Genomic DNA, 144,179 nt, shown 5'->3' on the forward strand with positions numbered 1-144,179 from the left:
TATTCGAGATGTCTTTGTTTCCCTGCATCCTGATGACTATGCTGTTTTTTAGCAAACAATTTTGAAGGGGTTTTCCACACTCTTTATCCACCAGGGTAATTCTCTGAATAAGCCTTTTATTCACTTGTTTGACAGACAGACCCAGAATAGAAAGAAAGACTTGCAAAATGCTATTAGACTATTAAAAAAGGATAGCATAGAAAGTATTTCTATCATTAGCAAACTTAAGCAACAATACAGATACTGGTGTAAAACGCATAGAATAAACAAATGGAACAATGATGCTGTGAAAATGGTTGTTATCATGGTTTGTAGTTCTGCAACTGATTTCTGGTCATTGATCAGGAATCCTTTGATCCAGATCTACCTGCAGGTTCATCCTATCTCTGCACAGGTGTGGAAGGAGCACTTCACTACCTTGCATTGTTCTGATTCTTACCATAGGATGTTCCCAGTGTGTGTTTAGGTGAGGGGGATTTGAAAAGGCTGGCCTATTGATTGCCTATCAGTTAGGACTGCTATATGCTCTGCTAAATCATTGAGAGATCCTGGGCAGGATGGGTTATATAATGACACTTTTAAAACAGATCTGGATCTATGGGCAAATATTTTATACAATTTGTATTTAAATGTTATGCATTTGCACTTCATCCCGATGACATGGAAGCAAGTTATAGTTGTCCTTATTTTTAAAAAAATGAAAATCGGTCAGATCTGAAAATGTAGACCAATATCACTTTTAGACAGATTACCTAACATGTTTAGTGACTTTTTATTGAAAAAACTCCTGATCTTGGAAAAAGCGGTGAATATCATTGATCCTTTTCAATCTGATTTAAAATAGGTGTCAACCCTGCCTTAAATTGTCGTACTTTACAGCTACATTTTAAGCAGTATAAAGATCTATATAGACCACTGTATGTGACCTTCTTGGACATCCCTAAGACTTCCGATTACATCAGTAGACGTACTCTATGGACAAAAATGTACAATCATGCATGTATGAGGGGCCTGCTTAATTTACTGATGGCTAACCATTCTGAAAATAGGTTGAGAGTACACCTGGAACAGGAACAATCCTACTCGGAGTGGGTGCCTGTAAATCGTGGGCTGCGCCAAGGATGTTTTAGAGCCTTTTTATTTAGCCTCTACATTTCTGATTTTTAGTTGGTACTTAAATATGCCAAATTTAATCCACCCAAATTGGGATTTGTGGTCTTTAAATATCTTTTGTTTGCAGATGACATTGTTCTTATTGACTATATCTCGATAATTCCACAGCGTGCACTAACTGCTGTTAACAAGTACTGCCAGAATCTAGATTTGACCCTGTAGCCCGAGAAATCAAAGATTCTGCTGGTTAATGATAAGCAATATCGAAGATTGATGTTGTCTAAGCCAAGTCCCCAATGGTTCATTTTCTCGCAAAAAATAGGAAAGGGTTGTCAAGTGTAAATACTTGGGTATAACACTGGCACCTAACCCCGGCCATCAGTCAAATTCCAATCCGGCAGAGTCTTTGGTCCTCTCGGCAATTACCCACATGAGTTGCCTTGATGGAAAATTTGGAAAATTCTCCTTATCTCCTACTTTACTTTACTACCACCAAAATGAGTCCGTAAATTGATCTTTGAGGCTAAGGCATATCTGCTCATGGGAATCTATGATCAGGTTGAGAGAAAGATATGGAGAAGGTTTATGGGCATACCAAATGGTGTCCCTCTGCCAGCTAGTCGCCACATCCTTGGCATGTCTTCCTTATCATCAAGGATAGGCTGGGCTCGCTCACGTTTGTTCCGCTGTTTTCTGGATCCTCCAGGGAAATCTTCCTTTGTCCCTTTGGTGAATATTCTGATCTCAGCTTCTTGCTCTGTCTTGAACACTTGGTGGGTGGGGGTCGGGGGCAGAGTATAAAGGATCGGAATGAAGTTCGCTCATCAGCAAAAAAAAGAAACAAAAAGGTGTGTCTTACTGACTGGATCTTGAAGAGAAAGAGTTTAATGGCATACCAAAATTCAGCCCACTTCCAGTATGATTTGAAGGCTTTGAATGGTATGCAATATAGTAATTAAAAGGAAACTGGATTAATTTCCAACATTGGATAACCTTGGGGCAAGAAGAAAGGTACTCAAAGCAGAAAGACTTTGTAGGCTATGTGGCAACGATTTCGAGACTTTGGCACACTTGGTTACTATATGCCACAAGTTGGCAAACCAATGTAAAACTCTGTTTTGTAAATGTATTGACCCCGACAAGAGAGAAGATGACATTTTTATGTATATATGGAAATGTTTGTTAGCTAACCCTTCTACCTCACTTGTATTGCTGCTGTGAATGGCCTACCTTATTTATTTGTAGGTGAAAATTGAGTTTTGAAATGATTTTTATTTGCTTTTATGCCCGTGATAATTGTATTTTGAAATAATTGGTTTTAGGTTTGTGATGATTTGTAATTAATTGTGATATCATTGAATTCAAAGATTGAAAAGTAAATTTTGACTATATCTTACTATATACATACATAAATAAATAAATAGAGGAGGGCAAAACGAGGGTCCCGACTCAATAATATATGTCAAGCCAGAGAATTTTAACATAAAATCACTGAAAAAAAGGAAAGAAACACAAAAAGAGATTTACTCAGTATTTCACTTTGATGGAAAATTATGCATTTTCAAAATGCATTATGTTAAGCCAACAAGAGCAAGGAGTGTAGGACACAAGTGAAAGTGAAAGACTAACACGCTGCAAAAGTAAAACCAGGTCTTACAATAATATGTACACGCTAATACACAACGGAATAGCAGCTTGAATAAGGCCACCAATATCCACATGTCTCGTCTCGAAGGCTTGGTAAACTGAGTGTGTCACGACATATGATATTGCTCAATTAAAGTATATTTTAGAGCCTATAATTTTGATTTGAATAAAGGAACCATTGGAAATAATGCAGAAGATGGATGCATAACAATTGACAAATCTACTTTGAAGTCAGAGGAGACAGATTAAATGAAGTAAGGGGGGATAAGAGAAGTGTAAATGTGGTAACAGAGAATGTCAATTGAGCGTAGGGCCAGAACAATAAAAACAAGAAGGGAGTAACTGTATGTTCTCAAGTCATGAAAAGAAGCACATAATAAAAGAGGACAAATGTAAGAACTGGGAAATAGTGAGAGTGAGAGAGTGACACAGCAGGAATAATTTAAAACACATTATCATAATCAATTAATTCGAGAAAGTTAAGATTGGAGAAAAAAATATACGTTAAATAAAGACAGAAATGCTAAGGTCATGCTGTAATGATACATCTAAAAGAGGTGAATATGGCAAAATGGCACACAAGACAGCCCTTACACCTTCAGTATAGCTTTGAGATCCTTGAAATAGAATAGTAAATAACCTTTCAGAATACATTTCATATCCTGAAAATCGCACTCAGCATAAAAGAAAACAGCCGGGCTCCAGAGAAGGAAAAAAGACAAGGTAATTAATTTTCTTTGCATAGTGTGTCAAGAGATTCATAACACATTTGGTAACATTGTTGAAAGCTTGGTTTGTGATTTGAAGTCGAATTTAGCTCAAATCATGGAAAGACTACCAGGTTGAAAGGGAGAAGAAAAGGGTAATAATTCCATTTCAACCCAAAAAGTGGAAGTAATAAAAATACTGCCAGTTTATTTTACTGCGCTGCCAAACTTGTAACGAGGCCCATAGACTTATATTGGCCCTCAAGACTAATGGCAGTACTCCTTAACGTGATTACCTGTCATTAGAGAAGAAGAAGGGCCAATTTGTGGAATACATTGCGCATAAATAGGGACTTTGTACGCCAAACCGATGGAAAAGTCCCCTTTGTTAATTCATGGAATTAACTGCCTGGTACTTTTTCGTACTTTGCGGGGACTTTGCATAGGCTCGCCATGTCTCTATGAGTGGTAGAGTGCTTTGCGCCAAACACCACGCAGAGCATTGGCATGGCCTCCGCAGAGGGCAGAGTAGCGAGCCGAACTCGGAAAATGACGAAGAACAAGACAAAATGTGGGTGTTATGAGGGATGGCCCGTAGGCACTCCATCACACGCCCACAAATCCGAGGAATGAGACCTATTCATTATACGACCGTGCAATCTTTCATTAGGGAAATAGCCACGAAAAGCCCCATTTTATCTGCCACCCGAAGGCAGGTGTGCAGACACTTGCTCAAGGGGTTTACCGCACAGAGGTGAGATTGCATGTTGGATTTAGGGGTGTGTGTACGCAGCCAGGGTTACAATCTAACTTAGGGGTGTGCATACTTAGTGTAGCGGGGTGCAGGGATGGTTTACAAGGGTTCACAAGCACGTATTTCTGAGTTTTACCAGAGTTACAGAAATTGTTGCAGTGCCGGTAACAGTTACGGGGGACACCTCACAGTGTCCCCGAGGTGCATACCTGGTTGCAGGGAACTCCATACACTGTTTTAAGGATGCATGTGTTGGCGCCTGAGAAAAATGCACAGGTAGCTGTTTCTGTCTCTTTCTGCTTTGCATGGGGTGTGTAGGCTTGGATCTCTGTGCACTTTTCTATGAATCAGGCCCTATATATGGCATCTGGATTGCAAACCATCCTGGGCTGGAAAAAAGGAGGTAAGTCATCAATATCTATTGACGTTTCCTTCCCTAGCAATCTCTGTAATGCTACAAATATGCAGTGGCCAGCACAAACCCACCTTACGATAATGGATGCTTATTAAGTTCACATTTTCTCCAGCACCTCTGTAATACTAGAAAAGGCAACTTGCATATTCAACAACAAGTTGCTTCTCAAGGATCTCTCACCAGCTTTGGCATACCAGTTACAATCAAGACTAATCGAATGACATATGTGGTTAGGTTCAAAAGAACAGGGTGAATGGAGCGTTTCCTTAACTTAATTAGCCAAGGGCAACATTACCTATTCAGTCCACGTGCTGTGGTGTAGAATCTTTACTCTATGTCAAAAGTAGATCATCTATTTTAATGGTAAGTGATCCTTCCGTTTACCAGCTGGATGTTTTCTGTATGTAGTGGCAACAAGCATATTTAATTTGACATTACAAGAGTTGATCAATTTTGTATTGCATACGTACTCAATTACATACCTTCTACTCCATACCACCATCCTATCATTCATAGGCAGCAAGAGGCTCTCCATGAGTTAAAAACATTTTAAAGTACAAGGACAAAAGTCACCACCCCATTCAAAGCCATGGTAATTAATTAATTAACCTTTTATAAACTAAGCGTGGGACAGGGATTCAAACCTTTGTTGCTCTGTGCTGGCTTGCTTCCAAGACAAACACATTGCCCCTGAGCTCGTCTCCCGGAGGAAGCAGTGTTCTACATCATTATACATTACTACTGTTTATCTAACTCAGGTTTGTCAATAATAGAGTAAGATCAGTTTCCTGTAAGTTGATCAATTCTCAAATATAGTGACATCATGGGCTTGTGTCTCTTTTTCTGTATTGGTTGCTATGTGCAAGTGTTTTGGTTCCAAGATATTCCGTTTGGTGTCTGTGCATGTTATCAATCGATTCCAAAGGTCTACAATGCACGCACTTCTCTTCCCTCATTGGATATCAGATATAGACTCTTGTGGTGAGAAAGGATTATGTTTATATTAATTATTTGCTCAAGGGCATGTACTGACCTCTTGACAAAGGTTTCAATAGAGGTAATCTGCATTTTAGTTTTTGGCAACGAGATGCCCTGTTTATTAACGCAAACCTCCCTTTTGTAATGCAGACATCATATGGGAGGAAATACTCCAATTCCCACAGCAACTGTTTATGCTATATCCAGAAAGCACTCCATACATATAGTGTTACTGGAGTATCCCCATAGGGAGTGTTATGTCATGCACTTCTAGTTTGTGGAACTGATATGCACTATTGGTTGCATTTCTTTTTTCAACATAGTATTGTTGAATTGACTACAGCTTGCAAGGGTTGGCATTAAGGACATGCATTTTATATTTTCTTGAGTACATTGTTCCAAGAAATGAGGGTCAGATATGGTTTTCTCATGGATTAGTTTAGTTTCCAAGATGGGTCTTTAGTAAGCAGACCAGTTCTAATGCTTTTGAAAATGTTAGCATGAGTGAGATAAGCAGACTGATGTATGTTTTAAGTTATTTCTCTGTAGCAAAATAATTGTCAGAGATTTACATGTCCAATGTTGCTGAGTGTATTACAGCATTGTTTGTGTCCTAATATTTAGAAAATACGTTGAAATGTTACTAGTGTTAACTATAGGAGGTCTCTGAAAACAATGACATGTTTTCCTGCAAACAGTTCTTCGTAGTTGATTTTTAGGACTTCTTGCATTCTGAGATGAATTAAAGCCAACACAAGCTTTGAAAACAATCCTACTTCATCTATCAGGAGCTGTCATGTACTTGTGAACCCTCCCGAGCATCCTCCTCACCTGGGTCTTCGGTGGAGCTGTCGTGGTCTTCTGATCACTTCTTCCTTTGAGTTTATTAGGTTCCTTGGCCTTCTTTTCCTTAATCTTCTTTTCCTTTTTGTTGTGGAGGTATGGACGAGCTCGCCCAGAGGCCACCTTCCCCTGAAAGGATACAAAGCCAAAGGGAACCCTGAGGAGCAAGCCCCATAAAACAAGGAAAAAGCCTTCAGGCACAAAAAACCCTGGTTGAGATGGAATACGGGAGTGTTGCGGACAAAGTCTCAGAAGGTAAATACTCAGAAGTGTGATGAGTGACTGGATCGTAGTAGGAGTGATTATTTTTGTTTCACAATACTATGGTAAAGAGCTCACTGTGTTTGTGGTCTGCACAGGTGGCAGACTAATAGAGTTTCAGAGGAGCAAGTTCCTCTCTGAAGGAAGAGTGTCCAATATTGGATGTGAGACTCTGTTCTTAGGGTCAGCTGGGGCGGCAGTCTGCTGTTTATTAGTACGCCCACCTGGCAAGAATGGGAGTTGCAGATGGAGGGAGACCGCCGGACCGGCGAAGGAAAGGAAAAAAAAAGAACACTTCACAAGCATGAGGAAGGAGAGCAGAGGAACACAAGGAACAGGTAAGGGTGAAAGGCACAGAGGTGCAGATCATGAACGCATGGAAGCAAGAACAGAATAGGTATAGAATAGTCAGAAGCCCAGCTTAAAGGTCTGGCCGAATTTCTTAAGATATGCTGGAAAAATACTGGTTGCTGGTAAGCCAGAATCCAAGAAGGTACGCCTGCAGAAGCCAAAAGAGCCGGGGAGGAAACAGCAGAACACAGAGGAAAGGCGAGCCGCAAAGGGGAAAAAACGATGAAGAGGAAAGAGGATTAGAAAGGCACCGGCCAAAAACCGGTGAGAGAAATAGCCTGTAGCAACAAAACCAAAGGGGAATTTCTAACACAGATGATTGCAGCGTAGTCCAGGGGTGATGCACCATGCTTCTGATGTGGCTCATTGATATTACTGCAGTGGCCATCTTGGGAGTGAACTAAACCGCTCACTGTGGTGCAGGAACTACGTGATTGATCAATGCCAGAATCTCCAACGCTGCCAGATAATCCAAGGTCACAGCATGAAAGGAGCACTGTCATTTGTTTCAGAATTCTGGGTACTTCAGTAGAAGATTCTGCTGATAATCTGTAGTATTCTAAAGTGTTTTGGTGTTCGAGTGAGAAGAGCAGTTGTCGGTCTAATGTTACACCTCCTGTGCTATAGGCAGCTAAACCTGTGGGGGCTATTGCAACACCTAAATGTTGGTGTTTGTGCAGTCTTGTAGAGATGTGCCATTTATTTTAATTAAAAACCGGCACCGCCTCCCGTGATTGGGCAATAACTGGCCCATTACAAGATAACGGGGCCGGTAATTGTCCATTTGCGGGAGGTGGTAATGCCGAGCTCCCAATCCGCATTCTGCCCCATAGGGCACAATGGTGGTCGGGAGCATAATTGCACCAGCACCGTTGATAACGGTGCTGGTGCAATCATGAGTTCTCGTGGGTGCCGCACAGCCCGCCAGGTAACACCTGGCGGGCTGTCAGGAACCCGCAAGCAGAACTTGTGTTTGCAGAAGGGCCTTTGTTGTGCTGGTGCTTTTAATGAGAGAAGTGTTGTGTTTGAGGTGCAATGTACTTTTTATGTGTTGCAGTGTTTTTAAAGAATAGGGAATCTTTGGCATGGTTGTAATGCAATGGCAGTTTGCAGTTGGAGCAGTGCATGGTGTCTTATAGTAGCGCTCGGAAAAGAACAGTACTTTATTTGTAAGGAGAAGTCTTTTATATAGGTACTTTGAGCAGGTGGAGAATGGTGGTACTAATTGATGTAATGGGAAAGATTGGAAAGAAAAATGCAAAATGCTGGCATTTAAAAATAATCTTTAGGAGCATTTTGCTGAAAGCACGGTGTGTAACTTTTTTCTATACTTAAGGGAAATGCAGATGCAGAAGATGTGTAGAACATTGTTAAGTGGTAGTTGGTCTGTGGAAGTTTAATATGTTGACAATACATGTAACTGCCACTTGGTGTGACCGGGTGCAGAATGCTGCAACACATGGCATTTGATTGAGCGGTTAAAAAAGAGAATATGCTTATTGAGAAGTGTAAGTGGCAGTAACCCTATATATATATATATATATATATTCAGTAAAAAAACTTTGTTAAAAGGACGTTATGGTTAAGTTGCACTACTAAAAACCTATGAAATTCAGTAAAAAAACTTTGTTAAAGGGACGCTATGGTTAAGTTGCGCTACTAAAAACCTATGAAATTCAGTGAAAAAACTTTGTTAAAGGGACGTTATGGTTCCAAGTAAAACCGAAAAACCCTTGAAATTTGCCAGTTATGGTAAGCTAAGCAACCATAACTCGCGCCAACACCGTGCACTGCTAAGACTAACACCCACGACATCAAAGATGACATCACAAATGCCATTGATGACATCACTGATGACATCACATGTCTGGCTCACCCAGAAGCAATATTGAGAAACCGGCAAATTAATGCACTTTATGGCGATAATGCATCTGCTACAGATGTTATGGAACAATTAGTCCACAAAAATGTCAATTGTATGGCCTTAATGACAACTCTTGCAAGCTGTTTCAAATTCAATGAAATAATGTTAAGTAAAGAAATGCAACCAATAATGGAAATTAGCGCCACAGACAAACTAGATGTACATGGTATGACACTACCTATGTGTGACCAAACCACAACAAGACTAAATAGTTTAGAAAAAATCAATCTCAAACACAGCAGGCTTAGAAAAGATATTAAAATTATCCTTAAATTGCAGAGTAATGCTTAAACGTAACCTTGACGCAGACCAAGGACTAGTTAATGGAGCACTGGGTACAGTTGTTGGCTTTCAAACATACCCACGTGACAACAAAATTCAGTTTGTCAATATACTACTTGACAAACTTGCAGAAGTAAAAAGGATAGGACGCTCAACAGCTTGATTCCTTCTCTTCAAAGACATGTATGTACGCAGAGAACAATTTTCTCTAACTCTTGCATACACAGTCACCATTCATAAATCACAAGGTCTTACCCTAGACAAAGCAATGATACACATTGGTAACATAGTCTTTAAAGAAGGCATGAGCTATGTAGCACTATCATGCTTACATACACTTGACAGTCTATTTTTAATCAACTTTGATGCAAGTAAAATAAACGCTGATATTCCTTGCATTTTAGAATACAATAGACTTTGTTCACTATACCCCCCCATCTAGAAACATATCCTGTTCCACAAAAAGGAAAATGTTCTAAAAGAAAACGAAATCAAACAGAAATGCAAGAGGATGTCACTGCAAATCCTCCAAAGAGAGTAAAAGAAACTAAAACTTCATCAAGAACCACAAGCAAAAAAGAACCAATTAGGGAAAGTAAACCAGGTACTTTCGTCAAAGAAGGAAGACACACTAAAATAAAATCACTCAGATACAGAACTACCTGGTCCATTTAAACTCTCAAATATAGTTGCTGTAAATTGCTACGCAAATGTGGCAATGAATATTCTATTTCAATTACCACCAATTGTTGACAACATTTACTTACACAGTACAGACCCATTGTGTATGCAAATGTTAGTACTTCAAAGAAATGCAGCAAACAATCCTGACAACACGTATAGTGTTTATGGAATAAGACAACAATTGGACTACTGTGCTGGAATGGGGAACTTCACTATAAACTCACAGGAAGATCCACAAGAATTTCTAATGTACTTACTACAAGTACTGGAAAACAAAAACATACCTATAAATGAAATCTTCCAGATTTCATACATGTGGAAACATACATGCACTCTCTGTAACAATGTGACACAAGAAGAAATCCCCAATGAATGCTTTGTATATACATCAATACCTAATTGTGAATCCATTCCATTTCAGCAACTTGTACAAAATGCAAACCATGGTAGATTATGTTCTACCTGCAATTCAGATAATCGCTCCATGTTAGTAATACAAACACATAGTAAATGCGTAATACTAAGGCTTCTACGTTACAATGCAGATGGTACCAAAAACAACTGCAAGCTGACTGGATTCACACATGGTCAAATATCACTTGGTAAGAAAACCTTCACAACAATAGGTGTAATCTATCACGCAGGAGCCATAACCAATTCAGGGCACTACACTGCATATATAAAAAAGAAATGTGGATGGTTTGAATGTAACGATAGTACCATTACTCTAAAACAGAGATTACCAGCAAATCTTACAAACGCTTATTTAATGTTCTTAAAACCAAAATGTGATAACTTAACTGTACTTAAACCTCAAGTAAACTTGTAGTAAAAAATATAAACTGTTAGAATATTCCAAAAGCTATCTAACTGCCCAAAGATTCTACAACAATTAATCAGATAAATGAATATCACTGAATTAGAGCAAAAAATAGACAGTTAGAATACGCCAATTGGTATCTAACTGTACCAAAATTTAACAATATCCAAACAGATAAATGAATACCACTAAAATATATAAAAAAATAGACAGTTAGAATACGCCAATTGGTATCTAACTGTCCCAAAATTTAACAATATCCAAACAGGTAAATCAATACCACTAAAATATATAAAAAAAATAGGCAGTTAGAATATGCCTACTGGTATCTAACTGCTCCAAAATTTCATAATATCCAAACAAATAAATAATATGTTACTGCTCCAGAAAAATGCAACAACCCAATGTATAAAGCATTAGCGAGAAACAACAAATGAACACTGAAAACAAACCAACAAATAAACTGTAGCATAACAGAAAAAGGTTTTTTTTTTAATCCAACGGATTTTCTTTTCTCCCATAGACCCAATGATTTTAGCAACGAACACAGAAACTGAGCAAATTGCACAGTACTCTGGTTTGTAATCTACTAAATATGAGGGTCCAACAAAAAAAATAATGTTGCTTATACAATGTAATAAGTCATTACAAAATACTAATACTAACATGCTACTTTCTTTTATCACAGAAATTAACAAGAAATACATGTACTCCAGCTACTAAACCAAACAGTAAGTATATTATACACTCTATGCCATGGCCACAACCATCACAGAATGTCACACCCATAATATCTTATAACTTTGTTCCTTATAAATTTGTTTTTGACCCAAAGATATAAGCAACTATAAGTGTGATATGCTGCGGTGGCTGTGGCCGGGGCATAGAGTTTTGGGTGCATGACCATTTGGTCATGCACCCAACACTCTATGCCCCGGCCACAACCACCGCAGCATATCACACCCATAGAGTCAAACATTTCAACTGTAGCCTATGGAAACTTTTAATGTCCGCGGACATTACCAGTGTTCTTAGAACACTTTCAATTTGCCAGCGAAAAATAGGGACAGCGTCTTCAGAACACCCCCTACGAACATTTCAGGACACCGCGAGAGTTCTTAGAACACTTTCAACTCAACAGCGAACAATACGAGAGCGTCCTCAGGACACCCCCTATGAACATTTCAGGACAACACGTGTGTTCTTAGAACACACCACCATTTTGTTTCTGTGCAAACATTTCAGGACAACGCGAGAGTTCCTAGAACACTTTCAACTTGACAACGAAAAATACAGACAGCGTCCTCAGAACACCCCCATTTTGTTTATTTGCGAACATTTCAGGACACCCCGAGTGTTCTTAGAACATTTTCAACTTGCCATCGAACAATACGGACAGCGTCTTCAGGACACCCCCTATGAACATTTCAGGACAATACGAGAGTTCTTAGAACACTTTCAACATGTCATCGAACAATACGGACAGCGTCTTCAGGACACCCCCTATGAACATTTCAGGACACAGCGAGAGTTCTTAGAACACTTTCAACTCGACAACAAACAATACTGACAGCGTCCTCAGGACACCCCCTAAGAACATATCAGGACAACGCGTGTGTTCTTAGAACACACCCCCATTTTGTTTATGTGCGAACATTTCAGGACAACGCGAGAGTTCCTAGAACACTTTCAACTTGACAACAAAAAATACGGACAGCGTCCTCAGAACACCCCCATTGTGTTTATTTGCGAACATTTCAGGACACCCTGAGTGTTCTTAGAACATTTTCAACTTGCCATTGAACAATACGGACAGCGTCTTCAGGACACCCCCTATGAACATTTCAGGACACCGCAAGAGTTCTTAGAACACTTTCAACTCGAAAACGAACAATATGCACAGCGCCCTCAGGACACCCCCTACTAACATTTCAGGCAACGCGTGTGTTCTTAGAAGACACCCCCATTTTGTTTATGTGCGAACATTTCAGTACAACGCGAGAGTTCTTAGAACACTTTCAACTTGACAACGAACAATACGGACAGCGTCCTCAGAAAAACCCCCTATGAACATTTCAAGACAACGTGAGAGTTCTTAGAACACTTTCAACTTGACACGAACAATACGGACAGCGTCCCCAGAACACCCCCATTTTGTTTATTTGCAAACATTTCAGGACACCCCGAGTGTTCTTAGAACACATTCAACTTGCCACAGAACAATACGGACAGCGTCCCCAGAACACCCCCATTTTGTTTATTTGCAAACATTTCAGGACACCGCGAGTGTTCTTAGAACAGTTTCAGCTTGCTTGCGAACAAAATGGACACATATTGAGTCCTCAGAACACCCCCCATTCAGTTTATTTAGAACATTTCAGAACACCTGTGATGTCCGCAGACAAATCGAACACATAAAAAAGCACAACATTTAACCTATCTCATACCCTCCCATCCTCCCCAAACACTTCTACGCACCAACACACACTACTAAATACACATTTTGAACAAACTTTCACTGCACTATCCGCGGACGTCCGCCAATTCAAGATGACGGGCGCTACCGAAAATCTGACGCGCTTCACGCTTAACATCGTCCAATTAGCGAACATGCCATATGTCCGCGGACATGACGTAAGCCACTTGGCCAATCAGGACACTGTCTGCGGAGCGAACAGGGAAGTGTGTCCGTGGACCGAACACAGATATCACACATTTTTTTTTACCTACTTTTTGGTCATTTTTTTAAAAACTACTGGACGGATTTTCACCAAATTTGCAAAAACACGCTCTCGGGACCAAGCCGCTGCTCCTGGTCCAAATTTGGTGAAAATTCGTCCGGCAGTTTGGGCTGTAGGCGCGAGCAAAAATGTCTTCCCATTCAGTCTATGGGAAAAAAATAAATGTTGGGACCCCCCTATAACTTTCCCCCCCCGGACAAATCCACACCAAACTTTTCAAAATAATTCAGAGTGGGCCATATACTTTTTTTGCAAAGTTTGGTGTGGATTCGTCCAGGGGGAGCGAAGTTATAAGCTGCCCAAAGAGTGCTCTTCCTATGCAAACACCAACTTAACCATAACTACATGGCCACTACCGTGGCCATGTAATATATATATATATTTATTTATTGGGGTATTTTAAAATATTATTTAAAAAATATGTTTTGTTAAATGTAGATATTGCTGAATTTGCCAATAGAAATCTCGGCCAGTTTCACAGTGGTTTTTAATGCAGTTGGCTGTGACTAACAGGAGACTTGTACTCTGAGAGTTCAAGGTTACATCTGAAGTGTTGAACTGAGTTGACAGGGTTACATGTAGAGATTTGGATGGGATTGGTAGATGGTGTATGACTATTTGAAAGCAGCCAAGGATAGATTGTTACAAACACAAAAGAGAAAAAAGGGTAGAAAGGCTGCCCCGTGCTACGGAATCCGTCGACAACACAGTAGTCTGCGGACACCGCAGTAGTCTGTGTACCCGTACATTGTATGTAGGTCTTTTAAAGATGTCTGGCATGGAAATAGGACTGCGGAGATCACAGACAGTCACTGACATCTGCAGATGTCTGGGATTAGCCAATCAAATTTTGTGGTTATGGTGTACAGGAAGACTAGGTAGCAAGTGTTTTCTTGGTTGCGTGCAGTGAAGAGGGTTATGATGATGAAGAAGCAGAGTGTGTGGATGGTGGGAGATTCTTGCATTCATTCATTGAAGGTTTACACTGAATCTCATGGCATATCTGCTACTATTGGATTGGAAGAAGTAGATGTTTCATGGAATGCAGTTTGTGGGTTAAACTGGGTGACCTTATTGCCATTCTATGAGAGTATGGCACACTTTAAACATCCAGCTATTATTACTGTGCATTGTGAAGGTAAACGTTTGGGCTATGTTACTGAAGTATCCTTGCAGATTGCCATGAAGGATGTGTTGAAAAGCCTAGTGGAACTGGTTCCAGCTACAAAGATTATTGTTTCCAAAATTAATCAAAGGCAAATATGGAGACGTCCAAACTTGTTTTGTCTACCAATGGAAAAAGCTAGGCAGCATGTCAATAAAGCCCTATGTGACTTTGTACATAATTTAGGAATGGCATCTTTTGAGAATGAAAAAATCAAGTTTAATGGTATGAATATGTTTCAAATAGATGGACTGCATTTTAATGATGTTTGCATTCAGAGTTTTTGTTTGATTGTTCAAATTGCATTGAAACAGTTTGTCTGAAAAAATGGAAAGTGAAGATGTGGAGTGTATTCTAAATTATTTGTTAGTAAGTGTAGAACATACAAATGACATGAGAAAAAAAAAATGGAAGCAGTTTTGGTAGAAGTTAGAAACAAACACATGTGTTACTATAGTACATGAAAGCAAACAAAACAAACAAGGGTATTTTGAAGAAACCCCCAAAACAGGCTCTTGTAAGAGCCACCATTGTAGAGTACATGATTTGAATTGAGTTTAAACCTCCCCACTCCCTTTAATTGGCGATAGTCTGCGGGCCAGTACGTGTCACCCAGGTCTTTTAAGGATGCCTGGCATGGAAAGGGGACTGCGAAGACCGCAGACAGTTGTGATGTCATCTTTGATGTCATGAGATTTAGTCTTAGCAGTGCACAGTGGTGGCGTGAGTTATGGTTCCTTAGCCTACCATAACTGGTGAATTTCAGGGGGTTTTCAGTTTTACGTGTAACCATAATGTCCCTTTACCAACATTTTTTCACTGAATTTGATAGATTTTTAGTTGCGCAACTTAACCATAACGTCCCTTTAAACAAAAATGTTGTTAGTGAATTTCATAGGTTTTTAGTAGAGTACAGTAACGGGAACATTGTTTTAGCATAGTGTTGGCAGTAAAGGTAATGGGCCTCATTACGACCCCGGTGCTAAACCATGGTGCTATTAGCACCATGGAACATGCCGGGGTCCGCCATGGTGAATGGCGGAATTACCGCCCCATTCCAAGGTTGGCGGGGCGGTAATTCCCCATTCACCATGGGCCCTTCCCCATTCCGATTTTTGCCCCATAGGGCTCAATGGGAATGGGGAAGGCGCTAAGTACGGTGCCGCAAATTGTGGCACCGTACTTAGCGCCAAGGTCCCTTTGCGGCACCCTACTTTAACGACTGGCAAAACCAGCCGTTAAGGTCGGGTCCCGCAAAGGGACCTCGTAATTAGGCGCTAAGTGTTTAACGGCGCCGCAGCCTTTTACGGCGCCGTTAAACACTTAGCGCCTGGGTCGTAATGAGGCCCAATATGTTTGCAGTACTGCACCTTCACCATAACGTCCCCTTAAGAACGTTTTGTCAGTGATAGCTTGTCTGCAATCCTCATGAACGTGTAGAAAGCCCAAATTCCCCTGTGCATGTATACATTTGTGCTACCCCTTCAATTGCCTAATAGTGTTGGTGTATCTAACAAATGAAATGTGTGCATGTTAAGTGTTGGTAAAACTGTCCATGGTGTTTCTTTTTGCGTTAACATAGCATTGCGATTCTGTGTCGCAAATTATTAGCCGAGATAGCTGCAGGAAAGCAATGTGGAGCTTTCCTATGCAGACTGCACCTGGCCGGTATATCTGGAATCACAATGCAGGTATCCGTAGGTCTGCAGTACTGGCCGCATGGCCACAAGTGTGGAAGCACTCTCAATTGCTTGTAGAAGTGCACAACTAGCCATTGTACAACTATGGCCATGCCTAGGGCATCTTCTGTGTGCTGGTAAGAATGCCCCTGTCGGCAGCCCTACGGATTCATACAGTAGTCATTTCTAGTACTCCGCACAACTAAGTTGGTTGCTCTGCAAACCTACCAAAGTGTCCCAGCACCACGCCTGTCTGTATGAGGCCCACTTGAAAATAAGTAACAGCAATCTTGAGTGTACGCTGGGCGTGCTAAATTTCACAATAGTTTGATTGATGTGCAACTTGCCTTTCCATGACCCGTACTGAGCACTGTGCAAGAGAGTGTGAAGGGTTCGCCTGCGGGTCGTACAGTTGGAGATAACGTTTAACTGCAGGTGTGAGAGTTTGTAGTGAGTCTGAAAAATGGCAAAGCTGTTGCGGCTCGCTCACCAACATAGTAGTGCATGTTTGTAAAAGAAGTACGTAAACAGCACAATCTTCGGAGAGCAAACAATATTGCTGCTGCTTAAAACAGTAGTGTACCTGCAACACAAGAAACAGCACATTCTTCTGAGAGCAAACAAAATTACTGCTGCTTAAAACAGTAGTCTAGCTGCATGGGTCTCACTTAAGAATGACCTTCCTCCTGCACATATTGAAGCTGTGTTTCTCCTTGTTGTAAGCATTCTTCTATTTCATAAATCAGTCATGTCCATGCATCCTAGTCCTATGGCGTACCATGAAGTGTGCGTACCGCATGTGACGAGAACAGCTATACAAGCATACGGGACCAGTGGGCAGGGTACTACCCAGCCAAAAATGCAGTAGGGTAATTTCATGTACTGCATTCTCCACATCAGAGACACTCCTGTACGGCACCAGAGCTTTACAACACCCTTGTAGACAATATGCTGCGCTAAGGACCCTTATCTGTCAAAGGGCATTGTACTCTGCATGTACTGCTACGTGGTATTCTACAGAGGGAAGTTACTTTGAAGTGCTTGGGGATATTCCATCCGGGAGCATGTCAATGAGTGGCGTCTATTGAAGTGAGGGCCAGCCACCATTTTCCTCTCTCTTCACATCCCCTATGGCATCCCTGTAGGCACTGGCCCTTCCATAACGGCCCTTGCCTTTTATACCTTCTGCAGCTTGTGTTACAAGACCAAAAGAAACAGAAATGCACTGGAAAAGGAAAAAAGGTAAGTAAACAAAGCTTCTTTCAGAGTTCAACAATGTAAGTGGCAATGAAGGAAGTCAGGGTGCCGAGCATCGTATACCCTCCACAGATTGTGCGCTAAATAAAAGGAGCCAAGTTACTGTAGAAAACACTGCAGTGCAATCTGGTACAAATGCCTTGCTGGTAAAACAGATTGGTGTGCATTTTCAAGACCTGAAGTGTGCAACACCTACCAAAACATTCTTCCTATACTTCCAAAAAGGGCAGCAATGCAATTTATGTAGGGCGTGCAAAATTGGAACTGCAGTAATGTTAAGAGGAACGTTATTTGTGGGGAAAAATCTGTGAAACGTCAGATTCCCATTTGTAAAGTATGACATTAGCACAAGTTGTAAAAAGGCACAAATACACTTCTTTGCAATGTACCATGCTTTCTCCATTTCCTGACCAAATGAAAAATTATGCAGCAACATGGGTGTATTGCCATAAAAACGTATGCAGGTGAGCACAAACAGACGCATGCCGCAAACAGCACTGAAAATCCTGTTACATGTTCTGCAATTTTTCCTCCACAATGAAGAACAATAATATGGTTGTGATCGTGCATCTCCAAAGTGTCACACAGACAAACCAAAATCAATCACTTCATTGTAGATACTCTATACGAGTACAAATCAACATGATACAATCCACAATGACCTGCCACTAAACGTTTTCTTCCATTCACTGTCCGTCAATGTATTTACAACTACCCTACAAAGCATAGGCTGTGGCTCGTGCAACACACAGTCATAAGCACACCCTCTGCTTTTCGCTCGACAAATACACCATGGACCACAGTCTGTGTATGCCATCCACACCCAGAAACCTTATTGATCAATCTTGTGTCCTCCACAGGCCCAATGCTATGCTTGCCATCTGCAAAAGGGGCATAAGTCACACGTACAACCCTGCTACTCCTGTGAAGTCCGCTGACTTTTCGAGCTGTGTGTGCAAGGGACTGGGGGAATACATTTCAACCAGGTTAAGGGACCTCTTCATTAGTGGCGGCTCTGAAAAGAGCCTTTTTTTTTTAAAAACACAATTTTTGGCAATTTTTAGAAGTATCTTTCTCTTTTGTACTTTAGCTCACATGCTTACAGTAAGGTCTTCAGTGCAGCTTGTATATTGGAAAACAAAACATGCCACTGGTCAACAAAGAAATTCCATTAGCATTGAAAAAGTGTACTTATCGAGAACCAATGTTGTCAATATCACAGAAGAACATCCCAGGCATCACTCAAGAAGTCGCACATATTCAGTTGATTAGAACCCATCTGACCTCTGGCTGGTGAAAACAATCATTGGAATAGTCCCATACTATTTTTGGTGGAATTCATGAAAAAAACACCTTGGCAGTGGGAAAGATGCTCTTCACTGCTTTCATCAACTCCTTGAGTTGAAGGTACACACGGGAACAAAGCTTGGAACCCAAATGGAACACTCCATAATGCACGACCACAGCATACACAGTTGCAAAAGTGCCCAATCGTCGACATTCTCCAATGACACCGCCAAAATTGCGCACATCGCCACAGCACCACAAAGCGTCCACTGCTTCCAATTCGACATCCCAATGAAAGCCCTTTCTGCAGCATACTGGAACATATCTTCCACAAACTCATCACTGACTACCAACACAATGCACCTGTCCATCTCTTCCCGCCACCCTCACTGCACAGAGTAATGGAACAAAATGTTGCTGCCCTTCCCTGTGATGCACACCCCGAGCACCTGATTGGACAAATCCCATAGTCCCATTCCCATTGGACAGCTTGATGAGAAAAGCACAATGTAGAACGTTGCTTTCCCAAAAACTGCTACGCCCGCGCCAAAGCAATGCAGGATTAGTCATTCTTCCCTTTCCACTACTGTTGCTCCCCCACCACTACCTCATTGGCTACTATTCAATAGTGACACATGCATCCATCAATCGCAAACAAAAGCCGCCATCATGCAACCGTGTCACTCCTGTACAACACTTCACTTGTACTGTTACACATTCACACTGAAAGTGTTGTGCCTTTTCCGAAGCACATCCCTACAAAGTTCAGTAAAAGCATGCATGATTTCTCCATCCGCATACATCCACATGCCCACCCACAATGTGGCATGTGTAATCCTGACAGTACTGCAGAATCTGCTACCTTTTCTTGATATTGAGGGGTGGGAGTTGTGGGGGGGTTACGGAAGCAATGTCAAGCAGGGTAGGGGATTGGATCTTCCAGCGTGGCTGTGAAAATGTTTTTATTTGCTACGTGTTTGGGAGAAACTTTTTTTTCTCTTTATAAGCATTTCTGTTTGCCTCTCCTCACATTTTTACCAAATTCTGCTCAACGCTTCTTGCACAGTGTAAAAGAAAACGCCATTGCCAATCACGCTCAAATAAATGCCATTTCTACGAAACCACTGGATATTTTGCGACCTCATGGTCTCATAGTGGGTGGTCAACATGTCAGCAGTCTGCATAAATTCACACATTCTTCTGTTTAGAACACACCTTCTGACTTGTGGCTGTAGACAAATTACACCGGCATCGTTCAATACTCTTCGTGGTGTTATGCATGAGTAGACAACCTTAGCAGTAGGAAAAATCTGCATCACTGTGTTCAGCAACCTCTTCAGGTAATGGATTAAACATCCACATGACATGTAACCCAAATGTAGACTTCCATAGTTCAACGTTCGTAATGGAGGCCACATATCTGCAAAGGCTGCACTCATACTGACAGCCAAAGAGAGCGTCCACTCCTTCCAACCCGAAATTACCAGCAATGCCACTTTGTACACAACATCTGTGCAAATGGCACACAAAGGTATCACCGGCGATACTGCCCCTTAACCACACCCTAAACACCTGATTGCCTAATTCCCACAGTTCCATTTCCATGCCCACCATGCTCATAATGGCAGGAAATGGCACGTGCACTTTCCCAGCTATAGCGAGGGACATGACACACAATACGTTTTCCATTTCCACTGGCATTTTTCCACCACTCCCTCATTGGGTGCTGTGAAAGTATCACACATGCATGCACCAACCACATACAAAAGCTCAGCATTGCACACTAGCATTTCGATATTTACCCTTCAACACTCTCAATGCACATTGTGTTTGCTTCCAAAGCAACTCCACCAAAACCTTCTGCTAAACCATCCACGATTTCAGCATCCACAAAGGTCATGAGCAGCACCCAGCACACCTTTGGCCATGCACACATCAGTCTAGGCCTTGCCCACACCCAGCACAGCACTATGGATCCATGCATGCATGCAACCATGTGTGCAGCTAACATTATCCACAAATGTAACATACGCAGTGGCACTTCCACCCAACTCCCCCACACCATAACACAGCCATCCACCAAATCATGTCACTGTTAGCAGAATCCACAAACATACCACAGCTTCTGCTACCCCTAACCCCTGCCATTTACAAACTATTGTGTCACTGCCAACCTACTCACACCACCTTCACAACATAGGGCGTACTACAACAAATCTGCACATATCACAGTAATCAAGCACATATAAGCTACACTTCACCCATACCCTCTTCCATTCTCACACTATACAAACACTTCACCCTGTGGCCACACTACACAACTTCTCACGGCACCAGCCGAACACCAAATACTGTATCATATTTCAACTATGACCTCAACCATGGAACAAACAATGCACACTTTTTTACTCACCTCTGCTTCTGTTGCATGTGCACACACCACCCTCTCACTGATGCAGAGTCAAAATGGCATTACTGCCATGGGTGTGCTCAAGCCCTAGGCTCTTGAGTGCATGGCCTACGACCCAGGGCCTTCAGCCATGCACCCAATGGTCTAGGCCTTGAACACACCCACCACAACTTAATGTCACCATGCATGTCAACATGTTACCAACTACCACAATCCACATACACACCACTGCCACCAGCACTCCTACCCAACCTGCGCACCACAATGGAACCATGCAGTGAAAAATGCAACAGTTCCCATAATCTACAAAGAAAGCACTGTCTCTGCCACTCTATGCACTTTCCTTCACCTACTATGGTCTTACCCACTTCCATTCACAAACTATTGTGTCACTCCCAACCTAACCACATAATGTTCACAACATTGGCCCTACTCCCACCAATGCGAACACACCAGACAATGCAAGCACCACCCTCTTCCTAATGCAGAGTCAAACATGCATTGCTGCAGTGGGTGTGCTGAAGTTCTAGACTCTTGAGTGCATGGCCTACGGCCTGTGGCCTTCGGCCATGCACCCAATAGTCTAGTCCGTCAACACACCCACTGCAATGTAATGCAAGCATGCATGCCACCATATGCTCTACTACCGCAATCCACCCAGCCAACCGCGCTCGCACCCAACCTATGTCATGTGCAATTCACTCCCCTTCTCAAAATCACCTGCCACCACTACCATGCTTACCCACATTCAGTGAACAAAAAAATATAAGAGTTTTCACGTTTTAAAAAGAAATTTGCATAACAATGACATCACGGGAAAATACAAAACATACAGTGTTGGCACCATTGAAGCATTGTAAAATGTACAACCCATCAAACAGCACAACATGAAATGATGATCAAATGTTGCACATATACATTTCTGCATGGTAGGTTAACACCAAATTAAATTACCTAAATTCGCAGAAGTTAATCACACAGAGCTGGTAGGCAACGTTTGTCACTGCTCTATAACAGCAGCCTGGCCGATATATATGCATTGCTGCAGTGCAGCTTCAGCACTGAATGGCATGGAGACTGATACCTTCCTCATTCTGATAAGCAGATGCTGTGTGATGGTGGTACGCTCTGCCACTTGCCTTCACTGGTGGTTAACCTAAAGGGGTCACCTAGCTGTCAGGTCAGTGGATTGGTCTGAGCCCAATGAATGTAATCACCTACCAGGCCAATTTACAGACAGACTACTTAATGTGTTCAATGCTTTGTCCTGCTACCTGCCGTAGAGTAAAAAAAAATCACCTGCCACTGTAAAAAGCAGTATTATCTGTCACCCAAATCTGTAGGTGGTAGCACTGCTTAAAAAGCAGTAGCCTACTGCCTAAATCTTTTGGTTTGGCAACTCACAATGGAAAGAGGTCACCGCAAACAGGTCGCTTTATGGCAGCTGCCTCCAATCACCACACAAGGCAGTCGCCTGTCGAGGTACCCGCCAATTAGCACTATAAGCACAAATACTGCAGGCACACCTCTATCTTCTTCCACCTCATTACATATGTCACATGAACCACTTCTCACTCCCCCACCCTTTCCATCCCTTTTGATCACCAACACATGGCGTACAGTATATTTTCCAGTCCCATTCAGCGCCGCACTGTCCTCTGATACACCATGGCGGCAGTTCCCGAAAATGTTGACGCACGGCACGCTTCCCTCCAGACAACCACTGGCCGCGTCCAGTGTTCGCCGACATCACGGTGTACTGCAGGCCAATGACAATTCAGTCCACAGAGCGAACAGGGAAATGGGTCAGCGGAGTGGACACAGATATCACACATTTTTTGGGACGCACATATCAGTTCTTTGCAACAAAACTACTGGTCGGATTCCCACCAAACACACAAAAGCACGCTTTCTGACCCAAGCCCCCGCCCCTGCTGCAAAATTGATGCAAATCAGTCCAGCCATTCCGGCTGTAGCCATGCCCAAAGTTTTATCCCATTCAGTCTATTGAGAAAAAAAAATGTTTGACTCCCCCTATAACTTTGCCGACCTGCACAAAACCTCACCCAACTAGGCGAAAAAATTCAGAGCCGGCCATATTCTTTTAGCAAAGTTTGGTGATGATTCCTCCAGGGGGAGCGAAGTTGTAAGCAGTCAAAAAAGTGCTTTTCCTATGAGCTTAGACACTTAACCATAACTACACGGCCGATACCGCAGGCAGTGTAATATATACGGCCCACTCTGAATTTTTGCTAAGTTTGGTGAGGTTTGGTCCAAGGGGGGCAAAGTTATAGAGGGGGTCCCAAAATTTCTTTTTTTCCCATAGACTGAATGGGGAAAAAACTTTGCGTACACCTACAGCCCAAACCGCTGGATGGATTTTCACCAAATTTGCAGCAGGAGCAGCGGCCTGGTCCCAAAAGCATGCCTTTGTAAATTTGTTGAAAATCCATCCAGTAGTTTTTTTTAAAACGATCAAAAAGTAGGTCTAAAAGAAGAGTGATATCTATGTCCGCTCCGTGGACACACTTCCCTGTTCGCTCCACGGGCAGGACACTGATTGGCTAATTGGCTTGCGTCATGTCCGCGGACATGTGAAGCATTCACTGATTGGATGGTGTAGAGCGTGAAGTGCGTCAGATTGTTCCGATGCGCCCGCCATATTGGATCCGCCGACAGAGCGGCGGCCAACAGAGGCGAAATGTCATTTTGGTGAGTGTTTTGTTGTGCAAGAATGCTTCGGGAGGTTTGGGGAGTAAGAGATTGGTCAAATACTGCATTTGTTTAGGTGGCAGGTGCTACTGATGTTTTTGCCATGCCCGCGCTGTCCGGGATGTCCGTAATTAGTGAAAATGAGTAGTGTCCTAAGGACAGTATTCCCGTCCGTGCTGTCCGCAGGCAAATTGAAACTGTTCTAAGGACACGCGCGGTGTACGCGGACATAAAAATTGGCCATATGCCACAGTTAAAAAAAAAAAATTGATTCTATGGGTGTGATATGCTGTGGTTGTTGTGGCCAGGGCCTAGAGTCTTGAGTCCATGGCTGAAGGCCATGCAACCAAGACCGATGTTGTAAGCACTGAAGTTATAAGCCACCATGGGTGTGATAAGCTGCAGTGGTTGTGGCCAGGGCCTAGAGTCTTGGGTGCATGGCCGCAGGCCATAGGCTGTAGGCCATACACCCAAGACTCTAGGCCCTGGCCACAACCACCGCAGCATATCACACCCATAGATCACACCCATAGAATGAAATATCTATCAAATACTGGTAAATCTACAGTTTGTGTATTGTTTGATTTGTATAGTTTGTATGTGAAGTTTTGGCTACTTCATGTCTTTAAGATTGTAGAGTTTGGTAACAAGCACTGCAGTATAACATATCCATGGAAGTAAACTTTTTGTATTGTGGTGTATGGTTAGATGTTTGCTTTAATGGTTCTGTTATGCAGCAGTATTTATGCGTTGTATTAGAATATACTTACTGTTTGATTTTTTGAGATCGGATATATTTTTTTCATGAGTTGGGTAACTGGAGTACATATTTCTGTGATAAAAGAAAAGAGCATGTTAGTGTATGTATTTTATAAAGACTTATTACATTGCATAATAGACATTTCAGCTTGTTTTCGAACCTCATATTTAGTAGTTTACAAACCAGTGTACTGTGCAATTTGCTCAGTTCCTGTGTTTGTTTTTCAAATCATTGGGTCTGTGGGAAAAAAAAGATCTGCGCCGGATTTAAAAAAAACTTTTTTTATGCTACCGTCTATTTGTTTGTTTGTTTTCAGTGTTCACCTGTTCTTTCTGTCTAATGTTCTATCTGTTGGCTTGTTGCAGATTTTTGGAGCAGTTAGGTACCTGTTGGCGTATTCTAACTGTCTATTTTTTGTTATAATTTAGTGGTATTCATTTGTCTGTTTGGTTGTTGCAAAATCTTCGGGCAGTTAAGTACCTGTTGGCGTATTCTAACTAGTGATAGTTTTTTAATTGAAGTTTTGTTAATGTTTAACTACAGATTAGACATACAATTTTGGTTTTAAGAAGATTAAGTAAGCGTCTGTAAGATTTGCTGGTAATCTCTGCTTTACAGTGATGGTACTGTCATTACATTCAAACCATCCACATTTCTTTTTTATATATGCAGTGTAGTGATCTGCATTGGTTGTGACTGCTGCGTGGTAGATTATACCTATTGCTGTGAAGGTTTTCTTACCAAGTGATACTTGACCATGTATGAATCCAGTCAGCTTGCAGTTGTTTTTGGTAACATCTGCATTGTAACGTAGAAGCATTAGTATTACGTATTTACTATGTACTTGTATTAGTAAGGTGGAGCGATTATCTGAATTGCAGGTAGTACATAATTTACCATGGTTTGCATTTTGTACAAGTTGCTGAAATGGAACAGATTCACAATTAGGTATGAATACATACACAAAGCGCTCATTAGGGATTTGTTTCTGTGCCACATTGTTGCAGAGAGTTCATGTATTTTTCCACATGTATGAAATCTGGAAGATTTTATTTATAGGTATGTTTTTGTTTTCCAGTAGTTGTAGTAAGCACATTAGAAATTCTTATGGGTTTTCTTGTGAGTTTATAGAGAATTTCACCATTCCAGCACAGTAGTCCACTTCTTGTCTTATTCTATGACCACTATATGTGTTGTCAGGATTGTTTGTTGTGTTTCTATGAAACTTTTGTAAAGTTGTGGCTGTCCTTCTGACTGAGCCTCAACCACTCGACCACCATTACAGCACACGAGGCTGAATCCATTCCAAGATGGCTGCCCGTGCCTTCTGAAGCCTCCCCTCCTCTGTGCTTCCTTCACCTGACCTGAGAAGACTGATGATTGGCTCTCCCAACCTACTTCTCCACCCATCAGTCACCGGGAGGCGCAAGCCGGCCCTTCTGGGAAAGTCCCTGAGGGCAAGGCCAACAACTGTCCAGAGACTGTCCGGAGCTGACCAGAGCCCAGGGCCATACCCCCTGCTCATTTCTTATGAGGTTGTGAGTAATCCATATTTGTCTTACCTACCCACATGCGCCCCTTATCTTGTCCACTCAATCTGCTCCCTTTATTACCTTACCGGCATCTGCTATGTGTCCCAGCCACTGCATTGGACGATAAGGTTGCTTAAAACATTCGCAACAGTACGCCACCTTTAGTCGGACCTATGTACTCTACATTCTGGTGGACATCTTTACTATCCACTCTCCTCATAGACAAATCACATTTATGTGTTCGTTACTAATGCATTTGAACTTGTGCCTTTCTGCACTTTAATCGACTGCCTTTTTGGCTCCCTCTGCTAAAATTGAATCTAGGAATGTTTGGATTATGTATTTGAACTTGTGCCTTTCTGCATTTTAATAAACTGCCTTTTTGGCTCCTTCTGCTAAAATCGAATCTAGGTATCTAGGGATCTAAGTATCTGTACCCTAATACACTGCTACCGCGGTTACTGCTGCCTTACTTTCTGTGCACACCACTGCATCTACGGTGGTCACTGTTATTATTGTTTAACATTGTGTGCAATTGCTTACAACAGCATCTCTATCTCAACCACCCTTTTTGTAGATCTGGCAGGCAACTGCTTTTAGACTGTATCAGGCCAACATGCCCTCCACCCTCACTACTCTGTTTGCAAGAATACTACCCACCCTACTCTGCCTCACACGGCACACCGGTGGGACAGCACCCAATTACACCACTGCCTCCCTCCACTACCCCAATCTTCACAACACCATGACTATGCCGTCCACTGCTCACCACACCAACCCGTACCTCAACAACCCAGCCTTATGGCTCCAACACTTTGCTTCCAGACCTTCACCAAACATACCTTGTTCCATCACCCTGAGAAATGCCAGACTTGGCTTGCGACTCACGCACGCCTCCCATCACTCTGTGCATCTTAACAAACAGCCTCTGACCTCCACCACATCCACACACTTGAAAAACCCATTGTCACCTCACCCCAACCTCCCTAACACTAGCAATATTAATGGTGCATTAATCAATGTCAGATCACTCACGCTCTAGAAGTGGCTGACCTTATTCTTACCCTCGACCTCGACTTTATGGCTATCACCGAAACTTGGCTTCACACAGCCTCTGGCCCACTACTCTCCCTTGCCATCCCTCCAGGTTACAACATTATCAGACACGATCGTAACTCTAACCAGTCCAAAGTTGGTGGCATTGCCATCATCCATAAAAATGCTCTAAACTTCCACCTCTCCTCTGTGCATCACTTTTCCTCTATGGAAGCACTGACAGCCAAACTAGTCGTCACTCCTAACCACTCTATCATCTTCCATCTACTTTACCGGCCACCTGCACCGCTATCCACCTTCGCTGACGACCTCTCCAACATCATCAATCATAACACCAATACCAAATCCCAAGCCTCGATATTAGGGGACTTTAACCTGGGCCTCACTGATCCCAATGACACTGCTGCCATGACTATTGATAATATGCTTAAGAATGCAGGATTCATACAGCTTATCAACCAACCTACTCACGTTAAGGGCAGAACCCTCGACTGGCTAGCCTCCCACAATTGTCCTATCCATATCATCTCTAACCAACAGTATGCATGGACCGACCACAACTTAATTACATTTAACATTCAGTCCATACCTGCCAGCCTCTCTCCTACCATTGCACCGGCTACTGCCACCCGCAATAAACGTGACATCACTTGCGACAGACTCCTCCCCCTCCTCCTCCCTGCTCTCAATGACCAGGTTCGCTCATGCTCCTACCCCACGGCTATGGTTGACACCTTTAACCTCGCTATGCAAAAAGCCTTAGATATCATCGCCCCATCCAAATTGAGAAAACCCAAACTTCGAGCCCACCTGAACTCTTGGTTCACACCCCAGCTCAAAACCCTGTGCAAAGAAAAATGAATTGCGGAATCACATCGGAAAAGCAACCAGTCCGCAGCCAACAAATTGTGCATCCTCCTGGCCACCCTTAACTACAAGGAAGCCATATTCCAGGCTAAAAAATACACTTACAATAAACGTATCAAACAAGCCAAATCCAACACCAAAGAATTGTTTAGAATCCTAAAAGAACTTGAAACCCCTGTCACTGCACCAGCCACTTGCATCAAAGATAGCACTTGGTGTACCAAAATCCAAGAGGCTCTCCTCGGCAAGATTGCCACCCTCCAAATTAAAATCAATAACAAACAATCAAGCCTACAATCCAACTGACAACCCAACCCTATCCCCACCCTAAACCGCTCCATCCCAGACTCTCTGACTCCTTTTAGCTTCTCTCCACTCTGCATTTCCAAAGTGGAAAAGATCATCACCAGCCTTAAACCGACCAATTGCCAAGGCGACCTGGCAGCTATAATCAAGGAAGCAGCTCATGACCTAGCGCCATTCATTACTACGCTCATCAACTCTTCCTTTAGCTCTGGGATCGTACCTGATAATCTAAAGGACGCGTGGGTCATCCCCCTATTGAAAAAACCTACCCTGGACGCTAGTATACCCACAAACTATAGGCCAATCACCACGGTCCCGTTTTTACTAAAAATCCTCGACCGTGCAGCATATCTACAAATTCAAGATTACCTTGAATCTAACAAACTCTTGGGACTTAGGCAATCTGGGTTCCGGCCACGTCACGGCACTGAAACTGCCCTCATAGATTTAAAAACACAGATTGAAGATCTAAAAGACAAAGGCAAACTTGCTCTCTTACTCCTATTGGACCTTTCGGCGGCCTTTGATCTCATCAATCATGAAATCCTCTGCCACCACCTTAAATCAGCTGCACACTTCTCTGATAAAGCTACAACCTGGATTAGCTCCTTTTTAGACAATAGATCTATGCACGTGTTCTCTCCACTAGCAGCCACCCCATCTGCACCTGTCTCCTGTGGCGTGCCACAAGGATTTTGTGTTTCACCCACGTTGTATAACGTGTTCACCAAACCTCTCTTCGATATCTTGGACTATCTGGGTGTCACTTACACCAACTACGCTGACGACACCCAGATACTAATCCCTATCTCAGGTGACTACACAGCTGACTCCCTCGCTATCAATGTCATCTACCAGGTCATCCGGGCGTGGATGGCTCAACACAGACTCTGCCTTAATGATGAAAAGACTGAGCTCCTTATTCTTGGTTCGCCATAAAAACTTACCAAACTCGACCCTGCGTTCAAGTCCTTCATCATCGATGGGAATATTATCCTAACCGCCAAGGACACAAAAACCATAGGGATCTACATTGACTCGACCCTATCCCTGACCAGACAAACTAACTCAGTCTCTTCCGCAGCGGCATATACCTGCAAGCTTATTACAGCCTGTCGCCCTTTCCTCTCCGCAACCAAATGTGTCACCCTGGCTAGAACTCTTGAATTATCCAAGATTGATTACTGCAATGCACTGTACCTAGGCACCAATTGCTGCAACCTAAACAAGTCGCAAATTGTCCAAAACAATGCTATTAGAGCTGCCCTCAACATTCCCAGGCGCCAACACATATCCAACACCAGACGCAATATTCGCTGGCTCTCTGTCCCACACCGTATCTCCCTGAAAACCCTGGCTCTTACCCACAAATGCCTTCATAACCAAGCTCCCTGCTACCTGGCTAACCGATTTGCCCTCCACAACTCCATTAGACCCCGCAGAATGGCTCATTTAAACTGCCTTGAGGTTCCACATTTCAATCTCCAAAGATCAGGTGGAATTAGCTTCCCCATCTTGGCAGCTAAACTCTGGAACACACTTCCTAATGAGCTTAGAGCACAACCCTCATTCCCGAGATTCAAACACCTTACGAAAACCTGGCTGGCCACCCAGGACATTTAGCTCTGGGTTCTCTGCTTAATTTGTACATGTATATATAATCTGCTTGACCTCTCATTGCTATTATCATACCTGTATATTCTGTATTATACTTGTAAACTTTGTAATTATGGTTCTGTCTGTTTTTCCTATGTTGTAACTAAGTGATGCGCCCGGTTGCCCCTGGGCCTGGTGCGCTATACAAATAAATAAAATACTAAATAAAATACTAAATAAATGAAGGACTAACATTTGCAAACACAATTTGTCTGTACTGTGTAAGTAAATGTTGTCAACAATTGGTGGCAATTGAAATAGAATATTCATTGCTACATTTGTCTAGAAACTTACACCAGTTATATTTGAAAATTTGAATGGATCAGATCGTTCTGTGTCCAAGTAATTTTTTCGGTGTGTGTGTTGCTTCTTTGAAGAAGACCCTGAGTTACTTTGAGTAATAGGTTCCTCTTTGGTTGTGGTAATTGATGAAGTATTAACTTCTTTTACTCTCTTTGGAGGATTTGCAGTGAGATCTTGTTGCATTTCTGTTTGAAGTAGTTTTCTTTTACAATGTTTTCCTTTTTGTGGAACATGCTATGTTTTTAGATGGGGGGGTGTATAGTGAACACAGTCTATTGTATTCTAAAATTCAAGGAATATCAGCGTTTACTTTACTTGCATCAAAGGTGATTAGAAATAGAACGTCAAGTCTACGTAAGCGTGATAGTGCTACGTAGATCCAGCCTTCTTTAAAGACTGTGTTCCCAAATTCTATCAATGCTTTGTCTAGGGTAAGACCTTGTCATTTGTGAATGGTGACTTCGTGTGCTAGAGTTAGAGAAAATTGTTCTCTGCGTACATACATGTCTTTGAAGAGAAGGAATCGAGCTGTTGAGCGCCCTATCCTTTATACTTCTGAAAGTTTGTCAAAGAGAATATTGACAAACTGAATGTTGTTGTCACGTGGGTATGTTTGAAAGCCAACAACTGTAACCAGTGCTCCATTAACTAGTCCTTGCTCCACAACAAGGGTACGTTTAAGCATTACTCTACAGTTTAAGGATTATTTTAATATTTTCTCCAAACCAGCTGTGTTGGAGATAGAATTGTCTAAGGTATTTAATCTTGTTGTGGCTTGTTGACACATGGGTAGTGTCATACCATGAACGTCCAGTTTGTCTGTGGAGCAAATTTCAATTATCGGTTGCATTTCTTTTTTCAAAATTGTTTCACTGATTTTGGAACAGCTTGCAAGAATTGGCATTAAGGACAAACAATTGACATTTTTGTGTGCTAATTGTTCCATGACATCAGTAGCACATGAATTATGGCCATAAAGTGCATGGATGTGCCGGGTTTTTAATATTGCTTGTGCTTCTTGAGATAGTACACCAACGGTAATACTTTTAAAAATGTTGGCGTGAGGTCTGCAGATTGGCGCATGGTTTCAGTTAATTGTCTGTATTGGAAATGTTGCCAAAGGTTGACATTTCCTATGTTGCCAACATTTTTACGGCAGAGTTTGTGTTCTAAGGTTTTAAAAATAGGTTCACCTCTCACTGGTGTCAATTGAAGAAGATCTCCAAAAACAATAATGTGTTTTCCTCCAAAGAACTCTTCGTAGTTTGTTTTAAGTACTTCTTGGAATCTGAGATGAATCAAAGCTAACATTAGGTTGGATACCATGCTCACTTCATCTATTAGTAGCCTTTTCATTTGTTTTAACACTCTGCGTAGTTCCATTGCAGCTTCTGTAGAAAGTTTGTAATTTTCTAATTTGTTTTGGTGTTCTAATGGAAGGAGTAGTAATCGATGTAAAGTGACACCACCTATGCTGTAGGCAGCTAAATCTGTGGGGGCAGTCACAACAGCTGACAGTTTGTTGTTTGTCAATTGTTGAAGGAACTTGCTGATGATTTTGATTAAGAATGTTTTGCCTGAAGCAGCTTCACCACTGACGTATAGTAGGATAGGTTTGTAATTTTGGCAGGTACATTCTTTATTTTCATGTTGTACACCATGTGCAATTTCTTTTATTACTTCTTGAAAAATAGTATGCTGCTCTTTGTTCAGTTTTGATTGAAGTACAGTTAAGTCTTCTGTATCTTCCTCATAGAGACACTGGTGTTCTCTACTTCTGTCATAGTTAATTCTGCCTCATTTGCTATTAGTGGATGTCCCAGTGGTTCCTGACTTCCTGTTACAGAAGGCTGACTACTGTCGTGAGTGTCCTCATCTAGTTGGGCGTGGAGTTCTTTGTGTTGCTGTTCATTGTGCAACATTGTTTTGTACTGCGTAAAATTCATATTGGTCATAGTGCTTTCATTTGCTTTGAAAGCGTCTTTATAGGAGTCATAGTTTTAGTTAGTATCTCTTCTTCTTTTCTCCATGGTTTAAAAAGTTGTAGCAGGGACATGTAATATAGTTCTTTATGTTGAGGAGTTTATAATGACAATTTGATATGATTAATTAAGCTTTGTTTGGTAAGTTTCACTAAGCTGCCTTCACAATCTGCCACTCTATATCTACTTTTTTTTCATTTAGTTTTACATTATTTTTGTATGTGAAGTTTTGGGCTATGTGGTATAGACACATGGTTAACAAAGTAGTACTCCTGTTCGGGTAGTATTGTTTTTCAAAATATCTTGGCTGTTGGATAACTTTTGGTTATTGCTTCTATGTTGTCATATGATTTGAGAACTCTTTTTCTAGATTTAGCAGGACCAAGACTTAGCCATACTATATTTTCCACACAAAGCAGTATCGGTTAAACGATTTGCAGCTTCATAGGAGCCACATTCTCTGTGAGAGAGCATTTAATGCATACGCTGTACAATTTCTGAGATAGTGTTTTGTCCGATGATAGGTCATTCCAGAGGTCTTGAAGCTCTGTTTTTTCTGCTTTTGTTAAGTAGGCTGTAACATATCATCCAACTGCAGTGGAATTGTCTGCAATGTACTGCACATCTATGTTTATCGATAAGAGGGCAATGATTGCATTGTAATCATTGATATATTTTGATTCTTCTGTTCTTTTTATGTAATACTTGTTCTTAGGTGATTTACCTTTAACACTATGTCTAACTGAAGACTTGCAGTTGTTCACTTCACCTGTAGCTTCAACTGGTCTTGGGAAACCAAAGCAGCATTTGGTGTAGTATTTCCCTTTGTCAATATTTGCCACATTTGTGTCTTTGAAATTGTACAATTTGTGCATGAAGATCACTATTCGTTATTTCCGATGGAATTTCACAAGTGACATATATATCGATAAACTGTAAAACAGTGGCATCACTGTCTTGACCAAATCTAGGAGCATCTTTAAGCCATAAAAGCATGTGGATATGTGGTGCTACTCTCTCTTGGTATTCTTTTCTCCAAAAGAAGTGTTGCACTTCTCCGAGGGGAGGAACAGTTTTATTACAAATAAAGTGCAGCATAGCAATAAAATGATGATGGAAATATCTTGAAGATTAATAGGATCAAGAGAGCAATGTTTTCCAGGTGTTAGTATATCTATGTTTGTTTTATTTTTGTTTGATATGCGTAGGAATCATGTAAATCTTCCCATGTATATTCTGCACAACTTAATGTAACAAACCAAGTGGGTGGGCCAAGGTTTCTTATCATACAACGTACACCTCAGTGACATCGGAACCAGTACTCTTTCGTACTACGCATGTTTGCTAAAACCTAATCTTTTTCTTGTACTTTTTGTATTAATTACGTAGCTGATATATTTTGAACGTGGGTTCCTGATTTCAATATGTGTGCAACTCCGTAAAATAGAGTTGCTAGTTCACTTTCAAAGAGTAGGTGGAATATGAATTCTACATTTTGTCTAAATCTGGGATCTTCAGAATACATTTGTAATGAGCGGTATTCTGATGCTGTTATCTGAGTGGGTCCATCATCGTACCTTCCTCCTTTGCCAGTAGGAAAGAGTAGAGGAAAAGCATGTGCTTCTATACTTTTTTCCCATATGCTGATTGGTGATCCTTCGGTTTGTCGCATTTGGTACGTTTCTAGTGTATCATCTATTTTGTCATTAGAGTGTAGTGGATGAATTGTATAATGGTCTAAAATATTGGAAACTGTAGCAGGATCTAGAAGTTCAAATTGAGCAGTTTCTGGTGACTCTTGAATTATTTCAGTTGTTTCCCTCATGTTTTCTTCAATATTTATTTCTTTGTATTATTCATTATTGTCTTTTTGATATTGTAAGGCTTGTCTAACTTTATGTAACTCTACGAGTTGTTGCCAAATTATTTTGTCTTTTGTTGGTACACCATTTACTAAGACAATTAAAGATTGCTCTATTGGACGTTGCACTCCCAGAGTGTGCACATTTTCTTTCAGATCTAATGGTAAATAAACTACTTTGCCACAAATGCCTTTCACCAATTCAAAGGGAGGTAATTTTGCTGTTTTTGGTTGAAGGTGTATTATTGCTTGAAATGGGTGCACTGTTTGAATTATAATGCTCTCATATGAATTGAGTTGTTGCAGGGGTTTTGGTAGTGGGAATAATTCCAAGTTATTTGTGATAGCACGTGAAGGAATTTGGTTGTTGTCAAGTTTTGTAGCACAGTAACTACAAAATATTAAGGGGTCAGTTATTTCGTATTTGTTTTCTGCTATAAGGTAGAGAGCTAATTCAAACCATTTGGAATCTTCATTGTCTTCTATTTTGTTTGTTATGTCTACAGTTTTTGTGTTACTTTTATAAAAATGTCTGCGGCAACGCACAAACACATGGTTAGGTTCTTCAGCGGATGTACTTTAAAATTTTAGTATTTCATTTTTGTATGTGTGTAGTAGAAGGTTGCCATGTGCAGAATTGTTGCTAGTCTGTTTTAAAGCTATTGTATTTTGTAAAGCGGCTTTCAATTCCAAAATATTTTCTCTGGATATGGTCGATTTCTTTGAGTAGGTCTTTGGGTGTACCACGTAGAAGAGTGTTATTTAAATTGGCTAGTGCTAAAGCAGGACTTTTAGCATAGTACAGTTTATAGACTAGATTTCTTATAGTTGAATGATGTGTTGATATCATTTTGATATGGTAGGTCCTGAAATGCAGGCTAATGAATGTCCTTGTAGTCCTGTGTATTTGCACACTGGACAGGTATCCATATTTTGCAGCACTTTAATTTTGATTTTGTCTTTGCCTTTCACATACTGATTGAGGAACTGGCGTACAGATTTGAAAGATTTTTTGGGAATGTTACACATTGACGTGCATGGCCATTTGAATACTGGACCTTCTGGTTCAGTCGAATGGAGAGGTAATTCTGAGTTTTCTGGGGATATTTTTGTAAGCAGTATTTCTTGTTCCATTATAGTATTATTAATTTTTTCTTTTCATAACCTCCTCCACTGCTACGTATGGCAATTGTGTTTGTTTGGTTTTGTTTTTATGCTTCTTGATTAAAATATGGTTCTGTGCTCGTGGTGTGACTCCATTCATCTCCACATATATTTAAGAAGTTATTTTTGTTGACATTCCATTTATTGAGAAGTTTTTTTTGCAATTTAGTAGTTTTGGTAGTGTTTTCATTCTGTTTAACACTAAAATTAAAAACTTTCTTTTGAGAAGGATTGCACTGTCTATCAAAGCTTCTAAGATCAAATTTTCTACAGTAGGTTGAAGGGTTATGGATGATTTGTCTCCTGTTTTTATACGATTCTCAGAACATTTTTGCTAAAATACTTTTTTTGTTATGGTTACATGCTAGCATATTAAGATTTATAGGAGCAGTTTTAGCAGTAGTGGTAGCCGAATTCTTGTTAAACATTTTCTGTTTTGTTTTACATTTTGATAGAGGAGGCAACGTTTCTGTACTGGAAGCTTGGTTTGTTTCGCTAAATGACTGTATTAGCTGTTTTGTTTGAACCTTTTGTACAAACTCTGGTAGAGATGGATGCTTATTTTGGACACTTTTATTTTGATTTGCTCTACTTCTACGTTGTTTTCTACGGACTACCTTTTTGGTAGGCATTCTTTGGGGTCTGTTGAAAAAAAAAAGAAGGTATGGGTTGGGCCTTCTGCAATGTATGTGTGCTGTGTGCATGAGTGTCTGAGTATGATGGGAAAGATGTATGTGGTGGCGTGTGAATGTGCATTGGGCAGCTACAATTAGTTGGGAAGGCTATTCTTCTATTTGAGTGTCACTAAGGTGCAGTTCAGATAAGAGTGGAAAGTGAGCTAGTGGTGAGGGGAAGCATTAATAGTAAACCTAATGGTACAAAATTAAAACAGTTCTTTGTTTTGTAACACTAACATTCTAGGGATTGAGTATGTTATTTGTGTTCCAAAATGGGGGATTTGTGTGCCATTTTGCCTGCTAATCCCTGTTTAATAAATAGGGATTTGTGGGCAGAATGATTCAGAAATCTCTGTTGTTTTTGGTGCGCAAAATACATGAATGTACCACACAGTGTGTTTAAGGAACAGTAAAGTAGTATTGTACTTACTCTTTTTTTGTGGAATGAGCAGGATTCTTCGGATCTGTTGTTTGTAGTTCAGATGCTGCTGATTTTCAGGAGAGTGGTCTTCACTGCAATTGTAAAAGAAAGAAGTTAGTAATGTTGTGTGTTTATAGCACTGATGTTAATGTAGACGTTGATTTTTATGTTTTTGTAGTAGTATTCTTGTTTGATATCTGAACATAGTGTATGCATGCATTACATTTGACTATGTGCAGGGAGACAGTAAAAAATAGTGTGATTTTTCAATGAAAAATCGTTAGTCTCGTGCCTAAAATCGGGAGGGTTGGCATGTATGTATAGGTTATGCAGGTTTAGTGGCATTACTCTGTTTATATGGATTCATAAGAGTTGTACATTTACTGTGAATTAAATATGCATACCTGTAGTTTGTATTCATGCATGTGCCACTACTTTGTTGGCAGATTTGGAACAGCTGGTTTAAGCAGTAATGAACATCCTTCCAAATGTGAAAGTATTTTTTTCTGGATTACTAGCTAGGGCAATATTGGACAATAGTTCTGATTTTTGTCCTCAGCAAAACATTGCTAGGTGTGCAGTCAAACGAGGCATGTCTGCTTTCATGCTTAGAGCTGGTATGTTTTTTCTGTAATAATGAGAATGTTGATTCGAGTAATGCTGTTTATTTTGAAGAAGACGGCATTTCCTTATCTTTTTTGGGAAATGCCATGCTGTTTTGGAATGTAAGGGTTGCTTTGGAGAAGGTTATGTGAAGATTTTAGTAGTAAAGTAAGAAACCCCACCCAAAAAAATACAAAATAGCAGATGTATGTCAGGCACCTGCAAAAAATACAGAAAAAACAGATCTTTTCAGAGCTAACCTCAAAGGGAAAATGGGGCACACTATTTAAATTTACATTTACCACGCTGAGATTTTCGATATGTCCGTGGACATGGTGGTAGTCTGCGGCCAGCGCGTATTACATACAGGGATTCTGGGGTGGAGAGGCATGCAAATGAGAATGAGCATAGCTAGGGATTGGTCAGTAAAGTTTACTGGGTGTGTTGTGTAAGGAGAGATTTTGTCAGAACGTCTTTTTCCGAGAGTAGAACAGATAGCTATGGCTGTGTGTTTCCGAAAACAGATTATCTGGATTTTGGGAGACTCATGGATACATTGGTTGGAGGTGCATGCAGAACGTTGTGGAGTAGCTGCAGATCTTGGATTCCCTCATGTGGAAGTGCACTGGCATGGAGTGCGTGGAATGAAGTGGCTGGACTTGGTACCTCTCTGTGCTACTTTAGAGACAGAGCATAATCCAGACATAATTATAATCCATTGTGGAGGGAACAGTTTAGGACATGTGTCTGGAATTTCTTTGAAATTTGCAATGAAAGAAGGACTTGGGAAGGTCATGGACATGTTTCCAAATTCCCAAGTAATTTTTTTTTGTATTGCGCAAAGACAAATGTGGCTGCATTCTTCTTCATTTGGTCCACAAATGGAGAAAGCGAGGCGCAATGTCAATAAGGCTGTGTGTGCCTTTCTAAGAGATTTTGGCATGTCCTCTTTTCACAATGAAAATATTATGTTTCGTGGCAATCAGATTTTTCAGAGAAATGTACAAAATGCATTGCAACCTTTTTTAGAATTACAGTCATTTATTTTGCTGTAGATGTTGACGATTTCAAGTTTTTCAAACACACAAAAACACCACCAAAAGGCTCTTTTCAGAGCCACCACTTCCTCCCAGAGAAAAGTGCATTGGTTTTGCTAGGGCAGCACTGTAAAACGTTATATGTCCTAGGACTGTCCGCAGACTTCCAAAAAATGCACAGGGCCCTGCACTGTTTATTTGCCACTTTTATTTTTAAACTCTGAAAGGCGGCTCTGAAAAGAGCCTTTTTTGGGATTTTTGTTGTTTTATATATGTTTTGTTTTTTTACACACGACACACTAGGAGAGGAGTGGAAAGGAGGGTAAGGAATCAACCACGGGGATAAGAAAGGTAGAGAGGTAGAGAGGAAGATATAGGGTGGGCCTTACTTAGGTAGGTAGCAGGTCTTCTAGTGCTCCGTGACCGTAGCCTCGAAAGCACTTCGAAGACTCTTCCCCCTGCAGAGTACTGCATCGCAGTGCATACACAATATTATGACCCTCGAAAGGTAAGGGTCAACAGCATCGCAAATGGCCTGTGAAGCAGCTGGAGGGATGCGCTCTCCCACAGGAGTGTCTCTTGTGGTGAGAGGAGCGTAAACAGAGGATGCTGTAGAGGAACTCAACCTACTTAGTTTATCACAAAGTACAACCTTGCGAATGTCCCCACTGTGGAACGACGTTAGGTGTCGCTTCATGGATGTCGTACCAAAGCTGTACGAACCACGTCTCCCACACCTCAGCACCATTTTGCACTGTTTGCAGGTGACCTCGTTCGTACATGCTTTTGGTACATTACCATGAATGGTAAACAACCGCCACACCCAAGACTCCTGGCGAGTGCTGGTAGTAGGGAGTTCCTCAACCTCATTCTCTTCATCCTCTTCATCCTCATCCTCTACATCCTCACGCCTGTTCCCCTCTGCAGGCTCTTGGGGAGGTGGTGGTGGTGGAGGGTTTGGGGGTGGTGCTGAGGCAGATGTAGCAGCAGAAGCCATGGATGCCTTCAGGGTTGATGAGACAATCTCAGCAAGAGCAGCAAAGGCAGCAAAAGTCAATTTGCAATAGCCAGAAGTACAATGAAGATCTGCTCTCTGGTGTGGCTTTTTATAGGGGTGGACGGGTGCGCTTCGCAAACAGATCGAACACCCAAAAATGTTCCAAAAGTTCCAAAAAGTATGTGGAAAGCCATGGTCATTGTCTGGGACATGTGCAATGATACTCTGCTTGGTGAGTATAAATGCCCCTGCACATGCATGCATGTCAGATACTGAGTAATGTCACAACCCCACTAATGATACCCATCATCACCTCCCCAGGAGACAGTGACTACCTTCTGAGCACCCACATGATGACGCCGATTCGGAAGCCACCCGAGGTAAGATACAACACAGCCCATAGTAGTAGGATTTTTACTGTAAACTAATTTGGTTGTCTGAAAAAGTTCTTTTAAAATGTTGGGGAACCGGACAGTGTCCGCAAATTAGGACACACGCTCAACATGGGTGCGGTCACATGATGATGTCGGGAACACGTCCGCGAAGGGAACGGTTGTCCGAAGGACACTAAATGCACGGGAACGGTCTGCATGGCTGTTCTACGGACAGTGTTCGGGTCCTCAAACAATTTAAAAGTGCGACACAAGTGAGATGGACAGTTACGGACAGGCGCAATGTTCGCAGGACTTACGGGTGTGGTGAGCATGTGCATAGATGTTCTGCAGACTGTACGGACAGGTATAGTGTCCTTAGGACACCTCCATTTTGTTTGACTACGGACATCCTGGACACTGCGTGTGTTCTTAGGACAGTTTCAACTTGGCTGCGGACGGTACAGACAGGTATTCAGGCCGATTCATGGAATTAATAGCGTGCGAAAGCGTGCGAATCCCAGCACAAGTGCGAAAATCGCAGCGAAACCCACGCACAGCGATTCATGGAAGTCCGTGTGTGTGTAAATCCATGGATGTGTGCTAAAATCCTGAGTGGCGCACGCTGGCGCACACGCCTTCAAACAGCGTGCACTACACGCACAGCGAAAGCGCACATAGCGCAGCGCACACAACAAAAGTAGGCGCAGCACGGGGTGTAACACGCGGAATGGGGAACAACGCGTGAAAATGTGGGCGTCACGGGGGAAGTACAGGAGGCAAATGCATGGAACGCCCACACGCGCTCCCACAACACGTATTCATGGAATTGAACGGGGCTAACGTGTGTGCCAAAAAAGACGCGCTAATCCGGAAACACGTACGCCAGCAGGAAGCAGGCATACGTGGAACCGTGCAGAATAAAAGTGCGCGCAAACAACAAACAAGCTCAGACGCTAAGATGAATATACCATTCCTCGCAGCAGTGGTCGTGGGATGCTGCAGGAGGAGGAGGCCAGAATTTTTACACCCAGAACCAGCCTTTCTGGGATTCCTGATGACCGGTGTATGGGAGGTACAGGTTTCCACCTCACATAATACTCGACCTGATGAGTGAGTGGGAGGATGACCTCACATCACCCACCCTGTGCTCCTAAGGACTGAGACCCTTGGAAAAGGTGCTCAATGTACTGCACTTCTTGACCACTGGTTCATTTCAGCGGACAAGTGCCATAGTGGGGGGGGTGTCACAGGTCACGCAGTCACGCTACCTGCAGCAGGAGTTGGCCATCATGACTGCACGCCCATCAGTCCGCAGGCACATATACCTGCCCAGAACACCTGCAGGATTTTTACGGGGTGGCACACTTCCCCAAAGTGCTAGGTGCCATTGACTGCACGCATGCGGCTCTATGTACTCCCAGGGCAACTGAGCACTTCTACAGAAACCGCAAGCACTGGCATTCCATCAACGTGCAGGTAGTATGTGATGCCAAGGGAATCATCGCCTCACCTGGGTAGCTATCCAGGGTCCACCCATGACAGTTTCATTTACAGAATGTCAACCCTAAACCGGGACCTAGCAGCCTGGTGGCATGGCGATACATGTCTGCTTGGTGAGTATAAATGCCCCTGCACATGCATGCATGTCAGATACTGAGTAATGTCACAACCCCACTAATGATACCCATCATCACCTCCCCAGGAGACAGTGACTACCTTCTGAGCACCCACATGATGACGCCGATTCGGAACCCACCCGAGGTAAGATACAACACAGCCCATATCGCAACCCGGGGCACAATGGAGCGCACATTTGGAGTGCTCAAATCACGCTTTCGCTCCCTTGACCGCTCTGGTGGGCAGCTGCTATACGCGCCCCCAGTAGTGTGCAGGATCATAGTGGCAGCATGTGTCCTGCACAACATTGCAACATGCCAGGGCCTGCCGGTGGACATGGTGGTGCCCCCACATCCCCAACCACATGCACGGCTGCTGCGCATGGGAGGGGAAAGGGGACGTGGTGAGGCAGCCCTTGCGCAACTGGTGGCTAATTACTTCACCTAAAATCACACCCCTGTGGAGTGCACACAGCCCTGGCACATACCAGCTGACAATCAATGATGATGACATAAGGGACAGTCACTGTCACAACCCGCTGAGACATGGTTCACAGCCAGCTCTGTCACCAGCTTTGACACACTCCTACCTGACGGCTACAAGATCCTCTCCGTTCCCAGGCTCTGCCGTGCTGGGGGGGTATGGCCCTTATCTTCCCTGAGTGGATTCCTGCCACTGCTATTCCCACACAGACCTACTCCTCTTTTGAATGTCTTGTCTGCCGACTCTCTCTCTCTCCTAGCCATTCCCTTACCATTGCTACTATCTATCGGCCACCTGGTCAAATTTCCTCCTTCCTCTCTGAGTGGGCGGACCTCTCCTCCTCACTCCTGTCCTCAACCACTCAACTCCTCATTCTTGGAGACTTCAACATCCACCTGGATGCCTCCTGTGCCCCCTTTGGACTCTTTCGCGACCTCTGCGACTCTCTCTCACTCTCTATTCTCCCGTCTGGGCCGACCCACTCTGCAGGGCACACCCTAGATGCCCTGATCTCTTCTGACCTTCCCCTCTCTGTCCCTCTCTCCACTCCTCTCTCCTGGAGTGATCACTTTCTCCTTTCTTCCCACCTCACCCTCCCTACCCCACAGGCAAAGCCACCCTCATCACTGCCACCTTCCTTCTCGGTCATCCAACCCATGAAGCGTGTGTCAGTTGCAGCTTTCGCTGCCACCTTCTCGCCCCCTCTTCCCACCTCAGCTGACTCCCATCCTGACACAGCCCTCTCCTCTCTCCACTCTGCTATATCTGATACTCTTGATATCCTTGCCCCTGTCATCAGAATCCGCCTGAAGCCCAAAGCCAAATGCAACTCCTGGTATGACTCGGATCTCGTCAACCTTAAACGCAAGTGCAGGGTGGCAGAGGGGAAATGGCGTGCTTCATGTTGATTCTCTGACAAACTGGCCTGTCGCCTGCTCCAAAGGCAATACCGGCTCTCCGTTCTCACCAAGAAGAGAGCCCTTATCCAAGCCTGCATCACTGCAGCATCTAACAATTCGGCCTCCTATCACCCCCCCCCCTCTATTCCCTGCCCGTCCTCTGGCCCTTCTGCAGCCACCTCTCCTCTCCCCTTCTCTGCCTTTCCCCTTTTTTCTGCTGACAAGGTTTTGAGACAAGTCTGATCTATGAAAGTCTCGTCAAAACAGGTCCACCCCTGTTCCTCCAAAACTATCAAGGACCACATCGACTCCTTGGCTCCTGCCCTTGCTGTCTTCTGCAACCACTCCTACGCATCTGGAGTCTTCCCATCCCCTCTCAAGCACTCCCTTGTGCACCCCCTTCTTAAGAAACCCTCTTCCGACCCTTCCTGCCCAGCTAACTATCGCCCAATCTCTATCACTCCCTTCCTGGGCAAGCTCCTGGAGAAACTGGCCATCTCCCAGCTTAATCTCCATTCTGAATCTGTTGGTAGCCTTCATGACCATCAGTCTGGCTTCAGAGCCGCCAGAAGCAGGGAAACTGCTCTCCTGAAAATCTGTGAGGATCTACTCTCGAACCTTGACTCTAACATTCCATGTGTTCTCATTTTGCTTGATCTCTCTTCTGCCTTTGACACTGTCAACCATACCATCCTGCTCAACCGTCTCTGTGATAACCTGGGTATCACTGGTCAGGCTCTGGCTTGGCTGACCTCTTTCCTCTCAAATCGACCCTCCCAGGTAGAACTGGGTTCTTTCCTCTCTGACATCTTTTTCTCTACCTGTGGTGTCCCCCAGGGTTCTAACCTCTCTCCCTGGCTGTTCAACCAGTATCTGGCACTTCTTGCAATCCGCATCTCTGCTCTCTGCCCCAACTTTCAGTGCTATGCGGATGATACCCAGCTCATTTTCAGGCTACTCTCGGCCTCCTCTTCTCCTTTCCTCATTTCTGACTGTCTTTCTGCTATCCAGGAATGGTGTGTCGCCAACGACCTCTGCCTTAATGCCAGTAAGACTGAGATTCTACTCATCATCACACCCACTCACTCCTTCCCTGCAGCTCTCTGGCCAGCCTCACTTGGCCCTCTTCCTGCTCCTACCTGCAAGGCAAAAAACCTCTGGGTCATCTTTGACTCCACACTCTCCTTCTCTCCTCACATTTCTGACATTTCTAAGAAGTCACACTACCAGCTGCACCTCCTCAGAGGTATCCTTCCTTTCCTCTCCTTTCCCCAGAAGCTCACTATCTCCAGAGCCCTGGTTCTCTCGAAGCTGGACTACTGTAACAGCCTCTATCTAAATCTGCCTGCCTCTACTCTCCGCCCGCTGCAAATCATCCAGAACAGGACTGCGAGACTTGTCCTTCGCCTCAAGCCCAGGGACTGTATCTCTCCAGGACTGAAATCGCTACACTGGCTCCCTGTGGCTGCGAGGATAAAGTTCAAAACCCTCTGCATTGTCCACAAGGCTTTCTGGGGCCTTGGGCCAAAATACCTTCAACTCTCTCTTCCTAAATATCTTCCTTCTCGAGCTCTTCGCTCATCCGCCTCCAACTCCCTCAGGGTCAGCCGCTTCTCCAAGCAACGAGTTGGGGGGAGATCTCTCTCCACAGCAGGGGCCTCCCTCTGGAACAGCCTTCCTGCCTCCCTGAAACTTGAGAAGAACCATCTCCAGTTCCGGAAGCACCTCAAAACCTTCCTCTTTGCTTCTGCTTTCTCTCCCCCTCTCCCCTGCTAAATCACTGAAACTGCACGGAATCAGCAACTGGGCCACTCACCAATCTCGGTCCTTGGCCCAGCCACTCTCCCCTGCACTGCCTACCTGGCAACCCCTGCACTGCGGGACTGTCTCTGTATCCCTACATCCCCCTTCCCAGCACTTGTCTGCACTTATACTGCACTTGCCACCAGCTGGCCCTTACTATTTATCTTGTATTTTACTAATCATCACTTTGTACTGCACTTTCCCCTCTCCCTTTCCCCCCTGCACTTTATCCCGTCCCCTCTACCCATGCACTTGCGCGATCTGAATGACACCTGGCCTAGTAGGATCGTTTGTCTGTCTCCCGTTGTTCCCCCCCTCCCTGCCTCGTCGCGCCTTGAAACACTTGTGTATAGGCTCGTTACAAATGCCATATCATATCATATCATACCAGCCTGAGATTGGTCACCGGGAAGTGTTACATTGTGTGCATCCCTACCTACCCAAAGACAACCAATGCTGTGTCACAAAAGGACACACATTTATGCTGCATGAATGACTACTCACTTGCAAAATACAACATGAAAATAGCGCCATGTCACCCAACCCCTCCCCATCTCCGCCACCCAACACACCATGGCATGTCCTGCAATGTTAAAGCAACAAAGGAATGCACAACACATGACACAAGTGTCACAAAGTGCACTGTCCCAAATGGAAACAGGCCACAGACAATATGCTCCCAGTAATCAATAACAAACAGCACACATGACGAAATACTTACCAGCAACACAATACAGCAACACAGCATGACACATTGCCAAAATATGACAGTACAAACTCAAAGTAATGTAAGTCATACAACCTCAATAAGCCAGCACATCGACACCTTTCAAATCCAGAGTGTTGCTGTCAGGCAAATGTGTCAGTGTACTGCATACAACATGAACTGCATCTGCAAAGGAGACAGCCTTGTGAAGACATGAAGAAGGTATTGCGGATAAGGAGGAAGACATGGATGCACAAGCACATATCAATACACCATGCAGTGTTCAATACAAAAACAAACCACAATAGGGATGTCCACACAGTTATGACTACAGACTGCCCACACAGCTCATGGGAGCCCAATGTCACTGTGTAAGTCACTGTCACTTGGTCACACCCTTTGCAAGCCCATGGAAACGGGAAGCAGGAGGGGTGTGTGTCTCAGGAATCCAAGCATCTAACCCAAACACAGGACAAGCCTGCATGTGCCCAGCTGGAATACACAGTGAATGCCCACGGGAGCCACACAAGGCAACACACTTTAAAACATTTTTTAAAAAAATGGCCAGGGGGGGAGGCCACCCAGGAGGTCCGAGGACAGGGTGCACATCAACAACCACCTGTGTGGATGTTGCGAGAAAAAAAAAAACACCTCCATGGGCTCATGGCCTGCACGGCTACGCTACTGTGGGAGAAGTGCTGATGTCCCTCTCATCTTCCTCTGCTGCTCCATCAGGAGGTGGTGGTGCTATGGGAGGCAGCCCACGCAAAGCCCTGCTATGGTCCTCCATGGCAGCAAGCATGCGGGTGTGGAAGGTCTCGTTCTGGAGGATGATAGTACGGAGATCCCCATGCAGCACCTGACAGGTTGCCTGCATTTCTGCACGCATGGCCTCCCGTGATGCCCAGATCTCCTCCTGAGTTGCCTGCAGCTCAACTGAGAGTGAACGTGTGAGCCGCTCCAGCTGCTGTTCTGTCCTCAAATTTGTGGAAGCCTCAAGTTCAACAAGAGTCTCCCTGAGGTTATAGAGTTCTACCCTCAGGGCTTCCCTGTGGCCCTGTGACTCTATAGAAATGGCTTCCCCCAGAGTCTCCAGTGCCACCCATCGTCCCTGTTGGACGCCAACATGTCTTCCCAGTGTGATTGGCAAATGGAGTCTGTTGCCTGCTGTTGTTGCTCCATCTGCCTTTCAGGGGGGATAATGGAAGTTACCACCCTCTCCATCGCCTGAGCCATCATTTCAACTGATGCTGCCTGTTGGGTTGCCATACCGCACATGGAGTTTTCCCATACAGTATTGCCCGGTGGCGTATGGCCACCGCGTTAGCGGGCACCACACCTGTTCGGGGCAAGGCAATCTGCACCTTGCTGTGCTGGCACTGCCTGAGGCTGCAGGACTGCATTCCCCCTCTGATCTGCTGGCCCAGGAACATGATCAGATGTTGTGGAGTGTGACCCTGCATCCGTAATCACCAAAGGCGGACTTACCAACACTGACATCCCCATAGAGGTTTCTACCCCTGGTGCAGGTGGGTTGGACAGAACAGAATCCCTGCCAGAAACACTCAATGCAACGGCACATGAGTCTCATCATCCGGTTCAGCACCTGAATAGAGGTCTGGGGAGGTGCACCCAGAGACACCCCTGGACAGTATGGTCTGCAGTAAGATTGGGTTTTCACCCACCACCACACCACATCCCCCCCTGGGTCTGCACCATCTCCTCAACAGCATCAAGTGCGTCATCACCTGCAAAAACATGAAAGACAAAACATGTAAACAGGCATTAGCACCATAGCACAAACATAGGCCTGACAAGCCAGAGATCCAGTACATGATTTACACATGTCCCACATGACTATAACCCTGGCATGCATGCACTGTCAATGAGTTGGAAGGGGAGGCAAAACGCAGACACTGATGACACCAAGATGGAAAAGCAACACATTTGCTGCATGCTGGGTAGCACTAGCATCACACATTAGCCTGTGAGTGGCATGTCCAATACACATACATGACACATGCCAGCAGACATATGGCATGTAACATAGCCATGGTATATTTGACAAGTACAGCCATATGTCAGTGAATGAGTACTGTCAGCCATCCATGTGAGATGGACATGATGAGATGAAAAATGCTACATAGTGTGACAAAGTATGCATGTGCGGCTCACTGCAACACATCCAGTGTACAAGAATACAGTGATTGCAGGCAGATGTACACATCAATGGTTGGTCACTTAAACTTGACAGGAAACAACTATCATGAACCATATACAAACAGGCACCAAAAATCAATGTGAGCAGGCCAATACTCAATCAGCCTGAATGGTCTAATCATTCATATAACAAGGTAACAAATGTGGGCCAATGTGGGGTGTAATCAATGACAGAAGCATGTCACATATGTGACAATAGGGCTGAAAAATGCATTGCAAAAGTGGAACAATCAGCCCGAATGAACATTGAAAAATTCTGAACAATGTTGTTGTAAGATGACAGTTCAAGCGCAAATGCAGTAATGTGGCGCTAAATGGCTCCTGTGGGCAGAAGGGATACTGTCATACCCAAAACCAAGACCGGTGAATGTTTTGGAGGAAGCACATGGGTGACCCAACCACTCAGGTGCACACACCCTCACCTGGCACTCAATCAGAACCCGTCACCCACACAACATACACATGGATTACACACACATGCATGGGCACTCACCGGACAATGCGTCGTAATCTGGTAGGTCTCCCACGCCTTGGATCTGTTCCTCTGTGACAAAGGTTCCAGCAACAGACTCATGTTCAGTGAGTTGGTTGTTCTCTTGTGGAGACCCACCGCCAGTCACCAGATTAGAAGCATGATTTGAGGCCAGCTTGTTCTTTGCTCTGCGTTTCAGGTCATTCCACTGCTTGTAGCAATCGTCAGCTGAGCGCCTCACAAATCCAAGGGCACTAATGATGTCCGCGATGGTCTGCCAGTGTGCCTTACGTTGACCAGGTTTGGTCTTGCACCCTGAAGTCACCACCATTTCGCGGCTATGTGCCGACACATAGGCCACTAGTGCATTAAGTTTGGCGTCATTAAAGCTAGGCTTCCTTGACGTGCCGGAGTGTGTAGCCGTGTCTGGGGTCTCAGCCTGTAGTGCCAGAGCACCCTTCTTCCTCTTTTTCAAAGGTGGTGCAGATCCTGAGTGGCTTACGCCGCTCTGGTCAGTAGGGGCAGAAGCGCCGGTGGACTGGGCACTAGGAGTGTGCGAATGCACAATGACCATAGGTCTTGGTGCATGCATTGGCTGCATGGTGATGTTGTCAGGGGCAACGTCTGTTTGATGGACCGGGACCGACACTGTCCCAGCTGGGAGAATCAGAGCTGGGGTGGATCGAGCTGCAACTGCCCCTGCAGCCTCCCCACCCTGCCTACTTGGGGCAGCAGATGACATAGCTGCCCCAGATCCATGTGGCCTGGTGACACCAACTTACACCGCCACATGTGGCGTAGACTTGCTGACCTGGAAGTCAGCCTGGGAGTCATCCTGTGCCGGTTCAGGTGCCAAAATGGGCTGGTCCCACAAGGGCTGAGCTGGGATGGTGTCAGCTATGTTTCCTACAACCATGGGGGGGGGGGCATGGGTGTCCCTGATTGCTCCTCCACACATGGGGTCTAGGGGCACCCTTCAAATCCTGGCCACGTCCCCTACTGCACCCACCACGCCCACCTTTTGGAGGTCAGGCACTTTTGCCTCCCTTACCGCTTGGTCGCCTCCCAACCATGGCACTGATGTTGTTGTGCGTATGGGAGTAGCAGTAAACGATTGTCCTGGGCAATTGGGGATGAAAGGGGTAGGGTACTAGATGGAATTCGTACCCTAGTGCTCTAGCAAGGCTGTCTGTGACCCCTGAGGGAAGATGACGGGTCATGCAATGCACAGGCACCCCAAAAACAAAAAATAACGTGCACGCAACCCCTTGTAGCCCACGTGCGTGGAAAAATGAACCCGCAATACACTGTGGCACCCAGAAACACAAAAATAATCGTACGCGTGTTACACGCAGCCTACAATGACCTCTGAAGGGGTACGCGACACACGAGGCAAGCACAGTTGGTAAATATGTGCAAGACTCACCGTCTGCCTGGAAAAAGAACGTGAAAAAGACGCGCATGTGCACATTGGCAACACCCCCGCCAAAAAAGAATTGTACGCTGTCTGAGGAGACAGGACAAAAGAAGAAGTGAACGCTGTTTGAGTAAACAGGCCCAACAAAAAAAATTAACGCTGTCAGAGGTAACAGGGAGTACGAACTTGAAACGCTGTGAAGTAATCGCGTGTGAACAGAGTAGAAGTACATAATTCACCCACTCGCTCGCCATGAAAATCACGTACAAGGAAATGGCGTCCTAAATGTACCTTTTAAACCGGCCCGCACGTACAAAGTCACTTACGCGTGTACACACAAAGGCCCTTTCCTCCAATTACACGAGCTGACACTCGGACGTGTAGTTTTTGCATGTGTACGATGAACATGCACCTGTGTTGAGGGAAACGCCCTTGCTCGTCACGTCACTGACACGTAGTCCCTTTCCTTGGATTACACGCATAAGCGGACGTGCAGTTATTTTAACGCGCCCTGAACCACTATGCCCACATCACGAGGGAAACTCCTGCGCGCGTAACATCACAGACGCGCTTACCTGCTAAGGGCCTTTCCTCCAATTACACACAGACGTGCAAGATTTTCATGTGCCAAATCACTCTGTATCAAGCTGGCCACGCAACAACACATGGAAGACCACGCTCCTGCCCAGAAGGCCAAATTACTGCCCCCCAGAGCCCCAAGCATGCTTCCACCTGCCATCTGCTGCTGCCTGCCTGCCTGCTGCCCAAGTGCCCTGCTATTTGCTGCCTGCACATCATCCATCTGCAGGGGTGCAGTTGTTGTGACCACCCCTGCTGGAACTGAAGACTCCCGACTGGGATATCATCACTCCACAGCCTTGCCCCAGGACCCAGTTGCCCACCCACACCTGCCTCTGAGGTTGCCATGTCAGACACACCACCATCTGGCACCACTGGCAACCCCAAGCCAGAGAGGCAGAGGGCCACCAGCTTCAGTGCCAGGGAAGTTGGTGTACTGGTGGAGCAAGTCCTAGGGCAGTATGATGCCCTCTTTGGAAGTTCTCGCACCGACTACAAAGGACGGACCAGGATCTGGATGTACATCGTGACTGCCATCAACAAAGAGGGGGTAGCAGTCCGCGACATCAAACATGTCAAGCAGCGCTGGGAGGACTTCAGGTTTAGGACCCTCGACAAGGCCCGTCGCCTCTTGAAGGCAGCAGATTCCAAGGGGCACCGGGGCCACCTGTCCGATCACCAAATGAGGGTCCTAGAACGAATATGCCCAGCGATCCACGTCCAGGTCCTTGAGAGGCAGACCCATCTGGAGTCGAGCGGTAAGTGTACATGCATACTGATTGGATGCTGTGCGTGTCGTGGTGTGCCAGTAGTGTGCAGGTTGCACATGTGTTTTTGTGGGGCCATGTATGGATGTGTATGTACAGGGGCGTGAGGCTGAAACATGCGAGTCCTCTCATGTGTGAGACACATGGATGGTGTATGTGTGGGTAAGCATGCAGGCCAAATGCAGATGTGGGAGCACACATGTTTGAATTACTGTGTATGTACGTTGGCATGGTTGTGGTGTCACACATGGATGTTGGTTCCAGCTGGATGTATCTTCACTGTGTACATGTGCATGTGTGTGTATTTGACAAGTGTGCAACTGTGATGCAACTTGGATGCATGTGGCACTGATATGTAGAAGGCTGAATGCCAGATGTGACATGGATGGCAATCTCATCACTGCGACAGTTGGTGGAGATGCACATATGCAAGTAAGTGTGGTGGCGTGTGTGCATGTCTTGTGCACTCCCTGTGTTTCATGTGATGTCAGGCTCACCATTGGCTGTTCATGCTGTTGTATGTGTATGGATGGTGCTGTCTGGTGCAATATTTCTGTGGACTTGCTCATGTGTGTGAGTTGAAATTACATGTGTGTTGCTGATTGTGATGCCATGTCTGAAGTTTGACACTGCCACTCATGTGCAACTGTCATGTGTGTATCAGTCCATTGTACAGTGCCCTGATGCCTGTGTCCTATCTCTCTGTGTCTGCAGTGTCAACTGATGAAGAGGGCGGAGAGGGTGCTGTGGATCAAGGCGGCAGGGATCGCACCACCAGCCGGAGACGCAAGGCCCAGCTCCCCTCCCAGGTTGTCATCTCACCAGGGAGTGATGAGTCTGGTGCCGCGTCCTAGGCCGTAGCTGCTGAGGGTAGGTCCAAGAGGCAGAGGTCGGATTTGGACTCCTCGGCAGCAGAAGGGGCAGCTGAGACCCCACAGGGTCCGACGGAGGAAGATGGCACAGAGTCATCCAGGTTGGTAGGCGGTTTGGTGGAGGAGGAGGTCATGGAAGGGACAGAGACGGGGTCTGGAGGTGGGGATTCCACTGGTGCTAGTGGTGCAGTGCAGGGGCAGGGACAGGAGGCAGCACAGGCCGCCTCAGAGGTGCCTGTGTGTAATCATGTCCCAGATCCTGTGACTGCATCATCCTGCACCAGCAGGGTTGCCTACGTCCAGACCCGTGTTCAGGGAGGGGATCCACTTACAACAACTGGCCTTCCTCTCCCTGCGGACTTGGCTATCCGGGACCGGGTTGAGCCTGTCCTGAGTGGGATGGCGCTGCATCAATGGGGCATGCAAGGTGACCTGCATTGTTTTCGTGAGGACACTGCACGTCATCTCAAATGCCTCATTGACTGCGCTGACCTACTGGGACGGGTCACCAGGGCCGGATTTCTCCATTTGCTGGACCTTGTTCGGACCCCTTCCCACCTGAACTCCCTATGTGCCAATCGTCCTCCATGCCATCTTCCCACCCATGTATCACCTGGATACCCTGTGGAGCTGCCTGTGACCCTGCGGCCAGGCTGGTGGAGGACACATCCCTGCCACAGTCGGGAGTCGGACGTCCAGCAGGGGTGGCCACCTCAACAACTGCACTCCAGCCGGAGGAGGACGTGCAGACAGCAAGAGCCAGGGCACAAGCACAGCAGCAGTAGCAACAAGGTGGGATCCATGATGGCTCGGGGCCTTCAACATCGGAGGGGCAGGCATTGGCCAGAGGGCAGGAGGACCCAGGATTGGAAGTGTCTTCCGTGTGGCAGCGGTTGGGCCAGGCCATAGATGCGGAGCGGCAGCTGGCGAAAGATGGTCAGGGCGGAGAACGCCATGCGGAGGGCTCTGAGGCGGGCCGAGTGCCTCGAGGCAATTTTCAGGGAGTTGGAGGTCCACATGTCATCGTCCCTGCGAATCCTCAGGCCATGGAAGAGGACCGCCTCCGGGACATCGAGCAGGAGTTCGATGATGCCCTGGCCCGGGAAATCGGGAAGTTAGCCGTCGGACTAGCCCGCTGCCATTGTAAATAGTTTTTAGAGTTAGGTTTCCTTTTCCTTTGGTTTGTGGTGAATGGACTATGCCACACACATTTGTATATAGTTTTTTATTAGGTAGTTTCTTAGGTAGGTTTCATTTCTTTCGTTGGGCTCATGGACCCTTGACAATGGATTGTACATAGTTGGACAATGGATTATTTTGAACTTTTTCTTTTGATTTCACCATGGATCAATGGATTTTTCTTTTTACGTTTCCTTTGGATTTGCGTTGGTGGAGGGAGAGTTTGGACTATTTTTCTTTCGGATTTCTTTGGATTGGTTATACTTTTCATTTACTCATCTTTTGCACATGCTTTTCATTGCATGTTTGCTATTTTGTTATGCTTTCATTTCATTGCTTTATTTTTGTACATAATGCATTTTCATATTTTAGTTCCATGTGTGGGATTCGCTCATTGGGTTAATGCATGTGAAAATGTGGGTTTACACAATCAATGCCAACCAGTGTGTGTGTGTGACGGACATGTGTTGATGTACGTAGTTGACTTTTGGTTTGTATCTTGAGATAGGCATGTCAGTGTGGGGTGGATTGGGAAATCATTGTGTCTCAAGACTGCTGGGGGGTGGGGGTACTGGGGGACATGAGTGGGGGCCTGCTGGCAGGTACCCCTCACTGCTGGGGGGTGGGGCTGCTGGAGGACATGAGTTGGGGCCTGCTGGCAGGTGCCCCTCCCTGCTGGGGGGTGGGGGTGCTGGGGGACATGAGTGGGACATGAGTGGGGGCCTGCTGGCAGGTGCCCCTCACTGCGGGGGGTGGGGGTCCTGGGGGACATGAGTGGGGGCCTGCTGGCAGGTGCCCCTCACTGCTGAGGGGTGGGGGTGCTGGGGGACATGAGTGGGGACCTGCTGGGAGGTGCCCCTCACTGCTGGGGGGGTGGGGGTGCTAGGGGACATGAGTGGGACATGAGTGGGGGCCTGCTGGCAGGTGCCCCTCACTGCTGGGGGTGGGGGTGCTGGGGGACATGAGTGGGGGCCTGCTGGCAGGTGCCTCTCACTGCTGGGGGGTGGGGGTGCTGGGGGACATGAGTGGGGGCCTGCGGGCAGGTGCCCCTCACTGCTGGGGGGTGGGGGTGCAGGGAGACATGAATGGGGGCCTGCTGGCAGGTGCTCCTCACTGCTGGGGGGTGGGGGTGCTGGGGGACATGAGTGGGACCTGCTGTCAGTTGCCCCTCACTGCTGGGGGTGGGGGTGCAGGGGGACTTGAGTGGGACATGAGTGGGGGCCTGCTGGCAGGTGCCCCTCACTGCTGGGGGGTGGTGGTGCTGGGGACATGAGTGGAGGCCTGCTGCCAGGTGCCCCTCACTGCTGGGGTTGGGGGTGCTGGGGGACATGAGTGGGGGCCTGCTGGGAGGTGCCCCTCACTGCTGGGTGGTGGGGGTGCTGGGGGACATGAGTGGGGGACTGCTGGCAGGTGCCCCTCACTGCGGGGGGGTGGGGGTGCTGGGGGACATGAGTGGGACATGAGTGGGGGCCTGCTTGCAGGTGCCCCTCACTGCTGGGGAGTGGGGGTGCTACGGGACATGAGTTGGTGATCATATTGCAACGTGACATGTGGCTTGGCTGGGGGGCATGCCCATGGTGGATGGGCTGCCTGCGGGACATGACCAGGGGTGCAGGGTAGTCCCCTGTGTTGTGGGCTGCCTGCAGGGGCCGTGGAGAGGGTAGAGGGGACACCTGGGAGGACACACACTGCCAATTTATGTGTAGGACTCGCCGCGCACCACACTGGATACACATACCCCGCTCTGACAGCGAAATCATGTGTGAAACTTCCCACGCACCCTTGAAATACACGTACCCTGCTCTGACAGCAAAATCGCGTGTGAAACTTCACGCGCACCCCCGAAATACACGTACCCTGCTCTGACAGCAAAATTGCATGTGAAACTTCACGCGCACCCCCGAAATACACGTACCCCGCTCTGACAGCAAAAACGCGTGTGAAACTTCACGCGCACCCCAGTTATACACGTGCCCCGCTCGCACAGGGCCAATCGCATGTGAAACTTCACGCCAACCCTAGTAATACATGTAACCTGCTCGCACGGGGCCAATCGTGTGTGAAACTTCCCGCGCACCCCCGAAATCCACGTACCCCGCTCTGACAGCAAAATTGCATGTGAAACTTCACACGCACCCCCGAAATACACATACCCCGCTCTGACAGCAAAATCACGTGTGAAACTTCACGCGCACCCCAGAAATACACGTACCCAGTTCGCACAGGGACAATCGCGTGTGACACTTCCCGCAAACCCCAGTAATACACGTACCTCGCTCGCACAGGGCCAATCGCGTGTAGGACTCCCCGCGCACCACACTGGATACATGTACCCCGCTCTGACAGCGAAATCGCATGTGAAACTTCACGCGCACCCCTGAAATACACGAACCCCGCTCTGACAACAAAATCGCGTGTGAAACTTCACGCGCACCACCGAAATACACGTACCCCGCTCTGACAGCAAAATTGCGTGTGAAACTTCCCGCGCACCCCCGAAATACATGTACCCGACTCTGACAGCAAAATTGCGTTTGAAACTTCACGCGCACCCCTGAAATACACATACCCCGCTCTGACAGCAAAATCGCATGTGAAACTTCACGCGCACCCCTGAAATACACGAACCCCGCTCTGACAACAAAATCGCGTGTGAAACTTCACGCGCACCACCGAAATACACGTACCCCGCTCTGACAGCAAAATTGCGTGTGAAACTTCCCGCGCACCCCCGAAATACATGTACCCCACTCTGACAGCAAAATTGCGTTTGAAACTTCACGCGCACCCCTGAAATACACATACCCCGCTCTGACAGCAAAATCACGTGTGAAACTTCACGCGCACCCCAGAAATACACGTACCCAGTTCGCACAGGGACAATCGCGTGTGACACTTCCCGCAAACCCCAGTAATACACGTACCTCGCTCGCACAGGGCCAATCGCGTGTAGGACTCCCCGCGCACCACACTGGATACATGTACCCCGCTCTGACAGCGAAATCGCATGTGAAACTTCACGCGCACCCCTGAAATACACGAACCCCGCTCTGACAACAAAATCGCGTGTGAAACTTCACGCGCACCACCGAAATACACGTACCCCGCTCTGACAGCAAAATTGCGTGTGAAACTTCCCGCGCACCCCCGAAATACATGTACCCCACTCTGACAGCAAAATTGCGTTTGAAACTTCACGCGCACCCCTGAAATACACATACCCCGCTCTGACAGCAAAATCGCATGTGAAACTTCACATTCAGCCCAGAAATACACATACCCCGCTCGCACAGGGCCAATCGTGTGTGACACTTCCCGCAAACCCCAGTAATACACGTACCGCGCTCACACAGGGCCAATCGCGTGTGAAACTTCCCGCGAACCCCATTTATACACGTACCCCACTCGCACAGGGCCAATCGCGTGTGAAACTTCCCGTGAACCCAGTTATACACGTGCCCCGCTCGCACAGGGCCAATCGCATGTGAAACTTCCCGCGAACCCCAGTAATACATGTAACCCGCTCGCACAGGGCCAATCGTGTGTGAAACTTCCCATGAACCCCAGTTATACACGTACCCCGCTCGCACAGGGCCAATCGCGTGTGAATCTTCCCGCGCACCCCCGAAATACACGTACCCCGCTCTGACAGCAAAATCACATGTGAAACTTCACGCGTACCCCCGAAATACACGTACCCCGCGCTGACAGCAAAATCGCGTGTGAAACTTCAAGCGCACCCCAGAAACACACGTACCACATTCGCACAGGGCCAATTGTGTGTGACACTTCCCGCAAACCCCAGTAATACATGTAACCCGCTCGCACAGGGCCAATCGCGTGTGAAACTTCCCATGAACCCCAGTTATACACGTACCCCGCTCGCACAGGGCCAATCGCGTGTGAATCTTCCCGCGCACCCCCGAAATACACGTACCCCGCTCTGACAGCAAAATCGCGTGTGAAACTTCACGCGTGCCCCCGAAATACACGTACCCTGCGCTGACAGCAAAATCGCGTGTGAAACTTCACGCGCACCCCAGAAACACACGTACCACGTTCGCACAGGGCCAATTGCGTGTGACACTTCCCGCAAACCCCAGTAATACACATACCCCACTCGCACATGGCCAATCGTGTGTGAAACTTCCCGCGAACCCCAGTTGTACACATACCCCGCTCGCACAGAGTCAATCGCGTGTGAAACTTCCCGCGAACCCCAGTTATACACGTGCCCCGCTCGCACAGGGCCAATCACGTGTGAAACTTCCTACGAACCCCAATAATACAAGTTACCCGCTCACACAGGGCCAATCGCGTGTGAACCTTCCCGCGAACCCCAGTTATACACGTACCCCGCTCGCACAGGGCCAATCGCGTGTGAAACTTCCCTGACCCCTGACATACACGTACCCGGCTCTGACATCAAAATCACGTGTGAAGGTTCATGCGCACCCCCAAGATACACATACCCCGCTCTGACAGCAAAATCGCATATGAAACTTCACGCGCACCCCCGCAATACACGTACCCCGCTCTGACAGCAAAATTGTGTGTGAAACTTCACGCACACCCCAGAAATACACGTACCCTGTTCGCACAGGGCCAATCCCGTGTGACACTTCCCGCAAACCCCAGTAATACACGTACCCCACTCGCACAGGGCCAATCACGTGTGAAACTTCCCGCGAACCCCAGTTATACACGTACCCCGCTCACACAGTGTCAATCGCATGTGAAACTTCCTGCAAACCCCAGTTATACATGTGCCCCACTCGCACAGGGCCAATCACGTGTGAAACTTCCCTCGAACCCCAGTAATACACGTGCCCCGCTCGCACAGGGCCAATCACGTGTGAAACTTCCCACGAACCCAAGTTATACACGTAACCCGCTCGCACAGGGCCAATCGCGTGTGAAACTTCCCGCGAACCCCAGTAATACACGTACCCCGCTTTCACAGGGCCAATCGCATGTGAAACTTCCTGCGAACCCCAGTAATACACGTACCCCGCTCGCACAGGGCCAATCGCGTGTGAAACTTCCCGCGAACCCCAGTAATACATGTACCCCGCTCGCACAGGGCCAATCGCGTGTTAAACTTCCCGCAAACCGCAGTAATACAAGTACCCCGCTCGCACAGGGCCAATCGCGTGTGAAACTTCCCGCGAACTCCAGTAATACATGTACCCCACTCGCACAGGGCCAATCGCGTGTGAGACTACCCACGCAGCGGGGTACGTGTATTCGAAGGGGTGCGCAGGGTGTTTTACAGGCATTTTCGAGGTTGTGAGGCTGTGCGCCATGTATGGGATTTGTGCGCTGTACATGGTGCACGGAGAGGGGTTGGGGGCGTAACTGGTGCTGCTGCAGGGTCGATGCGCCACTCTGCGCCACGGATGGTTTTGGATGTTAAAATCCATGAATACGCTGTGCGTGGAAATGGATTTTAGCGCACGCGGCTGGTGCAGGAAGTCGCACGCGCACACTGTGCACCAGCCGCGTGCACCACTTGTGCGCAGAATTCTATGAATTAACCCCATTGTGTCCTTAGGGTTCCTCTATTTTGTTCAGTTACGGACATAACAGACACCGGGTGTGTTCTGAGAACAGTTCCATCTTGGTTGTGAACGGTACGGACAGGTATAGTGTCCTTAGGACATCCCCATTTTGTTAATTACGGACATTCCGGACAGGCGCGCTGTCCGCCGACATTATAACTGCTTTTTAAAAAAAAATAAGACACAAAGGATTTCATTAAAAGAAACATAATTTGTGATGTCATCTTTGGGTGTTAGTCTTAGCAGTACACGGTGGTGGCACGAGTTATGGTTGCTTTGCTTACCATAACTGGCAAATTTCAGGGGTTTTTCAGTTTTACTTTGAACCGTAACGTCCCTTTAACAAAATTGTTTACTGAATTTCATAGGTTTTTAGTAGCACAACTTAACCATAAAGTATTTAAATTATAGGGGGGTGATAGCCATCCTATTGTTAAGGTGAGTGGGACTCCCATAGGAACACTTCAAAATACTATTGTTAATAACTTTTGTTTCAAGTAACAGAGTTGACAACATTTTTAAAGCAATTGGGCACTAGCTGGCCTGCCAGGCTCCAAAGTTTCATAAAGATACGTTAAAAAATAAGCATATTATTAAGAAGACACACATTTGTTTTGAAAAGTTGAGGCCTACTTCTTATTCATTTTCCCATAGAACAACAAGGTAACATTCTGCCAAAGCACACCAGCTGGACGGATTTGGACCAGGTGCAAAACATCTTTCGTATGAAGCATTTAAAAGAGGCCTTTTTGTAGTTTGGGGTTATTCTGTGTAGTAGTTGTTTAAATATTTGACAGAGAAGAGGGATCCCCCTTCTCAAAAATAGATAGCTTTATCTCAGGGATTTACCCCCCCAAAAAATGATTTTTTTAGAAATGAAACGGCTGTCAATTTGTTTTTCTTTTGATTTAAGAAAACTATGGCTGTAGCCGAGGATAACAGGAAATGAAAAGTAGTTAACCATCTATTTGCAGGTTAAAATAACTGCAAATGACTTTAGTCTAGAGGTGGGGATGTTGCTCGACGACACCAAGTGAAATATGGGGGTTATAGGAGATCCAGGGACTGAGTTTGCAAAACAAAGGTCTATGTAGCCGCGGCTATAGCCTCGAATAGCTGACATCTCAACGCAAACTATGTCCACAGAAACAGCGTGTGTTGTAACAGGAAACAGAGATGGCAGGGGAGGCGAGGAGGTCCTCTGGGGAGTATTGGGAGCTGGCACAAATGAGGGGGGCAGTTGGTGAGGGCCTGGGGTGCAGGACAACATTTTCTTTTCTGCCTGTTTTTCCGATTATTGTGGCTATATTTGAAGCTATACAGGAATACAAATGCCACAAGTAGTTCTGTGCATGTTTGTGTTTTATTTCTTTTTAAAAGATATTTTTATAGGTATAGTGACGTCGGAAGTGAAAAATCATTGGCCATGGCGAAAGGACATGGTCAGTCACACAGTAGGCATTTGGGAGTTTCAACTATTTTGGCTGTGTGTTTTTCAGACTTTTTTAATTGTGACTGTGGAGAAAAAAAGAACATCGTTTAAAATAATCAATGCACAATGACCCACCCAACTGCAGAGATGCCCATCCACTGTATTGTAGCCTCTTTGGCGCTCCAAAGCACGGGTACATATGGAATGCTGTGCAGCTGCGGGTATACACTGGCAAATGGGTAACAGCCGGACATTACTTTATTGGCTGTTCTTGTAAATGAGTCTATGATTAGAGCCACGTCTTTTGAACCATACATTTTCTCTGCCATATTCACATTGTTATGTGGATGATACAGCACAGAATTTCATTTCTGTTTGTCATTTTATGTGCTTAGGTGTTCCCTTGTTTCATTTGAAGTTTTGAAGGCTGGCTTAGTTTGATTTTGAGGTTGCAAAACAACATTTACGTGTAGCTGCGGCTACAAGGTAAGATTTATAGGTGCATCAAATAGCGTCGGCTACGGGAGATGCTGGACAGGTATAAAGTGGATTTCTGTGAGTTTGATAGTTTGTTATTGGTTTTTGCTATTGCTTTATTTGTGAAACTGTCTGTGATAGGTTGTAGTGAAAATTGGTCACCCATTTCAGTAGTTTGATTCTAATATAGTGCTTTTTTCGTGGTATTCATTTTGGGAAGTGTAAAAGTATTCTTATTGTGATAGCAGAACTCCAGAGTACAGTATGCTGAGTGTATGGCTGTTGTGGAAGTAAGTACCAGTAAAGATTTAAATATGTAAACGTTTATTTGGGGTGTTATGTGTCAGGTACATTGCCACTGCTATAAGATGGTGTATATTGGTATTATTTTGGGCCTATTTAGATTAAGTGGCAGTTTATTTTTCATATTACTTTAATGTTGCTTAATAAAATGTGTGCCAGTTATATTTATTGCTATTGTCAGATGGTACATTTGGTACTATTTTTCACATACTCAGATTTAATGCCATTTAACGTTTAATGTTTTTATAACTTTTACTAATATGCTGCTTAAATTCCATAGTAATTGTATTCATCTTTTTATTTATTGTTTACAGGTTATTGAGGGTATATGCGGGAACTGTGTTGAAGACAAGACTTCCTATAGGGTTCTTCCTTGTCATGTGAATGGAACTGAACAAGGTGGTTGGATGAGAGTTGGGGTTCTCAAACTTTGAGATGGTTTATTGTACAAAAGGTACAGTGCACTTCCTGAATGTCTTTATTACTGTGGTGATTCATCAGCAACGGTTTTCTGAGCATTTGGATAGTTTTTTGAGTGGATGTAAAGCAGAAGATATCCACACCATGTTTTTATGTTTATGTATTTTTTCCCAATAACCAAACAGTTCTTTTTTGTCATGTTCTTGGCAGTTTGTACATCAGGTGTAGACACGATGGGATGAGTTGGGAGGATGTGACAGTGGTGGCAGAAGTGGAATTTAATGGTGCACTACCACTATGTTTTCTTAATCCAAGTTGGATTTTTTTCTGCAATCATTACTCTGCGTGAAGAGAAGAACAGTGTTGGATGCATACATGGTGTATCTTATACAGTGCATGAGGTGCACTACATATGAGATGTGATGGTGATAAAAACGTGAGAATTAAATTGTGTTTCTTAAAAGTTTGTGTTCTCTAATTATGTTTTCTTATTTTCCAGATAGAAGGATATTATTGTACCTTCCCATGTCCATATGTAGTGAATGTATTCACAGCTTCTGTACCATAGAGATTAACTATACTCACACCTCTTTATTCTGATTGACATTTCACATATATGCGTTTATTTATTTAAACATAGATCCATAACTGCAGCTATATTATCGTCAAACGAGAAGCTGGAATTTGGAGGCTTGGATAATCAATGGACCTTACCCATGGCTATTACGGCCCAATACCTTGAAAAAATATTGTTTGTACCTGAAAGAAGGCTTTTTTAGAACTGTTACATAAATATGTATATATGTATAAAACCATGTGTGAGCCCCACCTTTAACCTACAATTTGTAGCCCTGCCTACAATAAAAGTCAATGAGCTCTAGCCACGATTATACTAAAAAAAAGTTTTGAGTATTATTTTATTGTATTTATATATTTATATGTTATACATATTCCTTAAATACATATTCCTTAAAATGACTTTTTTGGGGTACACTGAGTGTAGTATTTCTGCACATTTGGAATACTGTTTTGATGTTATTGTAATAAAAATGCAGGTTCTGCGCTGCGAAAAGATGCACATATATCAATTGCGAGAGTAGCACTGTCAAAGGGGGGGGGCTTCTTTTGTTCATTAAGTCAAGCCATTAAAAACAAATAAAAACAAATAAAAAAGTGACACATATAAAAGACATGCAGGGGCACTGTTAAGTATACCCGAATTTAGAGGTAGGCTTACACGCAGTAAATTGGCCTTGTAGCATGTCTTTGCAGCCAACGTGCATTTGCTTTTTTATCAATCTGCAACAAAGCCACAGCGGCTGTTAACCCATTGTAGGTCCCACAATCCCAGGCTGGTAGGGTAAGAATCAAAACAACAGTTGTTATTTATTGAGGTCACAGATTAAATCCCATGGGTCCCGCCGACAAGCATGGAGGGCATAACCATTTAAAAACATTATTTTTAGATGGAGTCTTGAGAACCACATTGGATTCAAATTGCCCCTTAGCACATTTTGCCAGGCAAGAAGGTCGAAGAGTTCTTAATATGCAACATTTGTATAGTAGTACATCTGTGGATCAAGACTGTGGCAGTGTCATGGTAGAACTCATGAGAATTTAGATGAGATGACCGGGGCAGATTAATACATTTCCGCTTGTCATCTCAAAATGTTTCAATGCATTGTCATTACGATGTAGGAAATGGGGGTTGGATTGTGACATCACATATTCTAATTGTGGGCAGTTTTGGAAAGTTTGTGGACCCAATTACAGAATATAATGTATGTTTTTTGATAAGGGTTTGATGTGCAAGCACCAATCAGCTTGGGGTGGGGATATGTTTTCATTTTCCAAAAGTTACTAATGTTAGTTAGCTCAAGTATTATAAAAATATTACATTTAGGGTAGTTTCTTTGAAATCACCTTTTTTTCATGCAGTTCTGTTCTGGGATCTATTTGAAAATAGCTTTCCCATCTGTGTCGGACCCTGAATAAACCTGAATTACACTGCTTTTTTGACTAATTTTGGAATTTGGATTGGTGAGTTCCGAGGCGGCCCCCAACACAATATGAAGGAACACATTTTTTGAATTGGTTAGGTGTACTCTATCATGTCTATAGGAATTGGCCATGTAGAACTTTATGTTGTTTGAAATCCATACTTGGTTGTGGTCTCTCATGAATGTTGAAACAACTTCATTGACATTTCTCTGTGATTTTTCAATTTTACCATTAAATCTGATGGTCCATCTCCATTTTTGCCTCTGAATAAGATTGGAAAAGATAAAAATTGTGTGAGAAAAAAGTTCCATTTGTTTTCCCATGACTTGTTTCATCATTAAAGTAAGGGACGCACCTCATACATTCGCCAAATCATTGTCTCTACAATCAGTTAGTATGATGTCTGGCTGCCCTGTACTTCTCAGGATGAACAATTCTGGAACTGAATTTATATTGGTGAGTTCCGAGGTGACCCCCAACCCAAGTTTGGAGGCCCCAGAGAGATATCTTAGCCTTTCGGCCAAGGGTGGTGATTCCAGCCGTGCTCCTGGTGGAATGCAGGACAGCATCAATTGGCCAGTACTAAGAGCTCGAGCAAGAATAGGTCCACGGATGCCACTTCCCAAAGGTCAGTCTGGTCTGGCGCTGCCTTCACTCCAACTGAAGTGTAGGCCTTTACAGGGAGAATCCGAAGTCGAGAGAAGTGAAGCATCTGCTAAAAAGGATACGTGAGAGTACTCATGCATGAAAAGTGCAAGGGGCTGGAAGGACGATGTTTTGGTGTATAGCGACGCACACTCATAGTGGTTGAGGGCGATTGATCACAGCAGTCTTAGATTTCAGGTCTGCCAATCCAATAGGGAGCCAGTAGACGGTGGCACATCTGTGTTAGAGCAGAGGGTTGTATTGTAAGTCGCGAACCTTGTTAGACAAAAGATGCATGTAGTGCAGACAATTTGTATAGTTGTGTCATGTTATACTTTTCACAGAATAGCTCTTTGAGGGACATCCGTGCATGTGTTTTGGGAGTAGTAGCAATTATTTTTTAGTGTTGTGGAAAGTGGTCATAGCATGTTGTTTAATGTGGCTATGGAGATGACGGACAGGTCAGAGCTGAAATAATGTGTAAATATTTATGGAGCTGCGTAGCGTGAGTTAAAGGTGCAGTCAATTGGAACTTCTCTTATATTAATAATAATAATAATAATAATTAAGGTGTTGGGCCTAAGGACAAGGCCATTTGTGTGCTAATACAACCTAACAATTCAGGCCTGTGGAGAAGGCCAGTGTATATAAGTGTGGAGTGCAAGGTACGAAAGGGCGGAGCCTGTGGACATGGCCAGAGTGAATAAGAATAGGGCGAATGAGTAAGGGGTGAGTATAACATTGAGTGAGTTTGAATGATTGAATAATGTTTGAAAGTTTAGAGGTTTAAACTATAAGGCAGGAAAGATTATTGCAATATTAAGGACTAAGGTGCTATAATGATGTCCTATTGGATGGACACCCCACTTAATCACATGTGTCGGAAACTGCCCTAGTATCGCGACAAAATAACCAAGTATCATTTTGAGTAGGTACATGACACAGTGGGGAAATGTTACATGGAATGGCCTAGAGAGGGCACATTCGACTAAATAATTTATCAACAGTATGTATTCATATTTGTTAGCTACCTACAAAGGTGCAAAGCTTAAAAAGAGATGGGGCATTCTAGGACTTTGGAAGTTGTACAAAGAAAATGATAAAGACGGAGAAGGGGAAGGAGGAGGAGCATGGTAGTAGAGTGCCCCCTCCTTATTCAATAGACACATTACTAACACCAGCTGCAGGATATACGAATCCTAAACAAGTGTCTCAAGATAAGGCAGGAACACATAAAAAGAAAGATGTGGGTGAAATGAGTGTCAGTGGAAAGGATAAGAAGGGAAGGTGAAAATATTTAATGGGCATTAGAAAGAACACAAAGAAGCAGCTTGATTCTATGTTCAGGGAAGCAATGGAAAGGAGATAGTGAAAAAAGGAAAAGAACAAGGAAAGGCAGCTGACAAACAGGGATGGGCAGCAGGACGCATACAATTTACGACAGCTGGGGACAAGACTCAGACAATGGCAAAGATGACATGAGAGAAGGTGTGCACACTGCATCACATTGGGAGGATAGTGTTGTCAGAGATGATGGGCATGATAAGTTAGAAACATGCAATTTGATGGTCATGAGCAGGGGAACAAGAAGAAATGAGATCGAAGAGGAGGAAAGAGAGGAGACAGTGGGAGATTGGGGGAAAAAGGCTTCCATTAGAAACATGAGAATAGCAGTCGCGACAAGACCACAACGTGGTAATAAACGCAGAGTTTGCACACAGATGCCTCTTTGCAGAAAGCGAAGAGTGAGGTGCACTACATACTTGGGCAGACAATGGATGGGGCATTCATGGTGGGGTGAGCAAGTGGGTTTATGTTTTTGAGAAGGAGACAGTGGGAATCCCATTGGATATAGGCGATATAAAAAGTTTATCGGCACTGTTGGCTGGGGAGAGAACTGGCAGAATATGGCAATAAACTGGATATTCTGGTGTAAAATTAAGCTATAACATACATGATGAAGCACCCTTTAATAACTATCGAGCACATTTTTGGAAGACTCTAAGGGAGCTGTATCCAGATATGTCAGACATGGGCTCAATATTGGCTTTTAAAATGAAGCCTGATGAGGACCCCGCAGAATATATATGATCCATACAAGAAATGTGGACACAGGAAAATTAACAGTCGTGGGATGACAAAATACCTTTGTTTTATCACATCCTAGTTAGGGCCTTCGCGCAGATGTGCAGACATCCTTAGAGAAAATAGTGGGAATTGAGGCAAACGGGTTGCAGGAGATACAGGCGACAATCGTACATTATTGCAAAAGAAAGCAAGAGAAGGATAAAGAGACAACTGACAATGCAACAAAATCTGAGTTCAGAAAAAAACTGGCTAAAATAAACATGAAAGGATCAGTGCTTACAGGACCAGTTAAAATTTCACAAGCACAGAAGGGGGTGGTGCCAGTGGCCACGGTAATGTAACCAGGAGGGTACGCTCAAATACCACTCACTCAGCAGTGGGGAACCGTGCAGATGCAGCAACAACCTGCATTTGTAAAGATACAGAAACAGCCAGGGGTTGTGCAGACAGGTGGAGTGAACAGTTACATGGGATCATATGAAACGGGGAGACGAGATTACACACAAGGACAGAGAATGGGGTATAGACAGATGGGACCACAGTTTGGAGGACAGTATTTTGCATGTGGACATTTTGGTCATTTTGCACAGACATGCCCACTTATAGCACAATGCGGGCAACACCAGCACCACAGCAAGTACAGGTGATGCTGCAGCAGCAATTACAGATGCAACCCACACAAGCACCAGGGATGGTGCAGGAACCCCAGGTACAGTAAGCATACTGCAAGCACCAGTAAATACAAAAGTACAAGAAGGGGTCACACAACAGGGACAGAACAGTGTGCCCCAATACACCGGAATGACAGTGGTGGGCATTAATCTATTTACATCATCAGCCAATACATGTTTCCAGTAGGGGTGCTAATGGGAAGTGCAAGTGTGTCCTGTTCTAGCAGTAACTGGAGACCCAGATGAGGAACCAGAGGTAGCGGTTCAGATAGGACAGAGGGGATTTTCCTTTCTTATGGATATTGGAGCAACCACATCATGCATAAAGGAAGATGGATTTCCATTATCCAACAAAAGTTTGGACACACAAGGCTTTTTGGGAACAATTTTGAAAGTTCCTCTGACAAAAGATTTTTATTTTTATTTGAAGAATATGGAAGAAGCATTACCCTCCTTTTACACATAAAAAGACATATTACAATTTATAAAATCATCATCATTTAAAATCATGTAATCCAAAAAATGTTCTTAAATCCAATCATTAAAATTCTAAAAAGGCAAAATTCTTATCTTACAATTCATTAGTTCCATGGAATACTCCTTTGAACCAAGTTCACAACCTTATACTATTCCATAAATCAAATAATATATGCAGAGTAGAAGTTCCTGGTTTCATTCATAGGCAATCCAACCCAAACCTTTGAGTTTGGATAGGATTGTTCAGTTTTTTCAAGGCCTTAATCCAGATATGATGAGCAGCCAAAGCTATTATAAGTGACTCTGCTGCCAAAAGCAGAGACCAGAATTGATCAGAACCCACCAGTCCAAATTTTTGATACCGCTTTGCATATTCCTTTTGTAAATATACACAATTAGTAAGAATATGCATTTGGGTCTCCACCTGCATAGAACATAATCTACAAATGGGCTTTTCCCAAGGGATCCCCAACCATGATCCTTTATTTTCCCAAACTGGAAGAAAATGTAAGCGCATGGCAAGGATGAATCTAGTCAGCGGGGGTGAAGATAATTTTGTGACGTATGTCTTAGGGAAACCAACTGTAAACCCATGCTGAGAGAACTCTACATAGCGCAAAGCTTTGTTAGATGGTGATTTGCTTGAATCACGTCCAGCTATTTTGTTTTATGCTCCAACTTTAAAAGGTAAAAGTCCTACCAATAACTTGGAGGTACATCAACTCTAAGTTCTCTAAAATATAGCAGGACCAGTTGGACCAATTCATCATACCTGCTGCTTTTTGAATGACGCTTAGCATGTGAAATCGTCAGGTTCAGGAGGGTCAGTTCCTGTGTTCCTCCAAAAGTAATCTTGGCAAAAAACTTACATGCTGACATCCTCCAAATAGACATCAAGGACGGAAGCCCAAGTTCTAAACAGATTGCATCAACCGGGACCATTATTGGCAGACCCACCATAGAGCATAATATTTTCCCGTTTAATTTCGGTAGTCAATGAATTTACCTCAGAGGACAAACGTTCAGTATGTACAAAATGCATGGCACTATCACAGTCTTATGAGCTCTATTGTTTGTCTCCAAAGAACAACCTTCATGTGTGTCAATGATTTTTTTAAGTGTCGTCCATTTTTGTCCATGATTTATTGAAAATTGCGACACCTAAGTGAGCCTAGGTCATTTTGGGTCTAATTCCCAGTCATAGATATTTGTACTCGGCAACCTGTTCTAGGGTATTTCCTCCCAGGTTACACTTGAGGGATGGCACTCCATTGGTCCCCCTGCCCACAATCATCATTAGTTTTTGGGGAGTTGGGGGACAACCCCAACTCTGCTGCGTAAGTATGAAATGCTTGTAAGAATCTTTGGAGACCTATAGCGGTGTGGTCCAGTAAGACTGTATCAACTGCATAGGTAATGCAGTGCAGACCTTCATTTGCGTAATGCGAGGGGAAATTATGTACCGCCCTTAATACCAAATTTAATTCTGCCATATACAGATTGTAAAGCAGTGGGGCCACATGGCACCCCTGCTTAAGACCTCTATTTGTGGCAAAAGACTTTCTAAGGGCTCCATATTGAGATGTCCGCACCCTCACCTCAGTATCAGAGTGGAGTGCTTTGATGAAATATAGCAAAGTCGGATTTATACCCCACCTCTCCAGTTTCTCCCACAGCCTTGACCTGATAACACTACCGAAGGCTGTGAAGTAATCTATGAAGGCGAGGTAAAGACCCATACCTCGATAAGAGTAGGTGTCAGAAATAAGGGTGAGGAGAGCCCACAACAGATCCTTGGTTCTGTTCCCCTTTCTAAATCCTGACTGATGAGAGGGCAGTAATCGTTCTTTTTTTACCCAATCCGACAGGAGTGAGAGGAGGATGGATTCGAAGAGCTTCGCACTGACATCTAACACTGCAAGCAGTCTAAAGTTTGCCGGCAAGTTATGAGGACCTTTCTTGTGGAATGGAATGAGTAAAGAACTTTTCCATGTACTTGGAATCCTTCCCTTATCACAAATGTGCAAAAATAAGAGGTGCAGCATAGTACCCCACAAGATAGAATCACTCTTTATGACTGTATTAGATAAGCCATCCAGCCCCATGGCCCTAGAGGCCTTCATTTTAAGAATCATGCCCACCAAATCTGTGTCCCTGATGGTATCATCGACCAATGAGGACTACATCGAAAGGAATTCCCCCTCTCCCCTTTTTTTAGTGTCTAACCTATCAGTCTCTTCAATATGTGTGAACCATTGATCCTCAGAAAAAACACATATTTCTTTGGATGAACCCCCCACCTCATTCGATCGAATCAGATACCAACATTTCTGGGAATTATTTGTCGCGATCTGGAAGTTAATAAACTTCCAGGCATCAGAGTTTACCCCATGTCTATAACTCCGGAGCTAGGTTTTATAATTTGCTTGTGCCTTAGACAAGATCTTTATCTTGTCCTCCATCGGGATACCAATATTTCTTTTAGTTTTCCATATCAATATATTTAATTCTTTCTTTTTCTTGGCTACGCCAATGTCAAACCATTTGTCTGCTATCCCACGGCCATTTACCATGGTAAGGTATCCAGGACTAGAAGACATAAAAAAGGCAACCATGCTCTCCAGATCCCAATCAGGTCTGCTGAGGATTTCTGCCCCCCCCACTCCACTCCTTAAGGGCTAACCCAAACCTATCAATCTGATGATTCGTCCAGCAAAGCCTTTTCCCTTGTGCATTTATTAACAGGTTTCCCCCAACTATAACGGTTGGATTTTTATATACAGCCTGCAGCTCATATTAAGCACATCATGATCACTACTAGTCATGGGTATAATTTCAAGTTGAGGTTTGTAATTCCTAAGTATCTGGTTTACAAAAAAAAATGGATGCAGCTACTATAGGTGCCATTTGACCATGTGGTTGATTTTCACCCACTTTCACCATCAGTGTGAGAAGGTCAAACTCATCCAAAGCCTCACGCCATTGCTTTGCTCGCCAAGCCAGCCCCCGCTTCTTCCCACTGCCTTTGGAGCCCAAACTAGAGTAGACACAATCTATGTTAAAATCGCCAGACAGGATAATGGCCCGCTTCGGGAACTTGGCTGTCCAGCCTGGAAGGGTATCTATCAAACCTTCTTTAAAAAAAACATCGATTTTGTCCCCACCTGGAGGGTCATAAAGGGCCACTACAGGTGTAGCCCCTATTCCAACTCCCAAACGTGTAATATGTCCACAAATTATATTCTTATGACACCTTGAGGCCTGAAATTCTACAAGATTCAGGCTTTCCCTAGTTCCAATACAAAGACTACCCTTAGGGCGTCCCTTCTTGGGGTGGCTTGAAAGACTGAACAAGGTGGTAAACCCATCAAGCAAAAAATGAGAGGTTAGCTAATATTTCTTGTATGCAGAACATTTTTTATGTCTTTAAAACATCAAAGGTTAGTTGATAATTCAGAAAGGATATAAAGCCCCTTGAGTTCCAGGATACAACCTGTAGGTAGCACCCTTCCTTCCCACATGTTGGTCAAATGGCCTGAATAACCAGAGACCAGTAATCCATTAATCTAGGCTGGCCTAGTCCAGCCCGAAATCTGTGGGCTCTTTCTGACTTTGCTTTTGTGGGTAGGCAGTTATTTCATGGGCCGTAGGGTGAAAAACCATTATCGCAAAACCTAGTTCTTTCAATGCGCCTGCATTTATGCAGATACTTTCCAATACAAATGAAGTTTCGAAGTTAACCACCACCCAGTTAGTAGTATTGTAATATGCAGGTAGTTCTAGCCTGTTAAAGTCCTTTGAAGTAATAGCCTTTAACTCAGGGATAAGGTGCAGCAACTACAACAGCCAAGAGAGATTTAGGAAGGGACTTGACTCTGTACGATTAAGATCCATCAATTTAACATGGTGCATGCCTTTAAATTAGATCCCTTTAGTTTGTGTGGGCCTCGGAACCTGGAGTGGCGGACAGAGTTCTTCCACTTTTTCAACCATTCTCCGGACGTTGGGCCAGAGGGCAAGGATCCATCCGTCGGTGGACAATCCCTTCTCATTACAGCCCTCGCCCCAAGTGCAGCCGTCAGATCTATGGGGACATTATCTCCCATTACTACATTGGTGGTTGGGTTTGGCAGATATGAGCTCAGCGCTTAGTTGGTAATGGGTTTCATGAGAAGGCTTACATCTGCTCTTCTCAGGTGCCACCCATTTATCCAAAGGGCCCTGTAACTGGACCCTTCTCAACATATCGTCACCCTTTACTCTAATAATGATTTTCTTCCTTGTTGGTTTTTGCAGAAAGGTTTCACCATCTTGATTCCTTGAATGTACCAGAAGCTTCTTTTTAGGGGTACAAAGCTGGAATCTTTTCCGAGGGGGTTTGGGATTTATTTCAGAAAGTCTTAAGTGAAGGTGAGTAGCGAGTTTTCTGCCAAGAGTACCTCCAATGCAGAGCATTCCGATTCTGCCGATTCTGCCAGAATCCAACAGGAACTTCATGCCGATTCTGCTTGGTGAGGGTCACATCTCCTGGACTTCTGGCTCACTCCTCTTTGCTCTCAACTCTCCTATGATTATAGATGGTTTCCACTGTTCTATTTGGGTAGGAGGAATGGAAACTGATGCTTCCTGTGGTATTAGTCTCTTTCTTGATTTGCCTTCCCTACCTACCTTCGGAATTTCGTGATGAAGCAACTTTACCAGGGATGCCATCACAACCTTAAGGCCCTGCTGGTCATCTGCAATTTTAGAACATAGCGAAAGCAGTGCTTCAATTTTTGCCTCCAGCGACACCACCAGGTCTATTCCAGGCTGCTGTGATTCATAAAGCTCTCCGCAAGAGGTTATGATCAACTGAAATCTGATTCCCTTTCACTAGAGGAAGATTCTTGAGTTGTGAGTAATTTTTCCGGAGTCTGGGACAAATTTGTTGCCAAATTGTTATCAAATATGAAGTCCCGGGGGCCTGTAGAGTTTCTCTGAATTACCTTACACAACTTCAGTAGGGACCCATTGTTGTCTAGTGATATCTTCCCTTCTCTTGAGGATTCAACCTCAGGGCTTCTTTGCGTTTCTTGTGCTGGTTTAGGTTGTGCTCTCTGGTCCTCCTGCAGTAGCTTTTCTTGAGGTACAGCATCACTGATGATATATTTCCAAAAAAAGCAATCAATCCTGTACTGGGCTGTGTCCGGTATGTTCCCCTGTTCTCGTTTTGCTCCTTCAGTTTGAATTTGTCATCTTCCATGATAGACTAGAGACGGTCTTTAAAGTCTGCTGTACATCACTTGAAAGCGTGACCATTTGACATTTTCTTTGCTTAATTTTTTTCAGAATAGGAGTCCCACAATAACCAACAAGGACCAGGTTTCCTTTTAGCAGATATTTCGTCCTGGAAAGCCCTAAAATGTATGAGCCACACACTAACTTCTCCTGGTGGGAGCCGCAGTATGACTTACTGTCCCAAGACAGTGCCCCCCACTTTTACCTTATCCGTTTTTCTTTCCACAAATTCCTCCAAAGTCAACTTTCAAAGCTTACAAATGGGCATTCGATCTTACTAATGCCTGTTTCTTTGGATACTTCACGGAATGGCCGTACTGCAGCACTGTGGCACCCAGGCTGTGCAGACTGCATTGACTGCCACTCAGCTACTTCAGTGGTTTACTTGAGTTTCTATCACCTTTTCGCAGGTTTTACCACACCTCTAACTTCAAGGGAGAATGGCACTTTATAGAGTAAAAGCCTGCAGGCAATCGGGTGTGAGTTACACAATATAGATAAAACTGCCAAATTAGATGAAGTTCTTTAGCAGAGGGAATGCCACACTTTACACCACAATTTACAGAGAGGAGGAATATTCAGTTTTCAATTGCTCAATACTTCCAACGCAAAAAATAAAGCAACAGAACCACAACATCTCATCAGCTGCTTCCAATGCTTGCATGTCAAGTTCAAAGGCTGTTTGCCCACAGTCACTTGCACGCACAAAGTAATAACAGCTCATATATTATTCAGTGTTTGATTACTTAATGGTTCTAACACAAAATAAAAACAAACAAAAGAACATGCGAGAAGTAATTACAGCCAGTATATTATCAACTGAATTCGAGATCTTTTGTTAGAAATGTTGTTTTCTCTTAAATTGTCATGTGGACTAAAGAATAATTCCTAAAAGTTGATTGAACTGTATTTGCAACAATAAATGCTGTCATGGCACAGCACAGTGCTTCCTCTCCCATAGTGACGAGCTCAAAGGCTAGTTGCCTGCAGTCAATCGCACTTGATAGCTACACACCCAGTAAGTTAGTTATGTTTCCCCACTACCACTAAATCAGATTAAGTGGGGGCGGATTTTGCTTGGGTTCGCTCAAATTCAAGTGCTTCACTGTCCAAAGTCACTTGAGGAAAGAGGATGAAAGGAGAACGTAAATTAATGATTTGCCCAGTGTGATACTCTAGAAAGGTGCCATTGCTGCCTCACATCTGTTTTTAACCCCTTTAGCATGCTCAAAGACTAATAGCACACAGTCACTTGCACGTCGGAGGGACACAGAGGCAGAGTTTGAAGTTTCACTTGCTGGCGTAATCAACAAACATATGTTAGTAGAGGTGACAGGCTGCACAGCCAAAGATTATTGTCGAGGATATACAGCAAACAAAGACAGGGCTCACCAGGGGCGGTCTGAAGATACATCTGCAGAGTCAGTCAGTTGTTTAATCCCCGTTCCCTGAACACCAAACACTTGTGCAGACGACCTTCGCCTCACTTTCACTTGCCCCTCACGTTATGAAGTCCTCCTTTCTGAAAGGCACAGCAGTAATATCCAGCCGAGTCAGCTGAGTGAGAGAGCGCAGAGCACACCTTTACTCTTGAGAGTTTCCAAGTGAAATGGACACACCAAACACTTGCACACAATTTTGGAAAGAGATTTACCCTTGACAATAGGGACACAGAAAATCATAGCACCACTATCGTATTGAAAAGATACTCCCGTTAACATTTTGGAAAGGGACTTACTAAGCAAATTGAATACTACAATTTCATTTCCAGAGAAAGGGATGGTGTGCTCCACTCCAGGAATGTATCCAGCTAGGATGGCAGTGTTGATTCAGTCATACCTTGCACACAGCAAAATGAGAGGGATACCCACACACATGTTTTTGTATGGGGTGCACGTGTGGTTGGGATGGTTATCACAAATTGGACAAAGGGTATTTTGGCTGTCCAATGAGTTTTTGTTGAGGCCACAATGTCCCTCCTCTGTTAGTTCAGGCACACACACACACAACGCTACCTAGAAGAAGTAGTGGTATGGAAGGATATGATCATACTGGTTGCCACTGATGAAGACAACATGGAATGGCGTTCAAAATTATGTATTGAGCCCACACTGACGTTAAAAGAAGTAAGAGCCACTGAATTGTCTCCAACAAACAACAATGAGGAAGGAGAGGCAGTGGTTGAACTAGGCATACCTTGTCCAGTACACACAAAAGAAAGGGCAGTTTCCCAGATGACTCCGATAACAAAAATAAATGCAAAATATGTGCAAGAAGATTTTGAAAAAGTGCCAAAACGCTTATGGACAACAGGACCCCATGATGTAAGGATACTAAAAGGGGGCAGGCAGTACACATCAAATTAAAAGAAGGAGCACTATTGACATGAGTAATACAGTATCCCCGTTCTTGAGAAGCAGATGAAGGCATTTATGAGAAACTACATGACCTATGGCAGCAGTGCATCATACAGGAAAGGACATCACCTTGCAGCAGGGCTATCTATCCGATCAAGAAAGCAAAAGGAAGGACGTGCCATTTTATAAAGGATTTATACCCACTTAACAATATTATTGAGGCATTGGTCCCAAATCCTGCAGCGATTTGTTGTAGCATTCCAGCAGAGGCACACTTTTTTACTGTAGTAGTTATGAAGAATGCTTTTTTCTCCATTGCACTACACCCAAACTCCAGTTTACTTACCGCAGGACCAAATTCGAACACTGAATGTCCCAAGGGTACAGTGAGGGACCTAGCATTTTTAACAACGTTAAACAAATGGATTTGAGCAACTTACAGGTTGCAAGCACAGTTTTACAGTATTTTAATGACTTATCGGTATGTAGCACAACGGAAGAGGAGTGTAGGAAGGACTCAGTGACACTACTGACTTTGCTAGCTGACAAAGGATACCTAGTGGACAAAGAGAAATTACAGTACTGTCAAAAATAATTTGTTTACCTGGGTCAGATTGTGTCAGCGGATGGGAGAAAAATAACACCAGAAGGAGTAGAGGCCATACATAAAACTCCATGACCAAAAACAGTGAAAGAGATGCAGCAGTTTTTAGGCCTATGCAATTACTGCAGGGCATGGATTTTGGATTTCTCCATTTACAGAACATTGCTGCACCCATTAAAAGAAGCTCAGAAAAATAGGACACATATACAATGGACAGCTGAAATGAGCAAGAGCTATGATGAACTAAATCACAAGTGTACCAGTATTGGGTACACCAAATTACCAAGAGAAGTTTCATCTATGTTCCCATTCAGATGACAAAGTAATGACAGCTGTACTGACAGCTAAAAAAGGGACAGGCACACAAACCACTTTCGTACTATAGTGGATCCCTAGATGCACTAATGCAGAACCATTTCCCTTGTGTGCAGGCACTTTCTGCTGCTGCATTTGCAATTGAGAAGGCCTCCACAATACCAATGGGGTGCCCCTTCATTTTATATGTGGAGCAAGCTCTATTCGCAAAATTGGAAAAATCAACATTGACAACTCAGAGATCTTCTGGGTAGGAGGTAATATTGACAACCCCAGCAATCTAGGTGGTGAGATGTAGGACTACAAATCCAGCAGAGTTCATTGCAGAAAAAAATGAAGAAGAAGATTATATGACTGTGTAATGTACCTAGAAAGGAATGAAGGTAACCCCCTGGTTAAAGAAGAGGTGATCGAAGGGGGGGCATGAGTTTCATTGACCAAAGCGCCAGTATTGATCAGACCATGGGACAAAGACATTCTGGGTCCACAGTGGTGAGGCACAGGCATGGAATACACAAGGTGGAGGAGTTGACAGTGTACTCACAGGCATGACTACCAGACCACTACCCTGCGCAGGCAGCAGAACCGATGGCCTTGATTGAAGCACTGAATATTTCAGAGGGCCAGGTAGTAAACATTTTATATTTCATTCTGATTCAGACTATGCAACTTCCACAGTGCACTCAGGACTAGTAAGATCGGAGAGCAGAGGGTTCAAAAGAAGTGATGGCACACCTGTTCAGCATGCAGGATTACTTAGTAAATTATTAGAAACATTACCACTCCCAGTAATTCACTCCGAGTAGAACTCGCTTTAATAAAATGCATAGCCCACACAGGAGGGCAAGATTGTATTTGAGTAGGAAATGAAAGAACAGACAGAGCAGCAAAAGAAGCAGCACAATTACCAGAAGGAACACATGAGCTGTTCCCTGACGAAAACTAAAAAGTACCCCTACTAGCAGTTTTAAAAGTGAGCAAAGAAAAAGATGCATTACCAGAAAACTGCAATGTAACCCCAATCCTGCAGATAATAGAGTTGCAGGGAGAAGCTTAACTCTAACTCTCCCTCTGTCCTCATTCGTCTTGATCTCTCCTCTGCTTTCGAAATGGTAAACCACAACATCCTGATTTTCCATCTCCATGATACCCTGGGCATCACAGGTCAGGCCTGGTGTGGCTATCATCCGTCCTCTCTGACCATACTTCCCAGGTGGAACTTGGGTCTTTTCTCTCCGCTATCACTCACTCGACTTGTGGTGTTCCCCAGGGATCTAATATATGACCCAGGTTTTTCAATGTCTACATGGCCCCTTTGGCCCACATGATCTCTGCCTTTATCTCTAACTTTCAGTGTTATGTAGATGACACACAACTCTCTTTCAGGCTAACCTTGGACTCTTCCTCCTCCTCGCTCATTCCTGTCTGTCCGCAATACAGTCCTGGTGTGCTGCTAATGAGCTCTGCCTTAATACCCGTAAGACAGAGATCATTCTCATCGGAACCCATGCTTCCACTTTCCCTCTTTTACTCTGGCTGGCCTCCTTTGGTCCTGCGCCCTCACCCAACAGTGAGGCAAGAAATCTGGGGCTCATCTTCAACTCTACTCTCTCCGTCTCTTCTCACATCTCTGACATCTCCAAAAGTCCCACTATCAGCTGCACCTCCTTAAAGGCACTCTACCTTTTCTCACCTTCCTCCGGAGGCTTGCCATCTCCAGAGCCCTGGTTCTCTCCAGACTGGACTACTGCAACAGTCTCTGTCTTAATCTTCCTACTGCTACTATCCAACCTCTTCAACTTATCCAGCACAGAGCTGCAAGACTTATCCTTGGCTCAATCCCAGGGGCTGCTTCTCCACGTTCACTGAAGTCTCTTGACTGGCTCCCCATGGGTGCAAGGATCAAGTTCAAGCATTATCCACAAGGCTTTCTGGGGCTTTGGCCCATACTATCTACAATGACTTCTTCCTAAAGGCTCTCCTTCTAGAGCCCACAGCTCTGCCTCCTCCAACTCTCTGTGGGTGAGCGTTTTTCCAAACAGAGATTCGGGAGTAGATCATTATCTTCTGCAGGTGCCTCCCTCTGGAACAGCACCCCTGGCGCTCTATGTCTTGAGCCAGAACTCCTTAAGTTCTAGAAACTCCTCAAGTCCTCCATCTTTTCTAGCCCTCTCCCCTGCTAACCTCCCTTCTCTTTTCCCCTGCTTCCCTCCTTCTTTCTCTTACAACTCACTCAGTTCACTGACTGGTCACCTGGTGCACCTTCAGAGTATCACAGGTCCCAAGCTCCACCTCCAGTCCTGCACTTGCCTTCAGGCCTCTGCACTATGCTTGGCACTACTGCACCCGAAATACCTTCCATGTGAGGGGCAACCGCCCTTCATTTAACCCAGGCCCCTGCTAGACTGGGCACACTTGTCCTCCACTCCCTCGCACTTCCTGTCTGTGTACTTGCATGACCTTGAATGTACCAGGCCTAGCAAGTTTGTCTGTCCTGTCCTCCCGCTGTCTCCCCTTCATTGCTTGGTTTTACCTGAAATGCTCGAGCACAGGCTTATTAGTGCCGACCAACCACCTATCAATCTGAAATGTCACTAGGCCTAGTATGATAGCTTATTGTTTGTATGTCCTTTTCCCTCACCTTCTTCCCCACTCTTTGTCATGCACTTGTACTATCTGACAAGATGTTAGTCATAGTATGGTAGATTATTGGTTGCAGGGTCTTCTCCTCCCTCTGCCCACTCCTCATTCCTTCCTGTCATGCACTTGCACTAGTTAAAATGCCTCTAGCCTAGTATGCTAGTTATCTCTGTTAAGATCATTCAGAATCTTCAAGGCCTAAGAATGATGACTGTATTCCTTTGTTCCCTCCCTGCCTTGAAGCACTTTGAAACACTTTGCCTATGAATGGTCGTTTTACAAATAAACAATTACAATTAGAAGCATCAGATGAGGAGAAAGAGATGTGGAAGAGGAGAGGATGCTCTTCATCCCCAACTGATTTGGTATGGCGACATGACAGCACAGGAAAAGTGATCATGCCAAAGAAATGGTTGCGGGTGGCATTGGAACAGCGAAAGAGCATGTAGCTGAGAGGGTAAGTGCTGACTGGTTTATACCAAATTTGCATAAGAGTGTTGTGGAGTTTGCAAATAATGTTATGATATTTCAAAAACTATTTGCCAGGTCACACATCGAGAGTTGTGCATCGTACATTGCCATGACCGGAAGGCCCCTTCCAGCACTGGCTTATTGACTATGTTGATATGCAAGAGAGATGTACCTCTTTCAGGTATCTTCTTGTAGTGGTATGTCCGTTCTCACGTTGACTTGAGGCTGGTCCCTGTGCCCATAATGACTCCCGCTCTGCAGCCAAAATTCTTGTGAGGGAATTGTTCCCAAAGAGGTGGATTCCAGATGAAATCCACTCTGACAATGGCCAGCATTTTGCTAATAATTTACTAAATGAGATAACAACACTCCTGCGGATAAAGCATAAACTATGCATGGTTTACCACCCATAAACCAATGGTTTGGTAGAAAAGAACAATGGACTGCTTAAAATGCTCTTGGCAAAGCTTACGCAAATGCTTGGAAAATATTGGGTGCACTGCTTGCCTCTTGCTTTGTTTACATTGCAGAATACGCCTGGTGGAGATCACCACCTGACTCCACCTGACTCCTCACAAGATTGTTACAGAGCAGGAAAATGCAAGCACCTATTCCGCCATTGCGCACAATCTCTGATGCTCATTCTTCTCTTTGCATTTTGGGGGGAATTTGATATGTATCTCAAAGAACTTACACAATCTGTTTGCTGCATATCCTCGCAGAGAGGCCAAAGACTGAAAGTGGACAATCGGGAACAATTTCCACAAGCAGCACCTCTTTATCTGGGGAGAAGATATTTGTTAAGACTCATATTTGTGAATGGAAGGAGGAGCTCCTACCCCTGACCCACCCCGCCACCGTCTTCAGCCACCCTCCCAATTACCCCCACCACTACCCCTACAATCTCCAGGACAACCCCCCAGTCATAAGTCAGATGCATCCTTTTTAATGCACGCTCTGTAGCAAAAAACAGACACATCATCTTTGACCTCCTCGCCTCTGACAATCCAGAGCTAGGGCCTCATTACAACTTGTGCAGAATAGGTTTAACGGCGCCGGTAATGGTGCCGGCACCGTTAAACCCACTCTGCAGTATTATTATGAGGCCCCCTCGCGGGACTCGCTCTGTACGTCTGGTTTTTCCAGACATCCATAGCGGATCCCGCGAGGGGACCAGGGAGCTTACAACAGGCCCGTTCATAATGGGCCCGTTGTTAGCTCCCTCCCCATTCCCATTGAGCCCTATGAGGGCTTGAATGGAATGGAAATGGGGAAGGACCAGGCCCGGGTTCCCTGAAGGAGGAAATACCGGGCCCTCCATACTCGGAATGGCACGGTATTTCGCCATTCAGGGAACCCGGACCCAGACACGATTTTGGAGGCAGCCATGCCCTTATTAAGTCATAATGAGGCACCTAGTCTTTATCACGGAAACCTGGATCTCGAACGACTTTGCCCCTGTTGCTCATGAAGCCTCCCCTACGACTACTTCCTCATCCCACTCAGCAGACTCTCTAGAGAAGGTGGAGTAGCAGTCGTTTTCAAATCACACTTCTCCCTCTCACTCGTCGACTGCCAGACAATCACTCCTTCCTGCAAATCACTTCTTGTTACTCCCCCCAATGTTCTCCCTCAGCTTCCTAATCATCTAGGCTACGACAGACATTTCAAAACCAACCTCTGTTACTCTATAGCCACCATCTCTTACTCTTCTAGGGGACTTCAATATCTGCTAGACATTCCCACCAACCCCATGACCCACTCTCTGGTCAACTGCCTTGATGCGCTTAACCTCCGCCTGCACATAAACGGCCCAACTCACTCTAAAGGACACACCCTTTATGTCATCTTTAGCTCCCACAACCAGTTACATCTAACCCCCCATGCCTCTCATCTGGTCTGATCACTTCATTTTCCCTTTCACCATCCACTCGCCTGCCTCCATGCCCATCCTTGAGCAGCTGCCCCCCTCCACCGCAAATGCTGGAAGAAACTAAAGATCCTCCCTGACATAGCCAAAGCTCTGCTTCAAAGACCTCCCTCAACGATCCCACAAAATGAACCCTTAACCATCGACTCCTTCGACTCCTGGCTCAATATCTCACTAATCCCGCTCAACCCCACTTGCCAATCCTCCTCTCGCCCATGGTCCTTATCCCAGATGGTTTACACCAGAACTGAAGGATGCAGAACAACTGAATAAATAACTTGAATGCAAATGGCGGATAAGTAAAACCAACCTGAGGAGATCCACCCTCACCCTGCACCATCACCACTTCAAAGCTGAAATCCAAAAAGCTAAAAAAGCCCACTACAACTCGCCAATTCTCCACTGTAGAAACCGCAGCAAGGAACTCCACAAAATAATTTCTGAATTCGTCAAACTGACATGTACCTCAGCCCAATCCACCCCATCTAAATAACTCTGCAACTCGCTCTCTCTCCACTTCTACACCACTGCTCTAGACAGAACAACTTCTCTTAACAACAAACTGGCCCTCTCACCACCACATAATCCATCCACCCTATCAATCTCCCCGCCGCCCGCCATGGCAACAACTCCACCCACTTTTGACTCGTTGACACCAATCTCGAGAGACGATTTCCTTGACCTTCTCTCTGCTCAGAAACCATCTGGCTTCCCCCTCGACCCCTGCCCCGCTTCAGTCCTCAAAGAAATAGTCTCATCCACCTCCACAGGAGAGTATGCAAGAACCATCCTAAATTACTGCCATAGCTCGGGAATCTTCCCAGGTACCTTCAAAACTGCACATGTCAAGCCTCTTCTACAAAAAACATCCTTTGGCCCCCTCAACCCCAAAAACTACTGCCCCATCTCAAACACTAGGTTCCTTGCAAAACTCATCAATCGAACCGCATACTCCCAAATAAACACCTTTGTTGAATCCAACAACCTCCTGGACCACGCACAGTCAGGCTTCAGACCACGACATGGAACCAAAACCACTCTGGCCTCAACCTGGGATGATCTTTAAATCACCGTGGACTCTGCTGGGTGCGCTGCACTAATCCTCCTAGACCTCTCTGACACCTTCGACACAATTAACCACTCAATCCTACTTGACCGCATCCACTCCCTAAGAATCCGTGGAAACACTCTCAAATGGATAGCCTCCTCCCTCAACAACAGGAAACAAATAACCCTCCTCTCCACCTGTGCTTACATCAACCGACCAGTAAATACTGGAGTACCACAAGGAGCATGCCTATCAGCCCTCCTGTTCAACCTCTATATGCCCACCCTCCCTGGAATAATCTACTCACACAATATCCTGTGCTATAACTACGCCGATGACACCCAAATAATCCTAAAACTCCTCAACTCAGACTCCAACTCTCAGATCGACCTCACAGCCTGCTTCCTTGACATTAATCGCTGGATAACTACAAACCACCTCCTCCTAAAACCCACTAAAACCTAAATCATGGTGTGCCGCAACACTGAGCTTCTCCCCCACCCTTTACCTTGGCTGACATCCCTGGGCAATCCACCCATCACCTCGGCCACAGTAAAAAAAACGTGGATGCACTCACGACTCTGACCTAACCCTCTCTCGCCAAATCAACAATGTATCTAAAACTTGTCATTACCACCTCAAAATTCTCAGACCCAATTTCCCTACCTCTACTTTCCTAACGGACTTGCCGCTGTTCAGGTTATTGTAATGTCGAGACTGGACTACGCTAACTCCCTCTACCTCGGAGTCCGGGCAGACCACCTCATTAAATTACAAAGAGCACAAAACGTTGTGGCCAAAATGCTACTAGCACTATGCCCAATATACCACACCTCTCCAGCTCTCAGAACTCTCCAGGAGCTCCCAGTTGGACGAAAGCCCACTTTCAAAACCCTATGCATCACTTACCGAGCAGTGCACAAAACCGGTCCTCTATACCTGCAAGACAAGCTAAAATCCTAACACCCACCACACACCCTAAAATCAAGCTCTGCCCTCCTTTTAGTGATACCAAACACCAACTCAGTCAGGATAGGAGGATCCTTTCTTAGCCTTGGCTCCCCACTCTATGGAACTTGCTTCCACCCCACAACCGACTCACCGAAGACTACTTGTCATTCCGCAAACTACTGAAAATGTGGCTCTTCCCATAACACTAATGACCACCCAAGATGTGTCCAAACCCCCCAGCAACCGAACAACGAAATGCACAACAAAGCTGTCCCAGCTGGTGCACACCCACATGATAGGACATAATGAATGGATCAGAGGGAATGACAGGAGTCGATCGAATGGAGTAAACGGAGTGAATAGACATAGTAAACAGAAAATCAGAGTTAATCGAACAGAGAAAATAAAAGGGTAAATGGAGTGGATGGAACGGATAGAGTGACTAAAACGGATAGACTGAATGGAGCGGATGGAGCGGATGGAGCGGATGGAACGGATGGAAAGTACGGAGCGGATGGCGCGGACGGAACGGATGGAGCAGACGGAACGGATGGGGTTGACGGAACAGATGGAGTGGACGGAACGGATGAAGTGAATGGGACGGATGGAGCAGACTGGACGGATGGGACGGATGGAGCGGACGGGACAGATGATGCGAACTTGATGGTGTGGATAGTGCAGATGGTGCAGATAGTGCAGATGTTATGGATGTTGCAGACAGAGGCAACACCTGTTCACCAAGATGTTACCAAATATCTGTATCCCCTATATATGCTACCTACCTGTATCCCCATATATATCTGTATCCCATATATAACTGTATGCATCCTGTCGCTATATATCTGTGTGTCGCTATGTATGTCCCCTCTGTCCTGCTCACGTGCCTGGTCTCAGGCGCTTATACTGATAGCCAACTTATCACACCAGTACACCTACTCTCTACTATACACCATCATTCAACCAGAACACAGCTATACCCCTTTTAATTCGGCCTATCTGTTCACATACGAACACGATTCCATGATTACCTCGTCACCCTAATAAAACGCAGCTAGCTGAGCACATTCCGGCTAGCTGTTCGCATAGGTGTCCCTCAGGCCTAACACAGCCAGAACCCACCAGAGTGTACACATCCAAGTGATTACCTCAGCACCACACCTATCGCTAAGAAGCAGCTATCATCCAACAACTACACCAGCTACACACATATCCGGTGCACCCACGCACCGTATGACACTCTCTCTCTCTCTACTGACTTGAACTACGGTTCCCGCGGGCGTTCAACCTAACAGCGCTTTGAGATCATACCAATGATACATAAGGTGCTATACAAATGGCAAGTAACATAACACAACATAACATAACATAACATAACAAGCAGGAACAGGTAAATCTTTATTAATTCATGCAATAAGAGCTAAGATCCAAAGTGTAATGGACTCCTATTTGTCATGCATTGTAACTGCTCCAACAGGTTTAACAGCATTTAATGTAGGAGGTGTTACTTTACATCGCCTGTTTATGATACCAGTGGAGCATGACAACAAAATAGTGTATCACAAACTTCTATTGAGTGCAGCACAAGAGGTAGGAATATTCTTAGAAAATTAAATATCTTGATTGCAGAAGAACTAGCTTTCATTCACTTACGAATGCGAGACATTTTGGAGATTGACTACAATGATTCGTTTGGAGGTTAACAATTAATTGTTTTTTGAGACTTGTTACAATTAACTCATGAGAAAGGTCAACCAGTTTTCAAAATATTGCAATCTAACGATACTCCAAAAACTATAGAAAGTATTGGAAGTTGTAACTTTTGGAATTGTTTTGAATTCCAGGATCTTACCATTAATATGAGGCAATCTGCAGGCTCGGAGTATGCATACATGCTTAATGAGATTTGTATAGGTGTTCTTGGGGAAAATGTAAAAGCAGTCATAAAGGAAAGACTGATTTCTAACATGTTTGATTCTGATTGCAGTCCATCTGATGTCATGTTGACTCTTAAGGAAAGAAATATTTCTTGTGTTGCTTCAATGTGCATGCTGCAGTGTGTATACGTGTACACATAGGTTTAATTGTTTTGCCCCTCATAAGCAGTACATTGTTTGCACTATGTTTGATACAACATTTGTGTGTGGTACACTGTAGTTGTCTGCACATATAGCAATCATTTGGTTTATTGGAAAAATGAAAGATGGATTGAAAAAACCCATACACTCTCTTAGATTGTGCTAAACTGATGGAGAAATCTAGTCTTTTGCAACTTATCGTTTTTTTTTATTTTGTAAGTCTTATCCCTTAGCCTACTTGGTGGTCCCGCTGCAAGTGTTCTTCCTTTTCTTTTGTAAAGTCTGATCCTTCAGACTACTTCATTTTCCTGCTTTATTGCAGAGAAGGTTTAGGAGAAGTGCAAGCAAATAAACCTTTAACATCAAAGAAGTTGGGAATGTAATGAACAGTGCTGCAACAGATGTTTAATATGGTAAAAACTTAGACTGGGGAGACAGCAATTCTCCATAGCTATGCATAAACAGTTTTTATTTGTTTAATGTTCTCATTTTTTATTGAACGGTATGGAGAAACAGAACAATAGTTCAATATGAATGCTGTTTTTTTAAAAATATTTTTTGTAGCAGCATTTTATTGAAAGTCAAAAACACGCATAGGTGACTTAGGAGTCCCACCATTTGTACCTTTTTTACAAGTAATGATGAAGCGATTGCAACACATTTTTACAATACTGGTAATTGGAACTTGGTGTGAGCAGGTGTACTACGTTGGCACTACTTGTAATCTGGCAATAGTGCTAATAAAATAGTACAGCTTTATGTTTAGGGAGATGTGCTAAATTATAGGGATGGCTATTTTTTTATAGAATCTGAGTAAAACACTGACAATGCATAGCTGTATGAGCAGCACTAACATGTTTCTAATTCTGTACTTTTATACTTTTATGGTACAATTAACTGGCACTTGATTGGAGCAGGTGGAACAAACTGCCAACATATGCCATCGGATAGCAGTGGTAAGATAGCTGACACATACCACACTGTAAATAAACTTTTTAAAACTTTTTACTGACACTTTCAACTAATGTAGAAAATCAAAATATGTTCACATCAGCCATACACTCAGCATAAGCACAGTGTGAGTTCTGCTCTAATATATAAACACACGATTTCTTGGTAATTTACCAGAAATATAACTTTTTTTATTTATTTGAGAAGGGCTCACTCCCTTCTCCATCAAATATTTTAAAAAGTACTGGACGGAATAACCCCAAACCACAAAAAGGCCTCAAGTCAATACTTTTTGGCCAAGTTGTTTTGCACCTAATCAAAATCTATCAAGTGGTTTTGGCCGTGCGGTCCGCCTGCAATTTACTTTTTTTTTTTTATATATGGGAAAATGAATGGGACTGGGCCGCAACTTCTTTGTTCTTTTTTTGGTTTCTTTAGAACTTTTTTTTTTTAACAAATCATTCCCAAATTGTGCAGTCTGGGACAGGGACAGGTGTACCTAGTTGTCTTCAGAATTTCAATCAAATCCACCACACATCAAAAGTTATTAGCAATTAATTTTTTCGGGTTTCCTATGGGAGTGTGATTCACCTTAAGTATTGGGTGACCGCCATCCTATAATATATTCAGGGAAAAAAACTTTAGTTGTAGGGATGGTAAGGTGAGCAATACATTGAAACAAAGGGCCTCATTTGGTGGTAGCCTTGCCGGTAAAACTGGCAGGCTGCCGCAAAACTTGCGAATGTTTCCTGGCGCCCTGGAATGGGCAATTACCGGGTCATTAAGGCTTTGCTGGATCCGGTAATCGCCCATTCCTGGGCGTCTGAAAATATTCTTCCCCATTCCCATTTGAGCCTCATAGGGCTCTATGGGAATGGTGCATCCGACATGTTGTGCTCGTGGGTGCCAGTCCGCCTGCCGGGTCAGACCTGGAAGGCATATAGGCACCCGCGAGCACAACTTGTAGTTTGCCGATCCGGTAGTAACAGCCCCACTAGCTGACCGGCACCGTTACTACCGCACCGGCAAACTTGTAATGAGGCCCAAAACATTTCAAATTTAGGGACAAAATTTAGTTGCAGGGACATTAAAGTGAAAATGTAATGCCACAAAACCCAGGAAATTCAGACAAAGCCATCTTAACATGGTGCCCCCTGTTGTGCAGTGTATGACCTCAATGATGACATCAGAGATTACATCACAGATGATATCACTGATATCACCTGTGACATCATTAATTACATCATATGTAACATCACTTATTGCATCACTGATTGAGGATTTAAAGGTTTTGTTACATTGTATTGCTCACCTTACTGCCCCTACAACTAAAGTATTTTAATTGAATTTTAAGGGTTTCCTATATAATTATTTTTTAATGGGCCACTAGTCATAGCCTTTAGAAATGCCCACTGTAAATGTTCCCCCAATATGTTTCTTTTGGACCCAGTACGTGGCCACTGTAAATGTTAAAGCACTACTGAGCCAGTAGCCATGGCCTTTAGCCATAGCCAGTGGCAACAGCCTTCAGTGGTGTCCACTGTACCTGTTCCCCTGATATGTTTTTTTTTACCCAATAGGCTATTTGGATGTGACCATGATACATGTAACTAGCCATGGCCTTCAGTTGTGATCCCTATACACGTCTTTTGGGCCACTAGCCACAGCATTTGGCCTGGTCAGTGAGCACGGCCTACGGATGTGCCAACTGCATATTTTAAAACACTACCGGGTCACTAGCCATGGTCCCCCAATATGTTCCTTTTGGCCGTGACCACTTTACATGTAGTTCAAGCTCACTATCCAGGACATTCTTAGCCTGCCTCTTTCTTTCTGCTCTTAACTCATAGATCAATGGTGTGTCTTGCCAGGATGTTCCAATTGAAGGGCAGATGAAGAAAAGGGAAATTCCAGTTTGTACTGTTTGAGCCGGGAGAACCCAGGACCAGTACCCCTGCTCAGACAACAGGTAAGCATGTGCCGACATGCGTTTTCTCCCCCATCACCAGATGTTACCTCCAGCATCATCAGGAAATGTCAACATTAACAACTTAACCCCTCCTCTAAGGCATGGTCTTTGCAATGCATCACCCTCACCCACATCAGACTCAGGCCCATCAGCACCCCCTCACCATCCACAACACGGAGGATCATGTTTGCCAACGTCTGCTCAGCTATCACCCATGCAGCAGACATCGCTGACCTAATCACTACACATAACATTGATGCTATTTTTGTCATCCAGTCTGTGTGCTCAAATGTATTAGCATTATTATGCAAAACTAAAAGATACAGCAACCTACACCTTTTCATATGTTTTAAACTACAACACCCATAAACCCTCGCCATACCAACTGAAGCTGTTAGAAATTTGACACCAAAACAATTCTCAAAAAATACTTACACAACCCTAAACACCTTCATTAGACTGCTATAGCACATTCCTCTTACATACACTTGCAGTAACCTAAAAAGCACCTACTAACACCACTTGCTCTTTCAGTATCAAAAAGTATGCTAATAAAACACCACTTGCTCTTTCAGTATCAAAAAGTATGCTGATAACAGTAACCTGACAGCAACAAAAAACTCTTGGCTGTTTTGGTTGATGTGTTTTTTGCAGAATCTACATAATGACATGGACCTGTGTTTACCTGATTTTAAAGTTAAATGGTTTGGATTGTGAGGAATGCAGTGGTGCCAGACTATTCCAAAATTGTTGCGTCTGAGAAGCACAGCGTTACCAGATGTCATACTCATTAATTGCAGAGGCAATGATTTGGGAAATGTATGAGGCATGTCTCTGTCTTTGATTATGAAACAAGATTTAGACAAACTCATGAAACTGTTTCCTCACACCACCTTCACGTTTCCAACATGACTCAGTGCCAAAAATGGAAGTAGCACTTGACACAAGAGGACCAGGGGGAGGGTCTCATACCCGAGTACACCCTTATATATTCGCACATTCGAAGGCTCAGGTTGATCAGTTCTGTTGGGGATATTTACTAAGTTCTTTATTTTTTGGTTTTGGTTCGCCCTCTTGTGAGGTACTTGAAATTTCTTTAAAAACTGCTTCATAGATGAAAAAATGTTTTAATTGGGTTTCTCTTATCCACAGGGTGTTTAAAAAGAAAATAAATTAAAACGTATTTCTATTGTATACTTCTGTTTCTTTGTCCTAAGGAATAGTCTCTGGTTGTTTCAGATTTTCTTAAGAGTTCAATTCTCTTATTTTTCTCTCTTTCCTTCTATTCTGGTATTTATCATTATTTGTCAGAGTCCAGCATAGAAATTTTAACAGTTCCCATTTTTTCTAAGGGGAATCATAGATCAGGATGTCCGGCGAGTTTCGAGTTGGTTCTTTACTCGTCTAAGGCTCTTCCTGATATTGAAGCCAAAAAAAGCCTACCGTTTCAGTGGCATAGAGGCCACATTCATCAGGGCTGGGCAGACACTTTAACATTGATGTGTCCACGAGTGGGTGACTGGTCAGATCATGCCAGGGAATCCCACCTGCATTTGGGGGGGAAAAAAGGGAGGGGGAGAGGAAGGGGGCCAGAAGACGACCATTATAGTCATCTGTAAATATCACACTGGTATATTACAAAGGTGCTGACATGTGGCAGAATTTAGACATGGTTTTACCTAATTAAAGGGGTCCGCACAGGTATTCGTGTGGTTGGGAAGAATGGATACTGAACTTCCCAAAAGGGCATGAATTACTTGTCGTGCTCTGGAATCTGAAAAAAGCGTAAAGTATTTCAACTTTTACCAGACGGGGCAAACAAGATAAATTGCGTTTTACAAGTGGTTAAAAATAGTGCTTAACTAAAGGGGTCATATTGAAATGGCCCCCGGCAAAGTACGTACAGTAGGCTCCAAAATGTATGCCAGACCTAGTCAAGGGCTTCGATGACTACGTTATGAATTATGCTGTGCCATTTATATGTAACAGAACCCTCATCGTTTACTAAAACACAAACCCCTATGGTGCAACATAAAGGGGCCTTGTGTGGAAAGAGGGAGGGCGGGAGGTCTTATAGTAATCCTCCTGTGGCCCACCACTGTGGGGAAATAACTGAAATGATGGCAAGACTAGGAGCCGATGCGTTCGCGCCTCTATGTTTTTCTCGCAGTTCCGGACTTACCTTCTCCGTTTGGATCGGAGTTCCAAAGGAGGGAAGTCGGCTCGTAGCTGATGCCGGCCTGTGTGAGGTAGTTTATAGCTGTGCGCTTGTTCGCGTACAGCCGTATTTGATGATGTGTATTTATGGCGACCATGTTGTTGCGCTCAGAAAGGCCCGGAAACAGAAAAGGGACTTATTCCTGGTCCGCGCCATCTTGTATGACTCTATGCGTATGTTTCGTAAGAGTGAAGGTAAAGATTTCTGCTCATTACTAAGGTTTTGCGCAGAGGCCATCCTCTACTTGGTTGTTCTATCTGAGTGTATAACCATTAATTAGATGAGTAAACGTCATTAATGCAATAAGTTGGCATCAAGAAAGTTACTACCATTGTCAAGAGACAGACAACAGACACGAAAAACCCTCATTTGGAAACCGCTAATCCAACGGGTGTAGAAGGAGATAAGAGGGCAAAAAATGCCAGAAGGCCCACCCTGTATTGGTAGATAATATTGGCTAAGTCCTAGAGTTGGAACTCACTGAGTACAGTCAGGACATGTTATTACAAATGATGTAAACCCAATTACGTTCAGTAATATCATAAATTACAATGTGTTGCTAGACATAAAAGTAGTGGAATCAGGTGGTCTGTTCACAAAGTGGCCAAAATCTGCAAGCTGGTTAATTCATTCAGGCCTGTCTTATCTGTTTTTAAGTGAAAAATCCATAATTGTTCTCTTTTGAAGAGTAAATCATGGATGTTTCCTCCTCGTTTAGGAACATTGACTTTTTCAATGATTGTCCATTTGAAGTCCATCACCCCATGCTGATGTTCAACAAAATGAGTAACCATGGGGGCAGTTAATTTCTTGGTGCGGATGCACGACCGATGTTCAGCCAGTCTGGTTTTTATAGCCCGGGTAGTCAGACCCACATATCGCTTATTGCAGGGGCAGGTGATTAGATAGATACCGTTCTTGCTGTTACAGTTTGTAACATTTTTCTGGAGCCATGGTTAGTGCCAGCCGATGTTGATGGATGTTGTTCAAGTGGTTCCTGTGCATGCACTACAAGAGCCACACGGTGCATGCACCGTGGGTTTTGCCTGATTCCATAGGGTATTATCAATGGTTTCCCTTGGTTCCTTATAGGTGTGGATGAGAGAGTCTCGAAGGTTCTTTCCTCGCTTGATCGCAAATCTTGGTTTCTCAAGATGTGACTCGCCCACATTCAGGAGTGGCCACAATTTGATAACTTCTATTTTGATTTTGTTAGTTAATGGTGAGAAACTGAAGATTGTGGTAATTTTCTCGTCTTGTTCTGTTTTTCTCGTGTGTTGTTCTTGGCGCAAAGGTAGCACCCATCGCTGTGCCCGATATTTGTTCTAAAAATTAGGTTTCATACTAGAAGTAATTCTTAGTCAAGGCAATCTCAGCTAATTGCATAATGAGATTAATGGGCGTTTGAAGTGGTGGAATCGTATCTCTAAGGATTTTTTCGATTACTTGCAGGGTTGCCATTTGAGGGATCTTAGTGTATAGTTGTTCAATGTCTAGAGTGACAAGTATTTGACCTTCTATGTCAAAGGGGAGATCTGTGAGTAGCCGGAGAACGGCCGTGGTGTCCTTCAGATGTGATTTCATTTCACTTACTTTAGGTCTTAGGAAAAAGTCAACAAACTCTGACAATGGCTCCAGAATGGAACCTATGCCTGACACTATCGGTCTTCCGGGGATTGGGGTAATTCCCTTATGAACTTTAGGTAAGGCATAAAAAGCTGGTCTCCTTGGTGTTTTCGGGTTCAGATAGTTATATTCCTTTGTACTGATGTGACCCTCTGTTAGCGCTTCTTCCAGGATTGGTACTATAATTTCTTTAATATCTTCCATCGGATCTTTTCCCGATTGCCTGTAGCTTGTTCGATCCTCTAGCAAGGTTAGTACCATATGTTTGTAATCCTGTATATCTAGAAGTACCGTGGATCCACCTTTGTCAGCTGGTTTGATCATTATTTGCTCATTGTGGGTCAATGCTCGTAATGCTAGTCTTTCTTTTTTAGAGATGTTGTTAAATGTATCTGGCTGTTCTTTTTCCAATTCTTCGATTTTTCTGAGTAGTGCTTTTTCAAAGGTTATGGATTCCGGAGTTATTCCATGCGGTGGTGCATAAAAGGTGGATTTCCCCCTAAGGTTGGTCGCACTATTTTCTGATTCTGTGTAGGTGATATTATCAAAGTATTGTTTCAGTCTGATTTTGCGGACTAGTTGTGCTACTTCGATTTGAGTTTGGAACGGATCATGTGTAGTGGTAGGGACAAAGGAAAGCCCTTTTTCCAAAAGATCATTCTGGTCTTTTGTCAGTATATGACTGGAGAAGTTCATAACATCTTTTAAAATGTTCCTTGTATCAACCAATCACACATTCTTTTCAAACTCCTATTCTCATTGGTGAAAATAATTTTCCTATACCTATATTGCCATTGTTATAATTCAACCAAATTGAATCTGGTAACCGCATGGCTACCATATATCGCCAGAATACAAAATGTGCTATTCTCTGTGTAATAACCGCTGCTACGATAAATGTGGATTATTTGCAACTATATAACATACATGAGACCATGCTTAAAATTACATTTGTCAAAAAAATAATCCCAGGGTTCACCACAATCAAACACATCTAACTCATAGAAAAATAAACAAATAGTCATGCTCTCAGAAACATACATTTTTTGTGTTTCACAGCTCATAACCACAGCTATCCATAGCAAATTCATATTGGTCGGTACCGTAACTGCAACTATGTAATGCACCCAAATAGCTCAACTGGCATTGGCTGTTGAAATAACCACAGCTATGCACGTTTTCACATGCAGTAATCACAATTATCTTTGGCTACATGAAACAAGTCTTAGAAATGTGTTTTACGTGCAACCACCATGTGGCACACCACAATCAATCATTTGAGCCTCATTAATACTGTGGGAATAGACAAAATCATACTTTCTGGCCTTTTTTGTTGTTGCATTGGTTCGCTTATATAACTGCGGCTACATAGCCACACCCACCGCATAGATGTGATGATGGCTACTCTGGCAACCGAGGTTACGCAAAGCTGCCCTTGATTGGACAGGTAATATTACCTTTACCTCCTCCTACATCCTCCTCCTACCAGTACCCTATTAGAAATAAATTACACAGTCCGGACCTCCCTCTTCGTTGTTAAGTTATTCCAATAGTAATCTGTTGTATTCTCCCCTCCTTTCATCCTTGTCCCAGTACACGGTTAACACTACATTCCTCCTCATTGCCTTACCGAGATGGTAATCTGTTGCATAACCCCCACATCTCTCTTCCTCGTCCCAGTAGGCCATTACCCCAAACGCCCTCCTCCTTATTCCGGCACACCAATTGTAATCTGTACATTACTCCCATCCCCACTTCCTTGCCCCAGTACCTCAATAGTAATACATTGCATTACTCCCACATCCCTCTTCCTAGTTCCAGTAGCCCATTACCCCAATCTCCCTCTTCCTCGTCCCTGCACCCAAATTGTAATCTGTACAATACTCCATCCCCACTTCCTTGTCCCAATACCTCAATAGTAATCAGTTGCATTACCCAACATCACTCTTCCTCATCCTGGTACTCCAATAGTAATCCACTCTATTATGACAAGATGCCTCTTTCTCATCCTGGTACATCAATAATAACATGTTGCAATACCACCACATCCCCCTTTCTCTTCACAGACCCTTTTACTCCCCCTCCTTGTTCCTCATTCCAGGGCCAAAATAGTAATCAAATACATTACTCACACATCCATCTTCCTCAACCCAGTACCTCAAAAGTAATCTGTTGCAATATCCTGACATTACTCTCTATTGTCTCAGCACCACACAGATAATCCATTGCATTACCCCATATCCCTCTCCCACAACACATTACCCCAATAGTAATGCACTACATTTCCCCACATCCAATTCATCTTCCTTGTCCCAGTACCCCAATAGCAATCCATTGCATTACCCTCACACCCCTCTTCCTTGTCTCAGTGCCCAATATTAATGCATTGCATTAGCCCCACCTCCATCTTCCTTGTCCCAGTACCTCAATAATAAACTGTTGCAGTGCCTGCTCATACCTCATCCTCATAGCAGCATGCCATTAACCCAACCTCCCTATTGCTCATCACATTTCCCCAAAAGAAATTGTTTCATTGCCTCCACCTTCCTCTTCCTCGTCTTATTACACCAATAGTAATATGTTGCATTAACTTCAACTCCGTCTTCCTCTTCCCAGTAGCCAAATAGTAATCCATTGCATTACCTCAACATCCCTCTTCCTCATCCTAGTACCACAATAGAAATCAGTTGCATTAGCCCCACATCCCTCTTCCTCGTCCAGTACCTTAATAGTAATATGGTGCATTACCCCACATCTTTCTTCCTCATACCAGTACCCCAATAGTAATCTGTTGCATTCAGCCCACATCCCTCTTCCTGAACCCAGTACATCTCTGTGGTTCCAGTACCCCAATAATAGTCCACTACTTTGCCCTATATCCTTTTTCCTCTTTTCAGTACCACAATAGTTATCCTTTCCATTACCCCATATCGCGCCTCTTAGTCTCCCATAGTAATCCACTGCATTACCCCCACATCCCTCTTCCTTGTCCCAGTTCCCCAAGAGTAATCAATCTGTTGCATTGTCTCCACCTCCCTATTCATTATCCCAGTACCCATAATAGTATTCTGTTGCGTAACCTAACCTCCTTCTCCTTATCCCAGTACCCTAATAGAAATGCATTGCACTGCTGCCACACCCCTCTTCCTCATCCCAGTACCTCAATAAAAATTCATAGCATTACCCCCATATCACTCTTCCCCATCCCAGCACATCATAGTAATCTGTTGTATTACCCCTGCACCCCTCTTCCTTCTTCCAGTATATCAATAGTAGTCTATTGCAATACCAACTCATCCCTCTTCCTCTAAGCAGTTCCCCATTACACCCTAATATTTTAATTAGTTGCATTAGCCCCATATGTTCCTTCCTTGTCTCATTACCCCAGCAGTAATCAGTTACATTCACCCCACATCCCTCTTCCTCATTCCAGTACCCAAACTGTAATCTGCAGCTCCGCTTCCAATTCTTCTTCCTCATCCCAGTAGCCATTAATAATCCATTGCATTACCCACACGTCCCAGGACCCTATCACCCCCAACGCACTCTTCCTCATCCCTGCTCCCCAATAATAATCTGTTGCATTAACCCACCTCCTTCTTCATCCCAATACCTCAATAGTAACTTATTACACTACCTATCATGACTCTTCCTCGTCCCTTTAAACCAATAGTAAACATTTGCATTAACCCCATATCTATCTTTTTCATCACAGTAACCCAATAGTAATATGTTAGATTACCCCACATCCTGCTACCTCATCCAAGTACTCCAATAGTAATCATTTTCTTTGCCCCAACTCACTATTCCTCAAAGCAGTAACCAAACATAATCTGTTACATTAACCACACATCCCTCTTCCTCATTACAGTATCCCATTAGTAACCATTTGCATAAACCGCAAATTCATCTTCCTCATCCAAGTACTCCAACAGTAATCATTTGTTTTGCCCCAACGAATTATTGCTCATACCAGTACTAAATTAGTAATCCCTTACATTACCATCACATCTCTCTTCCTCATCCCAGCACCCCAAAATGAATACGTTATTACCTCCAAATCCTTCTTCCTTGTCCCAGTGCCTAATTGTAATCTGTTGTATTGCTCCCACCTCTGTATTCCTCATCCCAGTACCCCATTAGCACCCTACCCTTACCAACACCACCATCTTGATAGTTCCTGTACTATATTCATAATCTGTGGCATTTCCAACACCTCCCTCTTACTCATCCAAGTACGACATCAGCAATCAGTTGCATTACCCCACATCTCTCTTCCTGATCCAAGTGCCTAATTCACAATATGCTGCATTACCCCATCTCCCTCCTTCTCGTCCTATACCACAATAGTAATACTAACTTTACCACCCCTCCCTCTTCCTGATCCAGTACCATATAAAACACCAATTACATTCAATATTTTTCATCTCAGGATTCCACTACCCTTACCTCACTCTTCCTCATCCCAGTGCCTGTTTCATAATAAATTGCATTTCCCACCCCTTCCTATTCCTCATCCCATTTTTCCACTAAAATTATGGGATTTTGTTTCAGTAAACATATTCACCTTAATTGTCCCTTAACTAATGTTTTTGTTTCACAGAATTCTGTTTGAGGTTTAATTATTTGCCACGTATCTCTGTGGTGAGGGAATGAATGGGAATAGTGTACATGAACCGACTTTGCATGTTGTGCATGCATGAGATGGAAACAATTTTCAATGTTCATTTTTTGCCCTTCTTATATAAGTAGGCATAGAGCAAAAATCAATCCTTTGCGGAAGAGTTGGGGCTTTTATCAATGTAGACCAGTTCTTTTATTTTGCCGTGTATACAAAGATATGTCGCTAACTTGGGAGGTGCATAGGTATGTATGTCAGGTGCTTGTATTAGAAGGAGGCATCTCTCAGCTGACTGTGTGATGTTAGCCAATACATGTTATTTTTCGGATGTGATATTTGTGAGGTAAAGATGTGATAATGATTAAGGTGTTTATTGTAATTATGTGTTAAGCTTTTTTGACCCTATGTAATTTAGAATGTTTTACAACAATCACACTAAACTAAACTGGACTTATAGCGTCTTCAATGTCTCCAGAATCTGTTGCCAGTAAGCAGAGTAACACCATTTTATATATACCTCCATCTACACGAGATTTCCCAGTTCAATCATAAGCACAGAACCCTATTTCAAAAGAATGTTCCTAATTGGGAGTCAAGACACATCCAACAGCATCCCTTTATAAATGGACAGCAGAATAAAATAGTTGAGCAGTATAACACAGCTAATTTGCCGCTGAACAAACATCTGCTTTATTGGACCAAGAAACGGATGCAGTGGTAAACATGTTGTATGCTGGAAATAAACTGGTTATCATATCCTGCCTGCCGCCAGCCTTAACTGTAAACAAGGTTCGTGAATCAGGATCCATGATTGGAGAGAGTCTGTCAGCCAAACCTGTAGGAATCCTCACAATGCTGATGATGGACTGGAACTTGCTCCCTGGAACCAATAATGTGCCAGGTAAATTGTTTTTGCAAAAAGCACATCTGTGAGTGTGAGCATGTTCTTGCTGCTCATAACTCAGAAGACAATCTGCAAACGAGGAGAAAAAGCATCCGCTAGTGCTGCTCGTGCATGCTATTTGAATTCAGCACAGATGTGTGAGGTAATAATGCCTTCTCCGAGATATCAGGTTATTATATACTACATTACGTGTTTAGTAAATGTTTGATTCATTCATGGAAACAGTCTAAGAAACAAATCACCCTGACCATAAACATCAGAGGACAAGAACAAAAGGCAACCATCTCAACATTAAGGGCCTAATTTCACAGAAGCGTTTTATAATGGCATTGTAAAACGCTCTGTGAATAAGGGCCCTAGTCTTCCTTCACCAGAAATATTCTGATGGTTCATGTATTCTTCTTTCAACAGCTATCTCCTATATTTTGATTTTTTAACTTTATATTTGCTGATATATTTTTTAATGTACATTTAGCTATAACCCAAATGAATATATTTTCCACACATTTAAGCCATGGCTGTTAAGCAGTTCTGACTCCCTACACAGTGCATAGTACCACTGATGACATACATGCTTGTTTGGGGGTGCATTTAGCTCCTAATTTCATCTCCTTCTTGGTGACTACTTTCTTTGTCAATGCCTTTTTTTTCTGGGTAGGGGGTATGCCCCTCACCCTACTACTACATTCATGAAACGTAATGTGTGATGTAGCATTTGAGGCAAGGCACTTTCATCTCACTGAGTTATGTATCAAGGAGTCACCAAGTGAGAGCAGTAGCAAGGCTGACCTCAAGGTCACGTCCGTGTGTGTGTCCGTGTGTTTGCTTGTTTGTGTGTGCGCGTGCGTGTACATAGGCTCACCTCTGGCAAAGTCATGTACTCTATGTGTGATTAAACCTCTCCAAATGTTGCTGTGCAACTATTATTTGTTGCTTGATGTATTTTACCCAGTAATAAAGTTCCCAAGTATGGCTATGCGAGTTTATTATATTTCACTAAATGCAGTTTAGCAACCAGAACAAGTTTGCAAATAGGGTTATGCTTCTCAATCCTTCATCAATGATGTATTGTTGTGAGCTGCAACATACACTAACATGTTGTAAATAATGTTTAGTCGTAAAAATAACCAGCGGATAATGAATCGTATCCGGAAAGAAACAAGACATCTTTAGCTCTGATGTAAGGAAAGTTGCAAAATCACGCTGGCAGAATAAACATTTTACATACCCTTAAATGTATTTTGCAATACTAAAGCAAATGTACGGATGTAAGTTGTATGTTGTTTATGGACCTGCAGTACTGGTCTTACTGCTGTCGCACAGTAACAAACCATTAAGAAATCATGAGGTAGTCGATGTGCACAACTGTGTGTGCTTCCTCATTGCCCTGCTTCCATTTAGTACAACAGATACAGGGCATAGGACTGCCCATGAAACGCAGCACCTTTATATGAACAGAAATCCCAAAGTCGTATATGTGTGCTTTCACTCCTGGGTGACCATTCAATGTCTTCCATCCTACATAAATCAAAACGTGTTACAGGATTAACCTTGAATCAAAGTATGCTGACGACTCATCTATCAAGCAGGGTCCTTTGCTTCTTTGACAGCGATAAGTGCCACCTCATACATCTTCCCAAATGGCCCACTTTTTTGTGTGACAAGAGTTCTTCATTTGCAAATAATGCAATCTATAGGTATCTCTCATATGTTTTAATAGCTTAGCAAGTGTGTATTCTTTCCACTATTAATACTTAAGGAAACAACATTCCTAGTGCAATTCACAAGTTGAAGAAAAGTCCATCAATTTCTGCCACCATTTTGAAATAAACAAGTTATAATTTTTATTCTATTTCTGTAATATTGATCCCATTGTATTATTAGCTGTTGTTTATAAATGTTCACTTCGTTGAGTATTGGTTAGCTAATTTATACTTGAGTTATACAAACAGATTTTCAAAAGCAAATAGACGCCCAACTTACTTGTACCCCCATGGGAAAGATTTACAAAGCAATTTTCATTCCGGTGCTTCTTTAATTTTGTAAATCAACCACATTCTATGCGTGAGTTAATTGAAGCCCTACAATGAAAGAGTTAAACACAAGTAAAGATTTGCAGAGCAGAACCAGTTGTGAGCAAACATTTTAAAATGAGTTTCCGAATCATATTTAATGTCTTTATGGAGGTTCTGGCCCTTCACCCACACATTTTATTTAATTTGCTTTCAACGTCAGTACGAGATTGAGGTGGTCAAAGAGAACACTCAAATCCCAGAAAGTGCTTTGAGCCATCCTTCTCTATAAAAAAGCCTATTTTGGGTATTGTGTTTATATGTGTGACATGTACTATTTATCTATGTGTTTATCCTTAACATGTCAGCTGATAGTATGTTTGTTATTAAATATCAGTTATATGTTAGTTGTTATTGAGTTGTAATTAATGCCACTTTAATTTTGATGAACAGAATAGTCTGAATTAGAGAAATGATCGCTGCGGCTGAAATATGGCCAGAAACAAAATTTCTACAAGTTATTTGCCTTGATTTTAGAAATGTTATCGCATATCACATGGATCCAAGCAGAATCTTCATCTGGGTGTAGGTGGTAGAGAAAGGGTGACAGAGATATTTACAGATATTTTAAGCAAAAAGACAAGTTTAAGTTTGCTCCTAAAGATAAATAGGAGTAAGCACTGCTCAGGTCAAGGGGCAGCAGATTCCAGGATTGGGGGACAGAAGTTGGAGATATGTCTGCAGCCTCAGGTGGCTAACCTACACGGAGAGACCATCAGCAGACATTTCCCAGTGGAACAAAGAGACCGATTAGGGCAATAGGTCTCAATTATTAAGGATAGGCAGGCTTGTGCCAGCCCGTGGATACACTTGAAAGCCAAGCAAAGGGTCTTGAAAAAGACCCTCTGCTTCACTCGGAGCCAATGAAGAACTCTGCAAAACTGTGAGACATATGATTTTCTAGGCAGTGAAAAAACAACCTAACAGCAGAGTTCTGAGTAACCTGAAGCTGTTGTAGTTGCTGTTTTGGAATGCCCATAAATAGGGCATTGAAATCATCTAGCCTTCACTTGGCAAGTGCTCCCACAAGCATTTGGCAGTCATTTTCCACAATAAAAGGTAGTGGAGGCTTCAACAAATTGAGTTGACCATACACTGATTTGACAATTTGATTGACATGTAAGTTGCAATTCAAATCTGATTGCCAAATGCATCCCAGGTTCTTCACCTTTGGGGAGAACTTTGTAGGTACACTTATTTTAGGAGAAAGTGGTAACCATGATGTTGTATGATGGGCTAAAGTGAAGGTTCTTGTGGAGAAGTGGAAGGTTGTTGTTTTTCTAGAAACAGGTTGGTTGACAGAAATAAAAGGGGCAGGGGAAGGTGGAGGAGTTTTAGGTTGTGGTCCAGCAGTTGGTGAAAGAAGATTTTCTAACGTTGGTAAGCAAGGTTAGGTTGTAGGTAGTAGTGGATGACCCAGTGATCAAGCAGACTGCAAAGGCAAATTTGCTACATAGATGTTAGAGCACTCTGTGACATTTGAGGTGTTGACGCAGGAGCATCTGTGCATGAGGCAGCAATTATAGAGACTGTGGTGGTGACAAATTCTGCTATGTGGAATGAAGAGCATGTGGCAGCTGACGTAAAGGAGGCAGCTGAGCCTGTTCTATTATTGTGATTGAATTGATCTGGCCAATTCCCAGGAGATCAGACATCAGATACAACATATATTCCTGTGTGTGAAAAATCTCCCTGCCGGAGTTAAATTTGTGTAGCTATTGGAATGAAATGTGGTTCCCACCCTCTGCCAGAAACCTTAAAGAAAGCAATAAAGAAAGGGAACATTCATGAGAATTATATATTATGCACTAGTGTCATGCATAGCTCATTTGATGCTGGCAAACTGCCCCTGCATATTTATTCTATGATATAGCTTACATGGAAATAACACAAGAGCTTCCCTGTGGATGCTGAACATTCACATTCGTTTTGGCCAGTGCAGCGCTGTGGGCTCAGATGGAAGTCCTTGACAATTCTACCAAGCAAAGCCATCAGCAGCTGTAAAAGCAGTCTTTCTGGCCCCAATGTGCCTGTATGTTAATAGGGTGTCATCTTGCTTTCGTGTTCTAGGACACATTCGTATGATGCCTACATTAAAAGACATTGGGGAATATTGGGTAGCTGTTGGATAGTGCAATCCAAAATAACATAGAGAATAACATAGAGGCTAATGCTTAAGGATGGAAGATCAAGTCAAACAGAGGGCTGTCTGTGGGTGAATTGTAGTAATTGCTCAGGGTTCAAATCTATTCTTTGAGATAGGAATGCATTATTAGAGGGACCAACTCTCATCTGCAGAACAGTTGTACATGTTCTGAGGGTTTTCTCTCATTGAAAGGAGTGTTGAAATATTTTAGAATCAACTTCTTTAGTGCATAAGCAGAGTGCCAGACTATTCAAGAGAAACTTTCCTGTTGAAGTCATCTAAAGATTTTATACATCAACCTCTATGAGAGAACTGTTAAATATTTTTTAGAGTGAGTCACTGCTGTGGGTGAACTGTAAAAATGTAAAAATGTCATGAATATGTTTGAGAACCAAAAGGATATATAAACTCTTTTTGGCAGGACAATTATAATTAGTAACATAATTACAGAGAGTATCCTTCGTGGGAAAATTATGAACATCTGATAGTGAATCCTGTGATGGGTCAGAAATGTGAAGCGGACAACGTTTAGATTATTTCTCAAACTTAAGCCATTTTAGTAAAGTCTCATCAAAAACCTCACTATCCCTACTCTGACAAGGATGTCCCTGAGGTTCAGAACTAAAGGAAAACACTCTAACATGGGAGCTCTGTCCCTCACACTTAAACATCAAATACAAAAAGAAATGTATGGCAATCCACAATAACATCAACAATGATATTCACAGTCTTTCTTGGTAACCTCAGGGAACTCCCCTTCCCCAGGTTCCAAAGTTTAACAAAAAGAAACAAGGAAATATGGGTTTATAATAACGTCTCAGTTCAGTTCTTGGCCCCTTTAATGAGTCAAAAGGAAGCCTGTTAACCCAAAGTTCTAAGAATACAACACCTCTCTTCTTGCTGCAATAAAGACTTTACACTTCATCAAATGGCATCATTGTTATTTCCAGCCAGGATGCTGTGCCACAGTTTGCAATTGTCCAAGAAAGAAACACCACAGTTCTGTGTTAGGTTCAAATAAACACAACTGCTGGTACTTTCTTTAAATGTTTATAAATCACACTAGGATGACTTCACAACACTTTCATCTAACCAACTCTCAACTTCGAGTAACTTCTGTACGATTTCACCATGAGGATTTGCTCCTGTACCTCATAGTATTCTACCTCCAACTGTGCTACTGAAGTATCACATCTACTGACAATCAAAACACCACCAAAGCTTCAGTACTTTGTGACCTCAAACATTTATTCCTGTATGACAAGATTCACTATATGGTATGTCAACACCTTCAAGTAAGCAAGGCACTCTTCCTCTGAAAATTCACTTTCAAGAGGCGCAGCCAATTTGCCCCTTGTGTCTCTCTACAACAATGACAACCCAAAATTGCCTCTTAAGATGCTCTCTTCTTCCTAGTGGCTCTGGCTATATCGGTTGTATCAACTTATAAAGAATAATAAGAAGCAGCATGCTTCCCTTTCCCCAACTTTGCTTTTACTTCTTTGTATTCACAAGCCAGGATAGTTACCCCAGAAACTTTGTTTTCAGTCTCTCTTGGCTTCAGAGAATGCTTGCACACTCTTGGATTTGGCAATGCTGATGTTTTTTTTGGGCATATGGCAATGTGTGTGCCGTTCTTTGGCTTTGGAAAATGCCGGTTTCACTACTGATTGGATAAACACTTTGTTCACTTTGGCTTGGGCAATGTTCGCTCTCTACAAAGTGCAATGATAGTCTTCAAACACTTAACCTTTATTGCTACAAAGGTTAAACTGCTTTAGTATAACTTTAGAGATTACCTTTCATCTCTTACTCATTATTAAGCACACAATGCTTTTGTATTTCCAACAAGCATAATGTACAATGAAGAAATTTCACCGCGTTTCTGTCTTAGACAAGTGAAATAAATAGTGTTTGCTTAAACGCAAGTGCTACATTTCAAGTACTCTATTATTTGGCCTTCAACGGTCATTCTCACAATGCGTTTACTTGTACATGAGTGATTTCATTTGAATACTGTGGCCGGCAGTGTTTGCGCAAGGAATCAGAATGCTTGGTAAGACTCACTGGCTTCTGTATTCCTTTTTTACTGAGTTGCAGGGCTTCTGTGACTTCTGGCTTCAGCTTGGACCCACAGCCTTCCTTGTCAAAGGCGTCTTCAGTCTGGCCACACGATTAAGGAGCTTTCTCACTCCTGAGACCCATGGCTTCACAGGACCGTCTGCACACGTTCTCCGGCACGCTTCCTGCTGCACAATCTCTGCAATTAGGTTCACATTGAGAAACACCGTTTTCCTTCACACCTTTTGCTGCACAACCTCTACACTTCAGAGTTTTGGGGAACATGACCCTCACAGGACAGGCAGCTGAAATCTTCTGGATCAACCTCCTGGCATCTCTTTGGTTCTCCCTCATCTGCATGGATTGCAAACACTGTGCTCTCTTCTTTCTGCTTCTACTGCTACTGCTTACACACCAGGCACAGCTCTGTTTCCACCTAATGGCCTGCACCCTTAAGGTGTGGGCTATCAGGCATAATTGCCTGAACACTTCTGCAACACTGTTCTTCAGCCCTTTTCCTCATCCCAGTATTTATGGCATTATGGGTCTTGTAGTCCCTAACAATAATAATTTGGTTTTTTGATGTTTTTGACTTGGCAAAAAGCCTTTAAAAGTGTGGGATTGCAGGGAAAGTTAAACAGGGGGGTTTCCAGTCTTCCTGACCTGTTTTCCCCCTCTTGTGATCCTCCCGCTGAACACCATCCCCGGGGTCGGAAACAGGAAGCATCTGCCCTTCCCTGGACACATGAGAATGGGGAATCATAGTGGAATCATCACATTCCTCTCTAAAAATCTATTATTATAACTAAGGATAATTTAATGAGGGCTCTCCACATAGTAATTTACTGTTGAGCTGCACCACAAGGCAGATCATACATTCTCAGTATTGAAACAAAGATACTCTTGATGGTCACCTTTAAATGTAAAAGAATATTTGGGTATTTGGAAACATGCAGAAAATCCTTGTTTTCTTTCTGCCATGGCTCACAGATGTATGACAGAGAAAAATGAATGGCAGGTCCTTTCCTTTTTTATTATCCCCTGGAAATGATATACAATGGGCATTGATGCACTCTATCCTGATAGAGTAAACTAGTCCAAGACAAGAAAAAAAGTGAATACATTGGAGCATTCTGGGAAGCAGGAGATCCCAAAGGGTTGCAGATAAAAGACATATGTTTGAACTATACAACAGTGGAGTGAAAATGTAGTTTGGGAAAGAAATGGGTAAGGAGCTGTATAGTTTAAACTAGGTCTGGACCAGAAGAATCTTAGAAACAAGAAAAGAAACATCTGTAAACCTTCCATGACATTGGATTATTTACAATGTGAGGAGTATTTACCATGACAAACTGGTGCTGGGGATGTTGAATTCCCACTGCCCTGAAGTAAAAACCAAGAGGTCACCGCACAGAACTCTCAGCTATCCCCAGGTGCCCATGGTAAGACGGTTTTGTCTGAAGTGAGGGATCACAGGCAGGTGTGCCCGTGGATTAAGGGGAGGTAGGCAGACCAGCCACAGAGGAAAAACCAACAAAGCATCTGTTGGTGAACTCAGTTAATTGCATTGTTATGGTTTTTTATCTTGTTTTGTTGTGTTGTTCCTGGTAATGAGTTTAGGGAATCAGGTTCCAAGAACAGTCTGCGAATAATCTACTCTGGTAAGGGATGCACAAATGAAGAGGGCAGGTCCCCTACCTATCTGACATCAGTATATTTAGGCTATAAAAAACACAGGAAGCGGCTGGCCACCACATTTACCTAGAAATAACTATGAATGCAACTGTTACAACTAAGCATTGAAACCATGCACGATACTGAGAATAAAATGAATAAAATAAACGACTAAGGTTGATAGGGAGACACAAAAGGGCCTTGAATGCATGAACCTGGTATGGATGCAGAGGAAAAATATTGAATGAGATCCCAACTGTCTTGTCTCCTCTAACCCCTACTAACCCGAACCCTACTTGTGCGATCTGATCACAAAGAAAACTTTGTTTCACCTATTTCTATCCTAGTACAGCAGCTGTTTTGGCTTAACTCACTTCTGTATGTGTCTCTGGTCCTCGACTCGTCACTACCCAAGTCGCTGAATCTGGACTGCTCTGTGTAAGGGGTAGGTTAACGGGGGAAACATGAACTGTGGTGGAATTCCTCATCAGGAAGCACTGTTATCGAGAAATAGGTCTTTACAACACTGAGAAGTGTAACTGAAATAACATTAATGGGGATGAGCAGAGCTTGTGTTGTTCAAGTGAAGTGTACAATAGTGAAACTACAGAGCTCAGCATGAGAAAGAGCTGAATCGATGCTACAACCCTCCAAGAACAGTAGCTTTTGGTGCTGATATAGAGACACAGATCTGCCTTCAACAACCCATTCCTTGTGTTGCTCTTTCAGAATAGGTACAAGTTAACCTAGAAAGGTGATTCCTCCTCCCATGTGCAGCCCACTTCATGCATGTACAATACTCTCTCAAACATGTACGTTCCTGGACAAGTAACACTTTATACTGGAGATGACCCTCCTAAGCAGTTTTACCAAGGAGGCACATTAGACTTTGTCCCTGTGGGGCACCCTCAAATTGAAAGGAGACAAGTTGCACTAGCAACAGTAGAATAGCATATTTACTGGTACACCGAATCATTGAAGAAACAGTTTGAATCTAAAACATGTGTGCATAAAGAGAGGCAAGAGAAGCTGCAGGAGCAAGTGAAAACTGTAAAGGCAGAATGCACCAACATGCAGGTGCCTAAACACAAAATAGTCTATAGCAATTTGCATCCAGTCCTACAAGGCATACCCTCAGTGAAAGAATCACATGAGAACCTTCTTGACTGATACGCCCAGCTATCTAGAATCTGGCACCCAATCGGTAGCAAGGGCAGATGTCCATTTCTGCATTGGAGCAAACACAGTTTGGTTTCGAGCCCTGATTTGACCGTGTGTGATCCATTTGCGTACAACCAATCCACTCCAATACGAACACTCATCAGTCCTTCATGATCACTTTCCATCCTGGACATCATGCAGGAAGAGTTTTCCAGTCTTTTTAGATCACCATCAGATGGCGCCTCAAGTATTTTTGAAGGATCTCCGAATACACACCTTTCCAACATTCCTGCATTGTTCCATTCAAGACAGCCCCAAAAGGATGGGAACACCAATGTTGCGGTACACACACCCGGGAGTTCTACTGATCTGTTTAAAATTGTTCAGAAATATCCCGAACTCCGAGAGGACCCCACCAAGTTTCATGCATGTCATTATTTATTGCTACTGACCCATGTGCACCACTACTGCTTTTTATGTAGATTGTGCTGTGGGATTCACAGAAGCTTTTTTTGCTTGGTTGGAACGTGGGATTTGCACTCCACACTGAAAGCTTCTGAATATACTCATGTTTTATGCTCTAATTACATCATTAATGTTGTTGATATTGCTATTGGGGGTACGCTGATACACCACCCTGCATCTCTCACCCTCTGACTGTTACACTAGTACCTGTTTCTGAAGAGCATGCTTTCTTGCTTAGTCCCTGTTCCACTGTTAGCTCTTTGCCTTTAGATGTGTTGTGCAAAAAGAGTGCTCCATCTACTTCTCCCCAGAAGGTATCTTCCTTGTCATGCCAGCTAGTTTTGGCTGTGTTACAGGACAAGGCTAATTTGAAACCAGAAACCCAGAAACACACTGGGCCTCATTACGACCCTGGCGGAAAATGACTGACCGGACCGCAACAGCGTAAATAGCGTTTCCGCCATTGCACGAAGGAGCAAAGTGCGGCTAATTACGACCCATCGGGCACGAGCATTACGCCATGGCGGAATCCGAAAGGCTGCGATGGCGGAAATGACCCCAAAACGGCCCTTACCGCCGCCGTACGCTGCACCAGGTGCAATACCGCCACCCATCTTAGTGGTCACCGTAATGAGCGGTCACCGTAACGAGCGGGCACCGCAAAATACGGGCACCGTAAATATACGGAAACGGAAGTAAAAGCATGTGGCCGGAACGGGAAACAGCACGCCGCACAACTATAAAATCCGAATCCCAACACAACCATTAAAAATCCGACCCTGACACACATCCCAACCCGTTAGCAACCCCAGTAAAAAAAATAAATATGGGAAAGGTAGCCAAGAAAGCGTGTGACCGCAAGCGGCAGGTACACTTCTCCCGAGAGGAACTGACCGTGCTCACCGAGACCCTCCAGGAAAATGCCGCCGTCGTCTTCTCCAGTCAAATGACCAGGACGGCCCTTGCCAACAAGAAGGCCATATGGGCCCTGGTGGCACAGCGCGTAAGTGCGGTGGGGACAACACCCCGCACGCCACAGCAATGTCGCAAGCGGTGGGACGACCTGCGGATCCGCGTACGCAGCATACTTTCTGCGAACAGGAACATCGCCACAGCTACCGGGGGGGGTTCAGAGTCGCCCATCAAGTTGACCCCCTGGGAGGATATCTGCGCCTCCACCATAGGAATGGAGAGCATAGAGGGAGTCGGAGGGATGGAGAAAGGAGTGCCGACATCCGGAGAATCAGGTAGGTTGGCCAAGAGAAACAATGCGAAATCCACAAACCACGAACATGTGCAGTACCATGTGACCCCATAGTGCAATACATACTTTGCCCTGACAGCGCCCTCTAAAAGTCAGAATGAATAAACAAATCAATCAAGATGCCATAAACAACCCCTACATGTGCAGCATGCACCCCCTAACTGCAGGCAGCCAAATGAATGCATCCTCAATCCACACGAAAATGAGACCACCTCCAAGGCCCAGTCCCAAATCAGCCTCATGTACCACCCCAATGCATTTGATACGTTGCCATTCCAAATCCGACAGACCCATAACTAACGCTCGCCCCTCTTTACTCCACCACAGGGTCCGATACCAACGACGAGCTGCAGGACACCCCTACCAGCACGCCTGCAAAGAGGGCCAGGACTAACGTCCCAAGAGCCTCCACCTCAGGTGCAAGGATCAAGACACGGCAGCAGCAGGAATCAAGTGGCAGCACACTGGAGGGGACTGCAACAGGCACCCCAGCAGCCAGCAAGTCCACAACCCCAGCACCACAGGTCCCCCCAAAGAACGTATCTGATGGCACTGCCTCTGGTGGTAGCAGCACCATAGGTGACACAGCTGTCATGCCAGCATGCTCCGACACGGAAAACAGTGCTGGCGACGTAGGTACCATCCATGACCTTTCCCAATCCCCCTGCATGTTCCATCCCCTACACCATGACGAAACCACGCAGGGGCACCCTGAAGACGACGACTGGCCAACCCCCACAAGTCCTGTGCCAAGGCAACATGTGTTGACCAGCCCCCCTGTCACACCACCGCAAATGTCCATGGCCCAGCAGAGGCAACAGTCCCTCGACCTGCTGATCGAGCAACAGCAGGAAGTGTCCACGCTACTCAAGGACCATGCAAATGAATGCGGGGGTTCCAGGGCAGCCATGGAAACATCCACCGAGAAACTCAGGGCACAAATAGAGAAAAGTAGTGAGAGCCTCAGGGGAGAAATGGAGAGAAGCACCGAGAGCCTGAGAGCACAAATGGAGAAAAGCACCGAGAGCCTGAGAGCACAAATGGAGAAAAGCACCGAGAGCCTGAGGGGGGAACTGCATGCGACGTCCAAAGACGTTTGTGCTGAACTTGCTGCTGTGCGCCGTGTGCTCTCGGAGCTCTCACAAACCCTCAGAGACATGCATGGACGCGAGCAGGCAGAGACATCATCCGTGGCAAGTTCCGTCCAGGGCAGCCCCCAACGCAGATCTGGCAGGAACCTGCGCTCCACGGGCAGGGGTGCCCCTGATACCCGTAGAGGGGGCTTGCAATAGCGTCTACCCACGGACAGCATGCATATTTGGACACTGGTGTTGGGGGGGGAGGTAGTAAGGTGGAGGGGGTGTGTTGGGCTTCACTGGGTGGCGGGTCCATAGGGTGTATAAATCAAATCACATTAACAATACAGCACCTCATTATCATCCAATGACATGTGTGGACATTGATATTTTCGTACGAGGCCTTCATAGGCGTACAGTCCACAATGTGCCTGTACTACACACACACAGTGCCACAGGTCCCCTTTCCGTGTAATAGGCACCATGCGTGGTTGCTAGAAGCATGCATCTATGATGCTCTGTCGGATTGCACGTGCATCCTGTGCCTCATGGACTCCTTGAGGTGCCTCCACATCCCCACCCTCATCATCATCATCATCTTCAGGTGCATGCAGTACAGCGTCAGGGGGCATGGGCACATTCCTACGTATGCACATGTTGTGCAGCATGACACATGCCATGACCATCTTAGAAACCTTCTCATGGCTGTACATGAGTGCCCCGCCAGACCTGCTGAGGCTGCGGAAACGAGCCTTCAGTAGGCCGAATGCCTGTTCAATGACCACACGGGTACGTGAGTGGGCATGGTTGTAGTCCTCCTCATGCTCGTTCTGTGGGTTCCGGATTGGTGTAAGGAGCCATCTCTTCAGTGGATACCCGGCATCACCTGTATGAGACGAATAAAGGGTGTCAGTGGAATGATAGTGCTGAGTAGCCCCCCCCCCCTCCTGCAAGGTCATTGACGCATCAAATGGGCCACGATGTCATGCATGGAATGAGACTCACCGAGTAGCCAGGATCTGTGCCCTGCGTGTCGCTCCATGTAGCGTGGTATTCTTGTGTTCCTCAGGACCATAGAATCATGGGTAGATCCTGGAAATCTGGCACAACAATGCGTAAAGATCTTGTTGGAGTCACACACCATTTGCACATTGATTGAATGAAATTGTTTCCGGTTGCGGTACTGGACCTCCATGGCATGTGGGACAACCAATTCAACATGGGTGCAGTCGATGGCACCAATGCAACCCGGGATGCCGCCAAGTGCATGGAATCCCACTTTTGCGTTGGTAATCTCCTGGTACGTGCGTGGTAGTGTGATGTGGTCGTCGGCGTGCTTCAGGAGGGCATCGTGCACTTGGAAGAGTGTCCGTGAGAACAGTGGCTGTGAAATGCCATGCAACTGTCCCACTGTGTGCTGGTAGGTGCCTGTGGCCAGGAAGTGGAGTGCAGACACCACCTTCAGTAGGGGTGGGATGGCGGTTGGGCTATCTATCATGCTCACGAGGTCAGCATGTGTCATGTCCACAATGGCGATTATGGTGTCCCGGTCCAAACGGTAGAGGGTGTGGATCTGCTCAGCAGTGAGGTTGAACGGATCAGCTCGGAGGCGTGGGATTGCGGGCCGCCTGCGTGGTGGTAGTGGCAGTGCTTGTGGGCCTTGCTGACCCTGCCTTGCCCTCCTCCTCCTCCTTCTCCTCCGTCTCCCCTGTGCGCCCGGTTGTTGTACCTGTTGTTGTTCGTCGTCTTCTTGTAGTTGTAGCACTTGCAGTGCTATCTGGTCCCCCAGGCCCAACATCGCTAGTCCTGCCGGTAGCATTTTGGAGTGGGAGTGGTTGTGGGAGGGGTTTGGGTCTGCTATATATGTGCTGTCGGCCTGTATGGCCTCCACCTGTGCTGATTGAATGAATCTGTGGCAGATGCAATCCCTTCTGGCCGAGCACGTCCCGCACGTAAGGCCGCATTTGGCCGCATGGCATCTTGGAATTGGAATCATGTATCAAATCCCGATGGCAGTGTGATGTACTTTGACTGATTTTCATGCTATGCTCCCATTGTTACACATGCTATGATTGCAGCCGCTTACATACCTGTGAAGAGTCAGTGGTATGTAGGGCTCGATCGATGGCCGACCCTCATGCAGCACAGTAACGTACTTCACCGACGGGCGTGGCGTCCCATTTGTGATTGCAGCCAGTTAGCATTATGACACACAGCCGCACTACATTGATGTAATTGTGAATGCAAGCGTTCACAGATGCCTTTTCGACGTAATGTTGCAAGTGAGGAATTCGAAGGCCAGCATTTTTGGTTTTGAAGTAGCGGCGAGGATACGCCCACAGGTCTGGCTGGAAATGTAACGTTCTATTGTAGTATGTCCTTGGGACATGGCCCATAACGAGCAGGCAATGAATGATATGAATTGAATGGGATGCGCAATAGCGTAGTGGACGATAAGGCAGGACGTTCCCAAATCCATCTTGCTTCACAACACTACAGATCCGGCCAGGAGCACAGTGGTTTTTGCAGACTGCATTACGCACAGACGCGATGGAAGTTTCACATATTATGTGAGTGAATATTCATGCGTTTTCATTGCGGGATGAGGGAATGATGAATGGATGCATGGACAGATGATTCCGTTTAGGGTCTGCCATGTACATGGGTTTTTTGATTCACTCCCCTTCCCCTGCGCTATGTGATGCAAGGCTGCCATAGTGGGACTTACGTCTATCTGCCCTTGTCGGATCCTCCCTGTCTCGACGCGCCTTCATACACTTGTGTCTAGGCACGTTACTAATCCCATGTCATGGGTTCTATCTTGACGGACGCATGCACAGTAACCGACGTTGCCAATGGTGTATTTACCTCGATTGATTTCGTTATGATTCGATACTGATTTAGGGGTCTGTATGTTCCTTTGGAGTGGGCTAGCATGCATATGGTTGTGGAATTGGTGTGTTGAATGAAGATTGTAATGCATCATGAGTCCCGTAATGCAATCGGTTAATTTGTGTTTCTTTTGGGTGACAGGTATCTCCTGCCCTATTGCAGATGCCATCTCTACGCCACTCCTCCAGATGGTTTTTACTCTCGACTCCTGCAGCTTCGGGTGAATCAGTGGAGCACCATTTCGATCTTATGGGACGATCGCCAATGGGCCACATGCCCTTACGCTGTACTGGTGGCTAGGTGCAACATTTCGGCCTTTCAGCTCGACTAGTGCCTGCCTCATGGGACGGACCTGCGGTTCTTGCCGCTTCCATGTTGCCTTTTGGAACGTTGATGTAGGCCCTGTGTGCCATGATGGTACAGGGCGTCACACGAGTGGAAGCTGGTCAATTATTGCAGATGCAGCCCTCGGTGATGATGGTTGTTTTGGTGTTATTTTTCAAATTGCTGTGGGGCCTTTGTCATTTGGATGTGCATTTAAATTGTATTCCGATATTTGTCGTGTTGCGTTGTTCTTTGCAGGTGATGTGGCGATTTTCGATTTGTGGCGGTATGTATTGCGAGATGATCTGCATTATGTTCCGCCTTCTGAGTTGAGTTGTGTGGTACAGTACTGGCCGCGTTTGCCTACGTAGCACAGTATGGTCACGGATAGGGGCTGCCATTGTGACTGTTTACATGATGTGCTGTTCAGGGGCGGGGGATTGGCTTTTGGCAGACTGGTGCCTGTCAGCCAGGTCGATTGGTGGAATGATGGGATGTTCAGAATGTGGCTGGTCACAGGTGACTGTGTTTGCGTGCGTTTGTTGGAGGGGGACTGGGGTCATGTCCATTGGAATAGCTTCTGTATTGATGCCATCTGTGCCCTGCAGCTCCCATCGGCCCCTCTTGGGTTGAGCCTGGCTGCTCAGTCACTCTGCCAACTTGTGTGGTACATGCTTCTGCTGATGGTTGGTTTGTTTACTGGCAAGAGTACAGGGCTGGTGCAATCCCCCTCAGGATGCTGTTTTGGATGTTGCCTTGCGCTGGTGGCAAGCGATGGGGGACTACTGTTGTTTTGTGTCATGTGTTCTTGATTTTCATTTTGATGTATTGTACCTTCACATGCCTGTGCTGCATCAGTACGGCTATGGTGACATGCCGTACATGGATGCCCACTCACGGGGCGCTTTGAGCCCCTGCATGCTTTTCTACGTTGGCATGCATGGGTGAATTGTAGATTTCACTGGTTGCATAGTGTGAGTACATTGCGCCTGCCAGGAGTTGTGCAATGTGGCCAGGGAGTGGAGTACAGGCACTCAGTGGGCCATTTACGGTTGGTTCACGATGCCGTATTTCTCGCCATGGCGGAATGGTACTTTACGACGTGCTTGATGGCGTTCAGTACATGTCCGCTAGGGTCAGAATTCGCGTACCGTTGCGCCATGGCGGTGATTCCGGTTTTGCAAGGCGCGCGTGCGCGTACTTGGTGCAGTTAGCGTTGACGTTCACTGCGGTGTCGCTAATGGCATCGTACTTTACGGTGACGGGTCATAATCGCAACGAGCGGTGTTCGATGGCGGTATTGCATTTCCGCCATCATTTTTCCATTTCCGCCAGGGTCGTAATGAGGCCCACTCTCTTGTTGCAACAGGTACTGTTGGACCGAGTTCCTTCCAAATGATGGTCCGCACATGCAAATGATGTTGGATGCATACTGAATGCCGCACCTTTAAAGATTACACTGAACCCGGCCAAACTCCTTCCATGAACCACTGCTCAGCAAGGAATGATTGTGCCCACTCTCAGCCCTTGTAACTTTCCTGTTCTTCTGACTGAGGAACCAGTTAAAGATGTCTATCATTTTGTTCAGAAACCTGCGTATCGTGAATGCTGGTGTATAATCATCTTCCCAGTGGTTCAAAACCCAGCCACCATGCATGCTCGACACCACCTTCTTCAAAATAACGGTACACCCCGATAGACCCCGATAGCCAGTTCTTGTTCAGATTTAACTGTAAAAGCTTACAATACACCATGACTAGGCTTCCATTAGGGTATCTAGAGAGCCACACTTTCTTTTCCCAGATACTGAAAAGGGAACCTGACTCCATTGAATCCAAAGAAGGGTTTGTGCATGTGCAATGGTCAGATGCTCTCATATTGGCATGCCCCTCCTTAAAAGCATGTAAACAGTATTCTCTTTGTCTGTTGCCAGCTCTTGCTCAGAAAGTTCACAAGGCCTCTAGGGAAAAAAGCCAGTTTGCAATATTTAGACCATGACATATCATCAGACCAAAGACACTTGTCCCAGGAAAAAAATAACATGGTCCAGCAGGTGCCCAAGCCCCAAACCCAGAAACAGATGAGGGATTAATCAGAATGGTCTATTACTGCAGGCAATAGATAACAGGATATGACACCGTAATTAAGCCCCTCCGAACTCTCTTTCACAATTTGAACACCAAACCGCTGACATGGTCTAAGGAAGCATCTGAAGCCTCTGTCACCATTAGGCAAGAGCTCTCAGAAGCACCAGACTTAAGGTTGCCGGAATATGAGAAACCTATTGTATTGATTTTTGATGGCCGCAATGGTTTGTACTCTGATATTTTGACCCAAGTACATGGTGACAAGCTTCAGCCCGGATCCTACAACAGTATGTTCTTAGAATCCATTTGCTGCCATGGCACTGTTGGTCGAAGAACAGGCATATTGGTTCAGGGCAACCCGATAACTGTTGCAGTACCCCACACAGTCTTGGCCCTCCTGATCAAGGGAAAGACACAGCTATCTCTAACTCCCAATTCTCCATGTACGAAAAGCTTTTTTAGCTCTACTGTCAATGTCTTATTTGATGCTCTTCTCTGAATCCTGCATACATGCTCCCAACTCCTCAGGATGGAGAGCTGCATGACTGGCTGTTAGTAGTAGAGCACCAATTCACTCCCTTTGCTGAATTGAAAGACATCCCGTTGCACAATCCTGATTTAACCTGAAGTGATCCTCTTTATGAAGACTTATGGTTTACAAGAATGGGGAGGGGGGTTGATGTCTGGATATTCCATATGTTCCGCGCATGATATGCTAGAAGTAGATAATTTGCCAAATGCCAAATCTGCCCAGGTAGCTGAACTGACGGTCCAAACTCGAGCATGCATTTTAGTAAAAGATAAGTTGGCCACTATTTACAACAACTCCAGGTATGCTCATGTGGTGGTTCACGATTTTGGTGCCCTCTGGCAGGAAAGAGGTTACTTGACCTCATCTGTTATCACAATTTTTAATAGAAAATATGTGTCTGCTTTGCTGCAAGCCCTCAGCACTGACCGATCCAGACCTGTCTTCCCAGCCCGGGGAAGATATTGGCTGTGGCGAAGAAGTCCACACAGAGGACTATGAGATAAAAGAGAATTTTCCTTGTCTTTATCCAGCCACCCACTGAACTGCCTGGTTGTGATAGTGCACAGACCAGCCGGGGAAGGATTTGGTCCCATTTGCTAACATGTCTCTGATTCCTTTTCTTCTGTATGAGTTTGTTGTTGTGGATGTCTGTTTACCTTTGACTCTACTGACCTACATCCATAGAACCCTAGGGACCGATCTGTTGCTCCCTTGACTCTGAGGTCATAGCTCCTCCACTGTTACTTGTACTGACTCTAACCTCTACTTTCTTCATTTGAACTATGTGATTTTGTTGAAAACCTCATGTTTTATCTATTACTAAATTGATAAGCCAAGCATTTCAGATGTTTTGCAAGACTATATTGTGACTAGCACATCATGAATCAGTTGTCACTTTTACTCTTTAACAATTTACTGTCTCAACCTGAAAAAATCCAACATCATTGTCATTAACTGCCCATAAACATGTCAAAACCTTATTCAATTCAGTTGGTAAAGGCATGGACAAAAATTGTGGAACAGAAGTTTGTTGAGGTGAAATCGTTACGTATACTCCATCTGGAGAAAAGTAAATCACAGCATTCAATTTCTTTATTAAATTCAACACATTTTTGCCACAATTTGTTATCAATAGAAATGGACAAGAATCAGTAAATGGTCCCAGTGAAATTGTTACCGGCCGAGAGACCAGACTAACCACTGGCGTACCAGAGAACCCTACAGAAATGTTGTTCTGCCCTGACAGTGGAATATCTGGAACCCATGAATGATCGATAGAACACTTCTGTGGTCCTGTATCTATCAAGAAGAGACGCTCCCTATTCCCAACCTTCATTTCAATGTAGGGCCCTTTCTGATTGACATGAATAGGTATTGGTTCCAGACCCTGCTTGGGGCTGTCCTAACGGAACAGTATGTTGTCAGGTTCAAAATCCTCAGAAAAATAGACATTCAAAGGATTTTCAAAAATATTCCCACTACTAACACTCTGTTGCTGATTATTTTGTGATGGTATCTGTTGGTTCTGTGCAAACTGATTTCTACCAGGATCCCCTAACCCAGGATGATCTCTAGATCGTCAACCCATGGCACCATACATACTATTGTATCTCTGCTGTAGGATTGGGCATTGTGCTCGCCAATGACCCTCCTTTCTACAATATGCACACTGGTTTATGTGTACAGGACCCAGTTGTGCGCCACCCTGTGGTGTAAATTAGCCTCTGAACTGTGTATTCCCAACTCTGGCTCCTCTAAATATCTGCTGCAATGACACTCTAGTCTTCAGGTCTCCTTTCTTCTTTTCCACCTTCTCCTTCTCTGTATTAACCCTATTTTCATAATACTGAGCCATGTGTAACACTTCAGATTGTGATTCCGCTTGCTAAGCATTCTCAGAAGTCATGATCTTTGATTGGATTTCAGGCAACGATACACGTGCAAACATATCAACAAATAGCCTCTTTCCTGGCTCTGTACTTAAATCTTGACCACTGGAATCTGAAAATACTTCCTCAAATCTGTTAAAATACTCTATTGCACCTTCTGACTTACCTTGCATGCAAGCCGTAAGCTTATCCCATATATTCTTTTTTTCAGGAACAAGAGTTTTTAATGTAGTAACTATTCTATCTGCCAACATCAATATCACATGTGGCGTTTTTTTTTTGCTTGTACCAAGGCATCCCATGTATCACCCATCCCTGCCTGATCATCTACAGCTGTAATCGTGTTCCATAAATCATCAGGAAGGATCACGGGAAACAACAAATCTATATCACCCAGCTTGAAAACTGACGAATGAAAGACACATTCAATTTCTTTATAAAATCCTGTTGGATTCTTCCTAATATCTGGAATTTATTGCCTAATGGTATTCACTTCCTGTCTAGAAAATGGGACATGCACAAACTGTGAGACATAGTGTGCTTCAATAGTAGTGGCAGGTGTTTCTGCCTCAGCATTAGCTGGAATCTCTACTTTCGGAACAAATTTCGGCAGAAACTCCCTCATCGGCAATTGTAAAGTAGGCAAATCCGAACGTCTATTAAGCAACAAGGCCAAATCGAGTGACAAAGTAGTCAAAGCAGTATTAGGCGAAAATGCTCTATTAAAAATAACCATCAAATCTGCAGGACACCGTTATTTTCTCTTCATAAATTAATCTTGTAGGTACTCTACCATCACCTGTAACACTTTCCTTTGCATTGCCAGAGCATACTGACTAAACGTGTCATGCACTTCAATGGGAGAAATTGAAACATCCGAAATCCATCTAATGGTGTCTCTTGTACAAATGCACATTTCTTCACTCATTTCATTTCTTGGCCACATAATAGATTACGCCAGTCACAAGTCCAAAGGTACCATGTACATTTATTAACAGGCAGCTGTCTGGCTCTCAACACCCTGCAATGTGTGCAAGCAGACACCATGAGATGAGAGAGTGCTGAACATTTAAAAAACACAAGCATTTATACAAGTTTCCACACATCGTACAGCCCCTCTTCGTGTAATACATTTACCAAGGGTTCATGGCCTATCCACATAACTAAGTCATGCTTAAACATCTTTGAATAGTTTATTGTTTTCCTATAAACATTTTACATGTTTTCCAACTATAAGACACAAAGGTAACTTTCCCTATTTTGCTGGCTTATTTTTGTCTATCATTTGTTCTTGAGTTTAAAGTCAGCTTAGTTTCAAGGAGTGAAAACAAAGATTTCTGCAAGAAGAGCACGTTCAACTATTCATCATTCTACTTTGCTGTTTGAATGGGGAAAGGCAGTATTGGAACAGGTGGTATCTAAATTACTGATTAGTACGACTTTTGTTTCTCAGTGTAGGACAAGCAATCCACTTTAGCAGCTTCAACATTCTTATCTAAGTTGACATCATGGAAAAAGTACAAAGTTCATTTTGCTCTTCTGGAGCCAAAAACACAATTCCAAGCATTGGACAGAAAGCAAGAGGCGATCAAAATAGCAGATAACTCAAAATGGCGGCATAGTCAGCCTGTTTCAGGTTAATTCGATGTAATTTATAGTGAATGTGCTTAGGCCAATCGCTTATTACACACACTTTGGGGCTGATTCATGTAAATGTGTGCAGAAAGTCTGCAAGGACTGTGTGCTGAAAAGCACTCTGCACGAGCCTGCGCACAGAAGAAAAATGGCACACCCCTGCATATTCATGGAATTGTTTGCGCAAAGTTCCCATATTTGCAAGTCGCTGCCGGAACGCCCCTAACACGCCCACACGCAAAGTCAAAACTGCCATATCAGCTACCTTTTTGCACTCCCTGGGTGAAAATACATGCACCCTTCAAACAGTTTATGGGGTCCCCCGCAAGCAGACCTGCATCTTGGGACCCTGCGCAGGATACCCTGTAACTGTTACAAGCAACCCGACAACCTGCGTATGGTAAATTGCAACTCGGTCTAAACTCGGAAAATCTGCTTGCGAATCCCTGTAAACCATTCCTGCACCCTTCAACACTGCTTATGCACACCCCTAAGCTACATTGGTACCCCGGTTGAGTACACGCACCACAAAATCCGACATGCAACCCCACCTCCATGCTGAATATTCTATGTGCAAGTGTACTTACGTCTGCCTTCGGGTGGCAGATCGTCTGGAGGATTTGCCTGCCCATTTCCTAGCTGAGAGGTTGTGTGATCAAATCCATGAGTACATCCCATGCCGTGCAATAGTGAGCGTGCAAGGGACTACCTGCGTGCAGGCCATCCCTCAGAATGCCCACTTTTTCACATGTTCTTCCCCATTTTTGGTGTTCTGCCCCCTTCCCAGCACTCTGCACAAGCGACGCCCACGCTCTGCGTGGAGTCTCGCACAAGGCCCTTGATGGCTTGCACAGATGTGCTGAGCCAGCGCAAACTACATGCAAGTCCAGGAAAAGAACCGGGCAATCCATTCCATTAGTACAAAATGGCCATTGATAAGACCACGAGAGACCAGGGTCTTCCCACTGCCACACACCCTGTTGCCCACTTCTCCCTGTGAACGCTGATTCTAGGAAATAGAGTTTACTCATAAAGAGGCTCATTACAATTTTAGTGGTGTTTTAATAAAGTGGCAGTCATTTCATTACCACTTTTTTTTTCACTTAATTTTTATTAAACATTTTGCTTATGACAATTCAATCAACCGAATAAGACACATTTAGCAACAGCAGATAAAATAGTGCCCCCTCCCCTCTCTACCCTTCTTCCCTCCCTCTGCACATAATTAACCAAGCCCAACCAGATTTTGGGAATCCCAGAGAACTTTACCACGAAACCCTAAGGTATGAAAGAACTGTCAAATTGGCTTCATTGGTGACAACACCCTATTAGCGATTTTGAGCGATTCACAGGAAGACCATCAGTTGCGGTAGATGTGATTATGCAAGTCTCATCATACCATAGTCCTCATTCAAAAGTACCACAGTCCAATCCAGGAGAAAGGACTCCATTGTGTCATGTGTCAAAGCTGTTAACTTCTTGTAGGTGAAGATAGCACATAGTTTTGCCATCCACTCAGCTCTGGACGGTACTGACTTGCCTCTCCATTTCTGGGCCAGGGCCAGCCTCCCCACTCTCAGCATGGCCTAAACCACTTTAGGGAAATTACTCAAATCTGAGATGGGGGGGCACCAAATAGGAGGGCAATCGGGCTCAGGGGGAGAGAGAGACCCACTATGTCTCTGATCCAACTCAGGATCTCTGACCATAAGATCTGGATTGAAGGGCATTCCCACCACAGGTGATACCAAGTCCCTCTATGGCCACAGTCTCTAACCTATCAGGAGAAAGTTGCCATGCGATGAGGATTTTAAAATGATGCTCCATGGCTGCTGTGTAGAGGAGCCCGAGAGAAAGCTCCCCATAGAATTTATACCTGGTTGCCTCCTCCAATGTCTCCCCCCACTCCTCCTCTCAGAGCTGTTTGAATCCTTGCCTGCCTTTGAGTTGTAATGTAATGAGGATTTTGTCTATCTTGGAGAGAGAACCCATCCACGAAGTGGTATTCAATATCATTCTCTGTAGAGGTTTTAGGGGGCGAGTAAAAGACACACCCCATTTGGGGCTGGTCAGGAACCCTTTTATTTGGAGATAACCAAAGATAGATATCGGGTGATCACCCATGGTCTCCGCTAAGGTGCTATACTCAATAAAGGCACCATGTTGGAATAATTGAGTCACTCGTTCCAGACCCAAATCCGACCACCTCTGGGTATTCTTGAAAACAGTCATCCCCAAATCAAGAGGGGACCCCACAAGGAGGATAGAGGGGAAGGCCAGGAGGAAAGGTGAGCATTCGATTTGTCTTGTTTCCATAGTGCCCATTAATTGTACCAGGAATGTCCTTGGATGGGGCCCAAAGGAGTTATCTTACCTTCCTGAGGTGCGTATGGGTGTCTTCTATGCATGTCCACTAGGTTTGCATTTTGTCTTTCATATGTTCTAACATTACCCTTACCTGGGCTGCTTTATAGTACTGATGGAAGTCCGGGAGTCCAAAGCCTCCTTGGGACTTCGGGAGAGTCAGGGTGGCGAATTCGATCATCGGCTTTTTATCATTCCAAACAAACCGTAAAGCGATGGATTGCACGGAATTAAAGAATGTCTCAGGCACTATATTCAGGAGAGCGGAGAAAAAGGTATAAGAGCCAGGGAAGGATATTCATTTTTAGGGATACCATGCGCCCGAACCATGAGAGGGTCAGGAGAGACCACCGTTGGAGGTCTGATCGTATTTTGGAAAGAGTAGGGGGAACATTTTGCTCAAAAAGTTTCCCTAAGTCTCTCAGGAGTAGAACCCCCAAGTAAGGTGTGGCTGTGCGCTAAACCCTGATACCTCCCAATGAATCCCTCCCCTCGCTTACCCTAGCCTGACATCCCATTGGCACGAGGAGTGATTTTGACCGGTTAATTTTCAAGCCAGAGAAGGCCCCAAAAGAGTTAATCAGGTCTAAGAGGCACAGGAGAGAGTCTTCCAAGTTGGTTACGTAAGCGAGAATATGGTCTGCAAAGAGAGATAGCTTAAAGTCCAGCTCACCACATCGCACTCCCGAGATCCTTTGATGCTGTCTAATAGCTATAGCGAGCAGCTCCATTGCAAGAACATATAAGAGGGGCAAGATAGGGAAGCCTTGTCGATTACCCCTAGAGAGGGGAAACGAAGCAGAGACCATCTCATTCACCGATACAGTGGCCGATGGTCCATTATACAAAGCAGAAATCCACACACGTAATCTCTCCCCCAGTCCCATCCTCTGCAGAACTTTGCCTATGTAAGACCATTCTACCCGATCAAAGGCCTTTTCCGCGTCCAGTGATAAAAAAGATAAGCTTCGACGTTGTTACTGTTGGCCTTGTGCATCCAATCCAAGGTTTTCTTGATATTATCAGACACCTGCCTCCCCAGGATAAACCACCATGGACCAGCGAGGGGAGATGTTGGGCCAGCCTATTTGCAAGTAGTTTTGCTAAAAGCTTTACGTCAGTATTAATTAGAGAAATGGGGCAATATGCTTGATTTGTTGGGTCCTTCCCCACCTTGGGAATGACCACAATTCAGGCCGATAACATGGACTGAGGAAGAGTCCCAGAATCCAGGGTTGCATTAAATAATTTGGATAGGAATGGGGCCAGAGTGGAGCAAAAGGACTTATAAAAAATAATCGTGAAGCCACCTTCGCCGAGGGTAGTACCCCCTTTCATGGTGCCAATAGTATCCATTACCTCTTGAGGATTGATGGGCCTCTCCCTCCACCTGAGCACTCTGATGTATAGAGGTGCTCGTAAAATATTTGGATTTGCTCAGCTATCCCCAGATCGTCAAAACATTTTGTACTGCCCGGCAGATGCAACGCGTCTACCCTTCTATTGTTTCTGAGTTCACGTAGGACCACTGTTTTTTGGGTGGCAATGATTTAACACCATTTTTAGCACACATCCAAATTACATTTTTTTTTCCTTGAAAGCCAAACATCGGCGGAATTACGTGGCAGAATTCCAGCTCTTAATAATCACTGGCAGGCAATTTAATTTTTTGTGCAATCTTTGGGAAACCCCATCACACAGGCATCCGATGTTCTTGCCATTTTGGATCAATACTATCTCCAGCTGAAGGCCACAAGAGGCTCATCTGAGAACACCAATGAGGAAGAAATCACCCCATCCCAGCAACACCAGGGACAAGATCAGAGAGACCAAGCACTGATGGATTAGTTGATCAGGTGACTACAGTTTGTGTCATCCCTTCTGCTATTTGGTTTCACTTTCTGTCCGGAACGTCACTTCCTGTGGCCATTCTGGATTGATGACATCACATCCAGCAGCCATCTTGAATTGGTGACATCACTTCCTGTGTCATTCCTTCTGAACTGCCTAGGGACATACAGCCAGGGGCTTCCTAGTAAAGGCTGCAACTGTGAAGACCAGCCATTGACCAGTCTTTTTGCCTCTTTTCCGAGGAGCCTTTGCTTTGCTGGTTCATACTACTTGTCTGTAAATATCCTTAATTGCTTCTTCTTAGCTGCACTCTTGACATGTAATCTCTTCCTTTTCCCTCTACTTCTCTGTTCACTCTCCTCCGCTCAGAACCATCTCATCTCTCTCCCCAGTCTTACCCTATCTGCTCCCCGACTCCACATCTCTTCTCGCTCTACTATTCCTTTTTTTCACAAAACCTACTCTAATCCTATTTTCCATTACACATCCTCTTCTTACATCTACCCCCAGCACCTCTCATTTCCCAGACTCAATGATGCAATGCTTCTTCATGTCACTCTATTATTATTGCTCTTTTGGAATGCAAAGTCTGTCTGCAATAAAACCTCCTTTACATCTGACTTCTTCCTTTCTCATTCTCCTTCTCTTGACCTCATTACCATTACTGAAACCTGTATCTCTTCCTCCGACACTGCAACACTTGCTTCCCTTCATGACCCTGCCTACATCTTCACTCATTCACCCCACCCCACTGGCAGGAGTGGTGGTGTAGGACTGTTTTCATTCTCAAAACTTCCTATCTCTCCTAGCTCTCCTAGTCCATTATCTCCTGCTAATTCTCCCTCATTCCAATTCACTATTTCCATAATCATTGTCCCCTGCTGCAAATATACTCGGTCTGATTATGATTCTGCTAGGCAGGAAATAACATTCCAGTAATTCCATTTACTGGTATGTTTCCAGAGCAGCAGAATACAAGTTTGCCAATGGGTTGCCTGAACTACCTCCAGCCAAGAGCTGGGAGTAAATCAGGTACCCTACTGGCAAAAAACAGCGGGTATTACTGGCACCGGTAATACTGGCAATACAGACTCCATGGAATGAGGATGTACCTACCATTTCCAGCAACTGTAATATGCCTGTAATTACGGCATATCAGGCACCAGTAACGGTAGGTCCATTTGCCAGTATCTCACTGGAATGAACAGCGGGATACCAGAAAACATATAATGATGGCTTTCTCTACCAACCACCTTGCCCGCCGGTAGGTCAATTCTTCGACCACATCTCCAAATAATTGACTCTCTCCCATTTCGTCATAGTCATTGGTTACTTCAACCTCCCCCTCTGCCTCTTTATCTAATGGCTTCAACTCTCTTCTGCTTAATAACTCACTCTCTTCTATTCACTCTCTGACAACCCCCTTCAAATGGAACCTCCTCTGACCATATTCTCATCTCCTCTCAACTCTCTGCCACTAATAGCTCCACCATGACTTCTCCCTCAAATCACTCTATTGTCTTTGCCACAATCTCCACTTCTGCGTCTTCCTCACTCTCCAGCTAATACAACTATTATTAAGTTCAAATTTCCCTCCCTCAAACTCCCTGACTACCTCTCTGACCTATACCACTCTCTCTCCTCCTACGCTGAACTCACTTTTCCATCCATTGAAAATTCATTCATTAACTTTAACAATGCTCTTTATGCTCCTTTTTCCTCCCACTACCCTCTTACTATACTCATGCCTGAATCCAGCCCTCCATGGCCGTGGATTACACCTCTCAACCTCACCCTGAAATCAACAATGCAGAAAAAGATATTTCTCTGTTCTCCAATTCTATCTCACTGCTCTTCAAAATTATTTCTTTACTCTTGACACTGCCGAACATGACTTCTATCTCTCTCTCATTTCATCTCAATCCTCCCTTCTTGATCTCTATTCTTTCTGCAATTGATCTTGCTCTCTACTTTACCTCTAAACCTTCTACCATTAACAATACCCTTGCTAATGAACTTATTTCCCATCTTCCTGCTCACTTTTCCTCACCACTCCAAACCTCCACTCTCACTACTATGTTTTCTTTTAGCCAACCAACTCTGATGATATTCTTGCATACTCCTCAAGGCTCACCCTTGCTGTGCCCCCACTTACTCTCTGCCCTCACACATTGTGCAGCACATAGCTCCCAGTGTTGCTCCACATCTTTCTTCGCCCTTCACCTCCTCTCTAGACAACGCCACATTTCCCTCATCCTATAAGACAGCTACTGTCATTTCTCACCTTAGGAAACATGGTTTAGTTCCTAACTGTCCTGGCAACTTTCAACCTGTATCTATTCTAGCACACTATTCCAAATTCCTAGACTGAGTAATTTTCAATCAACTAACTTAATTCCTTGATACTCAAAACCTCCGGGACCCTCTTCATTTGGTCTTCTGGCCTCTGCATTCTATCGCATCAGCTCTCCTCAGTGTCAGCAACATCATCTATTCATATTCTTCTTGACTTTCTGCTGACTTAGATACTGTCAACCATTCTGACCTTCTCTGTATATAATGTCTCCTTGGCCTCATATATAAGGCCCTGCCTTGGTTTACTTAATACCTTGAGCCCATACACTTTCTGGTTTCCTGGAAAATTCATACCTAACCACTCACCCCCTTACTGTTGAAGTTCCCCAAGGGTCAAGTCTTGGTCCACTTCTCTTCACTCTCTATACTTGAGCTCTATGAGCCATTACCCCCGCTTACTTATTCTCCTATCAACTCTTTAGTGACAGCATTCAAATCTTCTTCTATTTTCATTCCTTATCTGACAAGCTGTTGTCAAAAAGTCAAACTGTCTCTCTGCCATCAAATATTGTTTGGCATCTCACTCACTCTTGCTCAACTCCACTAAGATTGGAGTCCTCTACTTCCCAGCCACACAGTCTATCTCTTCCTCTCCTCTTCTTCTCTTCTCTCCTGACTACCTTTCTTATTCTGCTTCTGCTCATAACGTTGGTGTCAGCTTTGACTCATCACATAACTTCTCGATTTTCATCTCCAAATCTCCCATTGCAGCCAGACTCAACCTTCTCAATATCAGAAATGGCATTCTATTCTTCCTTTAATTTCTGCTAAACAGATAACCACTTACTTTGTTCTTTCTATATCTTACTAATGTGCCTGTTGACTCTATGGACTTCCCAACTGTTACACCTCGCTGCTCGCCTCATCATCTGCTTCGGCGTCCACCTCATGCCTTCATGGCTCCCCATTCTCGTAGGGACGTTGGGACCCCTCAGGCACCCCAATCAGGAAGTACCAGAGAGTCATAGCACTCCATAAGGGTGTGCGACACTTTAATGCTCCTTTCTATTCACAGTGGCAGCTGCCATGGAAGTTAGCTGCTCTGAACTACATTTCCCAGAAAACCTGACTCTATGCTGTAGTTTGGAGGCGTTAGCATGGGAGCCTCACTTTCCTGTGGTTCCTCCTCCTTGTTGATTTAACCAGCGGCTGTTTTCAGAACACCACTTCTGTTTTCAGTTATAGCCGGCAACTACAAAGATACGTCTTCTGTGCCACCTTCCTTGTTAGCTTTCTGCTGTGTACCGACCCAGATTGCCCAACAGACTCCTTGGTATTTTCCTGCTTATGTTCTCCTGCCCACCTGTGTAACAAATCTCCTGCTTGTCTCACGAACTGCCTTGCTCTTGTTACGGCTTTAATCTACTGCCCGCCCGTGTCCCGGATTGCTTTGCCTGCTCACAGACTGTCTGGCTTCCGGTTCTGCTGTTGTTTTCTGCCCGCCCGGGTATTGGATCTTGTAACCGCTCCTGGATTGCTTCGTAGTTCCACTATTGCACATCCTGTGTGCCGTCCCTTTCCTGGAACTGCTACAAAACTTATCTCCTTTGCAACACTGGTAAGACTTCCTTTTGAGTACTCTGACATCTGTATTTACGGACTGTTAACTATTTGGTTAGATTGAGCGATCCATCTACAAGTGCACACGGGGACGCTCTGCTGCTTGTGCACCATCCCGAAACTAGTGCAACCCTTGTGCCACCAAGGTGTATTTACCTTACTAACCTTCCTTGTTTTTTGTTTTACACCTTGCGTTGTGTCTTGGACTCAATCCAAACATTACTGCCCTAACCAGTGGTGAGGTTTTGTTCCTATTCTATGATTCATGTAATTTTCTCCTACTTAGACTAGAACCTAATCTCCTTCTGCTCTTTAGGTTGCTTCCATTCTCTCTCATTGAAATAGGGGTAACTCTTCAGGTATTCCGTTAGATATTAGAAATCTAGGGGAAAGGGTACAGTCCTGTCTGAATACTTTACCTCTTGTCCTTTCTTTGAAGCTGGGTCCGTGGCAGTGCGTTCTCCCGCTCTTTTGGGTGATCAGTCTCCTTGTCTGGTGCATCTCACAGCATGGGGTCATATGATTGAAAAAAGCAATTCTCCCTCAGAAAAAGGAGGCTGGGGTAGAGGCTCCAACCCCAGCTCTTCAAGCAACTACCCCGTTTCACAGTCCTGGTCTCCTGTCTTACGTGCTCCCCTCACAGGTGAGTAACATCAACTATGTTTTTTAGTCCTCTACTTCGCGGTGTGCACACTTTTCAATCTTTTTCACATTACCTCTACCTCATTTGCCCATCACCAATTTGGCTGGTTTGATGGTCTCCTTGGTGAGTGAAGAAGACACAAAGGCACCAAGGAGAGGCACCAGTTTAATTTCCGAGGCACCTCCTGTAATCACTCCATTTTCCACCTCTCCAACCATCCACCAGGATTTTCCAACATCCATGCCTGGAACCCCATAAACATTCTACACCCCCCCATCAATAAAGTGACAAACTGAATTTGGTTAACACACTAGTAACTCGCAGAATTAAAGGAGCAAAGGGCTTAGAATAAACTTCTTCTCATCATCATCAAAACAATCCATGGTCTCGCCCCACATAACCGATCTGCTCATCTCACTACCTGCTATCAATCTGGCTCATTAAGATCATACCCATCTCTCCTCTCTGCCACCACTCGAGCCCACTGTACTAGTTTCTGCTCTCTCTCCTCGCTCCCCTACTCTCCCTCTCTGTACCACTCCAACTCTACCACTATTTAAATCCTACCTCAAAGTTCTCCTTCCTTCTGAGGTACCTGTTTCCTAGAACTCTATGTTACTGCTTCACCCAGTTTTCTCCCTCCATACTGTTCATGGACAACAATACAGACCTTCTCCGTCACTCCTCCATCATTAATTCAGCATTTTCTCCACCATCATGTTCCTATATCATTTTGTACTCTCCTCACCCATAGATTATGTTTCCACCTTCCCCTGCAACATCTGGTCTTCAAGTCACATTTCCACCCCATTATGAAGGACCCATGTCCTCCACTTTGTTTTCAATGGTAAATTTGGTATGCATTCATGTGCTAAAAAAGCATTGCTTTCCCTGTGATTTTTATAAATAACTAAATGCTGGCTGTTGTAGGGCGGGATGACCCCACAGGATGACCCCACCCAACTCATGGAATCTTGAGATCAAGACAATTAAGAAAAAACAATGGGGATTCCCCTGTGAGTATACCTGGTGATTACTCCTTGTTTGAAAGACCCACCATTTTGTGCCACCTACCAATGCAAGATGGCCATTTTCAGCAAAGAGGTTTACAATTTTCCCATTGTTCCCTTAGAAAGGATCTATAGACTGAAGAGGAGATTGAAAACAAGACATATTTAGACGACTGAGCTCATGCAAGAACTGGTCGAATTTGACTTTCATGTCCCCCTAAAAGTGACTTTACTATCTGTTCTTCCTATATAAATGAAACCAACATTGTAACAGTAACCAGAGAACATTTGTACTGCCATCTTTGAAACTACATCCAATGTAGGAATCCCTGGGATTCAACACCATTATAACATTCTTAATTCAGGTCAGCCAAAATATATTTTGCCAAATATAGCCACGCCCTGTGCGGTAAACAAATGAGTAAAAGGGGTTTTGCTACATGTGATGTAATTAATGCCATTCCTGAGATGGAATGCCTGTGGGGCTCATTTATGTTGAGATGACATTGAGGAAGATGAAACATAAGCAAGAAGATGAAATCCTCAATCAATGGTTGCAAAACATTGTAAAGCCTGCAGACATACAGGGACTCAAAGGTTTTGTTTTTAATATGAGAATTTAGCAAACATCTTAAATATGGGGGACTTTCTAATGAAGTTGACAACAACGAGACACCGTGTTCATTGCTAAAATATAATTACTTTGACTGCAGACGATGAATTAAGAGTTTAATTTAAGTTACTTAATTTAAATACTGTACTTTTATCTACCTATTTACACTCATTTATACAAATACCCTTCAATGTGTATTCTGTTTAATTTTATTGAGACTCTGGGTAAAAAAATGTTCTACCATTTCCAGTCTTAATGTTCTTTTGTTGAATTTCTGATACATGTGCACATTTTTATATTGATAGCTCCTTTTTTCTGTACTAATTTTATTTTTGGTGCAATTATTTGGTACATGGAATAATGTTCCTATTTTGGGAATGCAGACTGATGTTGTTATGTTATCTAGGATCTATATCATTTAACACTGCTATGCACACTATATTAACTTCTTTTATCGTTATACGTGTTTAAGAAGTGTAGATATACCCAAGAGACTCAATGCTAATAATTATCAATGTGCTAGTAATTATTTTGCATTAGGGAAGGCATTCTGCTTTTGGATATTGGGGAGAATGCTCATTTGTATTGAATTGTCCATATAATCAGCTTTCAATGTGTAATACAGATTTTTCCATGTTTCGATTTCTTCATTTGAAGTATGTGTTCTGATATGTAATGTGTGTTGCATTAATATATGTTACTGAAGGAGATTCTTCAACATAGTGAATTGAATGATAGAACCAGACATGGGCCAAATTCGTGGCAACACAGAAACATCATATTTGTATCTTGGGGGTATTGTTCAATCGAATATAAATATATATGTTTTCATTGGAGCCAGATTTGGGAGCCTGATTAAGATATGCGTTTTTTGAGTTCATTTCAAATACAAATAACTATTGTGCTAGTTGGAAACATTCTTCGACCTGCTACATAAATTCAAATACTAACAGAGTAACTTAGTCAGAGGTTCACGTCAACAATACTGGAAAACAAGGAAAGTGATTTTGAATTGTCGCACTGGTTCGCAACAGATTGGTTACAATATCAGTGCTTGGTATTCTCAGTATGTTCTTGTGTTTATCTTTCAAGAACACATATCGAATTATTTTGTGTACAGAGACACAGTTGATCTAGAATTAATTATTTGTTGGCTTGTTACTTTTCATTTTTTAATGCACTTCCTAATTATGAAAATACTGTTTGGGATGCAAAAGCCATTAAAAAGGAATGTGTTACTATCTATAACTAAAAATGATACTAATCATCTATTTGAATACATGATGAAAGGTACATTTTATCGAGTGAATTACTATTTCTTTAATAATATGTATTTTTGGAATACAGAAAGCACAAGTCCAGTTGTGAAGCCAAAGACATTTTGTGCATATACTCAAAAAACTGGATAGGCTGATGTATCATATTTATTTTCCTGATATTTAACTGTACACATAATTAAAGTGCAAACATTGATTTCCATTCCTTTGCAACATTATTTTTAGACTATCATTTATGTGATCCATACACAGCAGGTTACTGAGGTTGTCCATTAATTAATATATACAAACGTGTCATTTGGATTACTTAAGTATTTAGAAAATGGCACTCCAAACGTGTTGTGATTCAACACTGACCTTCAAATTCCTGTCCTGAAATGAAAGCTCAGGGCCATTTAATGTATTTATGGAGGTGATCTACATAAAAATGTATTGTATTTATTTAGCCTGAGTTTATTGTACTGAGTGTGTATGAAAGAAACATGGTGTAATTATGACTTCAGTGGTATTTGCTTTGAAAATACCACCAACCGATAATACAATGTACACATACAGTAAGCAAGTGGTAACTTTAAGGGTCTGCATAAGTCCAATTCATGCAGACCTTTAAGTTATTCACCATCTTGTAGTCCAATAGGACTACATGAGGATTTGTTATTGCTGCATGTGGTAATTACTGTATATGGAAATGCGTTTCTGCCGCAAAAGGACCACCTCCAAAAAGCAGTTGAAGCAGGATAATTTAAGTTTGAAACTTGTAGATTAGCAGAGAGGTAAAACATCTGGTATTCAAAAATAATCACTGTTTTACCATTAGCATCATACTTTTAATCAAACCCACAATATTTATTTAAATGTTTTGAAGTTTTTGTATCATTACGTATTTAAGTTTACTTTTTCATTGGCGCACATCATTAATATAAACAAATCATTAAACACTAACTTGAATGGTTAAAGAAAGTTTTTTTTCTTTACAGTGTGACATTTTTAAGTAAAACATTTGAATGTGATGGCATGTTTTCCTTGAGGGTTTGGTAGGTTTCACTTTGAGATTGCAGTTCTAACCTTATTAACAAGGTCAATAATGATTTCAGGAAAATCATAATCCTGATAAAACTAGCTATTATAAAACCACACAGTGCCAACCCTTATATCCTTGTAGGTGGAACAGAAAACATTTTGAATATCATTGGACGTGTAATAAAACTGACACTGCTCGAAAGCACTACCAGAGGAATCATGAACTTTGGTTCACCACGTTAAGAAGGATCTACCATAATATGGGGATTTGAATAATTTACCAACTTTGGGCTGCTATTTAAGACTCAAATAGTCAGCAGACAGCCACCGATCCTGACCAAGTTAATTCTGCCGAATATGATCCAGGTAAGATAATGGGGCTAGTCTGTATACATGTGTATGAAAGGTCTTATCCTTAAGCAATTGTCTGGTGTAAGTTTTACCTTTAAAGACCATTGTCATGAATGATCTTTCTAAAACTGTGGTTTTGCTAGTGAATGCGAAGATCCAGAAAATGGACATAGGAATGAAAAGGACTTTTTTTTTTTTTTTAATGGCTGTCAGAGTGTGCAGAGTAGGGCTTACAGGAGGTAAATCCAGGAAAAAAAGCAAAGAGTAAAAGCATCAAAATCACTTGACATCTGTAAAGCCTCACACTGTCCCTGAGATTTATGTGCAGAGGTTTCCTTCACCTGCGTGGAAAACAAACTTTCTCAGATCAAAGCTGAATTTTCTCCCAACACAAGAGGTTGAAGGTGCTTGAATGGGTGAAAATAGAGCCCTGAGAACTTGTAGATTTTGTGAAGATTCAAACGTGCTAGAAATGTTGGAACAGCTAATTTTGAGCTGTGGCCAGATGTGAATGCGTTCACACCTTCTTAGCTGATCACAGTGTGCATGATTTAGAGATGTTTTGGGTCCAGATTCTATCTTGAAATCAGGTTTCCTTGTATTTAGCAGCTTTACCCTGCATTGATGAAATTCTGGGTCTGCAATAGGGACTGGGAGTTTAAATATGATATTATGTGTTGATTGTGTTCTCTGTTTTCTTTTATTTACGTGTTGGACAATATGTTTCATATATTTGTTATAAGAACAAGTGTAATTGAGTGGATTCTTTGGATTTTGTATTATGTGGATATAGTATTTGTATGGCTGTGTAAGGTTTATAATAAAACCAAATGCACAAAAAAAAGAAAACATAGAAAGTAAGTAAGGCATTGTATTGTGGGAAACAGGCCATAGCCCTAAAACATGACACAAACTAAATAAGAAACGTTGGAACATTGAACAATGATACAAAGAGACTGTGTCCAGTATAATAAGTAATCTCTTTGGATTGCTGCATTCTGTCAAACAGAGTATAGTACTGCCGCAAGTCATTTTCCTCTGCTTCCCACTATCACCATCCAGTTTCACATGGTCTTCCTTGTCTAGGCCACCCTGCCTACTGGTTTACCCAACTTTCCTTCACCTAACAATCTTTCACCTTTGGGGCAGCCCTGTAACTTTGGCTCATACTTCCAGTTCCCCAGGGCCTACCTCATCCTGCAGGCCTCCCTGGGTGTCATCTTACCCAGTTCACCTTCAGCCTATCTTGTCTTGCAGGCCTCCCTGAGTGGTGGATATTCCTTGGGGCAATGGGGGTGGGGGAAGTGCTGGCTGCTCCCCCTACGACAGCTTACTTGCCTCACCTTCATTTCCTTCCAGCACACATGAGTCTGTGGGCCTCATTACACGGATGGCGGTGGACCAAGGTGCTATTAGCACCTTGGTCCATGCCGGTAAAATACCGGCACCGCCTTGGTGGAAAGGGGAATTACCGCCCTATTCCAAGGTTGGCGGGGAGGTAATTCCCCTTTCCCCCATTCCCATTTTTGCCCCATAGGGCTCTATGGGAATGGGAAAGGCGCTAATTACGGTGCCGCAAATTGCGGTACCGTAATTAGCTCCCTGGTCCCTTTGCGGGTTGGTTTTTAACGCCTGCAAAAAGCAGGCGTTAAATTCACCAACCCGCAAAGGGACCTCGTAGTAAGGCGGTAAGGGTTTACCGGTACCGGTAAAATACTGATGCCAGTAAACCCTTACCGCCTACCGTGTAATGAGGCCCCTCTTTATCTTCCTAGAAAAACAGCTATTTTCCAGTGTTTTGAATCAAACTCTCTTCAGTCCAAAAGTAAGTTCCGTATAAGTTGATTTATTCATTTGTTTAGTAAGTTACATTTTAAGTCCATATAGCCGGAGCCGGAACCCACCAGTGTGCACGACACAGGCTCTATCCTTCCAACAGACCTAGGTGGAAAAATGGGGTCAGCACAATCATAAACATTCCACACGTGACATCACATATTCTGATATCACTCACACATCTTTCAGATGAGACACAAGAATACACATGAAAACCAAATAATAGAAGTTCACCTCATCTGTATATAGTCGCTTAAAAAAAAACAGCTGTTATGGCTCCACTGGCCGCTTGGAAGGCAAAGGCACTCTCTCATGGCAACCCCTGGTTTATAGAGAACCTCCAAAACCTGAGAGCCAAGAAATGCCAGACCAAAGAAGCCTGGAAGAAACACCAAAATGATGCTGGAAGAAACACCAAAATGATGCCCTCATCACCCTATTCAAATCCATTGCCAGATTCTACAAACTAGCTATAAACCAAGCTAAGGCGACTGCATATAATGACCAAATTGTATACAAGGGAGTTCTTCATCATACATAAGGAACTATAAGCCCCTATCTCAGCCCTGAGAGGCATCACCAAAGACGCAACATGGTGCTCAAACATACAAGAGGCCTTGCTAAAGAAAATTACCACACTACAATACAAAATTACCACCAAGCAATCCACCACCAAAACACCACTTCTCACACCACCAACAGCCGACCAAGCTCAAGTCAGCCCTTTCAACTTCTCAGAAAGGGAAGTAGTCTCCATCCTTGCCACCCTCAAACCATCTAGGTGCAAAGGGGACATCTGCTCCGCCCCTGTAATGAAAGGGTGCACAGACGCCCTCACTCCTTTCATCACCAGTTTCTTCAATGCCCTCTTCCTCACTAGCACGGTTCCCACTGGACTGATGAAATCTTGTATCCTCCCCCTCCTAAAAAAGCCATTGCTAGCCCCAACCACACTCACTGGCCCTCATTACGACCCTGGCGGAAATCGAAAAACGATGGCGGAAATGCAATACCGCCATCGAATAGCGCTCGGTGCGATTATGACCCGTCACCGTAAAGTACGATGCCATTAGCGACACCGTAGTGAACGCCAACGCTAACTGCACCAAGTACGCACACGCGCGCCATGCCAAACCGTAATTACCACCATGGCGTAACGGTACGCGAATTCTGACCCTAGCGGACATATACCTAACGCCATCAAGCATGGCGGAAAGTACCATTCCGCCATGGTGAGAAGTACGGCATCGCGAACCAACCGTAAAAGGCCCTACTGAGTGCCTGTACACCACTCCCTGGCCACATTGCACAACTCCTCGTAGGTGCAATGAAGTCACACAATGCAACCAGTGAAATGTACAAGTCACCCATGCATGCCAACGAACAAATGAATCTAGGGGCTCCAAGTGCCTTGTGAGTGGCCATCCATATTTGCCATGGCACCATTGCCGTACTGATGCAGCACAGGCATGTGAAGGGTCAAGTCCAGCAACATGAACTGAAATATGAGACAAACAAAAACAGGCCCCCCCATCGACTGACACCAGTGTAAGGCAACATTCAAAGCAGTATCCTGAGTGAGACTGCACCAGCCCTGTACTCCTGCCAGTAAACAAACCAACCATCAGCATAAGCATGTACCACACAAGTTGGCAGAGTGACTGAGCAGCCAGGCTCATCTCAAGAGGGGCCAATGGGAGCTGCAGGGCACAGATGGCACGAATACAGAAGCTATTCCAATGGACATGACCTCAGTCTCCCTCCAAGAAACGCACGCAAACACAGGCACCTGTGACCAGCCATATTCTGATAATCACATCATTCCACCAATCCACCTGGCTGACCGGCATCTGTTACACAAAAGCTAATCCCCCGCCCCTGAGCATGACATCATTAAAACAGTCATAATGGTAGCCCCTATCCCTGACCACACTGTGCTTCGTAGGCAAACGCGCCCAGTACAGTACCACGCAACTATACTCAGAAGCCGGAACCCAATGCAGATCTTCTCACAATACATCGCTCCACAAATAGGAATATGCTACATTACTTGCAAAGAAGAACGCTACACGGTCAATATCAGAATCAAAATTTAATGCACAACAAAATCACCAAGCCCATACAGCTATTAGGTCATGAACTCCAAAATATATTTCATTATTGTGGGCTGCATCCGCAATAAATGACCAGCTTCTTCTTGTGTGACGCCCTGTTCCTTCATGGTACACAGGGGCTACATTCACGTTCAAAAAGGCAACATGGAAGCGCCTAGAACCGCAGGGCCGTCCCATTAGGTAGGCACTAGCCCAGCTGAAAGGTCGATATGTTGCTCCTAGCCACTAGTACTGCGTAAGGGCATGTGGCCCATTGGTGATCGTCCCATAAGATCGTAATGGTGCTCCACTAATTAACACGAAGCAGCAGGTGTCGGGAGTAAAAGCCATCTGCAGGAGTGGCATACAGATGGCAGCGGCAAAAGGGGAGGAGATACCTGTCACCCAAATGAAATGAAAAAGATTAGTATGGGCATCAGAACTTCATTTGAATTACTCACTTCAATGATCACACTAAATCCACAGCCATATGTATGCTAGCCCACTCAAAAGGATTATTCCCACCCAAAAATCACTTGCGAATCATAACTATAAAAATCGAGGTGAAAACACTATTACAAACGAGTGTTTGTGTGCATGCGTCTGTCAAAACAGAATCCATTAGATGGGATTAGTAACGTGCATAGACACAAGTGTTTGAAGGCGCGTCGAGACAGGGAGGGTTCAACAAGGGCAGATAGACGATGGTCCTACTATGGCAGCTCTGCATCACATAGCGCAGGGGAGGTGGATAGATTCCAAAAAGCCCTGTACATGGCAAACTCCCCATTAAATCATCTGTCCATGCATCCATACATCATTCCCTCATCCCGGAATGAAAACGCCTGATTATTTACTCACATAACATGTGAAATTTCCATTGAGTCTGTGCGTAATGCAGTCTGCAAAATCCACTGTGCTCCAGGCCGGAATTCCAGTGTTGTGAAGTAACATGTATTTGGGAACGTCCTGCCTTATCGTCCACTACGCTATTGCGCATCCCATACTATTCATATCAATCATTGCATTCTCGCCATGGCCCCTGTCCCAAGGACATTAAACAATAGAACGTTATATTTGCAGTCAGACCTGTGGGCGTCTCCTCGCCGCTAGCTGAAAACCGAAAGCGCTGTCCTTCGAATTCCTCATTTGCAACATCACGTCGAAAAGGCATCTGTGACCGCTTGAAATCACAAATTCATCCATGTAGTGCGGCAGTGTGTGAAAATGGCAACTGGCTTCACTCACAAATGGGACGCCCCGCCCGTCGGTGAACCTCGGTACAGTGCTGCATGAGGGTCCACCGTTAATCGAGTACTACATTCCACTGACCCTTCACAAGTTTGTTCGCGACTGCAAAGATAGTATGTGAAACAATGGGACCATAGCAGAATGAACATATGAACCAATATTTCACTGCCATCGGGATTAAATACATGATTGTAATAGCAAGATGCCATGCGTCGAATTGCAGCGTTGTGTGCGGGACGTGCTAAAGGGGATTGCAGCTTGCACAGGTGGAATGAATCACCACAGGTGGAGGCTATACAGCCTGAAAACACATAAATTGCACACCCAACCCCCTCCCACAACCACACCCACTCCAAAATGCTACCGACAGGACTAGCGATGTTGGCCCTGGGGGACCTGTTAGCACTGCAAGTACTCCAACTTCAAGAAGAAGACGAACACCAACTACTACAACAACCGGCCGCACAGAGGAGACGCAGGAGGAGGAGGAGGGCAAGGCAGGGCCAGCAAGGCCCACCAGCACAGCCACTACCACCACGCAGGCAGCCCGCAATCCTACGCCTCCGAGCTCATCCGTTCAACCTCACTGATGAGCAGATCCACACCCTCTACCGTTTGGACCGGGACACCATAACCGCCATTGTGGACATGACACAGGCTGACCTTGTCAGCATGATAGATAGCCCATCCGCCATCCCACCCCTACTGAAGGTGGTGTCTGTACTCCACTTCCTGGCCACAGGCACCTACCAGCACACAGTCGGACAGTTGCATGGCATTTCACAGCCACTGTTCTCACGGACACTATTGCAAGTGCTCGATGCCCTCCTGAAGCCCGCAGACGACTACATCTCTCTACCACGCTCGGAGCAGGAAATTACGAACACAAAAGTGGGATTCCATGCACTTGGCGGCATACCGGGTTGCATTGGTGCCATCGACTGCACCCATGTGGAATTGGTCGTCCCACATGCCATGGAGGCCCAGTACCGCAACCGAAAACAATTTCATTCTCTTAATGTACAAATGGTGTGTGACTCCAACAGGATCATTACACATTGTTGTGCCCGATTTCCTGGATCAACCCATGATTCTATGGTCTTGAGGAACTCTACAATCCCACGCTACATGGAGCGACACGCAGGGAACAGATCCTGGCTACTCGGTGAGTCTCATTTCATGCATGATAATGTGGGGTATGTGATGCGGCAATGACCTGGCAGGAAGGGGGGGTGCGTACGTAGCAATGTCATTCCACAAACATCCTTTATTGTCCACATACAGGTGATGCCGGGTATCCACTGAAGAGATGGCTCCTTACACCACTCCGGAACCCACAGAACCAGCATGAGGAGGACTACAACCATGCCCACTCACGTACCCGTGTAGTCATAGAACAGGCATTCGGCCTACTGAAGACTCGTTTCCGCTGCCTCAGCAGGTCTGGCGGGGCACTCCTGTACCGCCATGAGAAGGTTGCAAAGATGGTCATGGCATGTGTCATGCTACACAACATGTGCGTACGTAGAAATGTGCCCATGCCCCCTGACGCAGAACTGCAAGCACCTGAAGATGGTCATGATGAGGGTGGGGATGTGGCAGCACCTCAAGGAGTCCGCGAGGCACAGGAGGGCCGTGACATTCGTCAGATTCTCATTGATTCATGCTTCTAGCACTCACGCCTGGCGGCTGATACATGGACACGGGACTTGTGGCACTGTGTGTGTCTGGAACATGCACAATATGGACTGTACGCCTATAAAGGCCTCGTACACAAAGATCAATGTCCACACATCTCATTGGATGATTGTGCAATGTTTATAGCATATGTGAAATTATGTTACACACCCCATCGACCCGCCACCCAAGTGAGCCCAACACACCCCCTCCACCCTCCTACCTCCCCCCCGAACACCAGTGTCCAAAGATGCTCATTGTCAGTGGGCAGACGCTATTGCAAGCCCCCTCTCCGGGTATCAGGGGCACCCCTGCCTGTGGAGCGCAGGTTCCTCCCAGATCTACGTTGGGGGCTGCCCTGGACGGAACTTGCAACGGATGATGTCTCTGCCTGCTCACGTCCATGCATGTCCCTAAGGGTTTGTGAGAGCTCAGTGAGCACACGGCGCACAGCGGCAAGTTCAGCACATACGTCTTTGGACATCGCATGCAGTTCCCCCCTCAGGCTCTCGGTGCTTTTCTCCATTTGTACTCTCAGGCTCTCGGTGCTTCTCTCCATTTGTGCCCTTAGTGTCTCTGTACTTCTCTCCATTTCTGCCCTAAGTGTCTCAGTTGATGTTTCTATGGCTGCCTTAGTACCCCCACATTCATCAGCATGGTCCTTGAGGAGCGTGGCCAGTTGCTGCTGTTGCACGATCACCTGGTCGAGGGACTGTTGCCTCTGCTGTGCCATGGCCATTTGCGGTGGTGTCACAGAGGGGCTGATCACCTCATGTTGCCTTGCCACAGGGCTTGTGGGGGATGGCCAGTCGTCGTCTTGTGGGTGCCCCTGCGTGGTATCCTCATGGTGTACGGGATGAAACAAACAGGGGGATTGAGACAGGTCATGGATGGATCCTACATCGACATCCCCGTTTTCTGTGTCGGAGCATGCTGCCATTAATGCAGTGTCACCTATGGTGCTGCTGCCACCAGAAGCAGTGCCTTCTGTGGCATCCATTGGGGGGACCTGTGGTGGTGCTGTTGTGGGCATGCTGGCTGCTGGGGTGCCTGTTGAAGTTCCCTCCTGTGTGCTGCCACTTGATTTGTGCTGCTGCCGTGTCTTGATCCGTGCAGCTGAGGTGGAGGGTCTTTGGCCGTTGGTCTTGGCCCTCTTTGCAGGTGTGCTGGTAGGGGTGTCCTGGAGCTCGTCGTTTGAATCGGACCCTGTGGTGGAGTAAAGGAGGGCGAGCGTTATTAATGGGTCTGTGGAAATTGGAATGGCAATGTATCACATGCATTGGGGTGGTACCTGAGGGTGATTTGGGTCAGGGCCTTGGAGGTGGTTTCATTTTTGTGTGGAATGAGGATGCAGTTGTTTTGCAGCCTGCAGTTAGGGTGTGCCTGCTGCACGTGTAGAGGGTGTTTTTAGGATTTTTAATTATTTATGTATTTAATGTGACTTTTAAAGTGCGCTATCAGGCAAATGTATGTGGACGTTCTCCTGGCCATGTGTTTCTGTTGCACTATGTGGACACATGGTACTTCACATGATTGGACATTGTGGATTTAGCATTGTTTTATTTGGGCCACCTACCTGATTCTTCTGATGTCTGCACTCCTTTCTCCATCCCTCCGACTCCCTCTATACTCTCCATTCCAATGGTGGAGGCACAGATTTCTTCCCAGTGGGTTAACTTGATGGGTGATTCCGATCCTCCCCCGGTAGCTGTGGCAATGTTACGGTTGGCGGATAGTATGCTCCGTACGCGTATCCGCAAGTCGTCCCATCGCTTTCTGCATTGCTGTGGGTTGCGGGGTGCGGTCCCCACCGCACTTACCCGCTGTGCCACCAGGGCCCATATGGCCTTCTTGTTCGCAAGTGCCGTCCTGGTCATTTGCGTCGAGAAGACGACGGCAGCATTCTCCTGGAGGGTCTCTGTGAGCACGGTGAGTTCCTCACGGGAGAAGTGGACCTGCCGCTTGCGGTCGCACGCTTTTTTCGCTACTTTTCCCATTTTTATTGCTTTCACTAGGGTGGATGACGGGTTGGGATGTGTCTCAGGGTAGTATTTTTTATGGTTGTGTGGGAATTCTGATTTTATAGGTGTACGGCGTGCTGTTTCCCGTTCCGGGACCATGTTTTTACTTCCGTTTCCGTATATTTACGGTCACCGTACTTTCCGAGTGCCGCTCATTACGGTGACCACTATGATGGGTGGCGGAATTGCACCTAGGGCGCCGTACGACGGCGGTGAGGGACGTTTTGGGGACATTTCCGCCATCGCGGACTTTGCACTTCCGCCATGGCGTAGTGCTCGTGCCCGATGGGTTGGAATTAGCCGCACTTTACTCCGTCGTGCAATGGCGGAAACGCTATTTACGCTATGGCGGTCAGGTCAGTCACTTTCCGCCAGGGTCGTAATGAGGGCCACTGACACTTTACAATATTTTTACCAAACCCCTCTTTGACCTACCAGACTCCATTGACATTCTTCTACCCCTCACTGTCTTCTACTTAAAAGACTCCAACACAACCTACTCCCTCATCCACACCTGCATGGCAACCAATGGCCTGTTCCTAAATGATGAAAAAACAGAGATCTTGCTGGTAGGCCCCCTTTAGTGACAAAAAACCTCAGTCCCCAATATCTGAACTTTAACATTGACAATCTGCTAATACCTGTCTCTACCTCGGTGAAGACATTAGGCTTGCCTCAATGCATACAGTATCATCCCTATACAATATCCTTCTGTAAATACATCTGCTCTACTTCTTTGTAAATTACTTATGTGAATAAGATTGCACATGTTAATATTACTGATTATTTACCTACGGGAACAATGTATCTGTAAATATCTCATGTCTGTAAATACGTTTAATATGATATATGCCAAACCTATGTTTTCTATTGTTGCCTGTGGTAACTCCTGTAATGTGTATTACCTGCTCTCCAGTGCCTACATACCTCTGGGTTTGGTGCACTCTACAAACGTTAAATAAATAAATAAATAAATAAATACATAAATACAATCTACCTATACTCCGCGCTCACTATGACACATCAAGTAAACGCCATTGTGACATCAGCTGCCTACACCTCGAAGCTTATTAACGCTGCTAGACCATTCCTTGCTCCAGTCAACTGCCTTACAATTGCAAGAGCCATCATCAGAGCAAGATTGGATTTTTGCAACGCCCTATTTGCGGGCACTTCTGCATATGAAATTCACAAACTACAAGTGATCCAAAATAATGCCATTTGGGCAGCTCTCAACATTCCCAAAAGAGAGCACATTAATAAAGTGAGAAGAAATGCCCATTGTCTCCCTATCAAGGAAAGGATCATGTTCAAAACACTCACAATCACACACCAATGCCTTTCCAACACTTCTAACCACTACCTGTCTAAAATCTTTGTGAAAGTTCAGTCCATCAGACCTACCAGGAGAGTTTCTGCACATAGACATGTCCTGCCCAAATCAAAGCGACCCAAAAGTGGCAGTACCAGCTTCTCTACCATTGTCACCCCTCTTTGGAACGCACTCCCACCATATCTGTGGGAGGAACAATTGTACTGGACATTCAGAAAAGCCTTGAAAACCTGGCTCTTTAACTAAGGACTACAACTGAAACTACATTGTCTGCTTTGCCTGATCTGTTCACCTGACCTTTCTTCGCTATGTAAGTGTAACTGGTTGTAACAGCGCATTGATGCCTCAGGGTTTTGTGGGCTTAATACATGTATAAATAAGTAAATAAATAAATAAATAACAAATCACAATGCAATTCACATCATTAAATAGCAGGGGGGCATTGATTTCATCAGTCTGCTAGAATACCTATACTACCTGCTGTCCACCTGTTTGCACTTGTGCTGATGGATTATTTATTAATTTCATGTATTTATTACATCTATTGTATGCCCAGAACCGAGCGTATCACAGTATTTGTACAAAAGTTGTGATCACAAACAAAGTCTTTTCTGGGGGTGAAGCAGAGACGTAGTCATATTTATTGAATAACCATGCTTTAACAAGTTTTCTGAATGACTGGTAAGAGCGCTCATTCCTAATCTTAGGTGGGAGAGAGCTCCAGAGTGTGGGTGACGTGGCACATAAGCTTGAGCCACCTATTCTTTTGCTTTTTTATCTCGGGTTGACCAGACCAAGGCTGTAGGAAGAGCATAGTGAGAGCACATGGGGCTTTGAGGTTATGCTTTTGTTGAGGTATTGGGGAGCCTCGTTGTATATGCAGTCGTGCACGGTTGTCAGTATTTTAAATTCCATGCAGGCTTTGAAGGGGAGCAATTCGGCATCACGTCTAGTAGCTGAGATGTGATCAGAGTGTTTTAGTGCTAAGGCTGCATTGTTTTGAAGATTTTGGAGTTTGGCAAGGTTTTTGACAGTGTTGCAGTAGTCCCGTTTGCTGTTTATGATAGCTCTGGCAAGAGTCCAGCAGTTGTTGGCTGTGGGAAGTTATCTGCTCAGAGAAATACGTTTGGAGGTGTATGCTTTGGAGAATGACACAGCATTTAAAATGTTTGGTCATGCTGGGTTTTGTGTCCAGATGAACTCCCAGAGTGTTGACACGTTTTAGACTGGTATGTTGGCACCATCAATGGAGAATTAAGAGAATGCAGGGTCCGTGTTTTTGAGTTGCATGGTGGAGATGAGTAGCTCAGTTGTGTCGTCATAGAGGCAAGAATTGGGGGAGGCCATCCAGTTCTGGACGATGCTACAGATCCTATAAATGGCATATATATTGTGTTGGTGGTATGAGGTTATGAGTGTCATCTGCAAAGTTGGTGTAGAGGATACTGAGGATGTGTAGAACGTGGAATAAAGGCTTGGTATAGGTGCTGTAAAGGGTCATGGAGATGGATGAGCCTTGCAGAACTCCAAGAGGGACAGCTATGGGGTCAGCTTCTGAGTCGCTGAGGAATGCTCTAGACGTGCAATCCCTCATGAATGATTTGATCCATGTGACAGCCTGAGGGAGAAATGGAAGTTGGTGGAAAGGTGTTGGCAGAGGATATCATGGTAGACAAGGTGGAGGGCTGCAGAGGTCTAGGAGGAGGAGGATGGCAAGGTTGCTGGGGTTGCAGATGCTATCTAACTTTATTTTGAGGTCTAGCAGGGTTGTTTCTGTGCTTTGTTTAGAGTGAACACCAGATTGTCTTACACCCAACAAGTGGTGTTGTACTAGGTAACTTTGGATTTGGGAATAAGCCATGCGAAGGGCAGCGAGGGGCGGTAGTGGGTAGGCAAAGAGGGATTGAGAGAGGGTCTTTTTAGAAGAGAGGTAATCCATGCTCATTTGAGGCAGGTAGGGACAGAGATCGATGAAAGGAGATGTTAATGAAATCTGTGATTGTAGGGGTCGGGGTATTTGCACAAAGTGTGACAGTGACTTGGAAAAAGCTGAAAGGAGATGGCATGGGTTGTTTGAGTTGAGAGGAGGGCATCACCGCATTCATCAATGGGGGTTTCAACATGAGTTGGCCTTTTTTTGCAATGATTTTATTGCTCCATGTTTACATTTTTTGAGCAAGAGTGGTTTGGATAGTGGTGCACCAAACCTTGCCTGAGCAAGCCTTGGAAGAGGAAGGGACAGAGTTGTCTATCTCTTCGAGTATAGAGAAGAGTTCTTTAGAGTTGGAGCTGGCATTGCTGATTCTAGTATTGTAGGATATGGCTTTAGTTGAGATGATAGCATTTTTTGTAGGTTTTGGCTGCATTGGTGAATGTCTCAAGGTTGGTTTGGGTAGGATGCTTCCTCCATAAGTGCTCGTGAGCTCGTTTTTGTCTGCAGAGGGTGATGATGTAATCCGTGAACCAAATATTGGCTGGCTTGTGTGGTTAAGTATTTTGGGTTTGAGGGGGGCATGGAGGATCATTGCATTGTGAAGGCTGTTATTGTACAAATCAGTGAGTATCTGTGGATCTTTACTCGTGGGGACAAAGGTGGGAATTGTTGGTGCAAGTGTTTGCTCAATGAGCTTGTGTGTATTGCGTACTAGGGTTGGGTGATGAGGTAGGGGTGGGGTGGGATAAGTTGATTTCGATCATGTAGTGGTTGGTCCATGGTACAGGGCTAATGTCTGAGATGAAAATTGAGACATTTATGCTGAGGATCCAGTCAAGGATTTGCTCTTTATTAGGGGCAGATGCATGCTGGGTGAACTTCATATCGGCAAGTGAGTTGCAAGTGGGGAGGCTTTGGCGTTGGTAGGGTCATTAAAGCCCAGATTGAAATGACCCAGTAAGATGAACTTAGTGGATGGTTTGATAAGGCGTATGAGCAGTAGTGATATTTATAATTTAGGGGGGCTTGGTGGACTAGGCT

This window comes from Ambystoma mexicanum, chromosome 1q, assembly GCF_040938575.1.
Source record: "Ambystoma mexicanum isolate Mex_15411 chromosome 1q, UKY_AmexF1_1, whole genome shotgun sequence".
Taxonomy (NCBI): Eukaryota; Metazoa; Chordata; class Amphibia; order Caudata; family Ambystomatidae; genus Ambystoma; species Ambystoma mexicanum.